Source organism: Porites lutea, chromosome 13 (assembly GCF_958299795.1).
Source record: "Porites lutea chromosome 13, jaPorLute2.1, whole genome shotgun sequence".
NCBI lineage: Eukaryota > Metazoa > Cnidaria > Anthozoa > Scleractinia > Poritidae > Porites > Porites lutea.
In genome coordinates, this window is record NC_133213.1 from 17,440,168 (window position 1) to 17,582,595 (window position 142,428).

Here is a 142,428-nt window from a genome sequence, read left to right on the forward strand (position 1 = left end):
AAAAGTGGCAGTTGCTTTTGCCAACATCTTTATGTCCGCGGTAGAAACAGAAATTATCAATAAAAGCAAGATAAAACCCCTCGAGTGGAAAAGATACATCGATGACGTGTTCTCCCTGTGGGACACAAACAGAGAGGAAATAGACCAATTCATTTTAGTAGCAAACAGGCACCATCCTACCATAAAATTCACGGCTGAAATATCAGAAGAGAAAACAAACTTCCTAGACACTACTATCTTTAAAGTCGAGAGATTCTACAAAGATTCAATCTTCTTTGACATCCGTACGCACTTTAAACCGACTGAGACATTTCAATACACGCATTTTTCCTCCTGTCACGCTCCAGGCGTGAAAAAAGGTTTTATCAAAGGCGGAGCCCTTAGGCTTCTTAGAACCGACTCTTCAAAGGCAACATTTGAAGAAAACGTTAAACATTTCAGATCACACTTGCGTGTCCGAGACTATCCAGATAATCTGGTAAACAAAGCCCTCGCAGAGGTCAAATTTACAGATAGAAAGTCGGCACTTCAACAAAAACCGCAAAAAGTGAAAAACGGATTAATTCCTTTTGTCACACAGTACAATCCATCAGTGCCTAACCTTAAAAATATTTTAATGAGCAAGTGGCATTTAATCGAAAACCAACCAATGCTGAGAGAAATATACAGAGAACCACCTCTCATCTCCTAAAGGAGAGGAAAATCTCTAAAAGACATACTTGTTAGAGCTAAACTCTAAAGGTCAAAGACCTATTACATCACGAAACAGCGGGAGTCGTGTTTAGCCTGTCAACCCCTTTTAACCTCATTAGCAACTAAAGGCCTCTTCTGAACTGTTAATCACTACAATTGATGTAAATTATCCTTAATTTTTTCCTTCTAAAACATTTTATTGCGAAGTATAACGCGAAATATAGTGTGAGCACCCAAAAAGGGGTAGAGACCTTCAGTAGATACCCGCCTTCAGTTGCTAAAAATGTTCCAGTTTGAAAAAGTCGATAGTTTTCATCTGAAAACTGTAGTAACCCCTTATATAGAAGAGTTACAATGTACCGAATAACGGTGAAAACTTTAAAGCCTCCAGAAAGGTACTTCACAATTTATCCAACGTTGAGATATACAAAAAGCATTTTTTTTTGCAACGAAAACTATTCTTAAGTGCAGAGAATATCATCGCAGTAAGAGTTAAATACACAACTTATACACTTGCGAAAAGAAGACCTGAAAATTTTCAGGCTTCCCGGGATTCGAACCGTGACTTCGGTGAAATTGGTTGCTATATCGTTATTTCAAAACTTTAAATATCTGTAAACTGGCCATTAAAGCCAGGCTTTCGGGATCTCTCTCGAAATCCAGCGTCACTTTTTCGACGTGACGTAGAGAGGATAAACGAAATACCCTGGGAAGAGGCCATTCTCGTGCCCGGAGCCAGTCGGCTTAATTCGTAACGGACCACGTGACCAAGAAACGACGGGCTCTGGGGACGAGAATGGGGAAGAGGCACACTCTATCAACTCTCTACGCATGCGCATTTTGTTTAGAACTTTTTTGTGTTCTCGCAAAACAGAAAAACGGTCCCTTAACAATTCTGAAAGGGTCGTAATGATGGAGATTGACTTACTACTAAAATGTGACTGTTGGAAATAAATCGTAATACCTGGTTAGAATACTCCTCGTAAATGCTCTTTGCCTCCTCTTGATACTTTTGAAAGTTTGGTACCAACAAGTCTGGGACAATGTGAGGTTTATTAAGAGGGACATCACGCGCGATGCTATCCTTAAACGCTCTGCACTCACGATACAGCTTGCCTAAAACCTTCTCTGAAGGATAGCTTGGCTTGTCGGACTTCATCATAAAGTCTGGAAAAACCGAGACCTTGGCTTCTTTCGGCATCTTGGGCCAGTCCCCGGTCTTCGGCGCATCAACTGCTAGCGAGTGAAGCTCTGCCAACGTAAGGCAAAGTGACGCTTCCACCCCTCCCTCAAGGGAATCTGCCTGGGCTTTGTGAGCGTTGTCAATCTCGCCAAGCTGATCAAACCGGATGTACTCAGCGACAAACTCGGTCATTTCACGGGTTGTGATTGGTCCAAAATGTTGCCGTTTTGGAGGCGATTTGTAGTTCATTGGCGGGAAAAGTTTTCTTCGCGGCAGAAGGTCTTTCATCCAACAAACAAAGTACAAATCACCGTCAAGATCACCGCCTTAAGGAAGAAACATTTATAATTTTAGTAGGGTCCTATTTCTTCAGCATTATCATTATAATTACAATGATTAAAATGAAGTTATTCGGGCTGATTGAGACGCTTCTTGTTAACAGTGTGACCATAATGAAATCGGGATGTTTTATCTAAGCTTTTATTTGGGAAAGTCTGAAAATATTAAGCACAAGTTTTGTAATTTCTCATTTTTTCGGTTGCCTTTGCCTTTTTTTCTTCAAATACGTTAGGAATAACGCTGAGTACAAGTACATAAATAAACATTTAAAAAAAACTTGTTTCTAAAGTTGTCGCCATCACTATGAGTGTAAGTTATACCTGCCATCTCACTAGGGTGGGGACGGGGTCCATGATTTGGAAATACGACACAGTCCACCAAATGAGCCAGCTGAGGTGCATATACTGCGGTCAGCAGTCTCACATCTCCTGGATGAAGGCATGGATTTCTGGTCACTACCACAGGTCCTGTGAGAGTCTGTTGAGCTGTTCTGCTGAATTCTCCTTCATGATCAGGATCCGAGGACATTGCGGAATACTGCACAAATACCTTAAAAATAGACAAAAGTAATTTATTTGTAAAGAAGAGTAATCATCTTCAATAGTAAAAATCAGCTCTATAATTCCCATTGAATTTCACATTTTCAATTAATTTTGTTATGGCGATAGGTATCGCAGTTCTTACTATTGCGTTTAAGTTCGAAATTCTAAAGTGTGACCATTCAAATGAAAGCTTCTGAGCAGTACTTTCCTGTTGTACTGTTTATTATGCTGTACAAGATGGTTCTAACGTTTGAGTCTGTGGATAAAATACTAAAATACTCCAATGTGTAGCCATTCTGAATAAAAGTTACTGAGCAGTACTTTCCCGTGGTACTGTGGCTCTCACTGGGTTCTGACTAGCTTTTAAGTTTGTGGATGGAATCCTAAAGTGCGACCATTCAGATGAAAGCTACTGAGTAGTACTTTCCTGGGGTATTGTCTATTATGATGTACCAGGTCGTTCTAACTTTTGATTCTGTGGATGGAATCCCAAAGTTTCAGATGAAATCTACTGAGCTGTACTTTCCTTTGGTGCCGTTTTTTAATGCTGCACAAGGTGCTTCTAACTTTTTATTCTTTGGATGAGGTCCTGTAGTGTGACAATTCAAATGAAACCTTTTTGGTTATATTTCAAAGTGGTGTAATGCAAGTAAAATTTGGGAGTCGTCTTGAACGTTTGTTTTGGACCTTCTTGGTTGTTATTGTACAAAGAGCTGTGCAGCAGACTGCTTAAAAACTTTATCTGTCCGATTATTTCTAAACAGCGCTGGTTATCCAACTGATTCCTGAAATACTAGTGTCAGGACCTTGTGCTTAATCATTTAAGGATAAAATTGATCTGTAGGATTCTTTGAGAGAATTAGTGCACTACAATAGAGTAATTAGGAGAGACTGTCAAACATTCTCTAAAAGCGCAACTGGGCACTTTGCTCAGATCATCTCGCTAAAGTGAAACCACGCAGAATATGGCAGGCAGAATATCTTGAGTAAAATACTGAAAAGGGTCCTTAGAAATAGGATTGATTCATTGATCAGCCGAGGTCTAATCAGAACTGCTACAGACAGAAACTTTTTGCCATACTTCCACTATCGATTAATAAATTTTTCGTTTTATCAATTTCCAACCTTACCTCGCCTGGCTGCAGAATCCCTGTTTCATCCATGACACCAATCATAAGTCGAGCTTCCGCTGGTGGTAAAAGAATGCGGGCTCGACTCAGTAGATTCTGCATCCGGTCCTTATAAAGTGCCACCAACAGCGACTTGAAAAAGGGCTCAGTGGTCAGCTGCATTCCCGCTTCTGACAAGCGCATATAGCCAATTCCTGTCTTGGCCCCAGATACCATTTGTTGAACAGCTAGACGTTCGTTAACTAGCATTCCTTTACAGAGAAAAAAAGTCACTGGTTGTAGAAACACTTTGATTTTGCTCCTCCTTACCATGCAGAAAGAAACTTAGGTGCTACACAAAACTTGAAAAAAGATAGGGTGGCCATGCTTTTTATTGGCTTTTTCTGTCATGTTACGCGGGAAAGAGCTGAATATTTCCACGTTGTGCCCACTGGTGTCATGGAATGCTGGGCTGCTTACCATTTACACAAATCACGCGGATGAAAAACTTGAGCATAAACATAAAACTATAATATTTGACGTGGTGGGAGAAAGCTTCCATCACCTCAAATGACAGTTCATACTTTCTGTAGCCTTCCAAACGGAAAGGCATGAGCCTTTTGATTTTTCAACCGGATTTTCCGGTTTTTCCGAGTAATTAGTAAGTATCCCTGGTTTTTCTGCACTGTCCATATGGATACCGGAAAAGCCGATCAAAAGGACTCGCTAAATACATCAGCCGTGTATTCAAAAACGCGCGAAAAAGCGTCCGCCTAGAAAGCTAAAAGGTTAGGTCTAACTTCTGAGCTTTGAGGTACTCCCTTACCTGCAAGTCTGTCTAACATTGCGCGCTGCAAATTGAGAAACACTTCATCCGGGACACCAAGGTTGGACAAGAGCATTATTAGCTGATGGTTTAGAAAGACAACCTGAGGGCGTGACGTCTGTAGAACCTCTAGACGGCGGTGCGGACTCTCGAATTTGCGCATGCTCGGTCGAAAAACTGCTTTCTTCCCTGGAAGTGTAGGATCAAGCGTCAACACCCCTTTACAGCCAGCAAATCGAATTTGAATCGCAGATGGCACGTAATTTTTAGAAATCTTTCTGGCAACCTGTGATATAGAACAGAAACTTTGGTTTTATCAAATAAACTGATTAAGCAGATTCATCAGCGTAAAAAGATCGAAGAGCGTAATTCCTTTGTCAAAGCACCCCAACCAATCGTGGGCTGTGTTTCGTTTAGACTTCGACTGGTGGAGCGATGCTTTTGGTGGGAGCATGGTTACACGAGAAATATTGATTATTAGATAGTTAGTTGAGTGAAAAGCGCCCATTGAAGATTTAGTTTTCCGAATTAAGTTTTTTGCCTCGCGCTGTGTCGCCTTGGTGAAGGGAAAGACCGCAGATTGTCATGGTTTGGCTAGAGTGATTCGGAAGGTTAAAATAGCCTGTATCTGTAGAGATGATACCTGGTAATTTTGTTTGCTGTCTGTTCTGTCAAATGAGTTTTTTAGGCGTTAAACTCGCTGTTCAAATGCAATAAAAATTCAGTTAATGTGAACTACTTGAGAAAAAATGGTTGTGTGGGCCAAGAGAGTAAACTGTTGATTCATCTTAACGGCGTCTTTCCTACCTTCTTTGCAAGTGGGTCAGAAATCCTTCCCACACCATCTGAGAAGCAGTAACCACCATCAGGTGTTTCAATATCCTTATCCATATCCCAGGACGTTCCTTCGTTGACATCTATGCCCACAGCGTCCATGGATGTTGAGAAACACTGCCCCATACGAGCCATGAAAATTGCTACGCATCTGTTAGAGAAAACACTTGATCAAACACAAGAAAGCGTGAATCACTAAAGTAATAAAAAAAAGCTTCGAAGAACAAATTCAAGTTATAAAACATTCAAGACTGTCTTACATTATTTTTATTTACCTTATTTTGCTGAAGTCGCCCATCCATTGTCGAATCTCCTCCGGGTGTGGACTGGGTCGAACGAACCAACAGCCGTGGTTTCTCAGTTGGCTATTGGAGGAACCAAGATAATAAAACCAGTCCCCGCCTGCTAATACCCCGCTATCCAAAGTCTGTTTAACGCGTTCCAAAATCTTCTCAATGCTTCCTCCAGCTGATGAAAGCCTCGAGAAGTCTTCATCGCGGATATTGACACACAGAAACTGATCAGTGTTGTAATTTCTCAGCACGCGATTCTTGGACATCACTTCCGGCGTGTAGAGCAGCAGGCGCGTGGGGGTAATGACCATGCGCTTAATCAACGCGCACTGGGAAGGAATGAGTTGCTTTAACATTCCACCGGCTTTAAAATCCTTCTCATCAAGGAGCCTTTTAAACGTTGCTTCTGGGTCACAAAAACTATTCCGTTGAAGGGCAGCAGCGAGTTTTTCTAAGGCGACCAAAACAATTTTTTCAGGCTTGCTACCTAATATGTTGTTAAAGTCGTGGGTCAATCTCCCTCTGATAAACGGAAAAGAATGTAGGAGGCATTGTGCAGTGTATTTGACGCTGAAAGGCAGCTCTTCGGGGAAATTCACAACTGGCAATCGTCTTGTTGACTTTTGCATTGAGGCAAAAAAGGCCTTCTTGTCGTATTTCGCGATTGTTCTTAGAACTTCTTTGACCTCGTCCCATTCGCTGGCTTTAAAAGTGAAGTTGTAAGTACAGCATAGGCCAAATGCATCTCCGCTATCCTCTATTTCGGTAACACGCTCCCAGTTCACCACTTCATCGATGCTTGCGATATCCGAACTCGTAAGTAGAGCTGCATTATCGGGTTTCTGGTCTTCTTGCGAAGCTTCAATTCCGATGTTACTTCGTTCATCTTCGGAGCTGCCAGCTGATTCGTCGCTAAGGTGACGATCGGGGTCGTCGTCAAAATCGTAGTCGTCATCCTCAAAGTACCATTCCTCAAAGTCGTTTTCTTCTCCATCGTCAGCTTGGTCTTTTTTAATGAAACTTTTTGCCTTGAACATGCGAGGAGGGTGCCTCAGTGTTATATAGGTTTGGTGGAATGAGGAAGATTTCGCTTTATCCACCAACACGAATTCGTGCAGCTCGCTGTAACGAATCTGAAGTTTGTACAAATCTACCTTCCACTGGGTTAAACGATTGGGAACCGTGAAACAAACCAGCATCGTTCGCAAGTCATGTTCAAAAGCAACGCGAATGTTTTCAAACCTGGGATTAAAAGGCCAATGGACACAGAAACTGGCTTGATTAATAAAATATCCCAGAACCATGGTATCTGGTTTAATCACCAGCACTGGTTTACGTTTGTGATTCCTAACGGCATCAGCACGGCGAAGCCAAAGTTTCTCTGTTTGGTTTCGCAGTTTTTTAGAACGAGAACACCAAGACTCGGCAATATGAGTAAAAAATTTCTCCTTGGAGCGAAAATCTTGATTTTCAAGCGGCTCTAGATTCAGTCGAAGAACGCCCGATGTAAGGCTTCTATCACACGCTTCGTCCTTCGCCACTGCCACTGCTGCCTCAATACGTTCGCTTTTTAGTGATTTTACTTCGAAGTGCGCTTCAAAGAACTCTGTGAGAAATCCAATTTCCTTGCTCTCTCTTCCAACAATTACATTGTGTATGGAAACCGTCACATTGGGAATGTACTTTTTCTTTCTCTTTCTGGGTCCTCCCGAAGCCAAGCTTTCCCCCCTTTCATGGATTGTCATTGGACTATTTCTGTACTCAATTCCCATGTCTTCATCTTCAGCAGTGGGCTCCTGCTCCAGCGGCTGATCCTGGTACGGAGCTTCCACCGGTTCAGCAGGAGGGCTGAAGTCGGGTTTCTTCAAGTGGCAACCAAAGGACTCGCCTTGCAAGGGGCTACTAGAGGAATTCCACAGTTGCTGTATCCTCATGGCTTGCTCCATGTTCTTCTCCTTCTTAATTGCATCAAACGCATCCGTTTGTTCCTTTGCATCACTACAGATTACGACAAACTTGCTATCCGGCCGGCGAGAAGCGCGTCCGCGACTCTGGACTAGCGCCCGCAAAGTGAGGGCGCTGTCAAAACGGACAACAAGGTTGCATACTGGCACATCCAGGCCTTCCTCCAGCACGCTGGTGCTGACCAGTACTTTAACCTCGCCTGAGCGGAACTTCTTTAAAACCTCTTCCTGCTCTCCTCTCCAGTCCATTCCATCACTTGCCTGTCCATGACCTACAAGGAAAGCTGGGTTAAGATGAGCTTGAATTCTAGCTTCTTGCCTGATCCGCTCACCAAGTTTGTATGCAGTCTTTCGCATCTTGACGAAGACAATTGCCCTGGACGTTTCGTCTTCTTGAACTTTGCGAATGAAGTTCTGAAGTTCCTTGACAAGATATTGATACCTGTCACTAAATGTGAACAGACTTGAAATGCGCTTAAGGTCTTTGATCGATAATTCCAGAGTCTTCAACTGATTCAAGGAACCAATGAGTTTTTTCTTCAGTTTCTCCATTGGCGAAGTGGCAGTCTGCATCTGCCTGATGCAATCTTCGATGCAATCAACCGCATACTCGTTGCCCAGAATATTGTTGATCTCTATCACACTCAGCATGTGCATGGCATGTTCCCCAAGTGCCAGTCCTCTTACTCGGCTCTGGTCACCATGGCAACGTTCCATCAGCTTGCGCATGGCGCCACGATAAGATGGGGTTAAAATGGATAATCTGTCAAGCGCGCGAGGACTTCCTGCTTCGTCTTCGATCATCTTCGTCAGGGATTCAACATACGATACCACTGAGGATTGAAGAAGTTGTTGCTTCCCGTTCAAAGGAACAACATGATAGGATGTTTGTGGTCGGTTCCAGTACAACTCCAGATCACCTGACCTCAAAGGCATGCGCGCGCATGCACTCAGATTTGAAAGCAGTTCTTCGATTTTCGTCTGTGTGGTTTCCAGCTTGTCTGCTCCGGCGGGAGATGCAGTCAGCGCCAGCACCAGCGGCTTAAACTTGTTGCTCGTGGTTTTGTAGTAATCTCTCATAATTTGATTGTAGCTGTGGTTTCCCAAACAATGGTGTGCCTCGTCAAAAACCAGTACCGATATATCGGACATGCGCAATACAGGGCACTCATCAGCCATCAGATTTATGAGAATTTGACTCGTCATCACGAGAAGATCGATCTTGTTTTCCGAAAGCGCTTGAATGGTTGCTATCCAACGTGATTTATCCCCTGGGAAACGTCCGATATCCCCGGCCAGTATCTCCACCCTTAAATCTGGTACCTGTGACTTGACATATTCACTCTGCTGGTAAACCAGGGGGATTCTGTCAACAAGGAACACCATCAATTTGTCCGGGTTAAGCTTCTTCATACAGCTCAAAACCATTGCTGCTATCAGCGTCTTTCCTGAGCCCGTGGGCAAGTAGACCAGCGTATTCCCGCGTATGGCCTGTAAGAAGAGCTCTCGTTGGTATCCTCTGGGTGCATCTTTTGTCAAGGATAAAATTTCATCTGCACTGAAGTTGACGTCACAATAGACAAGAGGTTGTGTTGGTGTCCGTGTATGCGTGACTGCCCGTGAAATCGCTCCTCTCAGCTGCGAAACATTAACGACTTCAAGGCCATACTGTATAATTTTATCCTTAATCTGCTTTAACTTCTTCCCTTTAATTTGTTCGTATCCTCGCCTGAAGTGAATCTTTTCTGTCTTGAAACAAATCAGTGTTGCTTCTTCAATAATGCTGACTGTTCCGATAACATCACCGCATTGTTTGCAGAGTATTCTGTACGGACTAAAACCAACTCTCTTGGGATCCGAATTGGGGATTTTTCGCACCTTCTCATAGACTGTCTCCTCGTGTTCGTTTCTTACAGCTATGTGCGTCTGTGTCGGTGGTATGCTGGCCAACATTAAGATGTCGGACGTGGCCAGAAGGGTGTTGCATTTGTTGCAATAAAGTGTAAGCTGGCCTCTTCTGTAGGAAGCCATTATCGATGAGCTTCTTTAAAATTTCTCAAAAGACTTGAAAGACTGCAGGGAAAAAGTAAGAATGATTAACCCGACCAGTCACATGGAGTGAATCGCACATGCCTCGGATAAGTAGAATTGTCTTTTTTATGATACTTTGAGCAAGTTTTGATCTGAAATAAAGTCAGTTAATTTTCGAAACTACTGTAACCTCATTTATAAATACAGTTGCATAAAAAGATTTAAGGGTCTTTTAGGAAACTGCGTGGTCAAGTCGGTGTGGAAGTGGAACATGAGTACGAGGTTGGAAATGGACTCCCTCATGTCCACTTGTCTTTCGCCCCCGTCTTGTGCGCCTCTCGAGCAGACAGCCAAGCCCCGTGGAGGAGCTTGCGGTTCTCACGCGATGATAGAGTTGCGTTATATGAACATTTAGTAAAATCCAACTAGTGGTCTATTGTCAATGCTGCGTTCTGATTGGTTGAGCTACTATTAGGCTATATGTTATAGCCCACTAGTAGCGAAAAGCGCCGGCTTTGGAAACCAAAACAGTAACGGCTGAATCGTGTTTTGCTACCTCAAGTTGTTTTGTGGCGGTATTTTTGACCAGCTAGTTGGATTTTACTAAAATAATTATTCCTCTCGCCCTCATGGCCACTGAGTCAATAGCCCATTCGGCCTTCGATATGCTATTGACTCAGAGCAATAATTGTTAAATATACATAATTTTGAAGATCTTGCAGCTCCTTATTCCCCTCTTCCCTTTCTTTTTATTCATTTCCTCTTCGAAACGACAAAAAGTTTGCGCGATCTTCTGGTATAATTCCCCTAGACACATTATCTGTTATCCAGGTAATTTTTGAAGGAATAGTTGTTTTCAATGATTGAATTCATTAATATGTCTTCTCCGATCTGTCACGGCCGAGTGATATTGTATATTTACTTTCCTAACTTCCATTAGTTTTAAATCGTTATTGAGCTTAATATATGCCCCAGATTAAGTTTGAAGTGAATTGTAGTCACAGCTGTCTGTCTACGTAACCCAGGCGACAAATAAAACAGAAATTTTAAAACGTTGTCTCTGAAGTTTCATTTTCAGTTTAATGTTGAATAATGCTTTACTTTTGTTCTTTAAACTGAAATATCTATGTGGTTGCAAGGTCTTACATTATAAGGCAACATTCGGTATCGATACAGTGAGTAGTTTTGTATCGCATGTCTCAACCATTGGTCAACGATCTACGTATAAAGAAAACCTCATAATTATCGCCTTGTCTTAGCGATCAAATGGCTGAAACCAGCTGAAATAGACTACAATGAGCTTAGCGCCGGCAAGGAGTACATTCGAACCTTTATACATATCGATTCGGACACACGGATCTCGGATCGTTGATTGCCATTTGCGTTAACGAGGTCTCCAAAAAAAACTGGCAACGGGATCCTCCTTTTACTGAACAACTATTTGAACCACATAAAAAGAGAAACATAACGAGCTTAAAGTAATGACAGATTCTCACCGATATTGCAGTTTCGCAACATCAAAGATGTCACCTCTGTAGACAGTGGGCTGTTATGCTTGCGGTGTCGACTGAGCAAGATCAGGTGGTCTGGTGCAAACATTGAGATGCAGCTATCATTCTGTCGTTAATAAACAACATCAAAGTACATTTCTTTGTCGATTTTTATACTACTTCGATCATTGACTATTTCCGAGAAACCAGTCTTCAATTCTAAGAAAAGCAATGATGATGGTCAACTATTAGTTGCTTCCGTGACCACAGGTAGCCCAAGCTCACTATGAGAGCCCTGAACAACATTATCGTACTTAGCTAACTAATTATTCATACAGCAAGAAAATTATAAGACGTTGTATGGAGAAATGTTCTTTGCTCACTAAATTAGCAAAATGTACATTGAATACCGCTTTGAAGCTTACCTTTAGTGTCTTCTTGTTTTTCTTTGTATTCTGACTGCATTTCAGACCTCCTAGGCACTGTTTAAGGTCTTTTTTGGAGCGACAGTTTTTCACCCAGATGACAGTAGAGAGAAGAGAAGAGAAGGTTGGCAAACCTCTCTTGACCGGCTCCGCTCTCGGAGGCGATAAATTCCGTGACATTTGCGACATGGAGACAATTCCGCCAGAAACAGATGTCCTGATAAATAACGCACATTTTCCATCATTCACATCGCCAAAATTCCCATTTCGATTGTCCTTAATCGCCAACGAAGTGGGCAATACAAGGCTGAGGTTAGGCGAGTCCGAGCAGACCCGCAACGGACTCCAACCGTGAAGTCGACAATTTCAAACCGACGCGGGCTGGTGAGTCAAATTGTTCAACCGTCAAAGGACAATTGGAGCATTTAGCCTACTGGGCACAGTAACTGATTTTTCACTTCTCACATTGCACTCCGGGGTCGCGAAAGTCAAGCATCGCGTGTGATACTGACATGTAATATCAAAACATGTCGCGTTGCTGCATTTGGTTGATCTCTACTCTTCTTTTTAAAAAGCGTTTGACAATGTTTTTTTATATATGATTTAGAAAAAAAAATTGCAATAAGAATTACTACGGCTGTAAACAGTTGTTGGCTATTTTTCTTCCCTTTTTCAACAAGTGGCAGTAAGTAGCAAGTTTGGGGACAGGATCTTCCGGCAGGTGTTCTTATCTGTTGGGAGTGTTTTTACGGAAAGGAAATATGTAAATAAATATTTCATTGAATTTTCTCTTGGTAATTCTGCCACATTAGCTACACCGATTTCAAGATCAAATTGTACATCAGCTGCTTACAGCGCAAGCAAACTATTTCTGAAATATGAATCCCAAATGTAGTAGCTACTTTTGTATTGATTGGATTTCTTGACGCTACTATTCGAAAAATTTGCATATAATGTGGCAAGAGCGCACGAGGGGGACAGGTGAGGTTTGCTCTGAGAGTAACAAAAACTTACCGAGATTACTCACTTTGAAATATCGTTAAATAAAAAAAAATCGCAATAAATAGTAATTAGTTAAAAGCGGCATCAAAACAAAGAATATAAAAGGAATGCTAACTAGTGGAACGTACATATTTAGGTCCCGGGGAGGGGACTCCGCATATGAAAAGGGTGGGGATGCTCGTCGTCTCTCTTAGGGGTGTAAATTTCGGATTTTGGTCTCACTTGGGGTGTTCTGGGCAAAACACCATCATATTTCGCCGTGAAGGTCTCGTTTAGGGTTGCATGCGAAAAAATATAAAAAAATATATTTTTAATATGTATATTTTTAATTCGTTTTATTTACTCCATTCATATAATCCAAGTTTTTTCATATGTCTGTTTTTTAACATGCTCTCTTTTAGGGGACAAAAAAAGCTTGGGCCACGCGCAGATTGGTCTCCTTTAGGGGTTTGATTCAAAATTTCCGACGAGCATCCCCACCCCTTTCATATGCGGAGTCTCCCCCGGATTTAGGTATTTTTATGAAATCTCTTCGATCCGGAAAGACTAGACATGAAAAAATAAATCGTTATTTTGCTGCAGTATCAGTAACGGTAATCCAAATTAAAAAACGGATATGATTTCTGCTTTAGACTATGTGCAATATGAAATAAGAGGCTATCACGCACCGTCAGATATCCACATACAGTAATTAGAATACCAGGAGGAGTCAGAAGTTCTCTTGTACTTTGGCCTTGAAGTTTCTACAAACTGCCCAACACCCGCCCCCCCCGCCCCCCCCCCCCACCACCGTTACGGACCACGGAGGGAGGCGTAACTTAATCCGGTTGCGTCGATCACCCACTAACGTCTTCTGAACCGAAAGATAAGTTCATTTCCCATTGTTCGCAAATATCAGCTGGAGATCACATGCAGATTATCGGCGATCCAATCGGCGCTGTTGAACTAAAAGTGTAGACAAGCTAATCGGACATACGTGCAAGCTCGGTAGAGTGTGATACGTGACCAAAGATTTTTTGCTCCTGACGAGAATCTAGAAGATAAGCGTTGGGTTTTTTTTATATTTCTCTCTGTAAAGGCTGGATTAGATGTCACTTGCTCATAAAGTTGTTCTTTGGGTGATACAACGATGGGGTTACATTGTAGTGGATTCGTTTGGATTCAAAGAATGAGAAAAAATAACCTCTTCCCCAAACCAAAATGGAGGTTTCAAAAAAGTGCTGTTTTCCCCGATCCAGAAGAGATTTTCAAGAGATTCGTAAAGCTTGTGATAAACTGTTGGTTTTCGCGAGAAAAAAAAATGAAAAAGAAATCACGTGAAAAGTTCTTGGATATCAAAGTTGGAAAACTACACAACGCAAACAAACAAGAGCCCTTGAACAAAAATGAAAGACATTCAAAAGATTGAAATTGAAAGTACCGAATCAATAGAATATTTTTTTTTTAGTGGCGTAAGTTTTACGTTCGATTACGGAAAAGGAAATGCTCAATTCCGCAAGGTTTCTCTTTTCATTTTCCTCAATTCGCGTGAAACTACTTTATGACTTCCGTCACGGGACCAAGTAACCTTGTAACCTGGCCTTGAACTTAGTCTAAACAATCAAAATGGCCGCTTCGGCTCCTCCAGCTTATCACGATGTGGTTTCACCTGACGAGGCCAGTTCATTTAGAAGTTCTGTTCCAGCGACGCAAGTTGAACTGCATGTTTCTTGCAGGTAAAACAATTCTTGGAAATATTAGAGCGGTTTGTTAAATAGTGAGGTCAACTCAGTCTTGGGCAACGAGAACGAGGAACTACATGTAGCACTTTCGACAGCTGTTTTAGAATGCACATTGCATTAAGTGAGCAAATGCATTTCACAATCTGTTGTGAAGATATTTTCTCCATATTCATCTTGACGAAACCTTAAGGGTATAAAAACATTCGGATTTACTGTAGAGTCTGTCTGTAATTTTTTTTACCCCAATCTGCCTCAATGTATGTTTCTTGCATGTATCAAATCGTCTGCGAGTTCTCATGGCCAAAGCAGAATTTTTTTGAGGGGGTTTTCATCGTTGACTATAAAAAATGAGAAGTCTGAGAAAACTGCATGTTATCAATTTATTTGATATTGCTTATATGTCTGAAAACTTTGTTTTTAGTGTGACATGCTTAACTGCATGCCTGTTATTATATCCAGCTGTTTGAATGACTTAAGCTTAATTATCGCCTTTCTTTTAATCGTTTGTGTATGTGTTTTCGACTCTTTAAGAAATCTCGCTGATATGGATGTTTTTTCGAAATCCGACCCAAGTAAGTACCTTAAAATAGCCGCTTACCTGTACCGAAACCAAAATTTACTCTCCATGCATAAATTGTAATAGGTGAGCTCAGATGTTCCAGTTTGATGGTCACACAACGCAACTTTATTTACAGACTCAAAACTAGGTACCTTGTTTTCATTTATGTGTTTTTCTGACTCCTGTTCTTAAATCAACGAGAAAGCTTTTGTAGCCATTTGTTTTTTTGTTTCTTTTTTTTTTGTCAATTCAGCAGTGAAGCTTAGTTATTCAAAAGAAAAATATGTGTTTTTGCCACCGGTGACCAAAAAAGTTATGTCATAATGTCTGATCATCATCTATTTCAGACTCGCCAACTCTCCCGGATACAACACCAATCTCCCGGTCTCCCGTACGGGTCACCATATCTCCCGGATAAAATCATCTTTTGATCTCTTCTGTGCCTTAGTTTGAGATTCAGCCCATTTTTAGCTCAAAACTTGGGTTTTCTTATTCATTGTATGGTTTCCGGGGCATTTTCGCACCCATTTAGTCATTGACAAAGATTATGTCTACCATGTACCTCATGTAAGACTTCATGTAATGTCCTTAGTCATTCCCATATTTGTGGGGGGTGGGGTTCATTGAATTTTGGGAAGGGGGGTAGTGAAAAAGAGCGAGTCTCCAGATTCTAGATCTCCAGAGGTTGGTATCTCTGCTATTTGCTTCTAACAATGTCAATGGGTGCAGTGGGTGGGGGGTGATAGGTGATAGGTGTGGGTGGGTTAATTCTGGGTGCATGTCCTCGATTTGTCCTTGAGGAGGGAGGGGGATAGTACCCAGAAGACAGTTATTGCATGTATACATGTATAGTCAAGTACATTGTAACTGACAGTATCTTTGTTCTCTCAGTGGTAGTCATGTACACTCAAGCTATGGGAAGCAAAGAGTGGAGAGAGGTAGGTACAGGTGGAATAGTGGTGGATTTAAACCATGTTTTTGTGGGAATGTACCCTGTTTAATGATTATTGTTGTTAATACTCTCAGTTAAAGGAGTTAAATCTGGTTTTCTCTGGCTCAGGGCACCATGTCATGAGTCCTGCATGGCTATTCACAGAAATGGCTTCTCACAGAATATAATTTATTTTTTTTTCTATGGAGGATAATAGATCTGTAGTATTTGTGTCTAAACACTTTGCTGAATAAGAACAAACATATGGTATGAAATATAGCAAATGGTTAAATAATGGCGCCATTCTTGTGGTTAGAGTTCTCTCCCTGGTCACTCAAAAGACAGGGTGCCCAAATTATTTGTTTGAATTAAAATGTTCCAAGAGCAGACTGCCAGACTGCCCTAATGAAAATTGAATCTATCTGTTCCACATTTTCTCCAAAACGCAAGTGCCTTTCGTCCAATCTGATCTGTTTGCACTTACTAAAATATTTCCTCCCTTTTCTTTTAAATTTTTCCCAATTTTATGGAGAACCATGGACTCTTCACGTCCATAGCTAAGCATATATGCTTTACTGGTCAAATTAAATTCAGGTTAATATTTTTTAATCAAGTTAGACTCTCAATTCCCTTTGTCTCCTAGCCCTTATTCATGAATAATACCTTAAGGGCTAGGAGATAAAGCAAATTGAAAATCAAACTAGGTTAAAAATTTTGACCTGAACATAACTGTGACCTGTAACATATAAGCATCAGAATAAACCTAACTCTCATGTTTTCTTTTAGTTTGGCAGAACAGAACACATAATGAACAACTTGAATCCTGATTTTGTCAAGACTTTTATCATCCATTATTTTTTTGAAGAAATGCAAAAGCTTCGATTTGAAGTGTAAGTGGATGTGTTGTCCTTCACTTTTATCCTTGATCTAGTTTTTCTGACAGATGATTTATAGGTTATTTATTTATTTTTAACGTCTTAGGTATGACATAGATAAAAAATCTTCCAGGTTATCAGACCATGTAAGTATACACATGAGCATCCTGGTTATTCATTTAAATTTGCTGGAAAATCACTCTTTATCAATGAATTCAAATCCCTAACTGAGATTTCCTACGTTGTGGCATATTTATTAGGATTTTATTGGTTCAATGGAATGCACTCTGGGATCCATTGTTGGAGAATTTGGTGGACGACTGCAGAAATCTTTAGTGTAAGTGAGCATGGTGCACTGTGGATAATCTGACACTACTGAAAATTATCTTGCTGTTTAAGTAATTTTCTCTGGATTTATGTAATTAAAAGAATTCTAATTAGTCTGTTTCCCTAGAAATCCAAAGATAAAGAGAACTGGAACAATGATTGGTGAGTATTTTTCTCTTGTTCTGATCAAATTTTTCGGCTATCATAGTATATTTCCAATCAACATTTAGCTTTGGAGATATGATCTAATCTTCATTTCGGATGTCTGACACATTAACCAAATCTGGCTGATCTGTTGGTCGATTCAAAAATTCCTTTTTGTCTTACAGTAACTGCTGAAGAACTCAGTGATTGCAAGGTTAGTAAGTGAATGATCAGAACCAATTAGTGTCTTTTTTAACATTTTGGAACTGTTTTGCAATGCCACATTTAAGGCAAAATGATTGGGGAGTGCTGTGGTAGTCATGTGCAGAAATCATAAAAATTATAATTTATAGGGTACTGTACTTACCCTCTGATCAGCTGCACCTTTTTTTTGCAAAACGAAGACCGCAGTTAGGGGTGCAGCTTATAGCAGGTAAAAGCATTTTGGCACCTATTAGAGTGGTTTTCACTTGACTGTCGTAAAACCAAAACCAAAGTAAATACACTAGCCAACCAAAGGGCGTAGTAAAACCAAAACCAAAACCAAAACCAATCCCTTTCGACAGTCAAGTGAAACCGCTCTAACATGCATGATATCTCACATTGTTAAAATGACTTGGAATTTTATGAGCACTTCAAAATTTTCCTTGCATTAAGCAAATACAACTGTGGGTAAGTAGTAATTCAATATCTTTGCAAGTTTTAAAACATGTTTGAAGAAGTCCAGTACGGCTTGTATAGTGTAGCCATGCATTCCTCCGCACAGGCTTTCAAAGCACTTCCTTTTCCCAAATAATATGAAACGAAATGTGTGCTCAAACTTGATGAACATCTGTGGTCAGGGTTGTCAGAAGTTTTGAAGTAGATGGCTAAGTTGTCAAAGTAAGCAGCCAGTCCAGGGATATTTTGTTTAAAAATGCCATCCATAAAGAAATGCCAACAGAGTAGCTGGCCGATTCTAAACAAGTAGGCGGCAATTTTCGCCGGCAGCCGGTTACTTTTGACAACCCTGTGTGGTCCTCTTTTAGGATGTTGTTACACTCCAGTTTAATGGCAAAAAGCTCGACAAGAAAGACTTCTTTGGAAAGTCAGATCCTTTCTTGGTGTTTTACAGATGTAATGAAGATAACAGGTAAGTCAAGGTGATAGCTAGCTAGTCAGCACTCTCCTCACTTCTCAATGCAATATCATCCTTAAGGTGCTTGGCCTATGAGACCAATACACAGTCAATTAGGATTGGATATTCGGATCATTATACGTTTCTGGGAAACTGCCCACCTACCCCTCCCCTAAGCCATCATTTTGCCCTAAGTGAGAGCTAAGTGTTGCTGTTGGCTTAGGGGAGGGGTAGGTGGGCAGTTTCCCAGAAATGTACAATGATCCGGATATTCTTGGCAAAACTTGTTGCAAGCAAAGGAAAGAAGAAAATTAAATGACAGCCCCTGGGCCCTAACCCTTACACAAAAACAGTTCCAGCTTGAAGTGTTTGAATTCTGTGCTTCAGATCTTGTTCTGGCGGTAGACTTTGCCTGTCATGATTTCCTTGTAACACTAGTATTCAGTCCTGGTAGCTACTTCTGGGTCTTGGAGGATGTTAAAGGTACTGGCTTGGGATATTTTCGTGTTACGTTTTGACACTGGGTGCAGCTTAGCTTTTGGCTTTTTAATATCAAACACTTTCACAACTTTTGTGGCTGTGTATTATTTTAGTGCAACCATTTGGTCTGTTAAATTACAACAGCTGCATTTTTATGTTGTGCTTGAATACCCTTTTGTTGATATACTGAAGGGCAATAATAAATAATATTATTAGTTCAAAGAAAATCTCCCAGTGAACCATGTTTGAAGAAACAATAATTTTTTTGTTTATCTTGCATTTCTTCTAGCTATACAGCATGTCACAGAACTGAAGTTATCAAGAACACACTAAACCCCACATGGAAGCCATTTTCAATTCAAGCCAGGGCACTCTGTAATGGAGACTATGATAGGTAAATATTATTATTCTATCAACTGTATTTGCTAGAATCAATTGGATTTTTCATTTACTTGTTTTTGCATTTACATGCATGTAACTCTTTCATCTTCCAATTCTGTTATTCATTATTTCACAATGTGTTATAATAAGCAAAAAGCACAAGTTAATGATTGAAAATATACTTAAAGGTGAGTGCAGCATATGCATTATATAGCCATCACTTTTGCCTGTTTTTTATTTTTAAACATTTTTTTAAGCTGATTAACAATAAAATATTTCAAGTGGGAAATGTGATTGCTATACACATATGCGGCAAATGAGTTCACCCTAGTGGAAATATAAACTTCAAGTTTACTAAACCTCTTCTAAACATCCATTTTTACTTTAAATTCTAATTACAAAAATGTTAACTTAAACGCTGATGATAATTCCTAATGGTAGTTTCGGGTAGTGGTCAAAAAAATATATATCAACTTTTTTGCAAAAGGAAACAAGTCTATCATTGACTATTTTTGTCAGACAGGCATTGAGTTTCATCAAATTTTATAATAAATTGTATGACCTTTCATGAGCTCTTCTTATTATTTTACATGCAGTTTTTTTTAATTCTTCAGATCAATCAGGGTGGAATGTTACGACTGGGACAGAGATGGAGGGTGAGAAAGTCCAGAGTCATGATTTTTCGTTTCCAAATATAAAATTTATATTTAACAATAATTGTTATTCCACCAGTGTGTGTTAGATATGAGTTGGCTATAGTCATCTCATATCCAACAAGGGCGAGTGGAATAATTGTTTTATTAAAAACACCAACAAAATATCTAGATTTTCAGCTTGTTTTTAATTTTGAACAGATGCGTACAGTTACCATATTATTTGGAGAGCATGGTATAATGGCTCATATACCATGATGGCTAAGCCAATAAAGTTAATAAAGGCTTTTATCCTGTTGTTGAAGTTGAATGTAATTGATATCAGGTTTAACATCACTTCCATTTGTAGGCATGATCTGATAGGCATCTTTTCAACCACCATAAATGAGCTGAAGTCAGTCTCTGGAATTACATATGAGGCAAGTTTTATAACGTTTTGCACTGTAGCAGACCCCGATAAGCACATAGCCTCATAAAGCTAGAGAATCATAGCATGTTTCAGCACAGGATTACTTACTTAGTTTACTTACTCCAGTCCAGCAAAACATCTTATTGCATTGGAAGATCTAGAGCTTAAGGAAAGGGGAACTTACTCATCCATACCTTTGTTCTTTTTGTCCTTCCTTGTTTTTGCTTTTTCCCTCCCTATATAGCTTTAGGTAGCTTTACTACCCATGAAATGGTGCACTGATAGAGTGAGGGGGCTGAGGGTAAAATGATCGCAGTCAGGGGTGTAGCCAGCTTTTTGACTAGTTGTAGGTTTGGCTGACTTTCATCCCCACATATCCTGAAAATTGCACACATGACTAGTAGGCACTGACCTCACCAACACTTTAAGCTCTTAAGCTTTTTAGCTCTCCCCAACAATGCATAATTTATTACAATCAGTAGAGGGATCAAACCAAAAATTTGTAGGCCTGGGCCTACAGGTCTATGGGCTTGCTACACCCCTGACACTGTCGGCCTCAGGTTTGTCAGTCTGGAGGTTCTTCCTGACAAGTAATAACTTGCAGCTTAACTTGTAGATGGAGCTTGTTCATGTAACTATTTACATGTGGCATTTTTCTTTTGACAATGTTAGGTCATAAATCCCAAGAAGAAAGCAAAGAAGAAAGGATCATACAAAAATTCGGGCACAGTAAGTGTTTTGGACTTAAAAACTGCTAACTGATGAGAGAATTGGTAATAAAAGTTTTTTACTCCTAAAACCCTAAGGACCAAAGTTTCAGAAAATGCTTAATTACTCATCATGAAATGCTGTTAAATAAATTGCACTTAGCAATTTAAATTACTGCCCCAAAAGGTTTTATTTTGTCAGGAAATCAGCTGGCAGTTGTCTGAACTGAAGTTAGTGTCAAATCCTGTTCTCGTTTTTTTCTTTAAAGGAGGGAGTAAAAAGGCGAAAATTAAGAATTAATGTACCTTTTTTTCTGATGGGAACATTTGTGATTATAATATGCCATTAGATTGGAGCTGACCTATAAACTCAACTTCAGGATCAGGCTAGAAAACAGTTATATTGTACAACCAATGCAGCCGTGACCCTTTTCCCTGTTTTAATAAGAATCTGGTTTTTAATCCTTTCCACAGATTTCCCTGCTTCAGTGTAGGGTAGAGCAACAACCTTCTTTTTTGGATTTCATCAGAGGAGGGTAGGTACATTTATTTGTTGTGTAGATATATCTAAATAGATGGTTTATTATTAATTTTCCATAACTAGCCCAATTTTTGATAACGTTACGGCCAAAGGGACCTTTAGCGTCCAACAGTTGTTTTCGGCCGAAGTAGCCATTATGAAAACTAAGAGTTCTCTTCTCCTCGTTCTTTCTCTTTCTCCTTTCTTTTTCCTTTGTTTCTGTGATTTTGGAGCTTCTCGGGCTTAAGAAACCTGTTTTTTGACGCCTTTTCACTCAAATAACTGCAAATTTCGTTAGGTTGGTTTTCTAAAAATGGGTAGATATAGATATAGCTGATTTTGCAGGGGAATATATTCATTGATAGTTTTGTCTCAGTCTCAAGTTGGGGCTGACCAACCCCTTAGCAAGGAGTTACCGCACTTCCATCCCGTTAAAAATCACTGGATAATTCTGGGGAGGAATTTTTAAAGCCTAATATTTTACACAGTTCAAATTTATTTGGGGGTTATTGTGGCGGTGTATGATGGGATTGGAATGGAGGCCGCGGGTTGGGGGGGGGGGGGGGGGGCGGGGAGGGGAGGGGAGAGAATAACTAAGACGTAAATAACTTAGCCAGTAATAAACACAGTTTCCTTCAGCAGCACCTTTTCACAAGATGCTGTGCATCTAAAACACAGAGTAAAGCTCGTCTTTTTATTTATTATTGATTGTGTTAAAACGATCAGATGGCATTTATATTTGAAGGTTTTGTTTTCTATTCATGTTGCACAGAACTCAAATAAACTTCACGGTAGCCATTGATTTCACTGCTTCAAATGGTAAGATATCATTGACGCTTATTGTCATTGTCTTTGATGTGTGCACTGGGAAGGGTAATTTGCAGCACTGTTAATTACCTTATCCATCTAAGGCCTCAAAGGCAACCGTTGACAAATGACTGCTGTTTGTTTTCAGGCGACCCGAGAAATGCCAATTCTCTGCATTACATAAACCCTTATGAACAGAATCAATACGTGAAAGCTCTTACAGCTGTTGGCAGAATTTGTCAAGATTATGATACGTAAGTACTCTTTTATAACTATGGTTACAAGTACTCTTCCTAATGCTGCTACTGGCTAAATGCGTTAAAACCTCAAAATACTATAGTACCGCGTAAAAGTTGCGCTAAACAAGTTTATAAACGCTGCCCTTCTTCCAGAGAGATCAAACAAATCATTTGAAAACACAGTGGTTAAGAGGGAAGCATAGATCCCAGCCGTTTCATGTCGGAGAGGAGACAAGATGATTCTTTGTCTCTTACGTTTACGTTAGTTTGTTCACAGGGCGTAAACAAACTAACCACGCGACAGACAAGCCACGCGAACGACGTCGTAAACCCTAAAAGCCATGCATGCCGTTTCATGTCGGAGAGGAGACAAGATGATTCTTGTCTCTTACGTTTTAGGTTAGTTTTTTTCCCAGGGCGTAAACAAACTAATCACGCAACAGACAAGCCACGCGAACGACGTCGTAAACGCTAAAAGCCATGCAAGAGAGAAACCTCTGTTCTCAGGGTACTTAACTTTTTTCCCGTTTTTCATTATAAATAGGGCACTGGTTTTTACACCTAAATTGATAAACAGTAACGAACTTTCTTTATCAGTGCTCTGTTTTACGTGTATTTAAAGCTCCTTAAAGCGACACTGTAAGGAAAGAAGTCGAAACGGGGATGTGAGGTCACAACTGGGAATCGACCATGGAACCTCCCGCACAGGGACACCAAGAAGTCGACTCGCCGCTAACTAATTCGCCACCAAGTAATAGCGAAGCTCCTCGAGCTTGCTTCGAGCGGAGCCCCATAGCTAAGAAAATTTGTTAATCTTGTCCATCCCAGAAAATTTGGTTATGACGTCAGCGTACGACCTCCCGTCCGTACAGACGCTGGGGGAGGGCGAAGGAACTAAGAGTCAGAAGTCAGCTCGTCGGGGGAGGAGTTTGTTATAGCGGAGGTGAAATTTGGATTTCAAGCATCCTGCTCGTTTCGGCGGTAATCACATTGCCACCCGGACGTTTAAAGAGAAAAAAAAAACAACAGCAACAAAAAACGAGACTTTCTTTCCACCAAATTTTAATGTCTACATTAACTTAAATAACAGGGAAAGAGCTAGAGCGAGAAATAAATAACAACGCAGACCAATTTCTTTGGAAGAAAAACATGAAAATTGTGCTACCAAAGTGAAAATGAGCGGCAGTGAAAAAACAGAGTGAACAGGAACACAAACATGAGGAATCACGTTTTAGTCGTGCAAAACAACGGCAAGGAAGTGTACAAAAAAATGGCTGCACGTGCAAAGCTGTTTTTTTGGTAATTAGAAAAAAGTGTGCTGCACGTGCAAAGTGTTTTTTTGCTAATTAGATCTATTGTTGTTGTTTTTTACCGTTCTCGTTGTTTTCACCTAGTCTTTAGTATTAGGGCCTGTTTAGATGGAGTGGGGGACCCCGGTCTAGTGGGGTTGGTTTCTTTTGTGTTCACGCTCTATGGGACACAAAAGAAAAGTAACCTACCCCACTAGACCGGGGTCCCCTACTCCATGTAAACAGGGTCTTAGTCGATTTTCTATTTTCTTTGAGGATTGAGGAAACTATAAATATTAAAAAGAGCTTCACTTTTAGTCTTGGATAAATCTATACATTAACTCTGTAATATACGACGTGTGTACTCACCCAGGATTACTTACCTAGGATTTTTACGATTTTAAAGAGTCAAAAGTGAAAATCTTGACGAAGACCTAGGTATTAAAGTGATCCTAGGGTAGTAAGCACGTCAATTAGTGGATGTAGCAGCTGTTCGGAAGAGAAGTCACCAATGGTGCGTTTCCCTGACCCCAAACAATACTAAAACAACTGGAAGAATGACATGTCATTGTTTTCTGCGACCAATTAGGAGAGACCTGACGAGCAGCTCCTACCCTACCCCAATTAGTGCAGTTATTACTTGATGGCGATTAGACTTCTTCGTGGCGAGTTGGTTGGCGGTGAGTTTACTTCTTGTTGGCGATTTCGTTGGTGGCGAGATGACCGTAAACCCCGCTAAGAAGGCCGTACGCTAACTGACTGTGGTGATCCTTGCTCCTCATATTCTTTCTTTGCGCCATTCTCAGTGGAGCTTAATACTATGTCAACACCGTTCTAATTGTAGAGATTGTAACACTGAATTGTTGCTTGTAGTGATAAACTGTTCCCTGCTTTTGGATTTGGTGCACGTCTGCCTCCAGCTTGGCAAGTGTCTCATGAGTTTCCCCTGGTGAGTACCAGCTTTTTAGCCCTCTAGCAGGCGTTCGAAGGGGAATTGAGCGCGAAAGAAACGCGAGGGGCGTTCACGAAAGGAGGGAGGGAAACGCCTGCAGCAAAGCCATTGTGTTCCTCCCTCCACGCGCTCCCCTCGCGTTTCTGTCGCGCCCAAAATCCCCTTTCCCTTTTCCTTCGATCATCTGCCACGCAGGCTACAAGCTTTTTAAATTCCCCTGACAACTGTCTGGTCTTGTTGTTCTTGTCGCAGCATCAATCCTACAACAGTCAACAGTACTGTAGAAGAGCTTTCACTCCAACCATGAGTGTCTAAGTCTTGCTTAACCTTATCCTTATTTATAGCTGATAAATCCAAATTTTTTACATGTACATCACGCCCCAAGAGACAAGTTTTTTTTAGATACAATGTACTTTTCATAGCCCCGGCACCAGAGGTTTTTTTTTTCTCGCGTGCGGTTGGACGTTTCGTTGTCGACTGCGGGCCGACAGATCTTCGGCCAAAGTCACGAGAAGCAAGGCTTGACCGAAACCGGAAACCGTGCATGAATAGTCTCTGGTACTCAACTTACTCTTTTTATGTGTTGTGTGCTGAAGAGGACTGTACTTTCTTCCCAATACTCCTTTCTGTCTGTGTACTGTGCCACAAAACAGAATTTTTTGAGATGTCAATACTGCAGCTGCTCAACAGATTTAAGGACACAACAGAACGTGTTTAACAAAAGCCAGTTTGTTAACTACAAGTACACAAGCCTGCAAGATGCCTGCAGTGGTCGTTTCGCCTCATCGTGAAGTCGATTCGCTGCAAAAGCATTTTTCGTTTCACTGTAGTCTCGGACTTGAGAAATTCGATGTCGCACACTAAAAGTAAAAAAAAAACTAACGGGTCTTTTAAGAGCCACCACCTTTAATATCAAAGTTTTCGGTATTTTTTTTTAAATTGATGCGAAAAGTCTGTGCTGTGAAACGACTTGTAGCGAAATGATTTTGGGGAAAAATACGGATAAGCATAAAAAGCAATTGTTGTTTCGATTGTTGTTTGTTTTCAGAATGGAAATCCTCAAAACCCCATGTGTGAAGGAATTGATGGAGTGATGGCAGCTTATTATCACAGCATTCAAAGGGTGCAGCTATACGGTAACGTCAATGGCGCAACTTGATTGTTATGTAAATACGCTTGTTTTCAAGGCTAATGGGGGTAATACAGCAGAAAAGCCTATTACTGGTGCCTTAGAATATTATAAACCCAATAACAGGCAGACATCTTGGTATTGAGGTTTGACACCACCTTTACATTTGTGTTCGGGGAGTAGAAGAGATCATTATTTTTAAAATAAAATTTTAGACTTTATTCCATAGCTTTGACGTTGCCTCCCTTATAATTTAACTGCAGGTCCTACCAACTTCGCACCAATAATAAATCAAATATCAAGGTAAGAGTGCGTTGTAGTTGTTTGAAGCTTAGATCAATGTCGATGTGAAAATTACAAAGTTAACACCAATCTCACTATCTCGAGCAAGTGTTTGCTGCTCATCACTCAACAGCTGGATGCTGTTTATAACTGCAGTTGAATTTCCAAACAGCATCTGCCCTAATTCTCATACTGCTTTGCGCGCGGCGATAGATTTTGCTTTGCTGTTGAGCTTCATTTGAACAACTGTTGTTAATTCTCATGTCTTGAGGCATTAATTGATAGTTTTTCCTTCATTTCTGTATATTTTTTTCTATTAAAAAAGACGAGTATGTTGAGTGTAAACTTGAACCTTTGCTTATTTTCTTTTTTTCATCTTTTAGAATTGCAAGTTCATCGCACAGACAGAGCCCTGGAGATGAGTATGTAACACAACCAATCTTTCAATTGTTAAATGAGAAAGGAGCCCTTTAGTTGGGCCTAGTTGTTCAAAGCCCGCTTTACGGCAACAACAACAACAGTTCAATTATCAAATAATTTAAGTCTGTGTTACCCACAAGAAGCGGAGCTATTTTAGGTGGGCAACAATACAATAATTGTCTCACAGAGCATATTGAACTATTGGTTGTCATGACAACCAGCTCTGGATTTGCGCTATAGTCTTTCGAGCAACTGAGATATAACGAAGGCCGTAACCACTTCTTTTTCAACTCCCACCGCAGTAGAATTAAACAGTTTTGTCCCTTGCACCAGACCAGCCCATCAAAGTCCACCATCATAAATAAATAAAGTGGAATAGCATTGTCTCTTCAAAGGGACCGGCTATTTTCTTGGAAAATCACAGATAGAAACATACCGTGTTTGTTTCGACCAAAATTTTCCGCGGGCCTGAGAACAAGAAAATCTTAAAATGGAACCGTACGTTTCGGTCCGACCGCACAGATGGTGATAGAGGATGACGTTATGAAAGGAATGCAGTGGTCGATCGATTTGTGGTCCTCTGCCGGAAGTGCTGGTACATAATAATGGGAAGCACCCGACGTTAGTTTCGTGGAAGTAATGATACCATTCGGGTTTGAAATGGTCGTAAAAGGTAGTTAGTGCACTGGCTTGTTAGTTAGAAGTAAACTATAATTTGTTTGGGTTTTTAGCTTCTCTCTGCCTTCTCGTCTCGTGCTACTTTACGTTTTCAATACATAATGTTTCCCTTTAGATATTTTGTGCTTCTGATGTTAACTGATGGAATCATCTCGGACATGGCACAAACAAAGGAAGCTATTGTTAATGTAAGTAACTGTTGCATGCACAGCAGCAACTCTAAGGGAAGGTATTTTGAGTATCAATTTAGGGGGCCGACCTAGAAGTAGACCACTTAAGCCAATGCCTTACGGCTAATTATATAACACTTACTCATCAGCCAAATAATTTATCAGCCACAATCGTGAGTTAAATAGATAGAAAAATTAAGACCACCTTTTCCTTTCCCTCCCCTCCCTGCACCCACATATTAGCGAACTTAATCATCGACGTTTTTGAGCTGCCCTCGTCAACCGGAAGTGTATTTTTTTCATTCTTGAACGGTAGAAAGAGACTAAGAAATACAAATTTGGTGGCGTCAAATTATTTTAAAATAAAAAGGACCTCACTTCCGGTTGACGTGCGTCGCTTAATGGCGCGTTTTCGTGTAGTTTCGTCCTTGATGTTTTTTTTTGAAGGGGGCGGGGGGGGGGAAGGTTGGGGGGGGGGCAGTGGGATCTGTTTTTGCCATTTTATTCTGTCCAAGCTTGTAGCTGCTCCAGAGCAAACAGTGAATATTTCGCCTTTACATTTTGGATGATTCAACCTGTGACCGAAAGTAGGTTCTATTCTATTCCACTTGTTAAACGACGGCAAGTGTTGAATTTGTTGTTTGTTTGTCATTGTTTGTGAAACAGCCTGCGTTGGACTATATTGAACTCTGCATTGTTCGCCTTAGTAGGAAAATTGGACCCTTATTAGCCCTTAAAATGTCACAGGACACTAGTTAACTTTGACCCAAGTTCGCAAACGTCGCGCATCGATTAGAAAGACTGTGTGAGAAGCCAAACGTGGCCTAAGTTAGGGCGCTTTCCATTTGTCAGAACGGGCCGCCCGGACCATTGCCGGACTAGTCAGTTATCAAATGAAATCGGATTTTTTTTTGAAATAGGCTTTTTGCTGAAACACCGTCTCCTTAGTACATACTACTTAGGATTAAACTGATCTGGCTGGATAGTTTTGATTAAAAGTGAAATTCGCATCACGACGGGAATAGTCTGGCCGGGCCGTTCCGAGAAATGGAAAGCTTCCTTAGCTTCCTACACAGGAGTTTACCTTCTTTTGGAAAGAATTGAGTGAAGAGCCAAATTAACGCCTGCGTAAACGGATAACAACAAGCATAATTTTGAAGCCATTTGCAGATAATAATTGTTCTTAACTATTACATGTATATTTTGATTTTAGGCAGCTTCTCTGCCTGTTTCTATTATTATTGTGGGTGTTGGACCGGCTGAATTTGATGGTAAGTACTTGATAACTTTGTTTCGGAAAAGGCTCCATTATTGCTGATTTAAATTGTCTCAGTGAAGGGGAGGGGGGAGAAAGAAAGCCAAAACCAGCAGCGGTATATAAGCACATATAATTGAATCAGGACTGCAGACTTTCAGTAACTAAAAAATACAAGGATAGACATTTACTCTCATCTCTAAGATGGCGCCGGCGTTTGGACTAAGATCCATGATGAGGTTTCTTTTTCACTCGACAGGCTTCCTTGCTCATCGTTAGTCCTTTCAATGAAAATTTGCCTACGAAATGTCGCAATCAAAAAGCATATATGTGCTTACCTTATTCCTTACCCTAGGGCAAGAAGAACTCGGAATCGCTCTCTTAACCGCATTTTATTAACCCTTTCAGTGCCAAATGTGGCCAATGGCAAATGTCGACCAAATGTCCAAATTTCATTTGCTACAATTTTGACCAACAAATAGCACCATATGAAAGTACAGGCAGAGAGCTTTCATTTGAATGGTCACATCATAGGATTTCGTCTGCAGACTCAAAAGTTAGACTCACCTTACAAAACTCCATCAAACACTCTGGCACTGAAGGGGTTAAGAAGACAGCCAAGACCAATAAATAATATAACTTACCCATTTCTCCAATGAACTCTTTGCAAAGTGCCGAGCAGCGGCAGCTTTACTTTCGAACAGCTTTCTTCGTCCACTTACGGAAAGATGGCCACCATGTCCTGACATGATCCGAAGATCTTTTGGATCAGTAAACAATAGCCCGCAAAAATTCATAAGATTTCAGAAATGTGTCCAGTAATTGCTTCTTAACACTTTAAACAGCTAGAGTACCAAAGAACAGAGCTGATCAAAGAAGGATGGATGAGATCTAACACGATCAAAACTCGGCAATCATAACGCCGGTGGCGTTTGAAAAATGTAGGCTAAACCTTTCAAAAGCGTTGACGCCTTAATGAGCATGCGCGATTCATAAGCGAAAGCATGATTTGTATGCTGTTGCTTTGTTCTTGATTTCATATTGAGAGAAAAGCTTTGATTTATAGCTCAAACATCCCCTTCTGTCTTTACTTCCGCTGTGTTAGTTTTTACGGGGGCGTAACGGGAGGAGGTTACATAGCAGCTGAAACAGTTAGGAAATTAAAAGGAAATCTTTCTTCAGTTGCGCCATCAATTCTGGCGAGATTCCGTTTACAATTCCGTTACTTTTGAGTATACGTCACTTACACTACCACCAGGGTTCGCACGCGTTGTGAATGTCCTTGAATTTCGAATTTAAAGTTCAAAGCCTTACATGTAAAAGTCCTCGAAGTTACCAGTTTTAACTGAAACGTCCTGGAAATTTGTTGCTCTTTTCAACCAAGTCGGAACCCCAAGTGGTTAATGAGACAATTACAAAATATTATCGGCAGATCAGAAGCAACACAAATGAGTATTACTGTCTTGATTATAAGTGGCATGGAGTCCTTAAAAATGAGAATTACCCACTTAAAAGGCATGAATGAAGGAATTCTTGTTCAAAAAGCGTAGGAACCCTGCCCAACGTAACGCCTCTTCAGCGTCCAGCCTGGTATATCCTACGGCCTCCGTAACTGGTGTTCTGGTGACGTGTGAATGATTCAAAGCCTTTATTCGTGCGACACGTGACTAGCTTTTGTGAAAAATTGAATTATGATATTATGGTTATTTATTTTAATTTCCTTTTTTTGCATCTTGTAGCTATGGAGGAACTTGATGGAGATACAGTTCGCCTGTCATCGCGTGGAAGAAACGCGGAAAGAGACATAGTACAGGTGAGGTATTGCACTATTTGTGTGTGTGTTCTATTTAAAAAAACGATGCTTAAGTCGCATCCTTAGAATGCAATGTGTATTTGTTGTATTTAAGACAAACTGCCAGACAAAAAGACGAAAGATAATTTTTGAGGTATTTTTTCTCCCTTTCAAAACTGTTTCCGTTTACCTCGAGTCTTCTCTAAACTCAAAAGTATCAAAACTGTTCATCAAAATCTTTTAAATAAGGTACCTTTGTAATTTTCGTGGTAGTTCTGGCAGTTTTTAAATTTCCAGCTTTATTTTTGAAAACCCACAGGGTAATTAATTTGAAGATGTTATTACATTGTGTGGGGTTATTGCATGTGTTTTATTCTGCACTTTTTTTTCGTTGGGATATCTTAAAGACCTTTGTGCGAGTCAAATTCAAAGTAGTTTTGTGAACTTTTCATCAGTGACATTGATTCCGTAGCTTTGCATCACTGAGTAGGGAAAATTCAGCTTTGGACTCTGTGCCTTTTACACAGTGAATTTCTTTCCACTTAATTTCAGTTTGTTCCATTCCGAGATTTCCAAACCCAAGGTGCATTAGCTGGCGATTTACTCACAAAAGAAGTATTGGCTGAGGTTCCAGATCAGCTTCTGTCGTACATGAAATCAAATGCTATCAAACCAAAGCCACCTCAACCACTTTCAGTTGAAACCATCATGCCGATTATGACTCCTTCAGCCAATCAAAACGCTCCATTCGCAACACTTCCCGGTCCACAATACCCTGTCAATCCGACTGCACCTCCTTATCCAACCAATCAAAACATTCCTTACTTAGCCAATCAGAGAGCTCCTTATCCAACCAATTAGTGAGCAGTGGGTAGTTAGTCAGTTCATAGCGGAGCTCCACGCGTTCGCAAAGCGCGCGCGAGCGGACCCATGAACTCAGACGATTTGGCTGTCTATCCATACGGGCACGTGACCGTACGTGCTTTCGTCTGCACCACAGGGAAACCAATATGCAATGTCTCACATTATTTCTAGAGTGGGAGCGTGCAACCTGATGTTGCACATTCATATTACTGTCAATTACAGGGTATCCGCTAACCAATATCACATGACTATATCGCGGCTCAGGTGACGACCCATCGAGGTTACGTGTTTTTTTGAAGTTGTCCACTGAAAAGTTTATTGTTTGAAATAACTTATAAATTCATATACGGGAACTTCGCTTTTAGCCTCGGCTAAATGTATATATTAATATGTCCTTATAAATCATAGTTTGTGCCCTTCCGAGATTACATTGGACAAGCTGGGAATGTCATAAGCGGAGCTCGATTGGCAAAAGATGTGCTGGAAGAACTCCCAGATCAATTTCTTGATTACATGAAAAAACGAAACATCAAACCCAGGCCTCCTCGATACAACTTCTCACATATGGCCACTATTTAAGGGACCATTCACAATCTCGTTGCCAGAGTCCGCGTTTTCCTAGACCAGCGGCGTCCAGTACTGAGTAGTAATTTCTGCGTAAAACGATTATCCTGGGATGCGCAGTAACAAGAGCTCTTAAGCTTGTACGAATTTGTTTCCCCAATGTAACTCACAGCAAAAGAGAATATTCTAGGTATAGAATATCGATAAAGTAACCATAAGGCGAAATAGAGCCTTCAAAGCATTTTGTTAGAATATTGTAAGAATTTTTATATTACAGTATTGTAAGAATATTTATATTAGTCTGGGAAACGGCCCTCGAATGGAGGATAGAAAATCCTTAAATAAAAATGACCGAGACCACTGTTTTCACTAAAACAGCTGGACGCACAACCTGGTTGAGGTCATTGTTATCTAAGACATTAAATTTCTAACATGACTCCGAGGCTTTAGAGACAAAAGTGCAAATTTTTCAAGACTCCATTGTCTCTCAATTCCAAGAAGAGACTTGGGCACAATAAAAACTAAAGCAAATATAGAAAAATGACCAGAAAGCCCCGGAGTCATGTTAGAGTTTTAATATATCGAACGTGGGCTATTAGCGCAAGCTGAAAGGCCGAGTGTGGTCTGGGGGAAACAGACTATTTCTATCAATATAGTATTATATACCAATATGTAGGAAAAAATTCTAGGTTTTAACATTTCCAGTGAGTGGACTTGATTAGTTTTAAGTCACCCTTGGGTTAAACGTTTAGTTAATAGTCTGTTCCAAGCTGGTGCTGACAAAACGTTTGTCATCGGTACACGTGAGTTTCATTTAAAACAGGCTGTTGATTACCAATAAGGTGAAAGTAGTTTAAGAGGTGCATTTCTTTACCACAAACTATGTGTGCTGAAGAACAAGCCTTCTGATATTCAGAATTATTTGTAATGAATTCCTAGGTGAATTTTGCGTGATAGCCTCGCAACATTGTGAGGTTCTCTTGTTTTTTTGTGAAAGTGAACTTAGTTATAAACAGGTGGTGAATTCCTAGAGTAGCATTACTCTTAACCCTTTAAGCCCTAAGAGTGATCAGCGTCAAATTTCTCCTTGAAATATCACTGCTTTATAAAACAGAGTGGTCATGAGAATTAAGGACATGATCACACAAGATGAATCTAATTGATTCTTCAACAAATTCTCCCAACTACGTCTTTTGAAAATGTATAGGGATAACAAATGAGAATATGAATTTTCATGTTAGGGTTTAAAGGGTTAACGAATGTAGCAAGTTCTCTGTGTTGTATGAGACAGATTTCCGACAGATTAAGTGTATGTAGTAAAGAATGTTGGTTCATCGTTACTGATATGAAGACAATTTTTTGTGTATAATCGGAAACTGTAAGAACTGTACTCTCGAGGCTTGTACATCTTGAAACCTTGACAGTTCTTTTTTTACCAAATATTACTCGGGAAAGTGGGAGTCACTGGACCTCAAGATCCGAGAGCGCGACGGCGGCAACTGCCCACCTACCCCTCCCCTAAGCTAACATTAACACTTATTTCTCACTTAGGGCAAAATGATGGCTTAGGGGAGGACTAGGTGGGCAGTTTCCCAGAAACCTAAATTAAATTTATCCAATACATTATCTACATTTTTCCATAAAATTAATGACAATGTAAAGTATTTCCTGTAAATGTCCTTTTGGGTGTACAGCTCATTTTAAAAACTGTATTTAAAGACAAAAATAAATCGTGCTCCATTATAACACTCTGTACATACAGTTTGTGTCTTGATTCTCAGCCGCTGCATTTTGCGATGCCTGGGTATGGGATCTGAATTCAGGAATTTTACATGAGGTGCATTTTACTTGACGCACGCTAGTGATTATTGCATCCTTTAGAAGCCAGCATTTTGAAGTCTCACTTTGTGGCCAGATATATTTTTGTCACGTATTCGGGCGTAAAACTGTCACGTGATACCGACTTGCTTCGTTTTTTGGCTTACAGCGTGACAGCCCAAAAAAGTCCTCAGCTGTGTGTTGTGGCGAATAGCTAGAAATGTTTTCCATTACTATCTGGACCTGTAGAAATAGGCAGATGTTCTTGATGTTGCATGATTGTATCAGTGGAGTACATAAGTACTGCTTGAATTTCCCACTCCAGAAAATTTAAATGGAATGGTTACAAACTTAAGGCGCAATGATTTCTGGGATCATTTGGGTAGACAAGCGTTACTTGATTGGTAAATGAGTACCCTGAATACCATCAACCAATCATAACTACCGTTAATCCTTTATTAAGCCCCTCCCTCTCAATAAGCCCCTCCCTCCTTTTCAGAGGAGGAAAGTTAATAAGCCCCCCTCTCTATTAAGCCCCTCCCCCTCCCCCTCCCCTCCATTCTTCACAAAGAATTAAAGTGGAGTGATCAGTTATGATTAATTCAGGCTGGAAATTCATATTGTTTTTGGTCTTCGGCAGCATGACCTCCAACCTCATGCATGTGCTTAACTTTTTCAACTTTACGCTCTAGTTCTCTGTGGAGAATTGGTACCATTTTCTTATTGTTAGAAAAAGCAGGCAACGCCCGGGAACCGCAAGTCCGTCCGGTCCCCCTCAAAAGTGCTTGAAAAAAGTAAGCCCCCGGGGGGGGGGGGGGGGGGGCTTACTAGAGGGTTTACGGTAACTCACTCTTCTACCAGAAATCACTAAACACAAAGCTTACACTCATTCTCCCTAGAGTTTCCTAAGTTGGGATTTTCATCCTCCTCCGAGGAAAACTTTGTGATTCCTTAGACCTGGTTGCCATGCCTACCTCACCAGAATCACGAGTTTGGGTTTAGCACCAAAACATTCAAACGATTTCCGATGCGAAAATGTCAACAACTAATTTGTCAATGCTTTTTTCTAGAATCTTCTTAGGGACGAGTAATATAAAATCTGCAGCTGTCCGTTCAGCATACCGTACACTTGTTAATTCTTGCTGTGAACCTAGAAAGGTCACACTATAGACAAGAAGTACTTTATGATATCTTACAATCTCCTGATAAAATCGCTTAGCTAGGATGACGGCCTTCTTTATTCCACTTTTTTCCATTGTTATCTCTCCTTTTTTAACTCGTGAATACCCGAAGGGTATTTCACGAAGTTATCGCTGTAGCTTGAGATATGCTAATAACTCACTCACTCGATGAAGACAGTCTTCGGTTCTGAAGTCGGCGGGACTTCGCTGCCCGATATGAAAACGACATATCATCGTTGTTGCCGAAGTGTTGCCGAAGTGTGCTATGGACAACTTTAAGTGTGCATTTACTCATGCCACCTCTGGGAACGAGGTCACGCTCACGTTCGCTGCGGAAAAAAACATCAACACTCGCTGTTGACTTTATCAGTTCTAAAGGTCGTGTATTTACATTGTACGCTATGAGCATGTCGATCATAAGCACTGCTGGGATGGCTTAAATTTCCAGTAACATGACAAAAGAAAGAACGTTGCCGAGAAATGGCGCTATTAGCGTGGTTTTTTGTTTATATTAGGTGTTTATATTAGGAATTCGCCGCGGAAACGTAAACTCATATTCAACAAGAACGCTCTTTACAGCGGCAGTAAGCTGTGAGTCTCGCTTGCTTGGAGATTAGATCGAGAAATGACGCGGCGATTAATTCTAAACACGAAACAGGATTTTACCGCCATAGGTTTTTTTACTTTCTACTTTATCGACGTCGATACTTTTTATTTCTTTTTGAATTGATTTAGTACGCGTGTTAGCGACAACCGGAAATTCGTCTGCGGTCGAGGCTATACGCGTGTATAAATACACGAAAATTCAAGGGCCTCGATTCCAGAGAAATCAAATCATTGCCAGAGATCAAAAAAGTGATTTACATGGCACGTCATTTCAATTATCACCGAAAGTAAACCGCATGCTAATCACAAGGTACATTGAAAGTTTACAACACCCGACCATCGCAGTTTGGCTAATTAAGATTCTTATTTTTTCTTTCGACCACTCAGTAGTGTTCACTTGTTCCCAAGTAATTAACGCTTTCAAGCGATAGAATTCGTGGACCCACACGTTTCGGAAAAGTTCTAAATTTAATCTTTCCTAAGCTTTCTTCGCAAAACATGCGTGGCTTCGATCACGCAACGATTCTTAGTCCCAGTTTCTACGGTCTTCGCAAGGAACGCCTGGCATAATGACCCCCTTTTGTGTCTTAAATACGACGAGAAACGCGTTGCAGATTATGAGTCTCGCTGGTTACGCAAGCCACACTAATAACGTTTAATTTTAAATACGTGACCGCGCCTTCTATTACTTGTTTACTCAAACAGGTATCTCAAACATAACGTACTTGGAATTTAACAAGCCGTTCAAATATACAACCTTTATAACGGCAAATTCTTCCATCATTTGGCCTCGCTATAAAAAATGTAGCACAAACGTCGGATACTTCTCTTCTTCTTCTTAGAAAGAGTTATCTACAATCGTTTAATGCAATAGAGTACCGAAGTGATGACGTCATAAAAATGAAATTTGTGAAATTATGGGATTTGTTAAGATATTCTGAAAGAACAACGTCCAAGACGCCTACTCGCCAAAAATTAGCCATTCGGGGCAAATTGTCTCTGAGATATTAGCCCAGTTATGCTGTGACGATTCCATACAAATCCTTCTAAATTTGGCTTGGTTCATAAGATTAAGAACCAGGTAAGATTTAGAAGGATTTGTATGGAGTCATCGGAGCATAACTGGGCTGATATCTCAGAGACAATCTGCCCCAAATTGCTAATTTTTGGCGATTAGGCGTCTTGGACGTTGTTCTTTGAGAATAACTTAACAAATCCCATAATTTCACAAATTTCATTTTCTATGACGTCACACTTCGGTACTCTATACCCGACGAATTTCAACATTCTCTGTAGTAACCAAAACGGCTTCAGGAAAATTTATTCCACTGCACTCGCACCAGTCGACTTGCATGATAAGATCTCCACGGTCTTTGACCGAGGTGAATTTGCCGTCGGTATTTCTCCTGACCTCTCAAAAGCATTTGACGTTTTCGGAAAGCTTTCACTGTAGGCTGTTATTTTCGGGAAAGGCGAAAAACAGCCCTAGAAAATTCGAGAGGTTCAAACCACTCCTAGGACGACCGAACAGATCAAATTTTTTTAGCGATGCGAATTATTCATTTATATTGCTTTTAAAGCACTCCAGGATGCATAAGGAGCCATTTCAGATCATTTCCCAGAAAACGGTCGTTGGGTGCCCCTGAATCATGCCATTCTTTTTGATAAAGCCGAACATTACGATATCGAGAACGTCGAAGATTTTCAATATCTCGGTTCGTACATTCCGTCAACAGGGAAAGACATCAAGTGCCGGAAAGGGAAAGCATAGAGTGCGTTTTGGAAATTGGATCGTGTTTGGAAGTCTCCTGCATCACTCCAACAAAAGGTTCAACTTTTCAAAGCGTCAGCTTTAAGTGTGCTTCTATATGGCTGTGAGTCTTGGGTCCTAACATCCGACATCTGTCGTCAACTTGATTCCTTCCAAATGTCTTGCCTCAGAATTATATCATTGGCGTTTCTCGTACTGATCATGTTAGCAACGAGGAAGTCTATGATAGAACGGGAACAGTCCCCCTTTCCCAATTAGTTAAAGCCCGCCTAGATCAGATTCCTGGACCACTGTCTTCGGCGCACCCAGGGGGACATTATTTCTAAATACGCTCAGTACCACCCGACACATGGTAAACCATGACCTGGTGGATTTAAAATTATATTCCTCGAATATGCTACAAGCTAATCATCGAGAAAACCCCCAACTTCCTCACGAAATTTGTACTTTGGCGCAGGACGGCAAAGCTTGAAGCGTATGGAGGTCGACTGTTGGCACCATCAGGAACCCTCATGAGCGCCTCAGTCAAGCCGAGAGGGGGAGGGGGGGGGGGGCGCAAAAGCCCGTATTTATAAATATTTTTTTTGTTCAAACAACCTCAATTTTGATCCGTTCTATGAGGGCACTTCCATTTATATGGTATATAGGTATATGACACGTGACTTCAAGGGTAAAACACTTATTATGTAAATACAATTTTCAACGGATGCTCTGGCTTTTAACTGAGTCAAAACAATCAAAATGGCTGTTTCCGGGTATCCTGCATATCACGATCGTGTTTCACCCGACGGAGCCAGATCATTTAGAAATTCTCTTCCAGTGACACAAGTGGAACTGCACGTTTCTTGCAGGTAAAGCGACCGATTTTGTAAACAGCGAAGTTAACTGCTCTACGTAATTAAGCATAACGAACTGTCCGCTCACTGATGGGCTAGTTTAGATGTATATTGATTGAAATTAAACTAAATTAACAAATGTATTATCAAAATTAAAGATTTTGTAAAGACACTGAATAGAACACATGTTGATTAAATACCAGAGCAAGTGTTTCTAGTATAGGATGAATTTGACATGCATTTTTATGAATCATCAATTTTAAGTTTCAAACATGTGTTGTTGAAGAAGTTTAAAATGCTGCGTTATCAATAAAATGCAATTTTATACATCAGCGTATTATAATCAGTTTCATTTGAAACTTTTGATTTGTCTTTATTAACTGTTATTTGAATCGCACAGTCAAAAGACCATGGTTCGTACAATCTTGAAAAGGTCTTGAATTTTACTAGTCGTCTTGAAAAGTCCTTGAATTCGGATAAGGTCCTTGAAAAGTACTTGATTTCTTTATTAGGTCTTGAAAAGTTCTTGAATTTCTCCACTTTCTTATTTGTCTTTCTTTGTTTCAAATGCTATTTCTGTACTTCAGATACAACTGTAAGTCATAGCCAGTAACTGTTGTCATTTGCAAAGTGTTGTCACGGAAAGTAATTTAATAATAATGTAAACTGCCTGATCAGCCATGGGTGAGAAAGGAAACATCACAAATGACTCCGCTGAGTGTTTTAGCCAGTAATGTGTTCAAAAGGGGGTCAAAGAAAGGCGAGTTACTGAAGAAATCTTAGACCTTAAAAACAGTAATTTGTCCTTGAAAGGTCCTCAAACAATCCTTGAATTTTGTTTGCCTGAAATTATACGAACCGTGAAACACAGCCAGTCGTTCACTGTAAGTTCAAGTTATCTATTTAAAAATCATGATTGAATAATTTTCTCTTATGAGATTGAGAATGTGTCTTTTCTTTTTTAAAAGGAACCTTGCTGATATGGATGTGTTTTCTAAGTCTGATCCAAGTAAGTACTTTTAGTAGCCACAAATTGAAGCAAAAAATTAAAGCTCCAGAAACGGGCGGTGATAAAGAGCAATACTAAAAGTTGGCGTTAGCTGCCAGTGGGCTTTGTTGACAGTTACCGAGAATGTTTCAGTTACGTAATGACAGCATGATGTAATATTAATACACACACTTAATAGGTTAGAAACGGGAAGAAATTCACCAAAACAATCACGTTCGCTATATTTTGAAATAAGCTTAATATATTCTTTGGCGTGCGCTGCATACTTTGTAGAATTTTCTTGAAGTGACTCCGTTATTATTACAGATGCATTGAACGATGACAAACTTTGTGTTATAATGTTTTCGGTTTTAATGCGATGGCTACTAAATTTTGACAAGACCTACAGCAATCATTCGGCTATACGAAATAATTCAATTTGACTGATGATGAATATTTTTTACGAGGGGGACAAGTATTTCCTATGAAAGACAATTCTTAAAACAAAGCTGATTGCCAATAGCGCCTTGCTTTAAAAGGTACTCTTTAGTTTTGTTAGCATTTATAATTGCTGCAAGACTTGCTCTGAAGTCGACATGACTTGTTCGTCCACATTTTTAAAGGACTTTATAGTAACCAACTTTTGCCTCAAAAATTTCTCTGAAATTTATTCGGGCATAGTTGATATCAACAATGAAAACTGATAACCGGGAAATTTCAGGCAAAAATATCAGCAAATTTTTCACCAGACGCGATTTTCTTTAAAAAGTTGTGTCCACTTAACCGCTTATTTCGAATAACATATTCATCACCAGCAAAATCGAATTATCGCATATTATTACCAATAGAGTCAAGATTCATAGCGTGAGTAGCGATCAGCGTCGTATAATTAGTATTCATAAAAAAAAAAAAAACAATTCACTGTGTTTTAAAAGGTTGTTAAGGTTACGTTTTGGGGCGGCTGTGATAAACTTTAAAAACTCATAGAAAAACTAATGTTTAATGAGACACCGCTCAACTTAACACCAATTTTTTAGAACAAAATAACCCCACATCTAAATATTAGTGTAAGAATGAATTGATCTATATCAGAGATTTTGAAGCCGTTAAAAACTCGCGGTCGTGTATTATCAGGTGTAAAAACTCTCGCCTTCGCCTAGATTATTTGAACCTTATAATACACTCCTGCTTCTTTTTTAAACAGCACATCAAGATGGACATTTACGTAAGAAAAATGCAAGAATGACGACTTAGTTACTAGAATTAAACGAAAATACTGGTTATTATTTGAATAGCCTGTGTTTTGAGCGGCGGCACAAGCATTAAAACTTGCTCCGGTTTCGATGTTTGTCCCTCGATCTCCCCATGCACGATTCAACAACTCGACAAAACATTTACCAGCGGGCCAGTTTGACTATCACATCCTTTATTACGGGTGACTGTCCAAACCCGCTTTTATTAAAATCCATCAGCAAGTCCTGATACACTTGTTATGATTGGCCCAGTAAACATCTTCCGATTGCAGTCAATCGAGGCGAATGGCAAGCACACGGCTTGCTGGATCACATGACCTAGCCCAGTGAAGGGGTTTCGTATAATAACAATGGAATGTCCTCCAGGGCCTCCGTATATCCTCTCGAGCTCGAAAACAGTAGAAAAAAGACGCCTAGCTGCAGATTAATTACTCCAATATACATGAAAGAAAAGACATACAAATTCTATTTGCAGGTAAATATTAGTCAACGGAATGTAATCTTGAAACTAGGATATACCTTAAAATATTAGTTTGGTAAAATGATAACAACAAAACAAGAGGTAGGATGGATAACATTGAAATAATTAGATTGAAAAAGCTATTGAATTCAGAAACAAAAAGGAGGAGGGGTTCTTTGAAAAGATATTGCGGACATCAAGATCCAACGACCCGACGGCAAAGAGAATGTCAAAACAACAATAGGTGTAATAAAAAAAACAACATCTTTGCATGTGCATCACACTTTTTTTGTACATTTCTTTGCCGTATTTGCACGTCTACGACTTGAAAATGCCCAATTTCGCGCGTTTTATGGAGAATGTAAACAAACAACGACGAAATCTTTTTTCTCTCTTGAAACTTAGATATGTTCCGTAGGAATTCAACTCCAGTTGGGTTCGCCTACGTTTGACAAAGTAAGTGGGTAGGAAAAATCGCGATAAAGACTGAAAGAACGCCAATTCACTTTGTGAGCGACGTTCTCGATGCCGTCGCGTCGTTGGAGCTTAAAGTCCTTAAGGTGATGTTACACGGGACGATTCGCAACGACAATTTTTAACGCAAAACAGGGTTCAAATATTGGAACAATATTGCAGCCATTTCAAACAATGAAATAGCAATGTTGTAAGGCTGTGTTGCGCTAAAAATCGTCGTTGCGAATCGTCCCGTGTAACATCAACTTTATTATCTGAAGCGGTGGAAAATGGCATAGGTGAGGGAGGATAATTTGTATGAATGCAACATATCTGACAGTGACTCTGTTTCCTCATCAGTGGTTGTCATGTACACTCAAGCAATGGGAAGCAACGAATGGAAAGAGGTATATAACTTTTAATTTTTCATGTGTAAGTAATTTCCTGGTTGACGCACATCCAATTAATAACGGAATAGAATAAAATAATAACTGCTTTTCACAAATACTGGCATAAAAAGCGACCGCCTATACAAAACACCAAAATTTTCCCAGTCAAAGCCTTGCAGTTGGAACCTCTAGTAAACGACCACATCCTGCAAGCGACCCCAACTACTTTTTGGGCCTGACGGTTAATGATTTTCTATTGTTTTTAACCTCTTTTAAGCGACCGCTTGGCGAATTCTCTGAACCTTATTTTCGCTGTGTGTACTATGTTACTTAGAATATGCGAAGACCTTCAGTGAAAACATATGGAACCACACATAGCCTAACTTAGACATCGCATGCAATAAATCATCTTCCATAAAGCAGTTGTACCTGGACCTCTTCTCGGAAGAGGACCCCTGTGGTTCGATTCTTGTAAACGACTACCTTCCGTAAGCGACCACTTAGTCTTTGCATTTTGGGTGCTCGCTTACGAGAGGTTCGACCGTGTTTTTCTTAATATCTTTGTATGTTTTGTTTTTTGATTGTAATACATTTTTGGGGTATGCTTGTTTATAGACCAATTTCGAATTATAAAAATTCATACTTGACTCCGAGGCTTGGCGAAATGAACCAAAGAGATCGTCTTTTGGCTCAATCTTTCAATCTTCAATCAATCTTTCTTTATTTCACACTATATAAGGCATTTACACAAGTGTACGTAAGTAGGAGAACAAAGTAGCTGATAAATAATCATTTAACCAAAAGACATTAAGTTCATTTGAGCGCAGTGTCCAAAGTAGCAAGAGCTTTCTTGTTGCACACCGTCATGTTCAGATAATCGGCAGCAGCAATGAGAGGAAATAAAATCTCAAATAATATCAGTGATAGAAGTATTATATCAAACATGAGATGCAGTGTTTCATCACCAGATGAAACACCGAGAAGAGAGTTGAAAATACGACGCGCAGCGGAGTATTTTTGACGAACTTCGAGGTGTTTCATCTGGTGATGAAACACTGTGTCGAATGTTTGATATTTCTTCTCAAACAAAATCATTTTTGAAGGAGAAATTAAGGATGCAAATACTAAGCAGTGTTTCATCCGATTTCCAAACACTCATTAAACATTAATTTCCTTTGTATTTTCTTAATGAATTATTAATGAGTTTGAGAACATATAAGCAAGGTTAAGATCCGATATTTAATTGATTAGAATAATACATTTCTTTTATTTTATTCCCCAAGCTTCGGAAATAGGTATGAGTTTTAATATATCGAAATTAGTCTATTATGAAAGTCTAAAAAAAGTACGTCATGCACCTCAAGACCCAAAGCGACATTAAGGTGGCTCGATGAGTTTCTTCAGGGTCAATACTTCTCAAGTTTGAGCATAAACCACGTCGCCATTAATAGAGTGTTTTCACATGGCGTCACGGCGGCCATATTGGTGTCGCAAAACAATAAAACGGCGGCCATATTGGTGTCCCAAAACAATGAAACGGCGGCCATATTGGTGTCCCAAACCAGTCCTGTGGGAATTGAACTCTTTTCCTATGTAAACGCTTCCTTTTGTTCCAATAAATTTGTATAGATGTTAACCACGTGAGTGAAAACGCTCTATAAGAATTTGGAAAAATTATCTTCACAGCTGTATTAGATAAAGATGAAAAAAAGTTATGATCAGGGTTACAGTGACATCGGAGTTGTCATAGCGATGAAGTGACGCCATAACCTATTTTACTTGTAGCCGTATTTCTCGGCACTGGGAAGTAATATATCAAAAATGAGCGCCAGTTGCTTCATCGGGATATTCAGACACCGCGAAAAAGATGAAAGCACGAGGCCGAAGCCCGAGTGCTTTTTTTGTTTTGAGGTGTCTGGAAACCCCGATGAAGCACGAAGCACGAGTTTTTGATATAGCTTCTCACTCTTAAACAAATAATAAACAAATACTTCCAATTACGCTGGCAATAAACGTCATTGATATTGAAATAATCGGGGTTGGAATGTTACGTGGCAAACAATTCATTAGTTTACATATATGGCGTGATTTACTTCATTCTGAGATGTCAAAGTTGCTGGTGTTGACAGCTTCGGCAGCCGAAAACTGTGGAAGATTATAAGAAAAGTGTAGATAATGCATTGTCGGAATCAACAGCTTATAAAACGAAATGGGCGTGTACGTTGTTCGAGGGATGGAAACACAATCGATTAGTGAGGTCCTGTGAATCCGGCGGCCATTTTACCACAAAAGACTTTGAAGAAGGTGTACAAACGTTGGACACCGGCCATTACAGATATGTAACAAGAAGTAAGCAACTCTGCTGGGGAACAGTATCCTTCCCCAGCCTTCCCGTTCGTTGTACTCCCAGTATTTGTGAACTGAAGCGCCACCTTTCTGATGTAAACGGACGTGCTGCATTGAAACCTTTGGACATGTCAGACCGAAGGTAAGTTACATTTTTAGGGGGATAAATTTTTGTTCGCGTAAATTACTTGTGTGTATTGTAGTTTTTAATGGTACTTCTTTTCTCGCTTTGTTTAGGTTTTCGACGTGTTGTGGACGCGGAAGTGAAGAAAGCAACACGAATGGGTTTGACTTGAATATTCATTGATTTAATGCAAGTTGTCAACGTGCATATTTTAGTGGTGTACACAAGAATGGAATTTCGAATAGTGCTTTTCATTGGTTTTCCAAAAGAATCCTGGTGATGTGGTATACATCCAGTGATTGGTGGTTGATCTTACTGAGTTTGAGACTCCTCTTCCAAAATAGTTCACGAGAGTTTTTTTTCTCCAATAGTAGCCTGTGCCAGGCTCTCAGATAGTATAGTGCGGACGTATTAAAACGAGCAAAGCGAAAATAAGACTCGCGCGACTTGGGAAAGGGGGCGGTGGCGGCGAGAAAAATGGGAGAGCCGCCCTGTCTCTCCCCAGGCCCCGCGCGTTTTTCGCATTTCTTTTTACTGAACGACTTTTCAACACTATCTCGGAGCCTGGAACAGGCTACTCCAATAGCCGCCTCAATGTTAGTGAAGATTAAGCGAAATCTAGAAGGGCGTTATCGAGATATTTTGAGATAAAGTTTTTATGGTTAGAAATACAGTAAAAACTGGATAATCTTGACGTTCAGCCGTTATCTGTAGAAGTCCAAGCGCCTTTGAAATGCAATTTCACCTCATATTATTTTCAATTTTTTTAAAAACATAATATGTGAAAGATCATGTAGATAGCTTTAGCCGATTGCTAGAAAGAAGGATTTGATTAGTATCTATCGAAGCGCTCTTGTTAGCGGTTTTGTAAACAATTTGGTCTACTTAAACAAATAAGCAAATAATTTGAAAACCACCTAAAAATTTGATATTCTTGAGATTAACCGTCGTTTTATATGACCTTTGAGTTTTAAGATGATTGATATCTTGTAAGGCAGTAAAATAAGGGCTACAATTTGTTAATTTTTTGTCGAAATTTTTCTGTTAACCGTTAACAAAAATACAATTATAGTCTCTTATTATTCAGAGTATTGTTTCCACGTTTATTCTCACGTCAACAGCAGTAAATAACGATAACAATGCTTTTAAAAAATATGAAATGTTAGCTATTGCAATTGTTGTCCACGATACATACTCGTCTCGATACATACATGCCAATCAACCGACGCATTCTCACTCCTCGATACATACTAATCGAATCCTTCTTTCTAGCAGGCTATCTCACGATCTTTAATACACGTTTTTAAAAAGATTGAAGCTCCTACGAGGAGAAACTGCGTTTCAAAAGCGCTGCGATTTTTTTTACAAATAACGGCCGAACATCAAGACTGTCCAGCTTTTACTGTATTTCTAACCATGACAACTTAATCCTAAAATAACTCGATAACGCTGTCATATATTTCGCTTAAAGGCGTCACGAACATCGGGGCGGCTATTGGACGAAAAAACTTCCGTGAGCGATGTTGGAAGAAAAGTTACAGTGCCGAGAAATACGGCTGCAAGTAAAATAGGTAATGGCGTCATTTCGTTGCCATGACAACACTGAGGTCATTGTAACCATGTTCATATTTTCAAATTTATCCAATAAAGCTGTGGTGGTAATTTTTCCAAATCCTTCTTAATGGCGACGTAGTTATTGCTCAAAATTGGGAGGTATAGACCCTGAAAAGCCCCATCGAGCCACCTTAATTTGTGTTGGTGTTCAGGTAATAAGATGAAAATATTGATAATCTTATGTTTCTCTTTAAGTTTGGCAGAACAGAACACATAATGAACAACCTGAATCCTGATTTTGTCACAACTTTTGTAATTCATTATTTCTTTGAAGAAATGCAAAAGCTTCGATTTGAAGTGTAAGTTAGTCATTGTAGAGATCATCCTTGGTCAGCATACATTTAGATTTATATTTTTGTATAAGATAGTTATACAAACTAGTTGTCCATATTGCATGGAGTCCCGGAGGGGGGGGGGGTGGGGTACGTGGGTTAATTCTTGCTGGGTATGTGCCGCTGGGCTCTCTGACCCCCTTCTCCATTATAGTCTATTCTGTGGCCAATTATACCCATCTTAGTCACCTTTGGGCAAATATGTAACTTTCGCGATCCCAAATTAGTCACCTTCTACTTTTATGAATTGACCCATTTTTTATATTGAATGAAGAACACTTTACTTTTCATCGGCGGTACAAACATTCTGGTACGTTTGCTAACCGCAAATATGAAGAACTGTCTTACCCCGTGCGACCTCATTATAGTCAATCCAGTCGTGAAAATGCGACCCCATCCAGCGGCACATCCACATTAGCCTCTTCCACCCGCAAAGAGCTGGGATTTTTTGCTTGCCGCGGTAAAAATAAATGAAAATTTACACAGTAATTTTTTATGAGGCAAATTTATACTAATTTGGATGATACCATTCACTGGTGATGGCGATGTTGCGTAGTTGTTGTGTTGTTAACGAAGAGCTGGGAGGCGTTCAGTAATGACGATGCAATAAATGATTTTGAGAAAATTTGCTGACAGATTGATGTTTTTAGGAATGCGGCGTTAGTCATGATGATAAACTTTACATCTTGCACTGTCCGCTTCATTTATCAAGTGTATATAACAACGCGTTGCTACGTAACAAGTAAACATTCTATCATTCGAATTAACCGCATCATTAATTATGTAACTCTTATAGTATAGGAAGGACGGTTATAAATATTCATGTCATTTAAATCCCCTGAAGAGTGAGCACTCACGAAACAGGCTTGTAGGGATAAAAGTGAAGTTTTTTTCTGTTTTTCAATATACTAATTATTGTTGTAGGTATGACATAGATAAAGACACGCCCAAGTTATCAGACCACGTAAGTGAATATTAAATTGCCAATATTAACTAAGTGTTTTTATAATATATCCGGACAATTTTAATTGTACTGGGAAGTCCCCTTTTTATTAACGAAATCATGGCAAAAGATTCATTCTTTTTTAGGATTATATTGGTGCAATGGAATGTAATTTGGGATCGATAGTTGGAGAATTTGGTGGACGACTTCAAAAGCCTTTGGTGTAAGTCTGTGTAATGAGGAAAAACTAACTCAGAAAAATCATTCCTTTACACGTTCTGAATTCAGACTCATCAATAGTTATGTTTTCACAGAAATCCAAAAATAAAGAAACCTGGAACAATAATCGGTACGTTCGTTTCCTGAACTCATCAAAATATTGAACATTATCGTGTATATTTTTGCCGATATATTTTTTAATAGTATGATTTTGTGTCTCATGACCTCCGGGTCTGAAGTTAGTGAAAACACATTATTAGCTTCTGAGGTGATTGATTTATTTCTTTATGTGTTGCAGTCTCAGCTGAAGAAATCAGTGATTGTAAGGTTAGCTGATGTCAGAATCTACTAATGACTATAATAAATTAAGGAAATGCTCTATAATTTTCTGTTGTAGCTTCTCGGCATTGCTTGGCTAGCAATTGTTCATGTATACACTGTAAATACTCTTATATTTAGCGTTTTGTGTAGGGTGGTGTATAGACATGTTTATGGTTACTCTTTATCACAATCCTTTTCAGGATGTTCTGACACTCCAGTTTAATGGCAAAAATCTTGACAAGAAAGACTTTTTTGGAAAATCAGATCCATTTTTGGAGTTTTACAGGTGTAATGAAGACAACAGGTGAGTCTAGCTACAGGCACTGATCATAATTTGCACATCAACTCTTGGAATAAACTATGAGTGATTTCATTATGTAGCCGGACGTTTGTCAAGAGGGCTTGACTCTAAACGAGAATGAAGTAGTCCCAAAGATAAATAAGATGTTTATTAATTGCACAATTATTTTATCCCAGTTTGATAAGCGACATTATCAGTACATTTGCTCAAGTCAACGGGAGAACAACTTAGAAACTCCCGGAACAATTGAAAAACACATTTAGAATTAATATACAACTATCCCCCGAAGGGGAGGTGAATAGTGTATATGGGGAGGCGAAGCGTCGAGGTATATATCTAGCGCTGCTCACCGACCCTGAGGGGGATAGTTGTTTTAATATTTACCAAATCAGTCGGATAAAAATGAAAAAAGTAACTATTTGTAAATTAAAAACATCACTTAGTTGGAGCTTTGTTTACAATTTACAACCATTTCGGGAATTTTGTCGCAAATTCAGCATGAAAATAACCTTCTACTTACCAGTAAATACCGACAAGCCAACGTTCGTCGCTTTCTTGGTATTGGTTTGTACGACATCTTCATTCGTCGCTCAAATTTCGTCTTCCCAAAATGTTAATAAGCAAGGATATTCCGAGTTACTGGAGCCAATCAAAACGCGCGAAAATTGCTATTCACTGATTTGGTAAATACTAATGTATTTTTTTTTTCTTTTCTAGCTTCAGTTTATGTCACCGCACGGAAGTAATCAAGAACACACTAAACCCAACGTGGAAGCCATTTACAATTGAAGCCAGGGCACTCTGTAATGGGGACTATGATAGGTACTCAGTACACTGTCAGTATACTCAAAAGCTGCATAAATTTGGTCGGACTTAATTATTTGGTGGGACGTAATTATTTTACTCATTATACTCAAAAGCTGCATAAATTTGGTCAGACTTAATTATTTTAAGTCTTTCTTCCTTTCTACTCGTTCATCCGCTGATTTATAACTTTAATATCTTCAGTAAGCAAAAATAAAGAAACAGGATAAAACATCAACTTATAGTTTAATGTTGAAAATCTTATGATCTTGATCGACTCTGATTATTTTGGATTATTATCACCAGAAATTCTCGAAACAAAATCTCTCTGACACTCATAACCAGTAACCACCAAAGCCTCCTTTGTATCTAAATTTTACACAGGCTGCCATTAAATTTGATACTTCGCATGGTTTTTTTCTAATTCTACAGGTCAATGAGGGTGGAATGTTATGACTGGGATAGAGATGGAGGGTGAGAAACTCACAAGTTTTGTAGCCAGTTGAATACCAAAAAAAAGCGTCGATACATGGAAAGGAAGGAATTTAGCAGTTTAGTCTACTATAGGGTAGCACAATTTAGCTGAACTAGGTCTAGTATAGGCTAAGGGTTCCAGGATCCCAGCGGTACATCCCCACCCTAAAGTTTCTACCATTCACCCCACCTCCCCCCAACCCCTACTACCCGGGAGTGAAAGAGGAAACCTTGTATGAAACGAATCTCAACCTTAAAAAGCCTTATATGTTTCTTTCCACATTTTTTTGTCAAAAAAATATATTTATATATTTGTCAGTCGATCGCAGGTTTCAACGTACTTTTACCCTGCCATTTTATACGTTTCTTTTTGTTATATCTCAGCTGTGTACTTCTTTTTGCAGGCATGATCTGATTGGTGTCTTTTCAACTACCATAAACGAACTTAAATCAACTCCTGGAATAACATATGAGGCAAGATTCTTACAAATAAATAAGCTCATATTTTGTAAGGACAGAAAAACAGGTCATAACTTGAGGAAAAATGACACACAGGACCTTGTTCCAAATTTTAGCAGAACTGATGGTTTTAAATGTAGTTTTTTTTTAACCGAGTTGTAGATGAATGGAATGGTTTACCCAATCATATTAGATAATCAAATAGTATTGCAACTTTTAAAAGAAATGTTTTAGGCTTTATTAAGGATAACTAGAACATTTATATTTCTATTTGTATATATTTTTCTTATATTTTAATTAGTGGGGGCATCCCTAGTATGGCGCATTGGCGCTTTTGGTTGCCTCCTTCTCCACAACGTTTTTTTTTTTTTTTCTTATAGTAGTGTTAGCTTGATTCATTTCATTATTTGCTTGTAATGTAGTGGAGTGAATCTGAATCTGTAATAAAATAAACCTTTGGACGCGTTTAGGAAGGGTTTCTCTCCTTTCTTTTCTATTTCTTTTCTGGTCCTTTTTTGCTCAGAGGTGCGACCGTCGGAGATATTTGCAAAAGAGTTAACCCAGGGTTTTTCTTGAAAGTTGAATTTTTTTCTATTATTGTCCTAAACAAAATGACGGTCTATTGGTGATGTTTTCAGTGAGCTAAAATCTTCGACAACACGAATTATTTTGTGAACAAAATTTAGAATGTTTTCTATTGTTTCCGACCAAAAGAGATCGAAAAAGATGTCTAGTGATGTTGCAGAGTGGCGTAAAATAACGAAAAGACCAAATGTGCGATTTTGGAGTCCGCTATCTGTTTTATATTTGGAAAGAGTCACTGACACTATGGTTTTAAGTCAAATATTCTGAATTCTGAATATTCATGATTTTTGTAAAAACTAAATCAAGACCTATCTCAATCGAGTAGTCTGGAAATCGGATGAAATACTGACTGGAGTTTTTGACCATTCAACAATAGTTCTTGAAGAAATTCAAAGCTAAAATTCACACATTTTATGGTCATTGACAACCGATATCTAAACCACGGTCATGGATGTCCTTTTTCTGGATTCAGTTTTGTTTTCTCTTTCATAAATTATTAATCAGGGCCGGGTTGTTCAAAGCAGGGTTAGTGCGAAATTTGATTTCAGATATGAAAGCTGAGAAGGAAATTCAGTTTTATTCTTTTTGCCTACAATTTGATGCTGTAAAAAGAGAAGAGAAAATTATCCGGGAAAATGCTTTTGAACAAAAGAAAAAGAAGCCCGCGTTAACATTTAACTCTAGTAAGGTTAGAGCTAATCGGCCTTCGAACAATTGGGCCCAGAACTATAACTATACATGACTTTTTTTCTTCTTTGACATTTATAGGTCATCAGTCCCAAGAAAAAAGAAAAAAAGAAAGGATCATACAAAAACTCGGGCACGGTGAGCAATGACGCTTATAAATACCTCCCCCCCCCCCCCCCCCCCACACACACACACACACACACACACACACACACACACACACCCTCCTCGACTCCCAGGTTCAAATTGCAGAGGAACCCCCTAAAATAAGTCCCGGGGTTAAAGGCTCTACTGGGTTACCTTCAGTATTACTACATTAATGCCATATGAACTATAAACTATACCTTATTATATGGCCAAATCCGCGAGCTGGCAAGATGAAGCAAATCCTGTGAGCTGATTGGCTACCCGAGCGGACTAAAAGAATGGCCTACCTTGGCACCACAAATCAGACAAGCCCCCGCGGCCCCCTACAAAAAAAAAAAATCTCAGACAACGCAAATGCTTACGCCCCCGACAGTATGAATTGCAACCGGTGGTGTTTTATGCTTGTTGGCAAGCTTCCTTCTGAGGAAAGTAGTTTGTAAGCTCTCTCGTAGACTGACGTTTTCGATTTAGATCACTGAGCGAGAACAAAAAAAATTAACTTCTGGTTAAATAAGAACGTCCGGAGCGTCGACGTTCTCGTGTATAGCACACTCCTCGATACGCGTAATTCGTCATAACATACTTAGCCACAATAAACGATTGTTTTATATTTTTTTAGTACACTCAACACTATTAGAATTTCTAACTAATCAAGGTGCCTGATTTTTCATTTTTTTTCCAGGTCAAATTGCTGCAGTGTAAAATAGAAGAGCGACCCTCGTTCTTGGATTTCATTAGAGGAGGGTAGCTACATTTGTTTTGTGTAGCGAGTGATTCAGTTTCCACAGACCTAATAAGCTTCATCTAGAACAATGCGCCTTTTATTATACAAGCTTTTGAAGCATGATAAGAGTTGCTTGACCTAATTGGAGTTTGAGGATGGAAACACTTGGCAAAGCGGCTTCTTTAGGGATGATATTTTACGAACAATTATGTAGTGATTTCTGGAGAGGTGTACGACAAGAAGGAGATATAAAAAAATTTCTGGAAACTAACATCATAGAATTCCTTAAAAGTACTTTTGGAAAGAGATGCAGTATAAGGTCTTGTTTCAATTTATTCCTTTATATTTCAAGGCAAGGAAACACACAAATCTCAAACGCAGCGGAACCGTTCTGTCTCCGCTGTGTTGGAGACTAGAAACAAGGGGTGGAGCATATTAAAATCTAAGTCTCGTTTTCTTTCATGTTCCAAAGGACTCAGATAAACTTTACAGTGGCCATTGATTTCACTTCTTCGAATGGTAAGATAGCATTATTGTTTGTTCTTGTCTTTGATAAGGATCTTTCGAATCTGCAGTTGATCAAACCTTTATTAAGTTCAAAGTCACTGAAATCGTTACCCTTTATTACTATAATTGTATTTTAAAAACCCTTTCATTGGGATTTTACTAAAACAGGGAACGGGGAGCGAGGAAAGAGCCAGGGGATTGGGAAAAAGAAAAATGGGAACGAAAGCTAACTTGAACCTTAGCCCTATCAGAAAATTCATTTCCAATTCTTTGTTAAATTTGCTCCCGTTTTCTTTGTTTCGTTCTCCCGTTCTCCGTGCTTATTCCCTGCGCCCAGCGTGCCTCATTTTAGTAACATCCCTTTCATTGCTAAAACGAAGCATGCCCATGGGGTATCCGTTTCAAATGAAACGTCTTTGGTGGAACTTTTACGTGGCACTATTTATTTCTTAGGATTTTCACACACAAAAGATTGATTATTTGATTTGTGAATTTGCCCTTTAGCCTCTGATAGAAGTGAAAGGGTATCAATGGTTCACTTATAAATTTACCGCATGTGTTAGCCTTTTCCGAGTTCCCAACGAGTTATTTTTCTTCAGGCGGTCTTCACCTCTGTTAAATAGTCACTTTGGTGAGGTACATTTTAAGATGTAAGCTTGATATATTAGGGCCATTTATACGAGGAAAAATAAGACGCGTCTTACATAAGACGCGAACTGTACCATTTATACGAGCATGTCTTATCTAAGACGAGAACAGCTCGTATAAATGGTTCGCGTCTTATTTCTGTTCTTGACTCGTTTTCATGTGAATGTTGCCTATAGCAACGGCAATCCAACGTAGCGCACCAAAAATTAACGCATGCGTACTATGTGTTTGCGTCTTACGTAAGACGCGAAGGTCATTTATACGAAGTTTTTCTTGTCTTAGCTAAGACGCGTCTTATCTAAGAACAGGTGTTAAGGGCTGTTCTAAAATAAAACGCGTCTTAGCTAAGCCGCGTCTTATTTTAGACGAAATGTGTCGTTTATACGGAAAGTTCGCGACTTATTTAAGACGCGTCCTATGTAAGACGCGTATTATTTTTCCTCGTATAAATGGCCCTATTGATGATGTATGTTTTTTAGGTAATCCGAAAGATTCCACTTCTCTTCATTACATAAACCTTCATGAACAGAAACAGAATCAAAAACAGATTCAGAATCAGAATCAATACGTGAAGGCGCTCACAGCTGTTGGGGAAATTTGCCAGGACTATGATACGTGAGTGTCATATTAGTTTTCATGAAATCTTCGCGACACTTTAATTTTGCGAAATTCCCCCTTTTTTTGAAATCGCGAAAAGCTACGCGAGGATAACGTGGCGCGAAAATTAAATGTAAGGGTGGAAGAAAGCAGGACTGAATTACGAGTGTTGTAACTGGGAGTAGAGTGCTACGTCCTTTTCCAGACATCACAAAAATAATTCCAGTGCCCCATCTAGTGTCATTGTCATTAAAAGTACCCTTTTTATTACACTGCCAAGTCGTTCTTTTCCGCCATTTTCAGTGAGGCGGAATATTACGCCAAAACTTTAATTTTTTTTATATCGATTCTCTTTTGTAGTGATAAAATGTTTCCCGCCTTTGGATTTGGCGCGCGTGTTCCTCCAGACTGGAAGATCTCTCATGAATTTCCTCTGGTCAGTGATAACAGTAAATTCTCCTTTAAAATTAATTGCTTGGTTATTCTGTAAACGCTATGGAAAACGCCAGTTCTTCATCTATTATGGCGCCGTTTTCAAACTTTGTTTGGCCAATCGTGACGACTGTCGATGGCCAAAGGCTTAAATCATCGCCAGATAGTGAAAAAAACTAAACCCTCTTACTGTTTAGACTGCAAAATAGTCGGGTTTTTTTTCCCTAAAAATCATTAAAGAAATCAGTGTGTGGCGTGAGTCTTACGCGCGCGAAACGGCGAGCTGTGTGGCCGTCTCTCCCCAGTCTCACTCTCCGTTTTCGGCCTCGTTCCAGACCTTTTGTTTGACTGCTCGCGCGTACTTGAATACGCAAAAATACGGACTGTTTTGCAGTCTGCTTTCTGTTTTGCCTATTTGTAGCAAACAGGCTCTTATTCTATTAATCGCTGATTGTTTTCAGAATGGCAATCCGCAGGATCCAAATTGTAATGGCATTCACGGTGTACTCGCAGCGTATTATCACAGCATAGAGAGGGTTCAACTTCATGGTAATATTTCAGACTTAAAAGGACTCTTAGGGCCTGTGTACAAGGGGAGGGGGGGTTACCCTGGTGATAGGGTTACCCCAGCAAGCTGGTTAAGGATAACTCTAGGGGAATTACTATTTACGTGGGAAAACCGGAAATTCCGATTGGAAAATCAAATGGTTCGCGCTATTCCGTTTGGGAAGCCTCAGGAAACATGGACTGTGATTTAAGGCAAGATGCAATTTTTCTACTCTTTTAAGTCTGTTCAGCTGGTTTTGATTTACTTTGTAGCGGGTCGTTCTCCCACCACGTCAAGTTTGGTTCGTCATAAATTAGTTTTTGAATATTGTATGCAAATTGCTATATTTCAAAAAGATATTACTCGACTGTAAATTTAACGTGACTGAAATTTTTTTGTGTTATTTCCGTTACTTTCGGCTTGCATATTATCCTACCCTTTAAGATTTTGATTGAAATGTGTTTTAACCAAGCCTGTCTGTCTCAGTCTGTCCTTCTCCCTTTGCCGTTTCCCTTAGAGATCTGGGTGGGAATTTAAAATTATCACCAGCCTCGAAGTTTTGACGTCATTATTATTATTATTATTATTATTATTATTATTATTATTATTATTATTATTATTATTATTATTATCATTTTCATTATTACAAGCCTATCACTACATAATGCAGGAACTGTTATTTACTAACTGAGCATCAGGTCACAGCCTGTGGCGTAGCCAATACTCCGTGCCATTATTCCGTCCTTAACATATTTAAGTGTCTAACACTTTTCGCAGAATCCTACCTGACCCCATCAAGGCTATTCGTTGTAAACGTTCCATGCAATATTTCATTTCAAGATATTATTATTATTTCTTATTATTATTATTTGTTAGTTTATTTATTTCGGGGGAATCGCTTCTTTTGAAACTTTCGGCTCTATGTGTTGCTGTTGCAGGTCCTACTAACTTCGCACCGATAATTAATCAAGTCGCAAGGTGGGTAGTCGATTCGATGCAATTTACAAGGGTGTAATCTGTTTTTGAGTGGATAAATGATTTGTGTCAGCTCAAGTTTGACCCAATTTTCACTCCTTTTTTTCTAACGGTGAGAGCATTTGAGTTAGCATACGTTTGAAGTCAGGGCCCAGTCAAGGCGAAGATGACTTTATCTGGGCCTATACTCAACCTAACTGCCTTGTGCCCCGCGCTGATTTTCCCCTTAGTCGATCATTCTATTTTCTCGTGTCTGTTAAAAGATTTTTCTTCATTTTTGTTAGTACTTCTTTAGGAGTTTTCTTAAAAAGGCAAGCATGTCAAGGATGAGGCTCTGATATATATGTTACTATTTGTTCTTTATGCAATAGAATTGCAAGTTCATCTCACAGAGAAAAGCCGGGACAGGAGTATGTACCACAACTAAATAAGCAAATATTATCATGATTTATTATTGTGGTTGCTCAAGTGGAACAGAAGGTCATTATTTTTGCCAAACCTCTGAGAACAAACCAAGGAAATAAGGAACCGCACATTGTCCGTTCACAATGACCGCGAAACGTAGCGTTCCATTTGCGTTCAGGCTTAACTGAAAAAATCCAGTTGGTTTACCACTGAAACGCCATGTTGATTTTGTTTGTGGCTTATAGTAACGGGGTCGACCATTTGAAGGAAGGGAGCGTGATTTTTGCGTGAAGTTATAAGTAGTAATATTCTTCTATTATGTTTACAAGAAAAACTTAGGAAAAAAGTTCCGTCATAGAAATAGTATTGGGAAACCTTGAAAACCATAAGACCAAAATTCAGCAAGAAGGACACCTAAGAGACTTTACACTAACATAGACTGTTAACTATACTCTACTGGCATAGGTCACGTAGGAATAATTAGTCTCTACTTTGCTACTCACCGCCTAGATGAACGGTTCCAGTCAGCGTACAAGCTCTGCCATTCTAATGAGACTGCTCTTGTAAGAGTGCAGAATGACATTCTTTGTGTCATTGACAGTAACCATTTAGTATCCCTTTATTATATCTTTCTGTGGCTTTCGATACTGTAGATCATGTATTCTATTCTGCTATCTAGATTATCAGACCGATTTGGTCCTAATGGTACGGCCCTCGCTTGGTTCGAGTCCTACCTAAAATTTCGTAGGTACTATATCGAACTCGATGGCAGTAAGTCGACTACGCCTACCTTAAACGTGTTGGGTTCCCCAAGGGTCGATCTTTGGCCCCTGCTTTATGTATTATACACTTTATGTATTCCACTGAAATTCTAAATCCGTAAAGAAGTGGAAAAAACGCTTGGATTTTCTCACCGTAAAATGTCCATAAAACCGTGTGTGTGTTTAGGGAGCACCTCTCAGCACTTGAGAATTCGTAATTTTCTTGAATCAACTTCCAGACAATTTTAAGTTCACGAGTCCCAGTATGAACCACCACTAGTTAAAGAGCTATTTTTCCTTCCATTTCTCCACGAGAAGACGCTTAATATAGCGAAAAGAAATGAAAAAAAACGATGTGTTGAAATTGAGAAGAAGATCGGAGTAGCAGAAAGCCACTGTATTGGTCAATCTAATTGCAGATTTTTGTTCCGGCTGGCGCGAAAATCTAAACAATCTCGGGGATTGTCTAAATCCGAAAAAAGTTTGGCTATTGCCCAACCATTAAGGGAGAAACAGCTATGAATGGCTGCTACTGTCGGGCTGTGTGCATGCGTAAGGTACGGTAGTGGCCATACCGCAGGGAAAACCGCTCGGTCTGGTATTGTGAAAATCTTAGCTTGCTGAATTTTTTTCTCGGAAAGAAATCCTTGCCCAAACCAAATGACCCAATACCCCGCCCTCCGCTCCTATCCAATATCAAGCGGTCAACTCCTAATGTTAATGGGTCTTGTCGAATGTATAAGGTTTTCAAAAGGGATATCTTGTTGATAGCAAGTTCCAGCGAACAAAACAAAGAAGCCGCACCCTGATTGATCGAATTAGCAAAAGTTTTGGAAGCAAACAGTAATAAAAGTAAGGCTGATTGCACACCTTTAACATCATATTTTATTCTAAGAAAGAGATATAATTTCGTAGGTCAACAATCAGCATTGCTTTTTAACTATTTGTTTCCAAAGGGAGTTGACGCTCTTATTAGTTATTTAAAGATCAGGCCCCAGTTGTTCAAAAGATGGATAGCGCTATCCACCGTATAAATCACTATCCAAGGGATAAGTGTTAGGGAAACCAATTGCGCTATCCAGTGGATAGTGATGTTTTTTTCGGTGGATTTCGTTATCCACCTTTTAGACAACTGGGGCCTGATTGTTAGAGTTTCTTTTTGCCAAAATATTTCATACTACTACTGACTGTTTATGTTTCGAAAAATTTGTGCTTCCATCTAGATATTTTGTGCTTCTGATCTTAACAGATGGAATAATTTCGGACATGCCGCAAACAAAAGAAGCTATTGTTAACGTGAGTGACTGGTATTTTGGCGATAGAGGTTTACTATGGTGTCAGTAAAACGTGGGGTCGGGGTCGACGCCGGGGCAAGCCGTGGGCGGGGTCGAGTTCTTTCTTTTTTTTTAAAGAATGCTGTTTTAGGGTTAGGGTTAGGGTTGACACTAACACGGGTACTGCACAGCACCATAGACATAAAAATGATAGGAGCACGCCCGCGCATGTAATAGCGCGCGTAAGATGTATATACTGTAATGTCCCAATTCAAATAAAACTGAAATTGATATTTAAGGTGGTGTTAATGACTTACTTACTAGCGCAATTGAAAGTATATTTTTCTCTTTTGTATGCCGAATGACGCAAATGAATGCCCGAGAGTGTTCTTGTACGTTGATTAAAATGTCAGAAAACGCTATTGAATCTGATTTGTGCGCAAGTCTCGTATTTTCGAGCTAATGAATGTCTCTACCTTAGAATCTACGCCATCTTTTGCATGAATTGATGTAATACACCCTGATAGTCCGTATTTCGAGAAGGCCTTATCTCTCATAAGCTTCTATCATTTCTTTCGGTGCGCTGGCCACGTTTTTTCTTTCCCAATTATTTTATATTTTCTGCTGTGTTGTACTTCTGTGCGGAGAATAAAACTAGGAAAATCGTATTATTTTTTAAAAAAATTTTTGTTCGCCATTATTGGGAGAAAATGTGTTAGAGAGGCAAAGGGCATGGAAGAAGGAACATATCGTGGAGGCCCATCCCCTCTAACTCGTTTTCTTTTGTAAACGCACATTTTTAAAGCATTTTCGCCTTGCGTCTAATGTTTAATGGTTGGAAGGAAATTCTGTCAATAGACCTATTTGGCTAACTCCACGTTTAACATGTGTCGAGTAAAATCACTGAACCGTAACGAGTTCTTAACACATGAATTGCTCCATTCGCCACTCTCAAATTTCTCATAATGCACCTTATTTGCCCCCCCCCCCCCCCTCCCCCCAAATTTTGCATAACCTTTGTTTTTCATTTCTCCTGGCAGTCCCAAGAGACATTGAAAACAATGCTTATGCAAAATATTGGGGGGCAAACAAGGTGCATTATGGGAAATGTGGAAGTGACGTATTGCAGGCATGCAAGTATAGTGCTAAGAATACCTCAATTTATATATTTATTGTAGGCAGCTTCTCTTCCCGTTTCTATTATTATTATTGGTGTTGGACCAGCAGAGTTTGAAGGTAGGTACTCCATCAGTTATAGATATGGAATTTACATGTGTTCACACAGTTGCCAAATTGCAGCGATTTTAAGCTTGGTTTCAATACACTAGCGACGATCTCAAAGCTGGTAAATTGGTATCGCGAGGAGTGCGTTATGTTCTGATGTAAAAAGAACGATGAAACAGAAGCAAAACAGTTGTTTGTATCATCAAAGTCTTAAAGTCTCGCTTGGATGCTGTAGTGCTTTGTTCTCAGTTTCAAGATGGAACTGGAAAAGAGCTTTGCGATTGGCTAACGTTCTGCTAAGGTCGATTCAACCTCGTTCCCAGGGTCCTCTTCTACTTGGCCCCGCTCCGGAAGCCGAGTAGGAGAAAACCCTGGGAACGAGGTTGCCGTCTGTTCGGTTTACATTGGGGAGTGAAAGATGGCAGCTCGCCTGAAGCAGGAACGGAGACGTCTTTGCTTCCTCCTCCTTCCTTCCTCTTCCTTACACGATCTACACTAGAACGGAAAGCTTCTACCACTCCGCTTCTGTCTCTACCACTGTATTCAATACTTTCACATAGACCATAATGCACTCTGTTTACTTCCCAAAATTTTGTATTACCATTGTTTCCAATTTCTCCTGGGTATAACAGTCGTCCCACCCAAGAGAAATCCAAAGACAATGGTTATGGAAAATTTTGTGGTGGCGTGGGGGGGGGGGGGGGGTAAACAGAGTGCATTATGGTTTATGTGAAAATAGTAAATCCGTAAAAAGTGTTACCCTGGCCATAAGTTTTTTGTTTGTATTCGCCTTTGCAGATCTCTCATAATATACCTTGTTTGCCCCCCCCCCCCCCCCACCCAAATTCTGCTTAAGCATCGTCTTCAATTTTTAATGGGACGACTGTTATATCCAGGAGAAATTAAAGACGAAGGTTATGTAAAATTTTGGGGAGCAAACCAGTTGTATTATGGGAGATGTGTAAATAGCGAATGAATACCTTCCCGGCGTTTCTCACTTAATCAATACTTTAGACAGTAAAAATTTAGGAGTTTTAGGCCTCTTTCAGATTTGAAAAGGTTTCATGGCATTGTTTTTGTCTGTTTCCATGTAAACACAGCTATGGAGGAGCTTGATGGAGATACAGTTCGTCTGTCATCGCGTGGAAGATACGCGGAAAGAGACATTGTACAGGTGAGATACTTTTCTACTGAGTGCATGCTTTATTAAAAAGGCGTCATTTGATTATCTATTATATATTGGTATAGGTGAACCGCTGAGGGATTGAAACCCTGACTCCGTTTAGGACAAAAAGAAACCTAAAATATATATCCTATTCAGGAAAAAAACCCTCAAATTTTTTACCCTCTTTAGGACAAAGGACATGTTCACTCTTCAGGACAAACTCGCGCAGAATTATGTAACCTGTTTAGGATAGAGAGGACGAAAACCATATCACCATACCCGGACCAGCAGCACATCCCCGTATAGGCAGTATAAGGGAGTAGCCCCACCCCCGGGGGATACGGACACTGAGGGGGGCATGTCCGTATTAAGAGGGTCATGTTACTGACTTAAGTCATTCAAATCACTATGTCCTTAGAAACTCTCGCTCATTTATCAGTATTTATGCAAAACCGTTCTCTGCGTAACTCGTTTGATGCCAAAATAGTCTGAAATTAACGTCTACAATTCATCCTATCCCGCGGTGTGCTATACCGTTGGGAATATTGACATGCTGTCAACTGTTTCAAAAGGGAAAGGTATTTTTAAAGCACACAGTTGGCAATGAAGTGTCAGAAACAAGGGCCCGTTGTCCGCATTCAAAGGTGTCAGTATTAAGCTGGTTAAATTATTAATGGAAAGTGCAAGGGCTTTAGCTGAAGTAGCTTTTATCGTGCACTACATTTTTGACTCCGTTAACCCTTTAAACCCTAAGATCAAAATTTGAATTCTCATTTGTTGCCCCTATTCATTTTCTACAGAAGTAGTGGGGAGAAGGTTATAAAATATCAAGCAAATTCATCTTGTGTGATCATGTCCGTAATTCTCATGACCACTCTGTTTTACATAACATTGATATTACAAGGAGAAATTTGATGCTGATCACTCTTAGGGCTTAAAGGGTTAAATACACTGTTTAATGACTTTGCTGAGAAGGATAAATTCCGAGGCGGACACCTGTGCGCTTTGGTTCCCATTAACCTCACTTTTTGTCATTCCGAGATATCCAAACTCAAGGCGTATTAGCAGGGGATTTATTTACTAAGGGTTGGCTGAAGTTCCAGTAAAACTTCTGTCATTTAGAGCGGTTTTCATTTGAGTGTCGAAAAGTAATTGGTTTTGCACTTTCTACACGATGCGATTGTCCTAAAAGATTCGCGCCACCTTTTCATCCAATCAGAAGTAAAACCAAAGCCAATTGTGACGTGCTCGCATGCATTTTCCCGCGCTTTGCGTCAGCCATATGTAGTTACTTCGAGTTTTGATTGGTTCAATGTATTGTCCTATGTGATTGGCCAGAGTAATTACTTTGGTTTTGGTTTTACGACACTCAAACGAAAACCACTCTTTTACAACAAATGTAATCAAACCAAAGTCACCTTGACCACTTTCAGCTGGAACTTTTGTGCCTATTATACGTCCACCAGCTTATTAAAATCAGGGGCACCTAACGTCAATTTTCGGAAAATATCTGTTCGGAAGACGATTTGAGATCTAGAATTTTCGGAACATTTTTTGTAAAATTTCTTGCTTGCCTGCCTCTCCTAGTACTTTCGAACATCTAAATATCGGTATAATTGCCCATTTTTAACGGCTTTTACCCTAAAAAGGTCACCTAGAATTTTCGGGAGCCTTTTTTCTGGCTGAAATTTTCGAAAAGGTAAGTTTTGATCCCTATAATTTTCGGATCACTAGACTTTCAGCTAGGAAATCCGAACAGATGAAAAATTTTTAAGGGATAAAAACATGCCTATATCTACCGTTAAATACTAAAATGCGTTTAACAAAGCTATGTTTAAGTGGTTTTAAACTATATTCTCGTTGGGTGCCCCTGTTAAAATCTTCCATTTGCTACCATTTCGAGTTCACAATACCCTGCTAAATCCACTCGCACTATCTAGAGAGCTGCAAAGCCAACCAACTAGAACGTGATGGCAAGTTACAGTCATTTCATTTTGTTTCCTTATAAATCATAGTTTGTGCCCTTCCGAGATTACATTGGACAAGCTGGGAATGTCATAAACGGAGCTCGATTGGCAAAAGATGTGCTGGAAGAACTGCCAGATCAATTTCTTGATTACATGAGGAAGCAAAATATCAAACCAAGGCCTCCTAAATACACAAACATTGCAAAAGTAGCTACGGTCTAAAAGAGCCTTTTACAATTTCACTCTAGGAGTCCGTGTTTCGCCAGTCCAGTAATCAGAAATTGATTACCTATTCCACTGGACACTATAAGGTAACTCGGTCTCAAGGGGCAAGGGACTGGGTAAGTTCTATTGCCCTGCGCATGTGTGGAAAATTTTTTAAATTTGTGAAAGCTATATTAATATTATGCAAGACATTACGTATCATTTGTTATTTTTACAACTCATTTAGATTTTTTTTTTGGCGGGGGGGTGGGGGCGGTGGGGGAGGATGGGGAGATTGCACACACGTTTGATGTTCCCTGGTGACAGTGTGGTGAAGGTCATCATCATCATCATCATCTTTATTTAAAAACACGGTGAATACATCAGGTATTAACAATTTAACTTTAAGCTACAACTTAATACGAAACTTATGTATACAGATTAATCTTCTATAATTTAAAATACTGCTAACTATTAAAGATTTTCATCAATTGATACACCAAGAGACTTGGTAAAGTCGACTCTGTTTAATTGTGTATCATTAATCTCTAAGTCTGGGAGAACGGATAGACTATTCAATTTTTGTCTTGATACGATTAAACATAAATTCAGTTTTTGTCATATTGAGAGTCAATATATCGGCAATGAGCCAATTGTTTATATTTAACAAGTCCTGATTTAAAGAAGCCTCAGGGGAGCAGATGTTACTGTCAGCATATGTTAGGTGAGTATCATCCGCATACATTCTTGGTTGCGAATTTGATAAACAATTAGGTAGGTCATTAATGTATAAGAGAAACAGCAAAGGCCCCAGTATTGTCCCCTGGGGAATCCCACAAGTTAAAGTGCAGCTTTTAGAAAGGACACCATTGACAGCACTTTTTTGCGTACGATTTTCTAAGTAAGAAGAAAGCAATTCGTAGGCAATTTCTTTGACTCCATATGAATATAGTTTGGATAATAGAATAGAGTGACTGGCTGTGTCAAATGCCTTTTTTAGATCTAAAAAGACAACAGCGTTAACATAGCCACTATCTCTGTTAAAGACCAAATTATCAGTGGCTTCGAGCAAAGCGGTTACAGTTGAGTGAAAGGATCGAAAACCAGACTGATATTTTGACAAAATATTATTTTCGGATAAATAGGAAGAAAGCTGATTATAAACTATTCTCTCGAAGACTTTTCCTATTGCTGAGATCACAGAAATTGGGTGATAATTGTTCATGTCACTTCTATCGCCCTGCTTGAATGTAGACGTAACTTTGGCCAATTTCCAGTCATCAGGGAATAAGCCGGTAGTTAAACAGCAATTAAAAATAATTGAGATATATGGCGAAATAAGGTCAGCGCATTCACGAATAAGCCGACTTGATAGCTTATCGAGACCAGCCCCAAAACCTGGCCACTATCAGTAGGGTGGAATTCGAATCTATTGTTAATGCCTTTGACATATTCCCGATGACAGTGGTCATTATTATTAGATCATAAAAGGTTCGAGCTAAAACCACAAATACTGGCCAATTTACGTTCATAGTTTTGCGTTCGAAATTGACGAGAATTTGTCACAAAACGAGGTCAACAAGGTCAACTCCAGCCTTGTGATTCACTCAAAGGCTAGAATACTTAGCTTACAACTATGAAATGGTGTGTCCAGTATTGAGGGGAGTAACTGATTAAAATTTTCTGGCTTCAATCAAAACTGCATTTGACCTTCAGTAGCTGAGACATTCATTTTCACATAAGCCTATCAAAAGTTGGTAACCTGAGTAGGGCCTGGGAAGAAGGCAACCCCCCCTTCCCCTCTCCCCAGACCCCACTCGGCTGATTCTGCTCAATCACCGTTTTCTTTTCTTCACAAACGCCACTGAGTGGTCTGTTCACAGGCTTTTTCCTCATATTATATAAGAATGTTATGTGTGTGAATAATAGGTAATGTGACTTACTCTTCAAGTTATTGGAGTTGTAAATATTTCATTATTTTTTTTTAACTCACCCTTGGGAAACAAGTTTAATTTGTCCTCAGTCTGTCCAAGTCTGGCATTGTCATCCCTTTCTGAGTCTTTCTTTTACTGAGTATTTTGAAACACTGATAGGGTGAATGAAGTGCGGGTGGAACATAACAGGTAACTCTCTGCTCATGGGCAGTTTGGTCCCTCTCCTCGGGACACAATGTGGCGATAAATTACAAAACACAACTTACATAAGCTTACTAAATGAAATAAATAAATGATCCAAATAGTCGAGACAGCAGCAAAAATGTAGGAATTACAAAAAAAAAATTTCAACAAACATTTTTCGACGTTACATCCGTCATCGTCAGTGTGACGGTTTTTACTGCCAGAGTGTTTGAGGGGGTTTTGTAAGGTGACTCTAACTTTTGAGTCTATGGACGAAATCCTATGATGTGACCATTCAGATGAAAGCTCTCTGCCTGTACTTTCACGTGATGCCATTTGTTTCTCAAAATTTTGGAAAACGAAATTTGGAATTTTGGTCGAAATTTGCCTTTTGCCACATTTGGCAGTGAAAGGGTTAACTTGATACCTAGCTAGGGGCAGAGCCCAAAATCTTAAAGCAGTCTAAGTTACAGGAGGTACGACACTCGGACTCTAAAGCCTGTAAATGCTTATAAACGTGAGAGGCTCTGTCCGATGACAAGTGCTCGCGCACGCGCTTGGTAAAGTGTCGGCTTGTTTCGCCAACGTAACAAGCATTATAGCTTGCACAGGAAAATTGGTACACGATTCGCACACGAAACCTGTCACGAAAAGGATCTCATGTTCACGTTGAAAACGTTCTTAATTTTAGAAGTAGAGTAAACAAACTTGATCTCAATGAGTTTACAGAATCGGTTGATGAATTTGCGCGCCCTTTGTTGTGCAACACCCGAAAAATGCCCGATGTAGGGGATCTTGAAATAGTGCTTAGCGAACTCTTGCTGCTCGACACCTGTTGAAAGTTGTGTGTCGTTTCCTTCTACTGCTTTCGTGACTAACGGTGGAGTAACATGTCTAGTACATGCTCGAGATAGAGATTCTTGTATAAGTATAAGGATTCCCATGTTTCCTACAGCCCAAGCATGTTACCACCAAAGATACGGAAGACAGACTTGTTTTTAGCAAAAAATCATCCCGAAAAGAAATGTTACCTTGTTGAATAAAAATGGAAATAACGCAGAGAAGGAACGACTTTTCAGCAGAAACAAAACTGACAGTCGTTCCAGTTTGAGCCTTGATAACATCTGGGACAAACATCTTGGCCACGAAGTTAGCATATTGCGAAGATCTTAGTACCAGGGTAACATCTTAATTAGAGTCGTCAAAGAAAGCGGCATCCTGTTACTACAGGGACCATAGATAAAGCAAGTTCTCCCAATGGAAAAAGAGTTATTCAATCTTGTTCGAAAAAAAAACAGATAAAAGAATCTTAGTACTTTTTGTGAAACCTCCAGATTTTTTTCATGAGTCTCCAGATTTTCCTTCATCAAGCAGGGGGTTGGCAGGTCTGCTAGCCGTTGTTCTCGATTCTTCAGATAAACTGGAATGGACATGGTTTTGACTATACTATTTCGACTTGTACTAAGAAGTATACGGCTAGAATTCACCAGAAACGAAAAACGACTACTTCAATGTAAGTAATTCAACATTATTCAAGAAAAATGTAACCTTTATATTGTCGAAACCCATGTTTCCTGTAGCCCATGGTGGTAATGGTAATTATTAAAAACTGAATCACTGAATAATGCAATTTTACAGCTCTGATTGGCTTAGCCATTATACCATGCTCTCCAAATACGTTAACTGTAGGCGTCTGCTCAAGCTGAAAATCGGTTGTTTTTACAAATAAAGTCGAGGAGAATTCTCGAGATTTTGTGGGCGTTTTTAATAAAACAATTATTCCACTCGCGCTTGTTGGATATGAGATGGTTATAGCCATCTTGGACCTACGCGCCTCGTTGGCTATCTACCATCCCATATCCAACGCGCAGTCCGGGAATGCTTGTTAAATATTTAACACAATAATAAAAACATTAGCATAGAAAATGGCAAAATTTAATTATTCAAAATACAATTCACTCTTTCCCTCTCTCGTCTTCGCTTCCGGTATTGTATAAATAGTTGAATGCATTTTGCACAAATTCCGATAAAATAGTTATTTCAAAACTTTATGTACTATGTACTTTATTATGTACATTATTCAATAAATGCAATGACGATGAGAGGTATTTTAAGGTCTCTTTAAATTAAAAGTTCCTTTTTCAAACGTATTTAACATTGAAAGTCTTGCTCCATTAGAACACTTTGTACAATTCCTATCATTTGATTTACAAATGTTGCCCTTTTTAATGTCTGGGTATGGATATCTGAACCCCGGGATTTTACATGAAGCGCACTTCACTTGATGCAACCAGTAATTTTTACATTCCTTTTGTAAGCAGCAATATCAAGTCTAAATTTGTGAACAGATCGATTTTTTTTAGATCGATCGATTGTCACGCAATCCGACACAAAATTGTCACGTAATACCGACTTGCCTCACATTTGGGCTTACAGAGTGACTGCCGGATTAGGTGCTGTTACACCTTCTGTGACGAATGACTAGAAATGCTTTCCATTACTATCTGGACCTATTGAAATAGGCAGCTGCGTTCGATGGCGCATGTTCTTATCACTAGAGGAGTACTTGAGCACTGCTGTAGGTATTTTCATCGCCTTTGGCGCAGAACGTTGTTGAACGTCAGCGCCATGGGCCACATCCGCTTCGCCAGAATACTGAGGTTTACTCCTGGTAATAAGTCCTTTAAGCTTTCCATCGTCTGTTGTACAGAACGTCGTTGCAATTGGAATTGACTGTGGCGGCGGACACATACATCCGACTGCCCAAGAACCTTCGGGTTTCTTTATGTTACCGCTATTCTTAACATCTACTCGTTTCTTACAATTACTTGTCTCTAAAACCTCTCCAGAAGAGCTCGCAATGACAATACGTGACTCTTTTGGTCGCGACAGTGAAGTTATTTTAACACTGCTGCTCTCTGGGGCAGTTTGTTGGGGTTGAGATACAATCGTGGGCTTGCTGCTACTGGGGTCAGTTGAGGTCTCCTTGTGCTTGGATGCAGGTGCAGTCCTGGGTGATGTGACATCGCTATGTCTCCTGGATTTTTCTGGTGGCTTACGAAGTCCTTGGCCCTCCACAGCCATACTCATACCAATATATGGAGGCGCTGTCACTTGTGGCTACAAAAGAACAAACGAAAATTAACCTCTCGAGTCGACTAAAAACATTTCCCATTTTATCCTGCTAACGTTTCGGCCGAAGAGATGACTTGGAATAAGATTTAAGGTCATGCAGAATAGTACCTGCTTAAACGCGAGCTCGTATCTTCCTGTTTCGCAGTTCTTGTCTTCTCGTCGATCGAGGACCACTGAAAAAGGCAAATTGTATGCACCATATTAAACACGAAGATTGTTTCACTGGAATAAACATCGAGAGGTGGGATAAAAAAAGGTGTGTCTCTACCGATCAATCCTTGATGAAATGTTTGCCCCAAATTTTTGGATCAAAATCATAAGAAAAGGAAGGGATGAATCTCGCGAAGGGATTTTAATAGCAGATTTTCGTCTCCCTTAGAGTGTTAAGGACTGAGGACTCATATTTCACCCATACGTCGTCGCTTAAAGTTCTGCATACTTAACCATTTAAAATAAACCAAGCACCTTCATATTGTGCTTTTGCACATTGAAAGTCACCATGGCTCTTATGTGGTTGTCTGTTTTATTTCGTACAATCTCAAATATAGCCTTAACTACGCCCATACTGGTCTTCCTTAGGGGTTTAATTTTACCGTCCATTTAAAATGGGAATTACCGCCCTCCACTCAGGTTGGGTATTAAAACCATTATCACTCTTATTCTCTTTATAGATTATTAATGATATGAAGAATTAGAGTAAGAAGAGTTTCAAAGCTCTGTACAGTTATCACATGCCATTATCATCTCTACTAGAAATACGTGTATCGCAGAACCTCGGGAAGCTCAGGGGGGCGGGGTAGGCCCATAAAAAGTCAGGGATGGAAGGGGGAGGGAATTGGAGTAAATTGTGTAGCTGGGGAGGGCGAGTTTCAACACTGGCTTTAATATTGAAAGTGAGATGTCATTCATCTCCTTTTAGTTGGAGCAAATTCCAACCTAGCGCTCTGTCATTAAAAAGGATTTTCTGGGATTTAAATTAAACCGTGGAAAATCTCATACGTCCACCTTAAGAGCTTACTGCTGCGACCCCCCAAGTGAGCAGCACACAAATGACTGGTTCTCCTGAGGTTCCTTGGGTGTCCTATCGCTGTATAGGCATCACAATATGGATTTATGTTTGCGTCATTGTAATGGTCGCTACAAGTTTCCACATTGTGGCGCGCGCACAACAGGCCAAGAAAGACCCAAATCACAGAGAACCCGTGATTTTAGAATTTCCTTGAAGTCCTTTATCCCGCAAGTATTAATTGACCAAATAAAAGGGTCTGTTATTAGCAAAATGTCCAAGTCAGATCATCGTTTCCCGGATGATGTTTAACTGCCCAGCATCTGCTCGTACTGTTTTACTTCCAATTTGTAACCTTTAAATAAGAATTCGTTAGAGGTAGTGCTCGTACCTTTCATGGTGTCCTCTAACACTTGAGCACACAGCTTTCTAGTAACAGCCGTGCTTGGTCCCATTGTAGGGCTACAGTTTATTTCCAGCTACAAGAACGAAAAGGTGGCAACCACAGAAAGTTAGGGGTGAAAAGAACTCTTTGTATATCGACTAATGGGCATGTAAGATAGCATTTTACATATAAGTTACTAAACTGACTAGTTGGTCGTGAGATCGCAAAATTCCCGAGTCATTTCTCGCGTCGCAATCCTACATTCGCGGAATTCGTTTAATCGTGGGAGGTCAAGTTTAAATTCTTGGAGAGAACAATTCTGAGGGCTTTCAAAAATAGACTTTTTTGAATGTGATTTACTAATTTTACTTACCAGCCACGGTTTGTAGTCCTCACTTATGATGAAATCGGCGCCATAAAGCTCGAACGAATTCTGACAAGAAAATCACAAGAATAGTTTATCGATTATTCAGCTTAAAGGTAACTATCTGTAGACTTGCGTGGGCAGTAGTTTTAACTAATGCAACTCAGACGATGAAGAGGGTTATCCCAATGTTAATATGCAGACGAGCATGCCCTTTACTTGTTGACTTTATGTGATCTTTTTCCTCTGTGTTGGGGAACATACAGCCTAACAGTACGTTCTGAGAGGTTCTGAGTCAAGCATTACCTTGCGATATTCCACGATCTCCTGACAAGACTGCACAGCGGAGATTACGGCCTTCTTCATACCAGGATAAATCACATCTTCCCACATTTCACCCACACCCCTCTTCCTACAAGGACAAAATTTCACAAATTCGTCAGGTTTTCAAGACAAGTTATATTGTTTTGTCTGGGAAGTTTTGTTTTCAAACGTCTATTTTATTTGAAAAAAAGCTATAATATGAACCAGAAGAACATAACCTCAACTTCTGTGTGAAGTGATGACACTACTTTTCTCGAGAACGTTATTCACCTTTTGGCCTAACCTATGTACCTATTACATGTATTAACGCAGTAATGAATATGCTCTGACTTGCTTCTTTCAGGAGCCCATAACCCTTGGGCTCCAGCCTTTATAAAAACTCTCCTTCAAACCCGCGGCAACACTTTTCTGTGGTACTATTTGTTGTGAAGTAAACAGCGGTCCTATCTTTCAAGTCAAGGCACGAAATTCATCGGATACTGAGCAGCAGCTTTCTTCCATGCACAATTTGGCAGAGCCAAAAGATTCAACACTTGATATACGAGAGGGGAAGGGTTTTACTCAGAGTTAAACAATCAAAACACATTGAAAGCTAACGAGCAGTACTTTTATGTGGTTTATTGATTATGCTTTAAAAGTGGTACAAAAATAATTAAAAGTACTAAACAAACAATCCAGATAAAATCCAAAAATGATTCAAGGGTCAAGGGTCAAGTTCAAGGGCCAAGTTAAGTTCATCAGTATTTCATAAAGATGATTTTTTAGCCTTTTTAATTTTATAGCGGGTAATAAACAGACACTAAAAGCTGGACTCACTTGAGGTACGCCTTTAGATCATCGCTGCTCCACATGTTATCCTCTGGGATGCGCTTGTCGCGAATTCCACTGTTCTCAAAGTGTTTCTGGATGGAGTTATTGGCCAAGTGTATGCTTCTGTAAATACAGAAATGACAGAAATTTGAAGTCATGTAAGAGTCGAAAAATTGTAAATTTGAGGAATAAATGCCAAGGAATCTTACATGTGAAAGTCCTCTAGAGAAAAATTTTGACTGCAGAATCGGATGTAGCAATCCTAGAGAGAGAAGTTAACAACGTTAAAAATTGAATGCATTAGTATTACTGGTAATTGAACGTTTCTGAAACAAAACGATTAATTTAAAAGACATGGTGCTTCAGACATTACACCTATTCATTTAAATAGCTAATTTCTCAAGTAAAGTCTTTAGAACACGTGTTAAGTACTACACAATTCTCACTAAATGCCTTACAGAAACAACGATGTACGAGCAGTGACTTCTGATTGAAATAACACGGAAGGAACTATTCTAGCTCCGCGTCGTAGTTTCGAAAAATCTCTCCTAGATTTTTGCCCGCTGAGTCATCAGATCTCCTGACGATTATGACTTTAGAAGCTTGTTCAATCTTTACCTTATAAAACCACAGGGTAAGTGGATTCCAATCAGTCACAAGAAACCACTGCCTGATGTCAAATTTCACGTTGTAAATCAACAGCGGTTTTTCTGTTAAAACCAGTAACACGAATCAGTTAGCAAAAATGGCAAAGTTTCAGTTCAAGGAGAATGTCACCAGAAGCTAACTTCAACAGACCATTTGCACCATGGTGTCATTTTACTGCTACGACCAGAATCCTTTTCGTTTTGCCTTTCATAATTAAATCTGGTAATCCCAGAGAGGTTTAAATAACAAAAGCCCTGATTTGCACAACAAAGCAAAACCCTAAAGGATTCTGGTCGGAGTACTAAAATTACGTCATATTGCCAATGGCACTTGCGTTGAACGACACGAGCACCAGAGATTCCTATCTGCCTTCTCTCATATTTTCAGTAAGACAAACCTGTTTCTAGGGTGTGTCACCTTTGTAAAAAGGACATGACGAGGGTCAGTTTTACAACATATAAAAGTGTCCACTATTTGCGCTTTTTCATGTCTCACTGGAAGAAAATCCATGAAAAGGTTTTGTCCACATTCAGAATAAACAGAAAGGAGGAAATGAAGTCCGGCCTTTCAGCGAACATTTTACTGAAGGGGTGAGTATTTAAGATATATTCAACATGTATGTTGTGTTTTTTTTTTACCTATGTACTTTTGCACTACGAAGTGGCCCTCCTTCTTTCCCACAGCATTACTACCAACAAGTTTCACAATGTCGTCTAGACGATCCATGCACATGATTCCTTAAGACAGAGCAAACAAAAACACATCAAAGAGTTAATCAATTTCAACACCTCTTTCCCTTCAGTAATTGAGATCTCAGCGTGTAGTTTGAGTTAGTTTAATCCATCGATACCACACGCACTAAAGCAAAATGGCTGATTGTGAGTACTAATACCGGTCCACTGATACTACTGGAAAAGGCACGTTCTTGACTGTTATGTTCTTCATTCAAGGTATTTTTCCGCCATTTTCGTGCTAATGTCCTCTTACCTCTCCCTCTTGACTTAGCTCCAGGTTTCACGATCCAAATATTCTTCACTCCATCTATGTCCAATTGAGGAAGGTGGTCTCTCATCTGTAAATAACCCACATCAATACGAGTTAGAACTAAAAGATAGCGCTTATCGAGGGTCTGAATGGGGTTTATTTGCCCATAATTTTTAGTGTTTGCTGTTAAATTGGCCAATTTTTTAATGTTTACTGTTTCCGAAGAAAATACTGTTAAGTGTTTGGAGGGTTCTTCGGACATCTTCGGCAATGGTCGGACCTCTTCGTTAGTCTTTCGAAATCCTCGACAGTCTTCGAGCATCGTCGGTAGCCTTCGGAAATCCGGAATTGTTGTAAGATGGCCAAAAACTCCTTGATGTACTAAACAAAATAATATTGGCCTATTTGGAGCCGTTTTTGCTTCTTTCTGGAAAAAATTTACCGTTTCAAGGAATTTTATACTGTTAGTGTTAAAATGCCTAAAATTTAACTGTTTCATGTTACAAAGCCAAAAAATGAAGTGTTTAGCGTTATCGAGGTACCCCCTATTCAGACCCTCCTTATCCGACGTCTGAGAATTGATCAAAAACTGTTCTGCAGTGCTAAGAATGCCGCTTCTTTCTACAGATAGCAGAAATCCATAATGCGCATAAAAACTTTGAGGTGGAGTAATAAGCAGAAATACGTGTCTGATGGCAATGGTAACACCTCCATCCATTCCTCCTATGGCCGGGATGGAAGTGAATATCTCACCGTTTTGTTAAACATTTTATTATGTGCTGTTTTACAATCTTTTCGTTAAAATAGCGAATTGCGAAGGCAGCCGCGACTATCAATCAGATAAAACATTTTTTTGCGGACTCCGATTAGCGAATTAGTTGGCTCAACGAGAATTCTTTCCATGCGATGCGCGAGGGGTTTTTGTTATTTGAAAGCAACTGACAGCTCGACTGATAGAAATCTTACCTGTTTTAATGTGTTCTGGCACTCTTTGAGAAAGGGGTAAGCAGTCGCAATCACAGCGCCATGACTGAAAATAAGATCGCACAATGGGTAACTCATTTAACACATTTCTCCTTCTAAGGTCGGTCTTCACAAATCAATCGAGGTGTGAACAAAAAGTATTGCGTGGGAAGTATATATATTTCTAAATTTACTCACGATTTGATTTGGTAGTAGTAATCAACCAGCTGCTTCCATGAATCCTCTGTGAGAGCAGGTGCCTAAAAAAAGCCATTAATTACACTGGGTTTCTACAGAATATTTGGCTTCAACAAATAATATAATCTTATACCTCTTTTAATCTTAGAACTCACGGATATAGATCCTTTACGGTTTGCGCACCAAGACTTTGGAGTTTTTTGCCTTTTTACATAAAATCAAGCTCTTCTATTGACCCTTTTAAGAAAAGGCTAAGGACATATCTTTTTAAGAAAGCTTTTAGTTGAATATTTTAAGTTATATATTTTAGTGACTGTGGACTTTGCGATGATGATTTTTAGACAGTTTTTACAGTGGAACCCCGTTAATACGGTCACCAATGGGCCAAAAAAAATTGGCCGTAATAACGAAGTGACCGTATTAACGAGGGTTTCTTTTCAAGAAATATATGGTCGTTTCTGCCGGGCGGCCAAAAAAAGTGGCCGTAATAACGAGGTGACCGTATTACCGAGGTGGTCGTGAGGCGGGCTTCCACTGTATTAGTATTCAACAAAGCCGTTATCTTTGCTAAACTGCCCCCCTGAATTTGCGTTGTCACCCCCAATTGTCTTTGTAGGCAGTCCAAGTTGAGATCTGCTCATTTCCTATTTTAGGACTAGTCCAGAACTTTAAAATAATACCAGTTAGGAGGCACTAACCTTTTTAGTTCGCCAATGTACTGAATTCTACACTCGTTATAGGAGTCCTGACATACTCTTGACTTCATGTAAATAACTTTTAAATAATATTTTTATTTTAATAATATTTAAAAAAATACCTTATTAACCGGATCATCAATATCCAGATGTTCTTTGCATCTAAGAAAGTCTCGGCATGCTTCCAAAGCGAGTGTTAAAGCCTTCACTGGTATCACATTGGAGCTGCTTTGGCGAGAGGAGCATCTTGTTGGAGCAGAGGGTGTAGAGGGCTTCTTGGGTGTGGCAGACCTCCGTGGGGTAGACACATTCCGGTGCGTACTTGACGGAGTTTTCGGAGGGTCTGATGAGTCTTTCTGGTGTAATTTGTCACCATGGTTACCATTCTCATACCTCTCCGTGACCCACTTTAAAATGCTAATTGCGGCAGTGAGACGATAGTCATCTGAATTTTAGGGGAAAAGCAGTGGAGATTAACTTTATTCAAACTAATAACCACACCAAAAAGCTTTGCCCGGCAATTGGCACTTTGTACTACCTCCTTGGTAGAGATAAACCACGTGAAGTCTGATATCAAGGTTAAAAGTTACAACTCCCCCAATGTCCTGTTCTGGTGTGGAAAATCGTGTGATTCACTGTCATGCATAGCGGAGCTTTCGCGCAAGAAAATTGGGTTATCAATCCATCCAAGAAATTTTGGTTCGGACAAAATCGTTCGTACGTACGTCCAGTGTCCAGCTTCCAGTGTAAGCCGTGGAGAAATTTCGCGTTTCAAGTACCCGCTTTATTTTGTTGTTTTTTGAGTAAACTATATAAGCAGTAGACCACACTTTCCATAGGTTTAGAACACTCAAAAAGCTTGTAAATTACGAGCCATACGTTTTTAACCAATCAGAACGCGCGTACTATCTTAGTTATTTTATAAAAGTACGCAAACAACTAGCAGTGAATTGCACGTATTTTGTCTTTGCTTGCACTTCTAGTAGTCCGATAGATGGAATCGCTGAAATATGCATCACATACCTATAAACTCCATCCTCTCATCATCAGAGCCAAGAAGATGTGAGCGAGGAAAGAAGGAGAAATGATTTGCCTCTTCATACCAACACAAGTTTCTGATGTTTGTTGTGAGACCAACCTACAGACAACACAGAGATGTAATTTACCATCAAAACACATGTATCTCAACCACAGTAGACTAATGAAGGACCAGTTTTAAGCATAAACGGCGAGGAACAAACAGTGAGGACTGAAATGCTCCAGTTAGCCTGTGAGACAAACAGAAAACGAGCCTAACCATAGACAGGGTTCGTATTCTTTTAAGCTTTTCAAATTCCATGCCTTTCTATGACTTCAATTCAGCTGTCACTATCAAAAATGTTCAAAACTTTCCTTGTTTTAGAGTATTGTTTGACCTTAAATAGTTCAACATACACAAACTCTGGTGTCCACCAAAATGCGTGCCGTTCGCGCTGTTGAATTACTCCGCTTTATCTTACATTGTCCTTGCTTTGTCACTTGCAGTGACTAACGTAGCAAACCAAAAATTAAATTTCCATGACTTTCAAGGACCGAAAATAAAACTTTCCAGGTTTTCCATGACCTGTACGAACCCTGATAGAGAAACTATGATAAATAGTACATGTATCTTTTATTACACAATTTATGGTCGCGGGGGCACCTTGGGCTTATGTTTATGCATTTATTTAAAGCGTATGTACGAAGTACAACGTCTGATATCGACAGGTTTACAAGACATTCATAACTGGATAAAAGTGAGCGCAAAATCTAAATTGCTGACATGCACGTGTGGAAAGGAGACTGTGAACAAAATATTTATTCAAAAGTAAAAAACGGCCCTGAATGGTCGTAAGCCTTGTTAATTCAGTGATTTTTAAATCAATAAAAATAAAGAACTCATTAGAAAATTTCAAACAAATTTAAAACCAAAACTCTTTGTACGTTTTTTTTTTGTCTCAAAAACCCTTGAAAACATTGTTGCTTATATACAAATTACAGCGTGGAATGTGGTTAACTAAATTACCATAATTACATATCTTGCTTGGAACACGTGCTTTAGTCGGAACACCTTCGAGAGTCAAAAACTTGACTTTTCCGACAATTTCCAAGAGTTTTGCGCAGATACAAATCTTCAAGAGCTGGCACAAAAGAGAGGTAAACTAATAGTTGACCGCAGTTTGTCATGTATGGAGTGGAATTCTAAACGAGCTCTTTTATAAAAAGATCGTATAAGGCGTTAATTTCATGGATGCAGATTTTGCTTGAACGGTTACATGTGATGCTGGCAATCTTTAAATTGTAAAACCTGCTCTGTACATGACACACTGGCGGTTTTGACCAGCTATTTGTTAATAAAATCACAGACTGCTGTCTCCTTTACTGTTCTATTCTTTCTGCACACTTGGACACAAAATCAATCACGATTTCCCAATTTGGTACAACTGTGGCCTAAAGCATTGCCATAAAGCGCGATCTACCTATTAATAAAAAAACAACCACCCTAAACTTCCATATTTCACAATGCCTCAGTAAAGGTTTATTTGAATCACTTCTGAAACAACCAAGATATAGGCGTTTGTTTTTTGTAGTAAAAGCAAAATTTTGTCTAATAAATTTATTCATTAGATAGGTGTCCCCCGCGGCCTTTAGCCTTAACATTGACATCATAATGTTACTGTTTCGTTTCCACATCATCAACAATCATCATCAATATTAGAGGCCACTATCTACTACTGCAGTGCATGTCGCAGCGCACTGACTGATGACAGATACAGTATGTTGTTCACTGCTAACCATTATTAAAAAAATATGTGCTCTAAGCTGACAGCATATTCTCACCTTGGTAGTAAACGAACCAGCTTTGCAATAATGATTCACTATCTGATCCTAGAAATAAGAAATACTATTTGTAAAAAGTTATATTAATGCATTAGCCTACACCCGTTTCTATAGATTACGGCCCCCATAACTGAGTTGCAATAGAAATTTTCAAGCTGTTGACTATAATCCAATCAATAAAGTCCGGAAAATATCCATACTCTTCTGACAAAAATATTGGAAATTCCAGGAACAGGGTGCTCTTGAAGCCTCAGATATTTAAAAGGCTCCATAATTTGCAATAGAAATTTTCAAGCTGTTGAGTAATGACTATAATCCAATCAATAACGTCCGGAAAATATCCATACTCCTCTGACAAAAATATTGGAAATTCCAGGAACAGGGTGTTCTCGAAGTCTCAAACATTTAAAAAGCTCCATAATTTGCAACAGAAATTTTCAAGCTGTTGACTATAATCCAATCAATAACATCCGGAAAATATCCGTACTCCTCTGACAAAAAAAATATTGGAAATTCCAGGAGCAGGGTGTTCTCAAAGCCTCAGACATTTACAAAGCTAATTAAAATTGAAATTTCCAAGGAACCCCCTTCTGTGGGAAGGTGTGGATTGCTACATAATTTTGCTTGTAAGTTAATTTACACCTGGGGGTCCCAATCCATTTTTTTCCATAAAACTCTGATCTTACCTTTCTTAAGAACTTGAAGTCAACATCATCACGTTTTGTTGTCCAGATAAAAGAAGCTACAGCATTGCGCACAGACCTTGACTGTGAATGTGAATTTAAACAACTTTTAGTTATGTCATGTGACAAGTTAATTTGTGGATCAAGAAGTAAGGATTATTGGGGTTACTTAAAGGTCAGGACTCAAAACAAAGTCCTCTTCACTAGTCTGGGACAAGCAGATTTTCTTGCTGGCAAGGGTCCAGGGTGTGTCCCATTCAGTACACCCAGGATTTTAAGTGGACTGAAAAAATAAAAGGGTAAAGATTCATTCAAGATGGACAATACCATAGACTCATTTGAGTCTGTGCATGTCAAAAAACCAAAGCAACATTAACCAAGTTTTGCAAAAATTCCACTTACCATAAGGCTAAATTCACAGTCAGGGCCATTTCCTTCATATCCCGCATTCCAATCTTCATTACTGTCATCACTGTCATTATCACTGTCATCACAGCTGCCACTCCCATTCCCCTCATCATCGTCATCCTTACTCTTGCTTACATTGATGGTTCTTGTCTTGGAACCTATTTGTGACTTAGACACTGCTAGATTACAAGAGGTCTTTGTGTTTTTCTCTTTGTTGCGTGGTGAGTGACTATCTGAGTTTTCATTATCAGAATCATCTCCACTACCACAAGAGTCATCATCGCTTCCATCACTTTCATTTTTCTTGTCCTTGGGTGGTAAAAGGTTCCCTTTGTAGTGTTTTTCTACCCATCCTCGCTTCCTCAGCACAGCTCGTACTATGGGGTAAGGGCCATGGCAAATAAAAACCTTCTTTTGCTGCAAGAAAGTAAATGCATTGAGTTGAAGCAGGTCTCAGGAGGGGATACTCACTACAATGACTTACAAAGGCAAGTATCACCTGACAGGGGCACCCAATGTCAATTGGAAGAAGATTTGAGATCTAGAATTTTTGAAACATAATTGTTGTAAAATTTCTTACTTGCCTGCCTCTCCTATGATTTTCGAACATCTAAAAAAATGTATAATTGTGCATTTTTAAAGAATTTTTACCCTAACAAGGTCACCTAAAATTTTTGGAATCTTTTTTTCTGGCTGAAATTTTCGAAAAGGTAAGTTTTGATCCCTATAACTTTCAAATCACTAGACTTTCAGCTAGGAAATCCAAACGGATGAAAAATTTTTAGGAGATAAAAATATGCCAATATCTACCATTTAAATACTAAAATACGTTTAACAATACCATGTTTAAGTGGTTTTGAACTATCTCGTTGGGTGCCCCTAACCCAAAACGTGCCCTTTTTCAGGCTTCCGGTATAATGGCTGTATCATTTTAATTTATTGAATGCTTATTATAATACACAAATTGACAACTGAATATATAACTTAAGGAGTAAGAGGTATATGGGATATGGGGAACCATTTTTCAATGAAAGGTGTACATAAGAGGACAGCATATTTTCTGCTAAAAATGGTTTATAAAAGGGCCAGAAGTTTGTGACCTTCAAGTGGAGCCTCTCCATACAGAACAATGTCGTCAGAGTGGCCCCGTGGTAGAGGGGTCCATATTAAGGCCCAAAAATATTTAAAAGGAAAGTGTGAACATGAGGAAGGTGATACATGAAAGTATTAACCCAAATGTGGATTTCCAGAAAAGTTGGGGCATTCAAACCAATAAACCTCAAAGGGGTAGAGCAAATCATTCCCACATTATGTAGTCCCAGAAAAAATCCATACTCCCCCCATGGAAGGGATTGGATATTCCTTGGGGGTGAGGGGTTCTCAAAGGCCCAAAAATTTAAGTAAATGTATGAAGCTTGACTGGAATTTCCAGAGGGGTGGGGTGGTCTAAGAAAAAATCCCTTCTGTGGGGAAGGCACACTGTATATGGATAGTTTTTGGAACCACACATTGAATTACATGAATATACAGTGAAGCACCTCTCGATCCTTAGAATTATAGTATTAATTTTAATAACTTTAATTCTATACTGGTAACAGGTGCATAATGAAAATTTTAAAAATGTATATATTATTGTAAAACCAACAATCACCTACCTTTATGGCAGTTTCCGCAGCCTTTTTACAATTCCTAACTTTACTAAACAAAGGGTCATCGTACTTGAGTTTGCCAACTGGGCGTGAACTTGGTTGTGAATGACTTCTAGAATGAGTATTTTTGTGTTTGCTTGGGTTATTCTCAACTCTTAATGTATCATTCAAGTTCATTTCATTACCCTCCTCTGTGCCCGCCTTGGACGGAGGATGCGTAACAGTTCTTTTATGCGCTTTCAAAACACGCCTTGCCCTCTTTAAGTACAGATTTTCAACTGACTGGTTGTATGGACTTGTTTCTTGCATTTTCTGGTACGCTGCATTGGCTCTATTTATTGCATTCTCAGAAATTTTTAAATTGGATTTGTTCTTCTTGATAAGTTCATGAGATGATGATGACTTTAAATTGTTTTTCTCTGTTAATTGGTCATGTACAGGACTTTTTAAGTCACAAGATGATGAAGAATTCTTTAGAATGTTACTTGGCTTGTTGGATGCAGACATTGTCAAGTCTGGGGCAGAAGTTGATTCAAGTAGGTCAGGGGAGGTAACACTCTCTGGTCCCTGTAAATAAAGTAAACAAATCAATTAAAAAAAACTGTGTGCTACAAAAAAGATGCCAAACTCTTGCGGAACTAAAATCTGACAGATTGTCTCTGTAAATTACCACCCCCCCTTCCCCCACCCCTTGATAATCAAACCTTGATCCTGTCTCCAAATGTAATATGATCTCTTACATAATATAACGCCAATCAAAATTAGCTGTTATGGTTGTAAATTATGAATCAACAGATTTAGAATTTTTGGGAAAAAAAAGATAAATCCCCAACTAAAAGCAGTGAAAAGCTCATAAGTCGATCAATATCCAGAAGATCTGGTGAGCTGTACAGGAGAACTAGAGATTAGTGCTGTATCTGGATAAATATCTGGAAAGTTGGCATATACGACAAGGCAACTATAAAAGGACACCTGCTTGATGGGTCATCAGGAGCAAATCTAGGGACCCAGGGGGACTGCAACTCCTCCCCAATCCCCTACCTCCTGGACTGGATTTGCCATTGGCCATTCCACTAGTCCCAGGCCATTAAAGAATACCATCTCTTTCATAACTTAGTATTAGTTAACAGAGCAACAAAATTATTTTTAAAATATTTCATTTACCTCACTGTTTTTGTTATTTGGTTCTTTGATTTTCGGGATCTTTTTCATCCTTGATGGAGATCTATAAACAGCTGGCACAGGACTAAATTTGCCTTTACTTTGGTTTAAGTTATTAATAGTTGCTTCAATCTGTTAACACAAGTAAATGTTAATGTTAATTCAATGATCTGGGGAATGGAGAAACATCCCAGGGGATACTGCCATATATCGGGCGATATACAGGTAATTGCGCCGCTGTGGAGTGTATTGGTTTTCAAGCAGTTAAAATGGGAAAGGGATTATAGAAATGAGACATTAGGTCTATAATCGGGGTAATCATTTTCCTGGAAACTGATCAAATTGGTTGAAGATTTTAGATTTTAGAACCAACACTCAAAAAATAAGACAGGCAAATTATCACATCTCAGTTTAATTGGCAAAGAAAGCTTAGGCCAACCTCAGTAATTTCTGGAAAATATTGACTCTTGGTTGAATTGGGAGATATTTTGGGAATTTAGATTTGAGTTTATATAGGGTAACAAAATTCAGCTGAACTATTTGAGGTATGGTACAGGCTAATTAGGTCCTGGGGTAACATCAAACTTCCACGGTGGAAAATATGATAGACTTCAATAAGATAAGATTTCACATGTTGGTGATAGTGATACTGACAATCTGCCTGTCTACTTTTTTTGCCACAATTCTTTCTTCATTTTTAACTTAGATTAAAGCTCCAATATAATGGTATCATGAGTATATGCTCATATCAGTAAGGGAAAATGGAATACTATAATATTGAAGTTAATTAAAATATTTAAAACAGAGTGCAAAACTGCGATTTTCAGATAATATACCACCCAAGAGAAGGGATACATACAGGCCAATTAAAACACCACTTTCACTTAAACAAATGAGCATAGTTACTGCAGCACCGATGATTCTCTGCATGCAACCAACAACATTTAACAGATGAACGTACGCGTGTTCTGAAAAACGTGCGTTTCATTTAACATGAGTTTATGTATATTTCAGAGGACTATATATAATCAAGCGAAATAAAAAAAAAATGCGAAAAATAGATGCATGTACTTAAAATTCATTCAAAAGTGTACAATATTATCCACCACCAACTTGTGCTAATTAAAACTAAAAGGCAATGAATTACAATTCTTAATTAGGAAGAAGCAAACAGTTTACTCACATATCGCTTTTGTTTTTCCACATGCATTTGTTGCCGATCCATGAAGGTCGTTTTCAGCTGCTGCATTATTTTTACACTGTTCGAGCTCACTTTGGGTTTAAAAGTAAATTCGTCTGTCGAACTGGCGACTCGTTTCTCAGATCCCGTGCGAATTCTCTCTCCTCGTTCCTTCGCGAGTTTGATACTCATGGCGTTAAGTTTCGGAGCAAAAGTCAACTCGCACTCGAAGCTCGCTCTTTGATGTGTTCTTGTGTTTAACGTCGAAATCATACCCTTACTTCTCGCTACGTCCTTTAAAGGGCTAAGTTTCTTTTCGTTAGGTTCGTTCAGGTCTTTGTTAACTTGCGTGGCTGATCGATACAGAGACCAATCCCCAGGCTTTGTTGATAAACTTTGCACTGATTCCACTGCGGTTTCATCCACATTGTTTTCATGATTTTTCTGTGGACTAGCCGGACAAACATTCTCCTGTGAAGTTAGATCAGTAGATTCTTGGTTTCCATAACTACTTTTTACCATGTTATAAGTCTTGCAATAATCTAACATATCCATGTTTTAGGAGGAACAACCCCTCCACCTCTGTCATCAACATTCGTCGAACGCCATTTTGGAACTTATCTCCATGGCAACAGATGTGTAGACCCCAAATCGCTGTGGGAGGCCTCCCAACTCTTTAAATTAAGTTCCTTTGTTTTTCAATTCTCAAACAAACTAAGTTATATTTACTTAAGATCCATTAAAAATCTTAAATAAGCGAACAAGGATTACTGGAATCCAAAGTTGACATATCTTTAAACGTCAATAACCTAATTAGAAAAAATAGAAAATAGAAGTAAAATCATACTCCCAAAATTTCCAAAATGCCGCGATGACGCCGAGCAGTTTAAATTTGATTATTTTATGAAAAGAAGCATAATCAATTACATTTGACCAATTGTGCTAAAAATTAACAAAGAAACCTGGCGTTTGCTGTTCTTAAGTCTTTGTTTTTGTGGTATTTTCACTCATGCCCGCAATCAAGCGTACCCGTTTGTGGTTTAAAACAGGTTTAGTGTATTATACTACTACATGAGAAATTTCTGCAATTTGATTGGCTTAGAGCAGTGGTATTTCAGCTTAATTTGAAATACCTACATGTGAAAATTAGAAACCTTCTGTGGGTAGTAGTATAAACAAATAATAGCATGATTTGTACGTGATATTTAGCATAAATACCACTAGTGATATTTCAAAATTGTCTCAAATTTCACTCGCCTAACGGCTCGTGAAATTTCGTATAACAATTTTGAAATATCACTCGTGGTATTTATGCCAAATATCACTACAAATCATGCTATTACCTATACAAATAAACTTCGACGGAAAGGTGCAAAGAAGTAAAAGCAGCTGTAAAGGGTGTTTTAAAAGTTAAATTTCGGTAAGAAACGAATATTTTTCCTTTAAATTACAAGATTTTCAGTGGAGATACAAACAATAACACTTCACTCGACATCAATTTGAATTTGAAAACTTGTATTTGTAATCAGATTTTAGTTTACCCCGCTAGCAGTGTCGCTTCTATCTTTCCTAGATGAGGAAGATTAAAGGAAACTCTGTTCGCAGGGCCATTTTAGTTCTGTCTGGATATTTACGTCGAATATTAGCCGTGTTAGGTTGAAAATATTAGAAAAAGTAACCATAAAAAAAACAAAAGTTAAATCTCTTCTGCTAATGCATCAGTCAATTTCAGCTGCGCCCGCCCCCCGGGGATATGCGGGGCATTTGCCCGCTTTGTCAGTCCCGGGGGTGAGGCATTAGCAAATTTTGCGCTGCCCGGGGGGCGGGCATTTGCCAGCCCCGGGGCCAAACCCGAGCTTTTAACACGCACGCGGTTTCCTATCAGCATAACTACACAGAGGATTTTAGTGGAAAAAACAAGCAGATCTGCTCATTTGTCAAGGACGGGGACAAATTGAAGAGGTTTGTAAAGGCATGTTCTCGATTTTATGCATGCACTTCTTCATTGCTTATCAAGCCAGAATTACATTGCGGAACTCGGGAGCTACCAGAGGTGAATCAACGTTGTTTTGGTTATTGAATCAAGTTCCCCTTGATATTATTCGAAGAACATCCTTTCATATTTATAAAACTATTCATAGCAGTAAACTTTACAGGGCACTATTAATTTTAATGTCAATAATTTTGTAACTATACTAAAATCATAAACTGGTGTCGTCACGGCGTGAAGTCTTAATTAGAATAGCGCTATCACAAAGGAAGACGTTAATTGAAACAAAAAAATGCACATTAAAATGCTTAAAATGGCACTACTCGACTGTGCCATCAATGAAAAATGTTGCAGTGTTGACGGAGGACGGGGCATTTGCCCTCTTTTTCGTCCCACCGCGGGCGATTTGACAGCTCAAGAGTCCCCACTCCCGGGAATTTGCCATCCAAGGCAAAAAAAATGCTAATGCCCGGGGGTCAGCCCGGGACGGGGAGCTGGAATTGACTGATGCGTAAGTGAATACATCAAGGAACAGTAAGCTTCTTCTACTACTCACAGAGACCAAAAGGCGGTGACTTACCAAGTTAATTCGGAGCTCGTGGGGGCTAGATTCTAGCGGCGGAACCCAGTGAACTCTGCGAGAGATGAGACCAGACGGAAATCGGACTAAAACATGTTGCATCGGTCAGAAAGATGTCAAAACTGCTCTGAACTGAATGAGAAAATAATAAGAAAAAGATAGCAAAAAAGTAGAAATAAAACATCGTGCTGTTGGTTATTAGTGACTGAATATTACACCGTATCAAGAGAGGTTCGTTTCAGTAACCCATTTTTTGAATAATGGCAGGAGAGGTTAACTGCTGTGGTGACCTCGGATGTTTCCGAGGAATTTCGAGGCACTAATTCCGAGGTTCATTTTTTTCAGATGTAATTGGGATAAACCGTATAATTTTCTCTACAAAAAATGTCCCCATCACCATGAAAGCACTTTCTCTGCTCCCATAGAACTACCATTAACTTTAATCAGGGGCTGTCTGTAAAAAACGTTAGGCCGTAAAGAGTGATCTGCCTTCTATTTCGTCCGAGATCACTAACGTCACTGATTCTGAAATCAGAGATCTAGTTCTTGATCTAGCTTGTTCCCGCATCCTCTACCCCATTCTTCGCAACAAGCTACCTTATCTAAGTGGTCTTGCATTTTTTAACACTATACGTTATACCAGGTAATGCGGCTTTCAAACTCGGCCACGTTCCCTTCGACCCTAAACGAGAACTGCTTCGATAAGTAGGCGAAAGGAAATACTTGGTTTGCAAAAGAAACTGTTTAGAAGACGAACAACATTTCCTTACACACGGCGGAGAATATGACGATGTTAGGGAAGAAATTAATTTTTTTATCTCAAAAATGATGCTTACTTTTCCAGCTAACAGAACGTGAAAACAAAAAACATCTATCTTCTCCAGTTAAATGACGATAATACCTTTCAAATCATAGTAAAATGTATCCAACTAATGTTTCAAAAAGGGAACCAGCTCTTGAATTCATTCCGGCAATGTAATTGTTTATTTTTATCATTATCACAATGGTATATTTATTTTAATTTTGTTGTTATTGTTGATTTTCGGTTTTATTTCAATATAAGTTCTTATAGTAAAAGATAAAACTTTTATTGTAACCAGACCGGGCTCTTTGGAGATTAAGGCGCAATAAAGATATACTATACTATTCTATCAGGGGATAGATATCTTAACCGAAATACAACTGAAAATTTCCTGGTACGTCTCCGAAGCGTTAATTAACAAAAGGAATTCTCGACTGCGCTGATTTCAATTCGTCTCTTGAAAAAAGATTCGGTATGAAATTGAGATCTCGATCGCATATCAAGACCAGCATAGCACCCTTAATTTCTACTTACCAAGTTTTTATCATTGAAGACGTCGTTTTCCTTTAAACGGTGGTCAAATAAAGTAAAACTTTTATATTTTTTTAACTTGATAGATTTTATGCAAATTTCCACTGCGTATAGTCTAACGATTCCCTACGGTTGCTAAATCAATTATCTTTTCGTAGCCTATTTGTTAAAATTAAATTAACATATTTCTTCTTTTAAAGTTCAAAACCACATATTAGGGAGCAAGGAGAAAATGATTAAGATCTTGCTTATCCCTGTGAATGTTGTTTTTCCCGGACGAACTTCAGAATACCTATGTTTCAACAGTACATAGTTTTTCCTTACGTTTAACTTCAGTGTCTGATCTATGGTCAGTCCGTCAGATGCAATTGTCTTAGTCGACAAGTCAAATTTAAGATCTCTTGAAAAGAATCTTCAAATCATTTTAATCATTCATTCCTGTGATATCAGTAGTCAGTAAGTAGCATGGAGCCTATAGCTAATCACAGTCCTACCAAATTCAACTAGAAGCTCAATTATTTCATTCCAGTCTACGTAAAAAAAAAAAGCGTCAAATGTTGACTAGACAACTATACAGTATTATCATGTGCCGATTTATACAAGGTCCAACTCGGTATAAAGTTGTCTGCCAATAAAAACTAGAATTTGCTGCGACAATGCCTGCCTAGTGCTTGCCACGCGTACGCGCAGGAAATCTTGCGAACATTCAAAAAACACTGAGTTCAGTTTTTACGTTTTCAGACATTTAACTCTCTGATATTGATGACCTAAAGACAACGACGTCAAATGACAAATTCATGGTTGAACGTGGACAACCGCTAGCTAATTTTCATTTTTTTCCAAAGAACTTTAAGATCACTCACCCGTGTAAACATATGGTAATCCGTTTAATTGCGAGAATATGTCAATAACCAAATAACTTTGAAAATTTCTTCACAGTAAGAAAAAATAACAGCTTGAACGTATGTAGATAAGAGCCTGAATTCCTCAAAGTAAAAATAATGCAGTAAAAAATACCTTTAACCTCACTAATGTTGCGAAAGTCTGAACGGTGATTACGTAAACAAACAAAAAAGAAAGATAAAGTAAATAAAGGATTTAGTCTTCATATTTTCAGTTTTTTGCCAAAAAGTTGACGAGAAAGATCTTTTCCCGATGGCAGTCGGTTTTCAAGGATTGCAAGAAGAAAGATGACACAAGTATATAAAATATATATATAAAAAAATCAAATGTCATGGGCCAAGCCCATTAAAAATCATACCATACCTTGTGAAAGATCACTACATTTCCCTGCTTAAATACAGCTTAAATCAAGTGTCAGTCCTTTCCTGAATTTACCGTTTTAACGATGCGTTTTAATTTTTAAAATCAACCTGAATCTGATTCGTCTTAATAATTCTTGTTATGACGTCATACATGGTTTGTTTCGTAACTTCTGCAAGTACACTTCAAACTCTGCCCAACGCGCGTGTTAAGTTAAATTTGTAAACGCATACATCACTTAGTTTATGGCTTCTCCATACACCGGAACAATGACACGGAAATTTCCGTGATGTGTCTCCATTTTTTAATTCGTTCAGAGAGATGAGAGGGAAACAGTAGAAAATTGAATATTAGGGAACCATGGTTAAACGTGTGAATCGAGTGCGGGCTCGTGCGCATGCACAGAGGGCACAGACTTAATGCTCATGAAAAGCATGCAACTACTTCAAACATTGTGATTTGATCCAATACAACGCAAGAAAACCATGCAGCAGGTTTAAGGGCGGATTCAAGGAAAGCAATTACAAGCAACCTGCTCAAGCGCGGGAATAAAATATACCTCAACAACGCATGTGCAACAGCTGGAGTTCCAGCGTGAGAAGCAATCTCGTTCCCAGAGGCCGCGATCCTTTTGGTCAGCGACGGGGATCGCATGACAAAAGGGACCCCTGGGGACGAGGTTGCGCGAGAAGAAGATGCAACCGGCTTAAGCGCGGGAATCGTGAAATGAAACGGCTTTCAGCGCGACTAGGCCCCATTCACACGAAAGCTTAATTTAACATAAACACGGTTTACATTTGCTTTCTTTATGAGAGCTGTTTACTACACTTTAATTGATGGCAAATTTTGTACAATTATGCAACATGTTTAAGTTCTTTCGAATTCTGTTTAAAAGCCTGGGTTTTAAGTTTTCCATTACTGTTTTTCACTTTTTTTTAACGTAGTTTAATTTATTTTTATTTTTATAATAAACATGTTGAGTTGGCGTGAATGGCGGATTAGATTTAGATTTAGAAAAACGTGCAACCGGGAATAAAATGTAACCGCCTTCAGCGCGAGAAGAACATGCATCGGGTTTATGAACCGTATCTAAGAAAAAAAAAAGAGGAAATTTGTTCACCTACTCCATAAGGCGGGCGCGTGCAGTTAGGAGGTTTCCTGGCGCAGGAATAAGAAATGTTCAAAAAAGCGTGAGGCGCGTATTGTTTAGTCTGTTACACAGCCGTTTTTAGTGTCGTCACGCAATGCTCCTCCACACTAGTGGGGAGGAGCGTTGCGTGACGACACTAAAAACGGCTGTGTAGCAGACTGCGTATTGTTTTGCTAGAGTAAACCTATTGCTTTTTTATGTGTTTATGTTCGGAATTTGCATTTATGGCCGCAGTTTGATCCTCTAGGGATTTTACGTCACATCTCGGTATTTAAGCCTTGTCGCCTCTCGCGTTAGTCACTCGACACAGCCAGTTTTACCGCTCGCACCTTGCCGAGCTTAATTTTTCTAGTATACTGTTTACGTTTAGTCTCGTAGTTTACAGTGATGTAATTCGTTTTTCTCCGCCACTACTTTATTTCTTGTATGTTAGCTTTTCTCGTCCCCAATAAACACAACTGGTCGTGTCCTTCCTATTTCAACGTGTTGTTGCCTTTCTGCTGATTAGAACTTAAACGTTTTCTCTGCGGCGGAACGCAGTGACATAGCAGAGAAAGTCCTTACTCGTCGCCGTCGTCGTTGCTTAAGCTCCTTTTGTTGAGATCCAGAAATTTTGCTACCATGGTAACGTGACGTCACACTTCTCCTTTCTACAACGCAAGCAGCACATCTCCCACTGCCACCGCCGGGGTTATATGGCTGTTCCATGCGTACTGTAAGGTAGAGGCCGAATTGCGGAGTTTGGTGTCCTTGCTGAATTTTGGTCTTTATACTCTTACTATACAAGCTCTGCATCTTTTATGTTGGTAGTGGAGAGAATTAGTCTCCAAATCAAGAATACCGGTATTTTATCTTTGGTGATCATTTTCTTTATTCTCATTACCTTTAGGTCTAATACACCAGTGATACTAAAAAGATGCTGATCTATGGGTATAAACGATTATAAGGGAGAACTGAAAACTGAACATAAAGCTATAATCACAGTATGTAAGTCAATACAATCCCCTAAGTTCAGAATCAAATGTCCTCTGCACAGAGTTCGATTATACTATAATGTAAAGCTAAATTCTATTGTAGATTTTTAAATTGCCATATAAGGAGAAACTCTGGAGGGACCCCAGGAATTAGACACACATCTACAAATTCTCCCCTGGGACCCCTTGCCTACTGGCAAAAAAATTCTCCAGTGCGAAACCCACTAGTTTAACTCTCACTGACAGAGCAAACAAATATTACGACAACTCGTCGAAACATGTAGCTCTAACGTCTGAAATTCTGGATGAAATCTAAAAGTATGCCATTTCAAATGAAACGTGTTAGCAAAACTTTTTGTACGGTGCTAAGTCTTTTTCAGTGTTTTGCAATTACGTTATTTCTATACAAGCTCTAGGATTTCACTCGCATGGAAAACAGTTTTCCGGTCCCGTGGCCAGAGATCATGACCCTCTGTGAAAATTCATGGCAACCCACCTCCTAAATGTTTTCAATTTTTTGTGATCATATGTTTTTTTCTTGCTACTGGAAGCCATAAGTCAGTAACGTGCGGTGCACTTGGGAACGATTCAAGTTGGCAGACAACAGCAAACTGAAGGATGGTAAACAATGTTTTACTTTCGTATTTAAGCCGATTCATATCTAAAGAATTGCACTACTAGTTAAGAATCTGAGTGGAAAAATAGTGATTTTCTGTAAATTGGTCCCTAAGGCTGAAAATGTCACTGGGAAACTATTTTTCGGTTCCGTTATTTTAAGACCACGGTAACGACACGGTACCAGAAACTATCGTTACCGCGAAATCCTAGGGCTTGTTTATAACTCCAATTATTGGAGTTAATCCCTATGGATGCATCAGGATTCATTCTCCCGACCTTTCCTCAAAAACTACAGCTGATAATTTTAAGAGGAATAAAATTACAAGGCAGTATTCTGCAGCAAAAATCAAACATTCTTAGGGACTTGTCAGAAATTAGCAGGGGGGGAGGGGGGGTGGAAACAGAGGGAGGGTCGCAACTTTTTGAGACTCAGAAAAGGGAAGGGTCATGAAAAATGGGCCGTTGAAAGGGGGAGGGTCATGCAAATATATGCCCATGATCATGTAGAGGTTCACCCACAGAGGAAAAAGGAAGTTCTTTATTTGGTAAAAAAAAAACCTGGGAGAAATAGGAGAGTCAAGTGATCAGCTGTCAGAATCAGAGTGGGACTCTAAATGCTGTCATCTAAAATGTATGTATATAGCATTACAAAGAACAGATTAGACATATATATTTTGAGTTTTCATAATACTGACTCACCCTAGTGTATTGTAAGAACTAGATTTTATCATTTATACAAGAGGGGGAGGGTCATGATATTTTAGGCCAAGCTCAAGGGGAGGGTCAGCAAATTTCACTCCCATTGCAGGGATGGGTCACCTCATTTCCGAACCCAAATTTCAAATTACCACCCCCCCCTCCCCCCTGCTAATTTCTGACAAGTCCCTTAGTATAACAATTCAATAATACTGAAAAGCTTTTAATTCTAGTGTGGGGTTTCGAACTGCCATATACTGACTTGGAATCTAAGAACACACAAAAAAATATTTATCACCAAATGGTTAAGGTCTAGGAGGCATTGTTAAACAGGTAATGTTTTACACGCTATTGAAACTTACGTACATCACAAACGTGTTTTTTCTTTTACAAAACTCTTTGCCTGTCACAGATAGAGAAGTAAGGTAAAAAAATTTTTTCACTGACTAAATTATTAAATAGGCTGTATGTAGAGAAGACAAATATTTTTTTGCTAATATTAGAAAGGTTTACCGTATGTTTAATGAAAGAGCAATATTACTAGATGGGTTGAGCTTTTCTCTGAAAAATATCATTGCTCAAATATTCAAAAGAAAGGCTCAACTCACCATCTTTTAACTGGATAATTCTCACATGCATGATAACAGCATTTTTCTTGGACCAGCTGAGTTGCAAGTTGCAATGAGCACTGCCCCTCAAATAGTAAAAAGGCCATTTCCGAGCTGCTCCAAGACTCTGCCTCAAAGCAAGGCTACTGGTAAATGCACAACCATTGAAATGAGAATAATTTTTTATTCCCATGCACATAAAACTCATTTTCACAAGAAAGGTTTTGTATGAAGCCCTGTTTTGAAGAACTCAAAAATGGCCTATTGGTACAAAATTCACAAAAGCCTGTATTGCGCTTAACATTTTATACAGAACCCCCAGATTAATTAACAGTTACATGTGTTCCATATCAAAGCAGTAAATTATTGTCGTGGCCATCCAAAACAATGCTGGACCTGTAGAAATCCAAAGGGTACATAAGTCAATGAAGGATCACTGAACAAGAACAGTTTGTAACTCATTCAATGAGGTTGGACCTTTTGATACTGCATCACAAAGTGTGACTATTCAAATGAAAGCTACTGAGCAGTACTTTCCTGTGGTACTGTTTATTATGCTGTACAAGGTGGTTCTAACTTTTGAGTCTGTGGATGAAATCCTAAAGTGCGACTATTCAAATGAAAGCTACTGAGCAGTACTTTCCTGTGGTACTGTTTATTATGCTGTACAAGGTGGTTCTAACTTTTGAGTCTGTGGATGAAATTCTAAAGTGACCATTCAAATGAAAGCTACTGGGCAGTACTTTCCTGTGATAATGTTTATTATGCTGTACAAGGTGGTTCTAACTTTTGAGTCTGTGGATGAAATTCTAAACTTTAGAATTTCATCCACAGACTCAAAAGTTAGAACCACCTTGTACAGCATAATAAACATTATCACAGGAAAGTACTGCCCAGTAGCTTTCATTTGAATGGTCACTTTAGTAAAGTGACCATTCAAATGAAAGCTACTGGGCAGTACTTTTCTGTGATACTGTTTATTATGCTGTACAAGGTGGTTCTAACTTTTGAGTCTGTGGATGAAATTCTAAAGTGACCATTCAAATGAAAGCTACTGGGCAGTACTTTCCTGTGATACTGTTTATTATGCTGTACAAGGTGGTTCTAACTTTTGAGTCTGTGGATGAAATCCTAAAGTGTGACTATTCAAATGAAAGCTACTGAGCAGTACTTTCCTGTGGCACTGTTTATTATGCTGTACAAGGTGATTCTAACTTTTGACTCAGTGAATAAAATCCTCACCATTTGTTCAGACTGAATTAGCTGGAGGAGTATCCTGATGTGGAGGTTCCTGAGGAATTTCACTTCCTCTTACTCCAGAACTCTTGGGGCTGTGCCACGGGGTTTCTTTGAACAAGAACCAAAGATTTCCAGCCCAGACAAAGAAGTTGAGAAATCCAAACACCTAAAAGATAACACTTGGAGTTTAAATCGGTGCCCTTAACCTGATGTGACTATTATAAGGCCTTATTAGGGTAAAATTTTGACAGGTAACATGGCCTTGAAACCCGGGGGGGAGGGGGGGTCTCCAGATTTTATGTGACAGGGATGATCAAATAGGAACAAAAATCAAAACCCAAAAAAATCCCTAGGGCTTCAAACAAACCCTAAAAATCCTTGGACCAAAATGTAACCCCCTAAAAATCTCATGCCAAATTTCCAAGCCAAAAATATTTCCAGAAAGCAGAAGCAGCCACAACACAAGTTTTGTTTTACTTTATTCAAGGAACTACACGGTCGGTGTACACGGCAACTACGCTGTAACATGAAACTGCAGATTGTTTAAATACTCACAAAAATCCCTACTTCAATCAAGCTACCCCAAAAAATACTTGCCAACATTTTCTTACCCAAAAAAATCCCGAAATCGAAAATTTCAAACCTAAAAAAATTCTTTGATCATCCCTGTCACTTGAAATCCGGAGTACCCCCCTGCCTTGAAACAGTGAAATAATACAGCTGAAATGGTGACAAACAGCACAAAAATGAGATGAAAGTGAAACAGCAAAAAGGAAAAGCACAAATACAATACACAGGAAAGGGACATGGCTTCCTTCTCAACATGAGTTTGGTTTGACCTGATGGCCGTGTGCAGGGTTTGAGCCACGCCAGGAAAGCACACATGAAGAGATTTAGCTCAGTACAAAAATTGCAAGCTAAACCAGAATGTGAAAAGTATATTTTATTGCACGTTTAAAGTTCATTCTAAAGTCACGTTTCAGTCACGCCCTACTGAACACGTACGTCTAATGCTCAACCAAGCACGGTGAACGCACCTGGCGATCTTCAACATGTCACATCAATAACGTTTTCGAACAATAGAAAGCTTTTTTGCTCCAAATCGAAGCCAGAGTACATCAGAGAAAAATGATACAGAAGAAGAACAGTGTATTAATCAGCAAGAAATAAATGAGGATCGAAGAAAACCGAAAAAGTCACTAACTTTCCAGAAAACTTGGTTGCGAGATCACACATGGTTGCGCGATGAAAAGGAGGTGTATGTCTACCAGTAATTAAGAAAAGAATTGAAGTTTACAAGGGGTTGCTGGGACGAGATTCTGCTGTGAAATGTTTTGAAGTATAAAGTATTGATCCTCTGTTTAAATATGATGCGAAAAAAAAAGTCTTGACACCAAAAACTTAACTTTTCTTGTTTGTATCACTTAGCTTGTATTACAAGGATCAGGTAAAAAAAAATGTTTTTGTTAGCTTGCCTGTACGAAAGTAAAAAAATTAAATATTGTTGAATAAAAATTAATTTGTCTGTCCCCCTAAAAATAAAAATATCCCCAAAATTTTAGCCAAGGGGACAAATTTTATTGTCCCCCAGCAGTCAAATCCTGGCTCAAACCCTACTTCTTACTAATCCTAGTTGATGATTTTGTTAGAGGATGACCTGCCTGGACCCTTCCCCACTGGACAAGTGAACTTTAAAAGTTACTTGTCCCAGCAAGAAAATCTACTTGTCCCAGACAACCAATGGGGCTTTTTTCAAGTCCTGATTTAAAGGTGATCACCTACCACTGCAACTGTAGCAGCACCATACCTAGCACCATCAAATGAGCTGCAACCACTAGTATATGGATAATCGGCATGACATGGCTTATAGGCTTTAAAAATAGCTTCTTCACTGGTAGCCTTTTTCAGGCCAGACAAACCAGAGGCCCAAGCAATAGAACTGGTGAACCAGAAGATCACAAGTACAATAGTGAAAACAAAATCCTAAATCGAGAAATAACAGAAAACAGGGTTAAAGTGATGATGTCATAAAAATGACATTTCTGAAATTATGGAATTTGTAAGGATATTATTCTGAAAGAACAATGTCCAAGAGGCCTACTTGCCAAAAATGAGCATTTCGGGGCAAATTGTCTCTGAGATGTTAGCCGGTTATACTCAAAAAACTCCATCCAAATCCTTCTAATTTTTTTGGGGTCGACCCAAAAAAATTTAAAAAGGTTTGTATGGAGTTTTCTAAGCATAACTGGGCTACGATCTCAGAGACAATTTGCCCCGAAATGCTCATTTTTGGACCACTGGCTAGCATTATCTTGTGTTTAACCTCGCCTAAATTATATTTAGCCACATTAAAGTTATTTCTAATTCAAAATGATCGGTCTGGCTGGCAAGTACTGACTTTTGATAAGCAACCTAAGAAAAATAATAAGAGGGAAGGTAAAAAGTTCACAACTGATAGGAATTTAACTGATTAAGTTATAGACAAAGAAAAAGGGTTTTTGTCACCCAAAGTTAGAGGGCTTAGCCTGCAGCTTCTTGGTGAAGGAATAGTCTGTAGGCAAAAGTCACCTTTAGTAAAGGTACGGTAAAACAGGCAACAAAATCGTGCAATTTGTTTGGCGACATTACTGCAAAATGAGTTAAAAAGCGATGTTGCATGTTTTACTACTCAAAACCTGTCTTGCAACAAATCAGGTTGTTGCAGCTTGCGAAAAGTTGTTGCAGAAAGTAGGGAGTAGTTCTACTTTTTGCAACAAAATCTGTACAAGTTGTGTGTTTTACCTCGGCCCAAGGCAAACTTGTCTTGCAGCAAGTGACGTAAGTTACTCATGATTATGGCCCGATTCCCACATAGTTCTATCCAATCAGAAGCCTGTATTTACACAACTTGCAGCATTCTTTACTTGTCACAAGACAGGTTTGAATGTGGGTGGTAAAATGCATAACATCGCTCTTCAACACATTTTTGCAGCCATGTTGCAAAACAAGTTGCATGCTTTTGTTGCTCATGTTACCATACCTTAAGTTACACATGAGTTTAGCGGCTACTCTACTTCGCAGTTCCAGGGCTACAACAACTAGCTCTTTAACAATTATTCCTTGAGCCCGAATGGGCTCTGAGTCAATAGCCCATGAGGCTGAAGGCCGAATGGGCTATTAACTCAGAGGCCATGAGGGTGAGAGGAATAATTGTTTTAGTAAAATCCAACTAGTTGGTCAAAAATATCGAGAATAAAGAAATTTTTGCTAGTTAAAGCTAGACTTTAATCCTTTTTTGCCGCCAAAAAGCCCGCACTTTTCGCTACTGGTGGGCTATAACATATAGCCTAGTAGTAGCTCAACCAATCAGAATGCAGCATTGATAATAGACCACTAGTTAGATTTTACTAATTTCTAATATTCACTACTGCACCACAGAATAGACTACACCTCTCGTTAGGTCTGTCTGAGTCAGTGCCAAAATCCTTTTCCTAATTCCCCAACTGTGTAACAGGATTTGAGTATGTGCCTTGATAGGCTTGTTGCAAAATCTATTGTTTGTTTGGCCAATCAGGTTCGAGAGAGATTCAAAATGAACTACAAGTTATTCATTAAGTCTGTTGAGAGTCACATTTTCACTATGCCACTTTTTCTGCCAAACCATTTGACTGACTTTTGATTTGGGAAAGAATGAAGAGCAAACGTCAATGACGACTCCACAACAAAAACATTGGGTGGGGTATGCTTATCAGTATACGTTAAAAATTTTCAACTAGCACAAATAGTTCCCTATCCTTTTCAAAATCATACCACAGTAACTCGACTGGGATCATTTTAGTTTTTAGTATCAACCAAGTCGTACCAATCTACAAATTTTACACTCAAAACAGTGTGTAAAGAAATTTAGTGTCTGATGGCCCAAATTTTATCATCAAGCTACTGTATAACTCTGTTCTTAACTTGTGCTATGGGCAAGTGAAGTTTTTTGAAGAATTCGAATTACAGAAGAACTGTGAAATCAATTCTGCTCATCAAAAGGTTTTTGGGGATAGTTGAAATGACATTTGGGCTAGTAAATGCTAGCTTCAGTTTGCCCGAATGGCAAGCTGTAAAACTGACTTTCTTTACATCCTGTCAAAACGTTATGAGAAGTATCAGAGTCATTTATCAAGAAGAGCACTCCTCGCTCCCACATAGGAAAACAACAACAACAACAAAAAAATTCTCACCACAACTGGGAATGAAAGCAAACCAATATCAGTTGCGGTTGCATCCTTGGCGCGGTCTTCAAAAAACAGATAATAAGTTGCTGCAACTAGCACAAAGATCATGGAGACCACACCAGTGAAGACAAAGTACTCTGCTTCAGATTTGTAACTGAGGGGCAATGTTTCTTTGGTGGCAAATCCTGTCTCATTTATACAATTCGTCTTACTTGACGCATATACACGCATACTGTTAAATGGGTAAGAGAAATCTGCTTTGACTCGACGTGATGGTGGATTGTCACTATTGCACTTGACCAAAAACTCTAAATGACCAAGAGCGCCTGCTACTGTTGCAAATGCAAAGATGGTGATAACCTGACAAAAATGCAAAAATCACATTAAGTACGTTTTCCTTGGTCCTGGATTACGTAGCATTTCTTTCCATGAGTTGCATTTCTAACGTATTTGTAGAATTTCTCCCTCATTGGCATTCACAAATATGATAACAGATGGTCAAAGATAAAATGGTCTCAGATGCAAGAATTTCACTTTGCACGAATGCTTTGTGCACGGGCTAGACAGGTAAACAAGTGATGTCACAGACATGCGTAGTACGTTATTCAGCCCTGTCCAGCTGGCAATTATTTAACAATTAATGAATGAGGTTGAGTATCTTATGAAGAATTATGGAGATCTTGGAGGGTGTTATCCATTGAGGCCGTAGGACAGCCCAGGCAGATAACACTCCCGAGATCTCCATAATTTTTCATATGATACGAAAGCCAAATTGAATAATTGTTTTATTATTCATTCAAAATAATTCCCAGTTTAAAAACAAGGCTAAAACATGCTTACCTACATCGATGTTATGTTCACCTTTGATAGTGCACGTTTAGGGTTGTTCAGCTCCGCAAATATTCTCCAAATAGCAGATGTCGCCCTTCAAGTTGTCTTCTTGCTGTTCTTGTCATGTTTTTAGCTATTTTTTTGCCTAGTTCTTTCTCTTGAAACAAGTGAAATGTCCGCCATTTTTCAAGTTCACAACCAAAACAACTCAACCTAATCCCCAGGTCTTCTTGGTTAATGGTGCATTAACCTGCAAGAACGCTGCATTTTTGACGTCATTTCCTCGCTAAAAACAAAATTCCTCCAAATTTGGTCATCAGTAACTGGTTATGGTAAATTAAACGTGTGCTTTTAGCCAATCAGAATCGGGGAAATATTTTGAATGAATAATAAAATAATTTAAAGAAACACATGTTTTTTTATAAAATAACTAAGATAGTATGCGCGCTCTGATTGGCCGAGAGGAGTGTTTGCATGAGAGTATGTAAACATGGTTGTGGCGTCAAGTTGTTAGGCTTTTCGCGCGCTAATCACGCAAGCATGAATTTGAAAAAGTTTTCGAGTTCAAAACTCGACAAGTTTACTTTATTTACCCATTCCTTCGTCGGCTGAAACATGGAAAATCATTACAAAGAAGGTGAGTCAATTTTTCTTTGCTTAAGCTGACATTTTAAGCGAGAAAAATCTGTATTTTGCAAAGTGTCTTTTTGCAAAACAAGAACTGATTACGCGTACAAGACTTCGTGGACAAGATTTTGGGACTGGTATGAATTTCTCTTTTAATCAGTGCTATACAAAAAGTTCTGCATTTTTTTCTCGGGAAAGTTATTTTATAAAAGCAATAGAAAACTTTTTTCCAGTGTTTGCATAGCCTGATATAAACACTCGAGGAGTTGGGAGAATTCTCGACGGTTATGCAAACCCTCGACTTCGTCTCGGGTTTGCATAACTGTCTCGAATTTTCCCAACCCCTCTCGTGTTTATATCAGGCTATGCAATGTTCAAAGACAACTATTTAAGCAATAGATAACGTTTTCCGTGTTTGCATAGCCTGATATAAACACTCGAGGAGTTGGGAGAATTCTCGACAGTTATGCAAACCCTTGACTTCGTCTCGGGTTTGCATAACTGTCTCGAATTCTCCCAACCCCTCTCGTGTTTATATCAGGCTATGCAAACAGGGAAAACGTTTTCTATTGCTTAAATAGTTGTCTTTGGACATATGATACATGTACCAGTTGTATGCAACACTGATGAACGATATCTTAACCTGCTTAATTTAAACAGGGCCAAAGTATTTAACCAAATCAAATCACTTTTTTTTATAGAAACTTACGTAAGCTTAAATTGCAGAAGTTATCTGTTCTGTTACGTTTATATTATCTGTTAGAAAGTAATATTTTTAGGCCTACAGTTGTACAGCAGGGAATTCTAGATCTCAGTTCACAAAGGGATTGCCTCTATAACTGAAGCAGTCTGATATAGCCAAATATATATTAGACTGTTTTCGAAGAAATGCATATATAAAGACCGATTATAAATTTAGTTATTTGACATATTTTTTTCACGTATGGATTAATCACGCACTGTTAACTAGCTGTACATGCGATCACAATGTTATTCGTTTAGGGGGAAAACTTTATTACTAACGATTATAAAAATAAAGAAAAATTAGGGGATGTAGATTCGATATCAGTAAAGCAAAACAGCTTACACGCACAAAAGATGTTATTCACAAATCGTTATTTTTGTAGCAGCTTTCATGCAGCAATGTTATCAGCTAATAAGCTGTATTCACCGCGATCAGAGCCAAAAAAACTAAAAACCAGATACAAAACAACATGGATGTGCGATAAACTTACAAGCTCGATTCCTTTTATGAATCCTTTCGGCTCCTTGAGTATGTCGATGTTCGGTTTTTTGTTCATTTTCAAGAAAAGAAGTTCAATCTCTCGTACGAACACTTCCCTCTCACCTGCCGCCGTACGACCGCTCCTTGACTCTTCCCGCGTTACAAGCTTAGCGGCCGCTATTTTCACATTAACTCATAGCTATTTTGGGCACTCACCTGCGGGAATCCGCGGGTCGCGAGTCACGTCACGGGTGCGATCACGGGCGAAAATGAAAGTTGCAGTGCAATCTCGGAGGGCAAAAATAAAGCGAGTGTTTTTAACGTTAGATTCATCAGTTTTGGTTGCCTACGGTGGTCATTCAGTGTGGTCGAATGACAACCATGTTCTTTTGAGAGGCAGAGAGGTTAGGAGCCCTCCTGGCGATTGGGTAAATAGATGATGGCGGAGTCGATGGGGGAAGGCTTTTTTGGGGTCGGGGTGTGGTGGGTGTAAAATCCAAAGAAAACGAGCGAAATCAGACGTTTTTTTTTAAGTTGAGGCTAGCTTTGTGTCGAGGTTGGATAAATCATACTACAGAAAAGAATAAAACGTCCAAAATTTTGGGGGATGTTTTGTTTCTTTGTCATGAGTTTTAACTGAGCTGCAATTTGTCTTTTTTAGCATTTTTTGCGTCAACTATGATTATTTCTTGATTTAAACAACAAGCTCTTTTATTCCTGAATTGAGTCATTGGGTCATAAAATGTTCTGTGCAGCCAACTTCACTTAACGGTCTATAAATTTACAGCGAGGTTTACATTGACCCGTTGTCAGACGACTCAGTGATCGGGTCACGAGTAAACGATCCCGCGACTGGGAATTGGAGATCCCAGATATTAAATCATCTGGTTTAGTTTACAGACGTTTTTGAAATTTTTGGCGTTTTCGTGATTTCTTCCGGATAATCTGCCACAAAAAAGTGATTTAGTTCCAGCAAACTTCAACAATGTTCAATGCGTTGGGCCACTCTTATTGTGCTTTTTGTCAGGAGTGCTGTATAGTTTTCACGTTTAAGTAGCTCTTTGCAATACTATTTATTCAGTGACACTCAAATGCTAAGCTAGAGATGTTGCGCAATGTATATGCGGGACGTTTGCTCTGGGCTCTCGCGGCCCTGCGTGACTGGCGTGATGCCGCTAACATTTCTTAGATTCCGCTAAGGAAAAAAATGCGTATTACTGATGTAATAAATTGACATTTAAACTGCAAAGGACCGCAAACGAATATGCCGCAAAACGTAGGATCTATAAAAGACCTGACCAGCAAAAATATACACTGAGTAGACACACTGAATTCTGCAAAGCTGATCGTACTACGTGAAAATTAACCTTGCAAGACATCAACACGACACTGAAAGAACCAAAAACAGAGCGGGGTCATATATATAACCGTAGACAGTAGACAGTGTCGTGTTGATGTCTTGCAAAGTTAATTTTCACGTAGTACGATCAGCCTTGCAGAATTCAATTTGTCTACTCAGTATTTCTGACGGGAGGGGAGGAAGGGGAGGGGGGGGGTTGGGGATTTACCAGGAGCGGAAGTGGAGTATCAACAAAGCTGCACATAGAAATTACCCTTCCTCTTTACCATGCAAAGTTTAGGATGGCAATTCTCTCTTGACCAATCGTTTGTGGTATTTCTTCTTAGACAGTTCAAACTCACGTAAGTTGGGCGTCGCTCAACCTCGTTCCCGAGGTTCTCTATTTCTCGTCGTGAGTCAAGAAAGGAGAACAATGGTAAAATAGGAGGTCGCTTACGTGAGATTGCCGCTTACTAAAGTCGAACAACAGAGAGGTCCGGCGGTATTCATTCAAAACTAATTTTCTGCTTACAGTCTTGAGTTTCAATACAAGAAGAGCCATAAAAACTTAAAAATGAATTTTTCTTTCTCGGTTGGGAGTTGCCTACCAATTAAAGATCAGGCTCCGGTTGTTCAAACGCTGGATAGCGCTATCCACGGGATAAAAATCTCCCGGGGGAGGGACTCCGCATATGAAAGTGGTGGGGATGCTCGTCGTCTCGCTTAGGGGTGTAAATTTCGGATTTTGGTCTCACTTAGGGTGTTCTGGGCAAAACACCATCATATTTAGCCGTGAAGGTCTCGTTTAGGGTTGCACGCGAAAAAATATAAAAATATAACCTATACCGTGATCACTTTTAGGGGACAAAAAAAGCTTGGGCCACGCCCAGATAGGTTTCCTTTATTAGGGTTTAAATTCAAAATTTCCGACGAGCATTCCTACCCCTTTCATATGCGGAGTCCTTCCCCGGAAAAATCTATCTAATGGATAACGCAATTGGTTTTCCTAATACTTATCCGGTTGATGGTGATTTATCCGGTGGATAGCGCTATCCAACGTTTGAACAACCGGAACCAGACCCCGGTTGTTCCAAATATACCTAGGGCTATCCATCGAATAAATCGCTATCCACCGGATAAGTATTAGGGAAACCAATTGCGCTATCCACCTTTCGAACACTAGGGCCACACCATAGTGATCCCTTTCGGGGCCAAGGAGGGGCGGGGAGGGGGAGGGGAGGGTGTAAAACAGCGGAAATTATACTGACCGCTGCTTTAAAACGTGGTCACGATCGCTTACGAGAGATGCCAAATATAGTGATTTGCTTTAGAAAATGTTGTTTTTTTGAGGTGGCGCGGTCCCTTACAAAAGGTGGTCTCTACGAGAGGTGGTGGGACATGGGCAACCTCGTCCCCACAAGGGGGTTCGATCTTTGCATGCAGTTTTCCATTACAAACGTGTGGGCTCACAGTGTACAAGCCCTACAGAAAGCATACGAGACCAGGAGATGGGATCCTAATGTGACACGGGAAACTGGAAACCACTGGAAATCTTATATCGATCACATCCGGAACTATCTAAACGTACGTACGTGCTTGCTAGCAGTTCTTGTGTCGTAACAAGTTTTATATAGCTAACTGCTTGCATGGCAATAGCTTTGAAGACTGAATCCATCAGGAAATTGAGTAATTTTAATTTTCAGTGGACGAAAACCTTGTACCAGAAAAATTTAAAGAATATGGCATTCTTTTTTACTTTTTTCAAGGGCTATAGATGTAATTAGTTATATGTAATAAGACCAAAGAAAATTTCTTATAGAGACCCGAGAAAATGAATGTCAAATTTCCCAAGAATTGTGAAAAACAGGCAATTCTGAAAATTTCATGTGAAAGATGTAATTTTGTGAAATTTGACATTCATTTTCCCGAGCTCCCATAACAGATTTGCTATGGTGTTATTACAGACGACTAATTACATCTTTAGCTCTCCAAAAATGTAAATTTGAATGCAACATACTTTAAATTATTCTGGTACAAGGTTTTTGTTCACTGAAAATTAAAATAACTCATTTTCCTGGTGGATTCCATCTTAATACTTCCCCACTGATTTGTGAAAAAATGTCCTGGGGTTGGGTGGGAGTATAACAAGATTGGATTGCCCGGCCCGCATCCTCGTCCCTAGAGCTGGCTTTTCCATGAGGGAATAGCGCTCGGGACGAGTAGGTTGCCCAGCTCGAGGTCCAAACCATACCCTTTCAAATCACATTTTACTTTTGGTAAAAAAAGTATTCCTTTCTATTAATTCCTTCCAAAGAAAGCAGATCCCCATTAGTGTAAAATGCGCTGCCATCCCCCCACCTCAACCAATCCCTTGACCTTTCAACTAGCGGTATTCTGTCTAGACTATGGTAAACCACCAAATTAAAAACGAGCACTTCCGGGATTAAACGCCCAGTGGGCCTGCACAAATCAGTGTTGAAGGCAATACACTCATTGTATGAGTTGTGGGTTTCCTTTTAGTTTTGTCGGCTACGATCACACGAAGGCCCGGTAGGATCCTGGGATTTAGTTTTTACCTTCGTAATTACGGACGTTGCTCAGCTGCGAAGCGTTCGAGACCAGCAAAAACAGACGGTATACAGATTTAGCACAGATAAATCGATGAAAAAAGAGGTTAAAAACTTACATTTGCGATTTTAAAAGGTGAAAAGTTCTTAGAAATGATTTCACAGTGATATTATACTGCGGATTAATGTATGAAGGCTGTTGTGTCTACTGCGGTTGTGTAGTGTCCATGTATTGATTACGTAAGAAACGTTGGTCCTCGTCCTTGGTTTTAAGGCCGGGTTTTAAAGGGAAAAATTCAGCTTTTACTAGGCCAACTGCCCTCCCAGTACGCACGGATACTCTCGGGGCAAAGGTACTTTAATCTTCCAAAATAAGTCGACCTATCTAGCAAAATCAAAGAAACACTGATCGCAGGGCAAGACATCGATAGTTATGCAGGTATATATGGGTAATAGTCGATTAAACGTTGTGGCCTTATAAACCGCTGATTCCCAAAGGTGTCCAAAGTCAAGAAGTCCAACAAAATCTCCAAGTCTTCGGTTTTTGAAAACTGCCGGAAAGCAAATAGTGCCATGCCAAAGAACTTAGTGGCTTTCATTTGAATGCTCACACCAAAGGATTTCAAACACTCAAAAAAGTTAAAACACCCTAGGAGTGGAAATAAATACGTGTCAATTTTTTTTACCATAGTGGAATTCAAAATGGAAAAGTTGTTGTGGCTTGCGAGTGACCTGCTCAAACTGAAACTGACAGAAAAAAATTCGACATTGATGAAGCGTTATGGTCAGCGCAAGTCGCGTGTGGGCTTAATTCCCTCCATAATCAGAGAATTTTCCCTTTCCTTTCGTGGGCACACGCCTATGCTGGGACCATTGCCCTCAAAATAAAAGTTTCGCAGGAAATTTTCGTATCATTCTAGTCGAAGTCAGGCTCTCTTTGGAGAATTTAGTAACAACCCACACTCTCGACTCTCCTGGAAAGATGATCTGATCGTGCGTGAATGTATTTTTGTTGCACGCAGTTCGGAGAAGTCACGCTTATGATGTCATAACCTGTTGTACGTGATGTAAACAATATATAAATGACTGTCTGGAGATCTCTGAAGAGCTTGATCTCGCTCGGACAGTGATGTCGCTAACTATCAAATGTTCATTGCTCCGTGCTCCAAATAACGCTTGTTGAATATGAAGCGAATCAAGATTTGTTTGGTGTGAAAGTGAAATGTGTAGCTTAACTGCCTAGCTAAAATCTTTGAAAACTTTCGACTTATCAGTCCCAAAATCCTTTTTTTCTTATGACTTCCAAATATGGTTTTCTCTCCTAGAAACATGCTACCCACACAAGACCTATAAGAACAGTCATTTCATTGAAGTTAAAAACGATACTTATCATACCACAATTTCGTCCACAGTCAATACGGCAAACTAGTTGTTGGATATATTTAAAGAAAATTAATAAAATTAATAATGTTTGATAAAAAATCCCCGCCCTACTAAGCTAAGGATAGCTGATTTGAGTTCATTTCGAGAGCCCGAGGCCCGGGTGGGCGCAGCTGTTTTCGTTGCTTGAGTACAGCCAACCCACTCTTAACGTACACCCGGCTATAAGACTAGCCTCTTACGCAGACGTTTTTAGTGGCTCCTCACGCGTGGGACAGGAACGCGTGACGAAACCCTAAGAACGTCTGCGTAGGAGACGGACATCTAGCAAGAAAGGCCACTAAGAGTTGGTCCCTGCCTTTCTTTGCTTCTTTTACTTTTTTCTCTCTAAGACGGACTCATAGTGCAGGTCCCATGATGTCCATATTAGGTAGAGTTGACCGTGCACCCATCCATCTCTCCTTCTTTGTAAATTACGTGCTCCCTCCATACCCACCCTTCCCCTAACTTACGTAAACATCTAGAATCACGGATATACACTCTCAGAAGTCACGGAGACGAGCAAAATAATGGTAGCGCGGCGTTTTTGTACATCAATGGTTTGTTTTTAGCTCCTTGAACTTTTATTTCAGCGTTTTTCAACACCTTGTCCTTGCGCCGATTAGAAATCGATGTAATCTCCAACATAAAAAGGGTCGTTCGATCGACTGAGTCCATATTTGACTTTGATTGGGCTAAATATAGCTCTTGGTGTCGTGTGTTCATCTTACGATGCGTGCTTATCCTATAGGGAGCAAAGTCTAACATGTGAGTGGAACAAAAGCGTCTTAGTCGTGTTTGGCTGAGCACAGACACCACACGCAACAAACGGAAAGACTGTCTTTTTTTACGCGCTCCCAAACCTGTTAATATATCGAGCAATACTGGTATGAATTTAGCCAGTCAGTGCCAAAGGAACAACATGAAATCCTTCAGCGTTGCCCGAACGCCGACTTTGGATCGGGATCTACGAATAAGGCGTTTCCATAGCGAGGATACACACCGAGTTCACAATCTGTTCTTGGAGGAGACGAGATGTATGTTATGGCCGATGTTTGTCCAGGCTGTTCGAAGTCCGCCTGCAGTCGTTTTACATGTCATGTTGATGTTCGCTGGAGTAATATTCGCCAGATCTTGCATTTTGGCACTCTTTGGAGGGATTTTCGCCTTCTCTGGGGTCTTCGTCTACGTTTATCACTGGTTTTATAACTATTTGACCAGCTCTCTGAGAGGAGACTTAAGTAACATCACACAGGTACCCGGAATTTTCCTTTGATTAAACGAAAGTCAGTATTTACTTAAATTTAATAGTTGTTTTACGCGAAAAGGGTGCAAACCGCGTCCATAGAGTAATAGCTGCTCATGCGAGAACAACTATTAAAGATAAGCTATTAAGATCGGAAACAAATATATGTAGTTTGAAGGTATTTAGTATGCCAAGTTATAACAGAAGTGACAAGAAGCCAACACTCGGTGCATGCATTTTGATAGACTTTAAGAAAACAAACTAGTTGTGAACTCCGCAAAGACGGTTTATCCGTTTTTTTAAAAAAAGCATAACAAATCAAATAAAGTCTGTTTCTTTACCTTCCTTTTCAAAACAATGAAAAAATTCCAAGTCTAGTTTCTAAGGCTAGAGAAAAACTTCAATTTAAATTTTAAGAACTTGAATTATTGTTTGTTCCAGAGCCATTATTGCCACCACACGCTTTAATGAAAACACACTTTGAATTTTACAGATTTTTAAATTCTTTTCAATGCAACCGCAAAGAAACAATCTAGAGTAACACAGTGAATAGATTGAATTCCCAGCACGTAGTCAACTTTTCGCCTCGTTTTATGAAAGACAATTTTGGAATTTCTGGAAGTTTTTTTGAGGCTGAACGCTTCTTGCACCTTCACGTAGCTTTTATATCTAATAAAAAAAAAAGACTTTTCCAAAAACTCAGCTGATGCAGTAATGGAGTAATGATGTGCCAAAGCGATACTATTGCTAAATGTATTATTGTGTATGTTAAATACACACAAAACATCCGTCCTAAATTTGATCTTGACAGAAACGTCGTGTACGGTGTCCTGAGGGCCTCGATATTTTTGGCATTTACCGTGATTTCCTAGTTCTCAAAACCGCGGGTTTCCGCCTGCCAGTTTTCATTTGATGTAGAACATTCAAACCCGCAAAAGACTAAAATTTTGGCGGCCATCCTTTTAATCTTTTCTTATCTAAAACTGCCCTAATTTGGACAGTACCCTTAATTTTCATTTTGTAACAAAATTGTTTCCTTAAACTTCGATGTTTTACGTGCATAATGTTTAAAAGTACATAAGGAAACAAATGAGAACTATGGCTTGCCTTCTGAATATCATTTCTAGAAAGATAGAAACTTTTTCAGAGCGTTCTGTGGTAACACATTTAACGACACTTTTTCAGTTTAGATAGGTGAAAGAACCCAGGTCACTAGGTCAAAGGAGAAAAGCTGGCAAATAGTTAGAAATGACTTTCAGAAATTGAAGTAAACATCACGGGCATTTGTTGAAGACTGGTTTTACCACTTATAAAAAACAGCGAAAGTTCTTTTATTGTGGAAGTCCCCTGGATCCAAAATTCCTAAAATTTCTGTATTGCGTGCCCTTTCTTGGAGTACGAAGATTCTGGAAATACTTTTAGGTCTGGATTTTTTCTGGAACAAATTCAAAACGTGACATGATATCTAAGGAAGAGTATTTCGAATGGAGAGAAAGAACCTTAGAAGCTGGTAGATTTTTCTGGAAACCAAAAAACGCGAAAAATCTTTTTCGGCTTTTCTTTGCGTAGTTTGATCTACACTTAAACACATATTAAAGCATCTTAATTTCCGTTTCTGAGCACGCGCGCTTATCTGTTTGTAATTGTATCACGATTAAAGTTGACGTACACCCTAAAAAAATTACGAAAGTCTGTTAGATGCGTAAAACATCTTATAAACCACATCAAAGATCAGCGTAAAGTTTCATTTATCATTAATTTTGTGGAAATCACATCAATCAAACATCGGTTTTCCTTTCAGTAAAGGATTTTACTAATAGCGACATTGGTAATATCTTAAAGCGTTTTCCACCCGCCTAAAAAGTTAGCAAACAGCGTCAGAAGAAAGTTCTAGCAATTAGATCTCTTTTGAACGCAAAACTTTTATCCTCAGATTGAAAAAACACGAAAACACCTAGTCCCCAACTTTGCCCACAAAGGCACGAGGATCCACGCGCGTGAAATTCCACGTGCGTTGCAACCGTATGTTGCTGCTGCACGCGAGATGTGATCTGATCTTTTGACCCAGTAGCAAAATAATCGACTGGAAGATAAACTTGTTTTTCTTAGAGGAGAACGTGATTTCTTTTCACATATTCTAACTTGTTTTGTCAATGGTTTGCTTTCAATTATCTTTTTTGCATAATCATTGTGAAATTAATGAAAAAGCAGAGGGCTATTCAGATAATAAAAGCCTTTGCTGGAACAAAGAAAACATAATGCCGTCAAAACGCTGTAAAATGCTAAAACCACGCACACTAAGAATGTCTTCCATTCACTCTTCAGGTCAAAAAGTTAGTTACGTAACGATAGCAAAAACTGAAATACGTTGGTTATTATAACTCAAGTTTCACCGCCACCGATAGATATCATGAAATATCAAATCTCGGAAACTGCTCTAATGGGATAGCAAGCGGCGTCTTCAAGAAATGTTTTGCGGTTGCCAAGCCTTTAGAATACAATTTCGCTCATCACCTCTCACTCTCTCAACACTGATCGAACGAGTTCGAGGCCTGTTTGGGGGGGTGGGGGGGAACTTCCCATATGAAAGGGGCGGGGATACTCGTCGGAAATTTTGAATTAAACCTCTAAAGGAGACCAATCTGGGCGTGGCCCAACCTTTTTTTGACCCCTTAAAGGGATCATTTTTAACTTTGATTACATGAATCGAGTAAATAAAACGAATTGAAAATATCTAATTTTTCAATGTTTCTTCAAGTGCAACCCTAAAAGAGACCTTTAAAGCTAAATGTAATGGTCTCTTGCCCAGAACACCCTAAGAGAGATTAAAATCTGAAATAAGCGAGACGACGAGCATCCCCGCCTCTTTCATATGGGAGTCTCCCCCGGTTCGAGGTCCTTGATGTACTGTAAGAGCAAGGGACCAAGTTTTTTCATCTCAAAAAAGAAGGGAAACAAATTTGTACGTGAATCAACATATAGCTACATATATATTTATTGTACAAATACTGGTAACTTAGCTGCTCAATTTTTATTTGTCCCACATCTCTTGAAAATAAGGATAATTTTTATTCAGTCGACGCATACTGGGGAGGTGCGCCATTTAACCCGACTTGAGGTGATTTGATTTGACTTGAGAGTAAAAAGCCGCCAAACTGATCAATCACAGGGCCTTTTTGGCCAACAGTTTTGCTCATGGTACTATAAAGGAGTGCCCCTAACCCGTCATTTTGCTCAATCCCGTAATCCCGATGGTTTTTCTTGGCATACCTCATCCCGCATCCCGCATCCCGCACTAATAATCACCGTAAAACGTTTGTTAAAAATTGCCGCATCTAGCGCTAGCCTTTATTCCTGACCTAAACGTTTGTTGCTAACAAGCTTTTTCTTTATTGCTCTTCTTTCAGAATTATTTATCCAAGGCAAAGTGCAATTTCCTTGTGGCGGAGTTCGACATCTCCATCGTGGGTTTTATAGCCATCGATCAAATATCTGAAAGTGTTGCGTCTGTTAAACGAATTTCTGTTGATGTGTGCTTTGGCGGACAGCGAAAGTACATTGCCACAAAGCTGTTGCAAGAAGCATTTAAGTTTTGTCAAGAGTGCGGCTACAATGAGTTAGTCATGGAAATCCCCGGAACTAATAAGCCAAAGGTTCATCGATTACATCGCAGCGAGACCAAGAATAAACAAGACTTATTTATCGCACGGCAAGGTTAAAACAAAAACTATGTGTATCACGTGATGTGCATGCTCAGCTGTGACATCATAATCCAGAAAATGCGTGACTTTCTAGGTCTCACGCGATCACCTGATTATCCTTCGTGACTTCATCACAGATACATGTCACTACAGAACAGGGACGTTCATAACGTTGGGTCGGTTCCTTTTGGAACAGTCGTGTTGTTTAAAGCGCACGAGGTCCACAGTGGAAATGAGGCCAGAACTGACTTTCCGGAGAGCATTGCAAAAAGCTGTAAACGAAGGAAATGGCTACGAATTCTAAGCTAAGAGTTTATCTTATCATGATCATAATGGTTCTGCAAGCGAACATTCAAACACCAAAGGATTGGTGAAGTCAAAGCGCCCGAAAATGTACGCATGCGCATTGTAGTTAAGTTTTCGACATCATCTGATAAGTTGCAAAATAGGACCTTTGTCACATCAGTTAGGTATTTAATAGTTCAGCTTTGGAACTACAAGGAATAGTAATTCGAGGTGCTTTTCGACCCTGAAACAACAGAATTGTGGCCAGAAATAGAAAGCATAAGGAAGGGACAATAACATCGATAATCTTGGCGTTCGTTTAAGAAAGTGATAAATTTTAAAATTCATACTGAAACTGAAATTCAAAATGTTACCAAATAAGAGGATATGAACCTTTTTAAGGATTGTTCCTATTGTTGTCATGGTCAAAGGCGTTTACGAACTAGTTACCTTATGTCTGCAATTTGCAGCTGTAAGTTTTGTAAATAAATTTATGTAAATAAAACTTGTAAATACACTTGTAAACAAATAAATTAGGAACACAGTTTAACTTGTGGTTCATGTTCTGACGGTAATTTAGGCCAGAAACATTTAATTCTAGCTGGCTATCCAGCGGGGTATACTAACCAATGACGTCCCAGTTACAGATACCAGTCAGGCCATCTAACTACGTATACCGTAGACTGATGAGCCACGGAACAACTTGTGGTAAACGTGGCCGTATATTTGGCTCGATCCTGTATCAGATTGTATCCTGTATCACTGAATACCTTGAGTTTCGCCAATTCGTACAGAATGCTTTATTAGTCGATCCTCTATTAAGGGTTTACCTTCGGGGGGGGGGGGGGGGGGGCACGGATTTTTCACAGCCAGCGAGCAAGTTCTCGAGTGCCCCGCCGCCAGAGCGCCCGGGTGAGCTTGCATATCTTCTATTGACAAATGCGACCTCTTTCATATACCTAGTTTAGAAAACAGCGTCCTTTTGACTCCTGTTAATGCACCCTCTTTTCAATCTGAATATACCACTAGACCAAAAATTTTCTTGTCTATTTTCAAAGCCATAAAATGCATGTGTTATCCCATTTTAGGTCCTTCTGTAGACCGAAATCGAAATCAAATTGTTTCCTACTCCGTTGTGACATACCTTCCCTTTCATTTATCTGAAGCCTAAAAAAAGGTGTGCCCCTTTGGGGTGGAGCCTACCCTTTAAGGACGTTATAGGGAGTACCCATCTGAGGATACCCTCTACAGTCAAACCTCTATTAAGCGATCATCTTCGGGAATTAGCCAGGTGACCGCTGAATGGAGTAATGTTGTTCTTAAGGGAGCGCGTGTTTACAATCAAGCACATCATCGGCAATTTTAAAATCTCATTCAACATGAAGAGAGAAATTCAGTTATGGTCGTCTAATTTGGTGAAGCAAGTCACTTTGCTCAGCGCTAGCGAGAGTTCTTTGTCACCAAAAATACGCCATTTAGTGATTGCTATGTAACAAGGTGACCGTTTGACAGAGGCAAATTACAATAAAATTGGCCATTTGAGAAATCAAAATGGTGACCGCGTCCGCTTAATAGAGGTGACCGTTGAATAGAGGCCATATTTACAGTAAATATGAGAAGCAAATTTCGGAAAATTGATAGGTGACCGCTTAGCCTCCCACGCAGACGTTCTTAGGGGCCTTCGTGGGGCAGGAAAGCGTGGCGAACCCCTAAGAAACTCTGCGTGGGAGGCTAGATACATTTACGATTTAGGTCTGTCACTCCATACTGAGCATTTTTTGGCCGCTCTAAAAAGAAAAAAGGAAAACAAAAGTGACTGAAATAGCGCATATGAGCGCAGAGCAATAAAAGTGTTAATAAATGTTTGAAATTGCAGTTTTAAAAGCAGCCAGTGAATTAGACAATGCTACATCCCTTAGGAGTTTATTCCATTTCGTACAGCCCCGAAGGTAAAAATTGTCAGTAATCACTGTGAACATATCATCTGTTCAGCGACCAACTTAATAATTAGGAGCAAGGTTGAACCCGTCCTCTGTTCCCTAAGGATGGTCGCTAGACCTTCGACGGTTGTTCATTGTATAGATAGATCCCGGCCATACAGAATTATTTTCAATATTAAAACTACGAGGAAAAAAATCACCCCCTTAGTGGCCATCACGTGTGATACCCATCACTAACTAAGTAAGTAGTTATTTTAGATCTCCTGATGTCATACAAGAAAAGCATTGCAGTCAGGAACAAAAGGTTTTTAAGAGGATCTGATCTAGAGAGCGTTTCGTGAGGGAGTCGAGGAGGCCAAATATGGTCTTAACAAAGACCGTCATGAAAGTCACAATGAACGAACGCGGCCTACACCTTTTCGTGTTTAATTCTGGAAGTTGTTCATTTTTTGCATGTTGCTTGGTCTTTGAAAGTTGGTTTGCCTGTGGTGGAACGAAAGAAGGTTGGTACCGAAGATCCAGCATGCCTTGCCCGGCGCCATTTTACCCCCAGCAGTGTCCGATTCTTTCTCTTCTTCCCTCGTGTTCAAAATGAAAGTTCGTGGAGAGGTAACCAACATTAAAATTTACCGGTTTTTCGAACCCTTTTAGTGGAGAAATACACATTGCAACATTTATAGCAAAGCGTAGCCCTATCGCTTCCCAACTATAAGCTGTATTTCGTTTCTTGTCTTGTCCGTTTCTGTTTTATCGAACCGGGAGTTTTGTTTTAACATGGCTACATTTACCACGCAAGGCTGGGATATTTTGTCTTATTTTCGTTTTTTACTGGTGTTACACCATTGGAATTTCTGGCATAGGGTTTTGCTTTGATTCTAAATTCGGTTAAATTACAGTCGCTACAAAATAGAGATCACAGGCTTAGTTTACTCTCCATGACGAATGATTTGGATGGGAGCTTTTTACCAATGTAGTCGGATTCTGTGTAACTGAGTTATTTCGACATACGCTGTGCATTGTAGATTTGCGTAAAGTAACTAAAATAACAGGATTTCAATATAACTGGGAATCTAGCTATAACCTTCTTATAAAGGTACATTAGATTGTTTTGAATGATAAAAGTTAGTCTTTGGTTTTTGTGAACTGTTTTAAAGTAGATAGTGGAGTAATTTTGGAATGTACTGACATTTAAAGCTGTTCTGTAGGTAGAACAAGGGATATAATAAGTAGAGAATCAATAATTGACAATATTATAACAAGTGCCTGTGTATTCTGTTTAATTATTTTAATTGAGTCAAGACAAAAGTTGTCAAGCTAAGGCCTGGTGCAGATGCCGAACTTTTCATGAGCCGACCCTAATTCGTATTAAGGCCAACCCATATTATATAAACTGCTTGAATTGATTCAGATGCCGAGAATAATTCCAGTCGAACTAAATTTAAAAGGACAAAAATGCTCATTTTGGTCAAATTGCTTGCAAAATACATTATTATAATTTATGCATTAGGTTTTTGGTACATGAAAAGTTTGGTGTCTAAATTCAAATACGTTCTGAGGTTGTTCCATAGACTGGGCTAGGCGTAAAAAAATGGCTGAGCTGCTCCAAATTGAAATAGGTGTTCCTAATTGATTCAGATGCCAAGCTTTTCATGTACTTAATTCAGTGTATTAGGTTTAGCTCATGAAAAGATTGGCGTCTGAACAGGGCCTAAAAGCATGAAGCTAAGATTTTGCACATGAAAATTGCATTTGGCACTATCCTGGCAATGGTGTTTTGTCCTAGGGCTATAGGAGAATTATACAAATATTGTCTATTGTATGCTGTAAAACGGTATGATCTTGGTCTCAACTTTCTGATCCAGAGGTAATTGCTGGATTTCTAGTTTCAGTCTGTTTCCTGCATGGGAAAGAAAAAATTGATTGGGATTTTATTGTTTTATGTACAGTTATGACACTCCTCTGTCCAAGATGAGTTTTAACTCCAATTGTTTTGTCAATTATTACATAAATTTGAGATGGGGGAAACTCAACCTTTGTCAGATTTACTGAAAAGTATATCAGACAAAGATTTCCATTTCAAGATAAATTTCCCTGTCAATAAATTGCTGTTGCGGGAGGTACATGTAGAATTTACTTTCTTATTTACTGTGTCTTTTTTTCTCCTTTTTTTCAGCTGAAAGAATTTGAAATCATTGGCAGGGCTCTGCCAACAGAGAAGAACTCTTCTCCTCCACTCTACAAAATGAGGATTTTTGCCCCTGATGAGGTCATAGGCAAATCAAAGTACTGGTACTTTGTTTCCAAACTTAAGAAGATCAAGAAGTCAACTGGAGAGATTGTTTCCTGCAGACGGGTTTGTATATTCATGTCCTTAAACTGCATGGGCAGATCCAGGAATTTTCGATTGGGGGTCCAAACTTTGGCTCAGAAAGGACTGTTGAAATTTTTTTGGGGCAATTTACTTCTCACAGAGACGTCCACTTGTTTTTTAATCTGTGAATGTTCATCACCGTTGGGCAGGAAATTTTGCTTTGGGAGCAGAGGTGAACAGATCATAGGAGGGTGCCCAAAAACAATGACATTTTTTTATTATCCCTGGAATTTAGTCTAGTGGCAAAGTGCAAAGCGTGTTTCACTAAATAAAATCAACCTGTTTAAAAGTGGTATATGATCCTGTCACTGTAAGAATTTCAGTCTCAAACAAGTGTCACGTCTGAAAGGGGGTAGGGGGGTGTCTAGATGCCCGGACCCTCCCCCTGGATCCGCCGCTGAACTATTAACTGAATAGGTCAAGTGAGGGCTTAAGCCACTGTGTAACTGTATATTTTGTTGTATTCCAAGCTTTTGCAGATGCACAGCATCATCAGAAAATGATGATTCTCTGATTAAATACCTTTAATTAAGAAAGCGGTTTTAGTTTGATGAGATCATGATTACTATTTAACACAGAATTCCTTGAAAATGTCCAAAGTTATACAATCTGTGTTTTAAACACGAAACTTGATAGTGGACATCCATATTATTGACAGTTGTCAAAAAAGGTTATCCACTGACCACTGTCATATGACTGTATCACAGGCTCAAATGTACAAGTCATTGAGGTGATGTGTTTTTTTAAAGTTATCTGCTGACTAGTTATTGGTTTTTAATTGACTGCTGGCTCAGATATAAAAATTCTCATTGTCAAAGAAGCTGTGTCCTTGATCCAACCCATCGCCAGGTTTGTTTCTGTTCTATGAACACAGCCTCAACAGGGTCCGAAATTAACTTTTTAATACGAGCGCCAACTGGCGATCAAGTATAAATTTTCGGTCGCCAGAGGGCAAATTGTGGTCGCCAAAAATTCCCCCTCCCTTTTTTTCAAATAAAAGTTTAAACACCAATAAAAAATGCATGGTATGGACGTTTTTGTGCTTAAAAATTGCAATGCTTCCGCTCCCGATATCAGAAAGAAACCGTACGTGTACGAGTGGTCTCATTTTTTCCACAAATTACTTTTTGGAGATATACATGTAAAGCCATCTGATCTAGAACGTAGGAACAGAAAGCTGTCTGCCCATGACTGCACCAGATCATATCAAAACTATTTTCTTCCGATAACTACCACAAAACAATCCACAAAACAACCACGAAACATAGCCTCTATGTTGCTCATACCAGGCCACATTTTTTTTGTGCCACATTACTCGTAATGGCGGCTTGGAAACGTTCAACTCCTATTGATAGTAGCTGTTGTGGAGGTATTATTACAGGAAGCTTCGTTTCACTTTTAATTAAAAAATATCAGCAGGACAAAAAGTAAGACACGTGTTGGCAAATAGCTTTGAGGTTTCAATTCTTAGTCAGTTTCTCCGAATGTTTAAGTCCACAATAACAACCAGCTTTACAAGTCGCTAGCTGGCGACCAGCTATGAAATTCTGGTCGCCAGGACTAAATTTTTAGTCGCATTGGCGACCAGGAAGGCGCAATTTCGGACCCTGCTCAAATGACCTGTTACACAGGGTTGTTGAAAATTTCTTCCGGTGTTCTTATTCAATTCATTTAAAGAACAGTGCTAAGCAGGCTATATGATAAATAACTTATTAACCTCGTCTGTTCAGTAAATACAGGGAAATCTCAGACCTCGGCCTTGATGTATTGCCCTCACTATCACTTGGCCAATACATCAAGGCATTGAAAAGAGCTCTCAAATCAGTCTGCTTATGCTTGTTTCTCTCTGTGCCATAGATTTATGAGAAAAAGCCCCTGCAGATCAAGAACTTTGGTGTGTGGTTGCGTTATGACTCTCGCAGTGGTACCCACAACATGTACAGGGAATATCGTGACCTGACTGTGGCTTCTGCAGTTACTTCCTGCTGTTAGTATCAGCTTTCTAAGTTTATAGTGGAACCTCCATTAACCTCTCTTACAACGGCCAGTTCTCTACAACGGCCATTTCTCTGGCCACTTTCTTCTGTCCCCAAGGTGGCCATTGTGGAGAGGTTCATTTCTATTTTGAAATGTCCAATTGTTGGAGTGAATTTACCTTGTGCAACTTACCGTGTGGCAGAAAATTTTTGCGGGAGTTTATTTTTGCAGATTGGCGATGTTTGGTGTTTTGCGTGAACTAATTTTTGAGATTAGGACAGATTGGTTTTTCTTGCTGGGGATTAATTTTTGCGATTTTCAGAAAGTACCCAGTACCCAGCATTGATAATATTTTCATTGATGTTAAGTGTGTGCAATAGAAATACATATTTTTAAACAATACTACGGTATGGGTACCCTATGTAAAACCAGTAATTCATTGTATACGGTTTTGTTTCTGAATGAAAGAGGCAAGTTGTAATTGAACATACACGATTTCTTAGTACTGTATTTTTGTGTGGTGAATTGAAGTTAATTTAAGTTTACTCCAGAGTAAATTTTTGCGGCAAAAATGTTTGCGGTAATTTTTATCTTTGCGGGAACTTATTTTTGCTGATCTCTGGAAAAATTGCAAGAATTAGAACCTGCAAAAATTTCGTGCCACACAGTATTTCCTTAAACGTTTAAAAAATTGTCGCCTTCCTGAGTAGCACGCTTTAGCATGGATTAAGTCATGAAATTGGGCCTAATACAATTGCTAATGCCCTTAAATTTCCCGCAAAGCCAACCAAATTCTTTCATGAAGGGAAAAAAAAATGGTCGCAATGGTGGACATCCAAACAACTTTGTTTTGTTACAGAAAAGTGGCTCATGTTCCCAAAATATTTCACCTTCCCTAAGTCTACTGTTAGCAACTTATGTTGTAGTAGCTTTTTAGAATTGGCAACCACTTTGAAATATTTTGGGAGCCAAGTGGCTGTTGGAAAAAATATTAATTTCATGCCCCGTTAGGGAGGATGGGGAAGAATTTTGTGCCCAGGTTTTGAGCCTTAGAGTGACGTCAACAAGAGTTACTGCACCTGACAAGTTCTTGAATACCAGGTTGGTTTAGTCTAGGTTAATACCAGAGGAGATTTTTGTGGAGTCGTAAATGTTTCCCGATTTTAGCGTATTCACAGACATTTAACCACATCCGTAAATCTAAGGACATACAAATCGGTTACAGAGCTTTTACTTCAAAATCTCCAGGCACATGACCAGACTAGGACAATAAATTCTAGTTTGGATTAGTTGGATTAGCACATCTGCATGTAATCTGCAAAATGGGTGCAACATCAGAATGTTCCAGATTTTCCACCAATCTGGAAAATCTCCTCCAGTGTAAACCTAGCTTTGGAAAGAGGTCATACTCTAATGTTCTGTGGTCACAAGGGTGGGAGGTTGTGTACAGTTCTAACAACTCTATGTAAAAAACAACATGAGTAAGCTCTAACTTATGTGTAAATGATTGGTTGATTTTTGCTTGCAGACCGGGATATGGCTGCCAGGCATCGTGCACGAGGCTCAAGTATTCAGATCATGAAAGTTGATGTTATTCCAGCCAATAAGTGCCGAAGGCCACATGTCAAACAGCTTCATGTAAGCTATTTTTTTTTTAAATTTTTGTTAACAATTTCAGCAGTGATTCAAATGCACCAATCATCAACAGTTGGTGGGGTGGTGTTTGGTAAGGAAGGTCTCTCAGTATGTTCAGATATCTATTTTGAATCAGCCACTTCTGTGCTTTGAAGGTCAATTGAACTATTATCATGCTGTATTATACTAGAGAGGTCTTAAATCACTACCTTTAAATTAGCTTACTTGACATCTTTATGTACACTGTATGAAAAGTTATTAACACGCCTGAAAGTTATGGCACATCGCTAGTTGTTAACATCATCCAATAAACAGCAGCAATAAGCAGACAAAGTCAGGGTTGTCAGGCTGTGTTGTTAAAGTAAGCGGCCAGTCCAGAGATATTTTACTTAAACAACACCATCCGTAAAGAAATGCCAAGCAGAGTAGCTGGCAAATACTAATGAAGTAGGCGGCGATTTTTACCGGCAGCCAGCTACTTTTGACAACCCTGCAAGATGTTATTCCCACAAACTTTAGGAGTGAACACTTGGGTTGTTCTGTTTCTTGGGTCACCAAGAGAATAAAAATTACTAAACAGTTTACTAGACATTTTACCCTTACAGAAGGGTAGTTTTGATACATGAAAGTATGACATTGGGAATATGCTTGACCACCTAAATTTAGATTGATGCCTGTTTGTTACATTTGTTTTTGTTTCACAGAATTCCAAGATAAAGTTTCCTCTGCCCCACCGTGTCATCAAGTCGCACTTCAAATCTAAGTTTGTGGCTAAGCGTCCCAACACCTTCTATTGAAAATGATGTGAAATAACACTGGGAAGCAAATAAAAATCAATCTCTTAATACTGTGGATTTTGTTGTGTGTTTATTTGCTGTTGATAAATGTCTCCCGTTTATTTACTTGAGCCCAGTTAATGCAAACACCAAGGGGACATGTCATAGTGTTTATATTAAGCAGGCTGTCATAAAATATGTTTTAGTTTTAGAGTTACTTACTTATTGAAAGTGCAACTCGAAATCTAAAACTCAATGAAATGGCTTTGAAATGGCTCTAGAAACGAACAGACAGTAAAACACACAACACAAAATAAAGCAAGTTGAGTCATTTTTATTGTGATTTTTTTTTCAAAAAATGGAATTTTGGACATATTTTGTTTATTTTCCATTCATTTTCTTATAGAATTCAAATTCTAACAAACCCACATATAGAGTCCGGGCTGCCTGTGGTACAATATTCAATCATGTCAGTGACAGACAGTGTGCAGAAAACCTGCATCCATAGGGCCAAGTTGACCATAATGAGAGTTTGTGACTTGGGCGGTTGGTCCATATTAACTGGTGTCCATATTAGGCGATTTAACTTTAGAGAAAATGTGAGCTTTTTGTCAGGACAAACAAAACTGTTCATTATAAATATATGGGTGTCCATAGAGCGGGATTGCACTGTACTTTTTAACTGGTTTAAACTGAGGATTCATGTCACAACATGATTTTTCTGTAGTGTGTAGTTGTGTCGTTAACAGGCTGATTTAGCAACAGAACGGGAACATTAGTTGACGGTATGCTCAAATCAAACAACTGGCTTGGCCAATAGCAGAGCGGCAAATTGGGCACTCCGGAAGTTGAGTTTAGTCCTTTCTGCGCGCTTTCTCGTCGTCAAATGACGCTCCCGTTCTGTTGCTAAATCAGCCTATTAGTGTCTGACATTTTGACAACCTGTGCAGTTGTCATTTTTTTGGAGTCAAAGTGACTTGAGTCATTGATTCAACTTTCATCTCCTCCCTGTCCCCTCCTTAACCACCTGAGTCCCAAAAGTGACCATTATCACCTCTATCCTAACAATATCAGTAAATAGTCAATAGGCTAGGTTGAAATAATGATCACCAATGGAAAATGCTTTGATCCTTTGTCAAATTCTCTCATCTGATTAATACTTTAAGGAAACATATTGAAATTAGTGTGGGGAATTTGTTTGTGGATATGGCTGCAGGCAATTCTCTGTTGCTGTGATGGGGACATTGCGACATTGGTATGAGAAAAATCACAAGGAAAACAAAGATGTAGCTTGAGATTGAGGTAAGTGATTAAAAGTTTACTCCGAATTCAGCCTAAAGGATATTACTATATACCATAATTCATAGACTACCCCTCAAGCTACTAAGCTTTAAATGTCATTTTGTATAAAAAGGTTTTGATTTGATTTGATTTGATTAGAGGTTTAGGCAATGGGTTCAGGGAGGCAGCTTGGCCATTCGGTTAGAGCACTGGACTTGCACTTTGGAGGCCCCGAGTTCAAGTCTATCCCTGACTGCTAGCTGGATTTATTCATGGTAGTCCCGTGTTCAAATCCTTGATCACACTTGTAAATAGCCAACTAGTTTGCCTCCGGCCAGTTAGAATTCTTTTTCAGGCAATGGTACAGCCCCACCAGCATTGGTGCTATAAATACTGCATATGGTAAACAACACAAATTTATTTATTTATTTTATGAGTTCTAATAAATATTAGTAATAGATATTGTTGTGCCGTAGAAGGTTTTATGCTTCATGTGATTTGGACGGAATTTAACAAGGACATTGTTTAGAGTATCAGAGTGTACGCAGAATGAAGTACTTTGAAGTTTGATGGAGCTGAAAAAGATGGGTGCTCTAACATCCAAAGAAGGCTATAACTTCCAGGGGAAAAAATTTTGTAAGCAAATTTTTCACTTCTTCCAAAATGATGGGCTACCAACCCCTTTCCAAGCCAACCCCCCATCCCCCTTTGACGTTGAGTCCGTTTGAGAAGTTAACATCTGATTCTCAATAGTCTGCTACACAGCCGTTTTTAGTGTCGTCACGCAACGCTCCTCCCCACTTAGTGCGGAGGAGCATTGCGTGACGACACTAAAAACGGCTGTGTAGCAGACTAGATTCTCAAAGGTTTCCACTCAAAATCTTCGCCGTAAAAATGTGCAGCCATTGCGTACCGCAGTACATTTTTCAGCGGATCGGCTCAACCGCGCAGAAGGGGAGTGACTGGGGCGGGTCCAAAGGGTATTCATTGTAGGTCGTTCAAGGTGACCACGGCAGTATAAATTTCGATCGCGATGTAAATATTCAGTTTGTACGAGTTTAAAGAAAGTTCCGGGTAACATGCTTTCGTTAAGGGCTAACAGGCAAGTTTTAAGAGCTTGTAGACTCGCGATTTCACCATTTCTGCGTCGCAATATTCAAACTTCGAAGCCGAGATCGACTTTTGCGAAAGACCTTTTTCTTGGCCGTTTTAACAAGGTAAGGGAAATGAAAATTTAATCGTCTGTTTTCTTTTAACGTTTATCTTTGAAACCATATTAGCTTTTTAACTTTTAAATGGAAAAAATCGTATGGAATAATAATGAATGGCAATCGGAACAGAAAGTAGGAAAGGCCCGTCGCTAATCCGAAGCGCGAAATTAAAGCGATGGGCCATGTGGCGCCAAACGATGATTTCCAAAAGTTTATGACTTGGTCAGTTAAATGCGAAACTTTTATAACTGTTTGAATTGTGAAATCTTTATAACTTATAGACAGGTAGACATATATCGGTTTTAACTTCTCGTTTTTGAAGCTTAACAATGCGAGAATGATCATGACTTGGCAGCTGGTAAGATAAGAAAACTAGAAAACTTTTGTTTTCTTGTTATTATGTCAACCTCACTATTTTGAATGACAGGTCACGAGAGAGGAATGATATCAGTGAAAGTCATTCTCAAAAGACTTGATTACACGTACAATTCACTAACTCTAAGGAAATCAGCATTCTACATTGAGTGTTTTTTTTAGTAAAATAAGTAAGTGATTGAAAAACGCCCCAGTTCTCAACTTTTTCTGCTTGATTTTCCAGGAAGTTGGAGTGTTTTTGAGGTGACTTCTGTTAGCAAGGGCTTCCTCCTACTGAAAATAGGTCTACAAAACATTTTTATATTTAAAATTAAAAGCTGTTATAGGTTCTTACGTGTTCAGATTTTCACTGTATATTGACAAACTTGTTATTTTCAGACGTTTGATGATGTCATAACAAAAAAAGCTGTTAACATGGTAACAGTACAGTAAAGCCTTGAAAATGAGTTTCCAAATACAATTTGGTCACCTATTTGTTCTCCCATTTTAGAAAGTTTTTTTTATTTGCACAGGAAAAAGTTTTCCCATTTCCTGAGCCACTTAATGAAGAGCAGATGGCAACTCTGAACATGCTTGTTGAGCCCGTAGAGAAGTTCTTTGAGGACAAAGGTAAGGGCACAATAGCTAACAGCAGCTGATATACTGTATATTTTGTTTCATCTTTCTCTTTTATTTACAGTTGAACCTCTTTACAACGGCCACCTTGGCAGCCCATCTCAGAAATTGTGCGTTATTTTCAGGTTAGATTGTGCGATAAGAAAGGACTATTATGTGATAAATTATGCGATTTTTTCAGGGCTAATTAACATTGTTTTTCCAGGTTTCAAAGGAGAAAAATCACTTTAATATTGTTTAACAGGCAATTTGAATGTAAAAGAAGAATAAAATATCTATTTTAAAACAAAATAGTTAAATTTGTCCAATTATGTTGACCCGGAAAAGAAAACAAATAGAAAGAAAGAAAAAGGACACTTGTTTAATATTACATGGCACCATTACACCACTGACCGCACTGTTTGTCTCTGAAATCAAAATGGCTGCCAAGATACCGTGATCGAAGGTTTCAGATGTCTTACAAGGCATTCTTCAGTGGTAAATCACCTTAAATAACATTAAGATTGGGAAATTGTTTGATTGTTTGTTTTTTTACGAATTATGTGATTTTTCTCAAATTGTGCGATCGGATGCGATGTAAGGTCAATTGTGGGAAATCGCACTATTGCGTAATATCAGATGGCCTGCCTTGGGGACAGAAGAAAGTGCCAGTTGTGGAGAGGTGGCTGTTTATGGGGTGTTAGGGATGTAATATGACAAATTCTTGTTATCGAGTACAACATGTTAATTGTGCTGTGTTCATGCTTTCTGTATCCTATAATGTTAATCCAATCACAAGTAATGACCCAAAAACTTGAATAATGTTTTGAAACAAAATGTTGATTTGACAAACTGAACGAGTATCATAGACAAGTCTTGTTTACTGTATTAGTATAAATGGAACACGATTGCTGCAATAATATTAATCATCAACGCGCCTTACAGATCAAACTTCATGACCATTCTTCACTTTTTCATCAGTCACTCAAAAAACTGCCCATTTTTGAGAGGTTATTTTGGTAGCTGGAGACATGCTTTTGGCTGTTGCCATTATAATGTAGAGAGGTTGAGCCATTGTAAAGAGGTTTAAATAAAAGTCAATGTATGGACTGTCCGCTGGGACAAAAAAGTGGCCATTAAAGAGAGGTGGCTGTTAGTGGAGGTTCAACTGTATATTGTTAGCTTGTACTGTACACTGCTGCTTATAAGCTCCCCCAGTTATGGGCTCATTTGTAACTTTAAACAGAAAAATTGATATATCCAAACATAAGCCTTTCCTCCCCCCGCAGATAAGCCCCCCCTCCAAATGTATTCAATTTAATTTAATTTATGATGTTTTGAAGCTTAATTAAAAACCAGTAAATGCAAAACGTATTTTGATCAGCCCTACTATAGCTTGTTTCGAAGCACTTTTTCTATAAGCCCCTCAGTTTGGCTTCCTTGGATATAAGCCCCTCAAGTTCCTCTTCCTTGGATACAAGCCCCTCAGTTTTGGGGGGAGCAAGGGATGGCATAGTGGTGAGAGCGCTCGCCTCCCACCAATATGGCCTGGGTGCAAATCCCAGCGTCAACACCATATGTGGGTTGAGTTTGTTGTTGGTTCTCACCTTTGCTCCGAGAGGTTTTTCTCCGGGTACTCCGGTCTTCCCCTCTCCTCAAAAACCAACATTTCAAAATTCCAATTCGACCAGGAATCAGGTAGACGAAGAACCACTTTGTGGATGTGCTACCTCCAAATCATTATTTATTTATTTTATTTATTTATTTATTTATATTAATTTTTTATAAGCCCTCTTAAAACCCCTAATGAAGTTGTATTACCCCATGGCCAGGGCCTCTATGTGGCAGCATATTGATGGTTTACATCACATGTTACACCTGTGCTAGAATATTCCTGGGGTTGACTTTTATGTCAGTTGCAACAAACCTTCACTCACTGACACTGCATGCTTCAAAATAACTTGTGATTGTTACCTTACAGTGGATTCTGGCCAGATAGACAAGGACGCGAAAATTCCTAATGATGTCATGGAAGGACTAAAGGAGCTTGGTCTGTTTGGTCTGCAGATCCCAGAAGAATATGGTGAGATCCGTTATCACTTACTTTTAGTAGTGGTTTATTCTGTTTACAAAGACATCTGTTTATCCAGGTGAGAGTGGAGTGGGATAGAAAATATTAGTGTTGACTATATTAATGTCTTTAGGCCATTTGAGGTTCAAATATTTTGAAAGAAAGTTAAAGGAAATTGATCTGTCTCTTGATGGACACCTCTGGACTTTTAAAGTGATGTGTGGATTTGGCTCTGGGTGATCTTCACATTTTTCTGACTGTCAATTTTCCATAAGACAGGTATGACGCTGACTCAAATAAGTTTAAAACTAACTTGCTCTGCAATCCAGTATGTATGCATGCATTAAATGGCTTCCTGTTGGCTGAAATTTTAGGAGGTCTTGGTCTTCTGAACACCAATTATGCAAGAGTTGCTGAAGCCTTCTCATTAGACGCCAGTATTGCCGTCACTCTTATGGCCCATCAGTCAATTGGTTTAAAGGTCTGATCCTGTTTTTTATTTTTAATAATAATAATAATCCTCATCATCATCATCATCATCATCATCATCGATTATGATCAACTGGATCTGGTACTTGAGAGTTGTAGAACTAGAAGATAAAGTTGTTGCTATTGTTATCAGTGCACTGGGTACTATTCTGAGGAGACTGGAGACCTACCTGTCAGGAGAAAAAAATGCTGGGATAGAGTTGGCAGCACTTCAATCAAAGACCAATCTTGCGCTGGGATCAGCGATGGTCCTTTGAAGAACCCTTGAAGTCTAAAGTAACTTGTTGCCACCTGTTAAAGGGGACTAAAATTTCCTGCATTATTATCATATACATACATGTATGCCATAATGATAAAGCATGCACACAATATTAATAACAATAATAATAATAATAATAGACAACTGTGTCAACATAGTTATTATATATTCATAGATTTTTGCTCTGTTCTAGTCATACCATTCTATTTTTTTGAGAACTAAAAATTAACAATTGAGTATTTTCCATAATTCTTTATTGGTTTTGTTTTTACCAGGGTATTCTTATTTGTGGAAATGAACAACAGAAAAGGAAGTACTTACCAAGGCTGGCTTCCGGTGAACACATTGCAGCATTCTGTCTCACAGAGCCATCAAGGTACAGATTATTTTTCATGCAGTTGTTAAATAAATGGAAATGAACACTAAATGTAGAGTGGCGGGTGGGTGGGTAATGGGTTGAAGCTCTGCTTACCATGCTTTGTGATGAGTGTAAGATTTTAAATTTGGTAAGGTGAAGGTGGACACAAGACATGGTTCCCCAAGGGGACACCCCATGCGTCGGGATGCTTGTCATCTCACTTACACGCTAGAGGTGTAAATTTCAAAATTATTTTTAAATCACATATTGTTCAAGACAAAGTGCAAATACTTTTTGCCATTAAAGTAGACACCACTAAGGGTTGTGTTTAAGAGAAATATCCACACAAAAAAGGGAAAAAATGCCATTGTGCTGTACTTTTTTGGATTATGAAACCTGTGACATGTCCAAATTGTTCTCCTTTTAGAGGTGCAACATTCTGATTTTCCGACAAGCATCCCTGTACTGATGTAACTTTTTTATGGGAGACATTTCATGGGGCTTACAATGTCCAAAGCTTACCCCCACCGCCCCTGGATGGAATGTTAGTCCATGGCACTTTTTTGTAGTTAATATATATTAATTACCTCAACGTTCATGGGTTTGTCGCTTGTACACATTTAAATTAGAGAAAATTTGGGTAAGGTTTCTTGGCTATGGAATTAAACAAGGCAACAGCAAAGCTTGGCCATATTACCTCCACAACATTATTTATGTTATCGTTACTTCCTTATTTTAATATTTACTTACAAGAGGGGAAATCTTTTTGCTTCAAGCCCCAGGCAATAAACCACACACTGGTTTGTGGGGAATCCTGTTCCTATTTAAATGTATCGTGCAGGCATTAAAAAAATGTTATCTAGATTTACATTTGTCAGGATGACGTCATGACTTAACTTCAAAGGTGACACTCCAATGGCATCATTCTAATATATTATGTGCAAACTTTTTTCACTTTATTTTTAATTAAGACTAATCCTTTTTAAATTATATTTTGTAAATTGTAGTGGAAGTGATGCTGCGTCTATTCAGTCTAGAGCCACTCTAAGTACTGATGGCACACACTTTCTTCTTAATGGATCAAAGGTTGGTGTTGTACCAGGGATGTCACTTAGATTTCAAGTTGCCGGGTAAATACAACAAGTAGGCAGGAAATAGAACAGCTAGGGATTTCTTTTGGTTCTGTTTTTCTCCTACATGTATTTTCAAATGAAAGTAGGGGCTACGTTCACAGTAGCTGGGTAAAATCCCAGCCCCTGCCTCTTAATGACAGCCCTGTGTTGTACCTTAAAAATATCAATTGCCATTTTTACTCTCATTTTATATTTTTTTAAAAATTCAAACCGTTTAATGTTGTTGTTTTTTTTAATTTCTGAACTTACAATAGATTTGGATTTCTAATGGAGGTTTGGCCGATGTGTTGACTGTTTTTGCAAGGACTGACTACACAGATGACAAGGTAATTATAATTTTATACATGTAAATAATCACTGCTTTCACCAAAATATATCCAAGAAAAAGCCAAATGCCAAATAACTCCATACAGGAGTACGTGCATGTTTCATGCAATTTAATGGGACTTATCACGTGTCATGATAACTTAACTGTCCATTTCCTCTCGATAATCTGATTGTTGGGTAGAAACACATAATTTATGGTGAAATACCTTTCTTTTAATAGTATCTTCATCTCTTAAGTCTAATTTCTGACAAAGCTTGATATAATTATAGAAATGTTTTCATTTTAACAGGGTGAAAAACAGGATAAAATTACTGCATTTATTGTTGAACGAGAGTTTGGAGGTGTTACCAGTGGCAAACCAGAAGACAAGCTAGGAATTAGAGGATCAAATAGTAAGATAATTTATAATTACAAATGTAGTAATGATAATTATAATGATATAATAATATTGTCAATAATAATAATAATAGTAATAATGATACTAACTTTAATGAGAATAAAATTACAATAAAAAATAATAATAACATTAAAAAAACAATAAATTATATTACTTAATTGCCTTTACCTTTAACTTTATTAATAATAATCAATAATAATATAATAATAAGAGTAACAATAAATATCAATGCTTTTTATGTACTATGCTGGTGGGTTATTTTATGCGTACTTAAAGATCCCGAAGACCGTCCAGATTTAAGGGTCCAGACTATTCCAAGGAAAACAAACTTCTGAATTGCTGACGACATTAGTTGAGTAGCAAAATGGTTCCTATCTAAGGAATGCAAAAGCTCTAGCTAGCAGGTTTATTTCTAGATTTTAGCATACAGCTGTGCTGTACAGAGTGTATCAAAAGCAGAAGTATCAAGAACCTACATTATTTTTCCCCTAAAAGATATAATAAGTACTCTCCTCATTTATAAAGGAAAGTACTCCCTTTACTTCCATCCCCAGAGTAGCTTCACCTGCTTCACCACCGGTCAATTCAAGTTGTTTTTGACAGTTGCTGTTTCTCCACATGGAGCTTTATTTTTCAGTAGTAGTAATGGATTATTATTCTCTAATTAATCTGTCATATTTCCAATGCCTTATGTTGACATTTTGTTTCTCCTCAAGCCTGTGAAATTCATTTTGACAACACTCCAATTCCTGTTGAGAATGTTCTTGGAAAAGTTGGTGGTGGCTTTAAGGTACTCTTTGCGATTCCATATCCATTTCAGCGTGCAAAGAAAGTAGTGTCCAATAGTCCGGGGCTGGTGCATTTTGCTATCGCTTTGGGCTAGTGAATTCTGTTTTTAATTTGCCCGATGGGCAAGTGATGTTTTTTGAGGAATTTGAATAAAAGAAAGCTGTGAAATCAATTCTACTAGTCAAAAAGCTTTTGAGGCTGGTTGAAATGACATCAGGGCTGGTAAATAATTCCTTCAGCTTGCCCGAAAGGCAGGCTGTAAAAATGATTTTCTTTGCACCCTGCATTTTATCAAAATTCTTAGGGCATCAAGACTTTGTTAGTACCAGGAGATACAAAATTTCCCTTAGAGTGTTGAAAAATGTTGCACTAGAGAGTGCAGTGAATGGTTGGAATATCTTTGAACCGCTCTGAGAGAAATTTTTTACCTACCATCAGCCATGTAATGTTCTATTTTCAATATAAACACCAAAGAAGAAAAACCCAAACCATTTCACTTTATATTTTCTTTTTTGCTGGGAAAGATGCAATTTATCGTGTAGCCTTAGCCCTGGGGGATGGGTACTGCCATATATGGGCTATTTAGGTATGTGCTGCTGTGAAGGGTATGGTTTTCAAGCAGTTTACTCTGGGATAGGGTATATAAGGGAAACCGGAAATTGCCACTCAAGAATATAAAAAAATCAAATTGGTTTTGTTTTGGTTGGGCTGTGCTAGTGACCTCAGTTGCTTCTGGACAACAGCTACTCTAGGATATGGGGGGATTTGGGGAGTTTAGTCTAGTATAGGGTAGTAAAATTCACTTGAACCAGCTCTGGTATAGGCTAAGGGTTCCAGGGTCTCAGCGGCTCATCCCCACCCAAAAAGTCCTGAAGTACCCCTACCCTCCCCGGGCCATAGCAGCAGTGATCTTTTCACATCTGAAAATACATGTAACATGTTATTTTAATGTGAAGATATTTTGTTTTCATGTGAGAGCTCATCTGGTATTTTATTAGTTATTTTTATAATGAATGGAACTTTCTATTTTAGGGTGTCATGAGTCCTGAATTTTTAACTTTGTTGTAGGTCGCTATGAACATCCTGAACAGTGGTAGGTTTGGTGTTGGAGCGGGAGCTGGAGGAGGCTTGAGAAAATTAATAGGTATAAAAAATCGAAATAAAGAACAAAAGCATTGATCAGTTTATATATCACTTTAGTAATGCCTTCCTTCTATTTTAGACATTGTATAATTAAAATATGTAGACCCGAGCAGCCTCTCCTGTGGTTGAAAATCTGTACATGAGTGCAAATAAGCGGCTGTGAGCTGCATCGCTTGTTAACTGCCCTCCACGTGACTCAATGTCCAATGGCGATTGCTGCTTGCGTACTCATGATCACATATACATGTATACAATGTGCTCACTCAAATTTTCAAGCAAAAGATAGACTGCTCAAATTCTAAAAATTGAGTTAAAGCTAAAATTCTAAGCTGTAGATTGAGACAGATATACATCACATAATGATAATTTAAATGTTGATAGTATCTGAAACTTCCTACTAGATCTGGACCTGACATTTTTTTCCAATAATCCTTTTATGGTTTTTAATCAACAAATAAGCCATGTTCTGAATTCCAACAACTCTCACTTTCTCTAAGGCCAAGTACAAATCTTTCTTGTGAAAATTTTATTTGCATGAGACTAAGAAATGATTTACATATCAGAGCATGACTTTGCATTATGCCTACTAATTATTATATTATCAGCAACAGTAAACATTTGGTTATTTCCTTTATTTGTATTTTTCCACAAAATTCTTATGGGTTCGGATTTAGCCAAAAAGACATTTAACAATAATTGTTAAATGTCTTTCATTATGATTGAAATGAGCTGTAAATACAAACACAGTTTCTTAATGTCTCATGGTGATTCAATCAGTCTACATTGTCTTATCTTGTTTCCTCAGCAAATGCTTCAGAACATGCCACCACAAGGAAACAGTTTAACAGACATCTGTCAGAATTTGGTCAGATCCAGGTACAATGTTGCATATGATAAGGAAAGTAAGGGGAAAAATAATTTTGTCACCTCTTAAAATGAAAGCTTCATTATACTGTTGGGACAGTTTGTTTGATTCTATAAAGACTCTAGGAAAGGTTGGGGTCTGCGTTATTCTCTGTTTTGTTTTTTTTTAATTCCCACAAAAATTAACATTTCCAAATTCCAGTTTGACAGTTACAGCCACAGGTATGAGTCTGTGGTCTCCACAGACTCATAATTATCTGTGGCTTTAAACTGTAGTCTTGGATGAATTTTAAGAAATCCAAGAAGGAATATTAAATTTTATAATCGCACCAGCTGCTTCAAGAGTTAAACATAAGACTTTTTCAACACTTTTGTCATAAAAATTTTTAAAAAGTGTTAATTAAATTTTAATTTTAATTCTTAGGAGAAGTTTGCAAACATGACACTGAAGCAGTACACAGTAGAATCCATGTCTTATCTTACGACTGGAATTCTGGATAGTGGAGAGGAAGATGCATCAGTAGAGGCCGCCATGTGTAAGGTTAGTTATTGTGGATCCTTATACATTTCTGTTAAACTGCCCACATACCCCTCCCCTAAGCCAACGTTTTGCCTTAAGTGAGAAGTAAGTGTTAATGTTGGCTTAGGGGAGGGGTAGGTGGGCAGTTTCCCAGAAATGTATAACGATCCGTTATTGATTGCATTTGGAAACTGTGGCACTTTATTATTTTGTCAATGTCTTTCTTGACTATAAAAGATCTACAAACTCCAAGAAATGTGATATTATGTTTTTCAAAGCTTAAAATTGATTTTGATGTAATTGTTGGTACCATTATGATGGCAGATTTCAGTGATGGTAGACTTGCATGTACCATAAAATGGGAAATATGTTATTAATCTATATTTATAAGAAAATTTATACAGCATCATTTTGTCACGATTGATAGAGTTTATATTGAAAAGCACCAACTGGCTGCATGTAAAATCTCAGCAGATCTTGCTGAGGTCTCCTGCTCATGTATACAGGACAATTATTGTACCCCCAAAAAATTAATATTTGAATAATTTTACAATGATTATTAAATGAATAGAGGTTATGAAGACGCAAGTGGAAAAAACGGCGTTTTTGGGTGTTTTTTTTTTATTTTGCTCAGAAATTGCTAAGTTTTAGCATACAGGCCTTTTTTTTGTGTGTCAATCAAAAAGATTTATTGAGTTTTTGGACCTCCACCATGGCCAACTCCATGCACACATGTAATATCCACTGTGAGATCAAGTGCTGCATGAGAACACAAAGAATAGCTGGGTATATAGCAGATTACACATTCATACTTGAGTCAAGTTGTTGTAAGATATTCTAGCCTCACCAGTTCTGTTTCTTTACAGGTTTATGGATCAGAAGGTCTGTGGAGTGGAGTTAATGATGCCCTGCAGATATTAGGAGGTACAGTGTACATTATGGGGGTGGTGTAAGGCGTGAACATTGCATTCTCTCTCCCTCTCTTCCTTATTTTTTTTGCTCTCTGATGTCACGCAGCACTCGGCCACTACCATAAATGATCGATTAAGCACTGTGGTGCTTATTTCGTTTTCCCTGTTAAAGGTGCAGCATTTATCCAAGAGCAGTGCTTATTTCAACTACGGGTAAAACACTGAGGGGAATATAGAGCGAATTAAGTGAGGCATATGTGTACTTAAGGTATGCACAATATTTTTTAATATTTTAAAATATTATGTACACCTCAAGCAGTCATATGAACCTGGTTTCGAGAGCTCCCGTACATTAGAACTCACTAGTTTAGTTGATGGTTCTAATTTCGCGAACAATATGGTTTTGATATGTCTCTATATCAAGCGCCAAAACAAAGGTGGGGCATTTACTTGTAAATGCCCAGAGCCACGGTGCTTATTCGAGAGTGGTGCTTGTTAATTTATTTTCGGTAAAGATGCGGTGCTTATGCAAGAGATGCGCTTATTCAAGTAGTGGCCCTTAATCGATCATTTATGGTATCCAAATTCCTGGACAAAGCTAGAAAGTGCAGTTGGCTAAAGTCAAAATTCAAGAAGATAAAACTGTGAGTGGTATGCAAAAAGTGTACATGGTAAAATAATACTTTGGATTCTAATTCTTTTGAGGAATAACCCATGTGTTTGTTGTTACAGGACTAGGGTACATGAGGGAATATCCGTATGAGAGAGTTCTTAGAGATTCACGAATCTTGCTAATTTTTGAGGTGAGTTATGAATGAAAAATATTAAAGGTTTAAATGAAAAATAAAAATGAAAAGCGATTTTGTAGTAAATGGGAAGCGATCAGGAGTACACGTGTTTTCATTATGCCTTACTGGCTTAAGTTAATATCATCCATTCAAATTTGATTTACAGGGCACGAACGAAATCTTAAGAATGTACATAGCTCTGACTGGAATGCAGCATGCAGGGAAGCAGTATCAGGAAATGTTAAAGTATGTATATCCCCTTCGTAACTCAAAAGAGTTCTAAACAATGAATAATTATATAGGCCAAATCCCAGTTGCCTAGCCTGCGTGCAAGCTCTCTGGGGCGTTCCGCCGGTGGGGTGGGAGAAGGAAGGAGAGCTTGTAACTACGTTTCTTGATAATGAATATCTGCATCGAAAAGTCAATGTAAAATGCTGATTGGCGGAGATGACGTTAGTAATGATCTTCATGTGTTTTTCTATGTTTGTTTAATTCTCGCTCGTTTCCCCTTTGCGCTGATTGGCACAAATCTGACAGCTAAATCGATGGGTAGCCACTGAGGAATTGGAGGTAGAATTCAAATTCCAGAGACGTAGTTGCAAGCTCTCTTTCCTTTTCCCGCCCCGCCGCCAGAGCGCCCCGGAGAGCTTGCTAGCAGGCTAGAGTTGCCACAAGCCTCAGTTTTAAAGCGAGGCTAAGTGCAAAGCCATTTATACGGAAATGAGTTTTTATTCTGATGCAAATACAACTCATTTTCACTGGAAAAGTTTTGCCCTTAGCCTCGTTTTGAAAATGAGAGTTTTTCGAAGTCAGAAATGGCGTGTTTTAATCCATTTGATAGCCTGGTGGATAGCTGGCAGGATTAGTATGACTGGACGTGCTCTGTTTCATGCAGTCACTGTCCTACAACACAGTATTAAAGTATTTTACCAAAATGGAAATAAAGAGAGACACTGCCTTTGTGAAGTAAGAGGAAAACTAATGCTAAGTTTCTGTGTCTAAAGATAATGTGTATTCATAATTTAGTGAAAATACATTCATTCCGGATAGTTAAAACTTCAGTATACTTGGCCACTTCATTTATATCTAATGGAATAATTAGAGCCCCATTGTGTTAAAGTGATGTTAAAGTAGACGATTCACAACGACGATTTTTAGTGCAACCCAATGTTGTAACATTATTGTGACATTACTTCAATGGTTGCAACATTGTTGCATTATTGCAACGCTGTGTTGGGCTAAAAATGGCCGTTGCGAATCGTCCGTGTAACATCACCTTTACGGCTTTATGCCTAGCTAGTTCACAAGTCACATGTAAATCAACATTTAACGTTTTTCATTATGTGTATGTCCCCAAAACTGACTGCCAAGTCTTTAAGGGTCTCTACCAATGCTTGTAGGCTAATGTCATCAATATTATTTCTTTTCATAGATTTTTGACAAATCCTTTTTCAAACTCAGAATTTATCGTGGACTTCGCTTCAAAAAGGCTTCTATACTTGCTGGGGTTAAAAGGAAATTTGCAGGGAATAGCCAGCGTTGCTCATCCTCTTTTGGCGGTGAGTCCTTTCCTTTCGCTTTTAATCTCGTCTTATTTTCTTTTTCAAGTAACTTCGAGTTTGAACATATCTCCTATCAGTGTCATGTGATCGAAACTCGGCACTCTGATTGGCTTAAAAAACGTACGTGTTTGGTTCATTATCATCACGTGGTTGAAAACTGGCGCTCTGATTGGCTGTTTTGCTTACTGGATTGTGGACCACTAAAAAGCAACCACTAAGCAAAGCTTTTTAAAAGACAAAGGAGATGACATGCCTGAGTTGCCATAATAGTTTTGAGTTTGGTTTCAACCCTTACAAACTTCTGTTAGAGTGGTTTTCGTTTGAGTGTCGTAAAACCAAAACCAAAGTAATTACTCTGGCCAATCACATAGGACACAGACAATACATTGAACCAATCAAAACTCGAAGTAATTACATGTGGCTGACGCAAAGCGCGGGAAAATGCATGCGAGCGCGTCACAATTGGCTTTGGTTTTACTTCTGATTGGATGAAAAGGTGGCGCGAATCTTTTAAGCCAATCGCATCGTGTAGAAAGTGCAAAACCAATTACTTGTCGACACTCAAATGAAAACCGCTCTAAGTTAAGGAACTTAGATCAATTGCCAATGAACTGTCGGCCATCCTCATTGTCGTGTATTTCAGTATTAAACAACCACTTTTGTCCCTTTACGGAAAAACAAGTTTTTACGGTACATATGATATAACCTTTATTAAGTGACTGCCTTACCTGAAGATCAATCTAACATCCATTCATTTGTGTAACATTTATGGCAGGATAGCGCAAAAAAGCTGGAAGAAAATGTTGCTGATTTTGGCAGAATATCAGAAACTTTGCTCACCAAATACGGAAAGGTGCTACACCCTGTAATTTATCTACATTACAAAATATGTTTTTATCTTAACTATTTTTTGGTATTAACGGACTTTTTTAGAACGCTTTTTAAAAAGTCAAACTGTTGTAGAGCTGATCTCCACAACCGAAAAAATCTAGAAAGAGCTCCAAAAGAGATGTATTTTTTTATAGTTTGCTGATATAATTCACCACTGAATACAACAAGTGTTCTAACAGCAGCATTAAGTCAGGTTTTTTTCGTGTTCAAGTTACTCTTATATGCTAAGCCTGACCAATGGTTGTTTAAGTGAAATCGTAGGCTACAAAAATTTTCAGGCTTCCCTTTGCAAATGTGTAGACTACGAGCAGTCTCTCTTTTTTCTTGGTCCATCGAGCAATACGCGTGAGACACGCAAATGACCATATGCGTGATTGAAGGAGCCAGCCGCCCTCGTTTTTCGTGTCTCGCGTGCGCGTGCACTGCTCCTACTAAATTTGAAGATAAAGAGAGACTGCTCGCAGTCTTTAAATGTGTAGCAAATTTGAATGCTAAGTTTACAGTAGTGAGAGTGCCGGCATAACTTATCTAAGAGAAGCCTCTAACATTCTTTTCTTTGGTGTCCCTCGTTTTTAGAACATTATCGAGGAGCAGCTTCTGTTGAAGCGAATGGCTGATGCCTGCATCAACTTGTTTGCCATGACGGCTGTGATTTCCAGAGCAACGCGATCCATAAACCAGGGTCTATCAAGTGCCAGTCATGAGGTGAGTAATGGGTAGTGTATTTAATCCATTCACCCCTGAACCGCCCGTAACCGCCCGTGCGGATACAGGTCCCTTCTCCCGCTTGTGACGTCATCAGTTTTAACGTTCAAGGACAACTTTGTCCACTAACTTGTGCAGGGTGATGAGGTCTTTCAAACCATACCAGAATGAGCACGATTCAGTCAAGGAGACCGGAGAAAAAGACAAAAAACCATGTAAAGTTGACCCGAAAATTTCCTTAAAAATCTTGCTCCACTACCCACCTACCTTTCCGTTCATTTAATCCTAAGATCCTAAAAGGTTTCCCAAAGACTTTTCCAACCAAAACGAAGCCTACTAATTAAAAAGAAAAAAAAATGAGGCAAGAAAAGCGAAAGAAAAGGGGAAGAGAGAAGGCGAAAAGAAAAACTCAAGACTGCTGTGTCACTTTTAAACTCCAAAATTTTGCTTTCTGCGGATGCGCATTGCCCGAACTTCGCAAGCTGATATTTTGCGTTTGGATCAGGACACCGCGAAATGTACGACCTGCAAACAGCTTTGTGGTAATTTTTAGCTCTTTATAGCCAGACAAGACTAGAAAACCGCTCGACTAGCTTCAAAACGCATTTTTCGGCAAAATTCCCATTTTCTTTCTGCGCATGCGCATTACCCGAACTTCACAAACTGATATTTTGCATTTGGATCTGGCACCGCGAAATGTACGACCTGCAAACAGCTTTGTGAGAAATTTTTAGCTCTTTATAGCCAGACAAGACTAGAAAACCGCTCGACTAGCTTCAAAACGCATTTTTCGGCAAAATTCCCAGGGGCGAATGGGTTAAACATATGGCCGTTGTAGAGAGTTGACCGTTAGTGGAGGTGCGACTGTATACCCGGGAAAGGGTAGGAATTACCGTAAAATTCCGAAAATAAGCCCTTCCATGCATAAGCTCCTCCAAATATAAGCCCCCCAAACCGGTAACGCAAAAAACCCTCCGTTAAATCGCCCCTCCAAATATAAGCCCCTCGGGGGCTTGTACTTGGAAAATTGCCCTCAAATACAAAGGAAAACAAAGCAAAAACGGTAAATTTATTTCAAATATAAAGCTAGCCCAATCGATTTTGAAATGCAAATTTCCCTCCGTAGATAAGCCCCTCCGAATATAAGCCCCACCAAAAATAAGCCCCTCAAAAAGGGCCTTTGAAAAATATAAGCCCCGGGGCTTATTTGCGGAATTTTACGGTATTTTGGGGGGCCTTTGCTAAATGGATTTCCCAGCGGATTTTTAATTTATATGGTTATTCTTTTCCTTCAATAGATTCTCCTTACAAATACAATATGCACTAATAAGTTTAACATGAACAATGCTCTCTTCAAAGAAGTTAAATCAGGTTAGAAAATGTTTTGGTTTTTTATTAATTGCTTTATTGTAACAACACTTGTCACATCACTTACCGCAGACTTACCCAGACTGGTTTTTATTTGTTCAGCTGCTTGGCTCCCAGTCCTTATAATTGGTGGGCTCGTTTCTGGCCCTACCAACCCTAAAAGGAGCTTGTCACGAAATTCAGCCAAATTAAGAAATTACAAAATGCCGTTTACATTAAGAGAAACATAAAAATAACCGCTTAAAACTTTAAAGGAAGGTTAAAACAACAGAACAGAAACAACAGATGCCACGGATGGGCAAAACTGAAGAAGATTGAAACTGATTAAAATTAGGGTTTTTGAAAACTGTTCAGCCTAACAGTTTTTGAAAGTTGATCCCTGCTGCTTGCAACTTCAAAAATAATGCTCAGGAGACATATTTGTCTCGTATCTCGGATTTTGTCATTTACCTGTAATTTCTTTGCTTACTTTAAGTTCCATAGCGATTGAGGGCGAGTAATTGGCAAAATTAAACAAAATGAACTGGACTGCCGTGACACAGCCCCTTTAAGCTAAGTTCACACTTAAACAGATAACTTTTCCTACCGACACGAAAAGCTATCGGGTATAATATGAAAACCAATCCGATAAGTGACCCTCCACTTTCAAGATCGTCGCGGCGCAACTTCGCTCCATAACAGAGATCGCGCCGAAATGACCGTTCTCAGACGTGACCAGAAGCCCCATCCCGTAGGAGTTTCGTGACGGCGCAACGGATATTAGTCTGCTACACAGCCGTTTTTAGTGTCGTCACGCAACGCTCCTCCCGTGACAACACTAAACACGGCTGTGGCTGTATAGCAGACTAAACAGATATTGGGTATAGCGTGAACATAGCCTCAGTCTCACACATTGGTGAGGGGCGTTGTGTGACGATATTAGGGAGCTTACGAATTGACGACTTTCGCACGACGACGCCGTTGGACTGCGTGACATGCTTACTGCGCATGCTTATCTGGGCACTTGCCGGGGTCGTTTAACGGGGTCGCGCCAAAGTCGACGCCGTTGTTGATAGCGATTCGCCGGCGTCCTAGAAAAAGCAGGACGTGAGACTAATTTTCGAAGTTTTCCCTACATCTTTCAGCGGATTTTTCCAGTTAATTCAAGTATCACATTAGGGACATGTTCTTTACATATGTTTTCGATTTGTTTGTCTGTTTTCATGGGAGTAACGGCCCGAAGAATCAACACCATAGCTAGCTGTAGACAAACATAAATTAACACCGAGTGAAACCATATTAGCAAGATGTTACAAAAGCTACAACTAGACCATTGCAAGTGGTTATCTCATCACAGTAACTACAGCTGTTCAGCAAGTTTATAAATTCCCTCCCTGTATATAAACGCGCCTTGCATTCGTCCTTTGTTTTCTCGTCTAAAGCCGTAGTTAACTCTGAGTTTGTTGACGAAACGCATAAAATTACAAATACAGTGAAATACTCGGTCCTTTGTAAATCTGTTTCCATAAGCGTCTGCAATACGAGCTCTCGTTTCTCTTATGAATTTAGGCATTTTGGTTGAACAAATAAGCTTACTTGTGAAAAGAAGAAAACAAACTTCAGAAACGGCGGGAAAATTTGCCTGCCGTGCGCACCAACGTCGTCGTCTTTACTACGAATCGTAAATTCAAATTTCTACAGGACGGCAACGCAGAACTATGACGTGATCCAGCGGCGGCGTTGTGCGAAAGTCGTCGATTCGTAAGCTCCCTATTAGTCTGCTACACAACCGTTTTTAGTGTCTTTACGCAACACTCCTCCCGTCACAATACTAAACACGGCTGTGGCTGTATAGTAAAGTGTGAACATAGCCTTAGTTTCACACATTGGTGAGGGGCGTTGCTTGACGATATTAGTCTGCTACACAGCGGTTTTTAGTGTCGTCACACAACTCTCCTCCCGTCACAACACTAAACACGACTGTGGCTATGTAGCAGACTCAACAGATATTGCGTTGCGTGACGAGATAAAAACAGCTGCGTTGACCAGATCAACACAACACTTTCAATTTGTCAGAACTGGCCGGCCGGACGAGTCAGTTAGCAAATGAAGTCGACTTTTTTCAAAAGGTTTTGCTGAAAAACGATCTCCTTCATGCATACTGTTTAGGATTTGACTGATCTAGCAGGATAGTTTTGATTAAAAGTGAAATTCTCATTACGACGGGAATGGTCTGGTCGGTCAGTTCTGACAAATGGAGAGCGCCCTTAGTTTCACACATTGGTGAGGGGCGTTGCTTGACGATATTAGTCTGCTACACAGCGGTTTTTAGTGTCGTCACACAACTCTCCTCCCGTCACAACACTAAACACGACTGTGGCTATGTAGCAGACTCAGTACGTTTTTTGCATCAAATGGAAACTCAGGAAAAAATCTGAGCCCCAGTTGGGATCCGAACCCACGACCCTCCAGTCCGTGATCTAGTCGGATGCTCTAACATCTGAGCTACTGGAGACTCGATGGCGAAAAGCTAGTTAATGATTTTTTTCGTTAATTATTATTCTAGTTAATAATTTGCTTTATTTTGGAGATATCAGGAATGCCAAAAATGTCGTAAGGTCCGTCTCGCAAAAGATTTTTATGTTCTGACTCCTGAGACGTAACAAATTTCTGACAATGACCCCTGCCGCCTCCCCGTGATCTTGGGTGGACAATCCGTAGGAAAAGATCTTAATACAGGGATAATTCCACGGATTCTCTTGGGATTGATAAAACGGCTGCCTGTAAACAGACGATGGATATGAGTTTCTTTTTATGATTTTCAGTTTGTTTCATCTTCAGGTTCAAAAAGGAATGGAGACGATAATTTAAAGAAAATTGCCACAGATGTTTTCCATAACGGAGGGTGCGTAGCACCGCACACACTGAACGTCTAAAAATAATTTATTTTCATGTTTTTAGTTATTGTACATGACACTGTACAGAATTATTTATATTGTAATAACTGTTAGTACAGGATATATTTTTAAGTGTACAGACAGGGGCCCATGGGCTTCTGGGATAGTACAGTATGCTGACGGCTTTTCCTTTGTATTTCTTTTCGTGACTAATGTGATACTCTTATCAATAGTCGAAAACATACTTGTACTTATTTTAAACGTTGTTAGACTTTCTGTTAGGATTGTTTTTCGCTTATTTTTGATAATATTTGTATGGAGAGAACATGGATAGGGCTAAAAGTCCATTTAATATAGAGAAGGGGGTATGAAGATGTTGTTGAGGGGAGGGAGGTGCTCGGGGGCTTTGAAAAATCGGTGAGGTCAAGAGGGGCGGAGGGCATAAAATCTGGCTATAGAACTAAGGGCCTGATTACATGAACCGGGCTAACTCGCTTTGCAGAGATCCCGGCACCTTAGTTAAACGCAACAGAAATCAACTTTGCGATTGTATGACAACCGAGTCAACCCGGTCAGCCGGGATCCCAGTATTGTGATGCCGGGATCACGGGTGGAAATTTTCCAAGTAATCACGCTTGCCGGGCGGCCCGGCGAATGAACCAAGCGAGAAACAGGACAGCGGGTAACACACTTCTCATGCACATTGCTTCCCCGGTTCTTGTGATCAGCCCCTTACTGTGACTTGTATTGCCACGCAGTTTTGCTCGTAAAAGCTTTGGAATTTGCCGCTTTCGTGGTTCGTGTATGAGAGAAAACGATTTAATTTAATTAACCCAAGGGTTTTGAAAACTATAGAACGGGGTTTGTAGGTGAAGATGTTTGACTCTTCCCCTTTTACGGTTCGACCGTGAAAGGATGCAACTTGTTTACGAGGTCATTTTGCTCAATAAGATTTTAAGAAATCAACTCCTTTCCGAAAATATGCAATGAAATTATGCATCATTCAATGTTACCCCCAGTTATCTCATGCACGAGGTCCTTAGTTCTATAGCCACACACTGCGCGACAGACATTCGCGTCGCTTGGCTTCTTAGCACGTATTGCGTGCCTATTGCAACTTTGCATCCAAACAAGCCAACTCGATTACTCTATTTGGGCGACACCCAAATAATAAGTGATGTGCAAATAGTTGTTTCTCTTCAGATAAGGTCATGCGTAGTAAATGCATTTCATATTACTTTTCTGGTCCCAGGATTATTTGATTTCCTTTTTATTGGGTTGCCTGTGGCAAAGTCACAGGCGAACGCCCAATCAAGGAATGAGAAGCAACATTCCAGGGTGGTGTAGGAGCTGCTCGTAAGGTCTCTCCTAATTGGTCACAGGAAACAATGACATGTCATTCCTCCAAACCCGGGTTCTATCTTCGTCGAAAAAGACAAAAATCGCGGACTAATCTCCCAGTAGGCATTGCGTGTCCTATACTTACACCGAAAAATTTAGAAACAAAATTGATAGCGTAGTAAACCCATCGCAACTTCTTGCCCTTCCATCTTGTTATTGAAATTAGAAAAAAACAGCAGTAAGAGCTAGTAGTACTTCATTTTAACACAACTATGCAGATAGATCTTTAAAAGAGATCGCACTTTTATCACTGATAACAAACAAATTCAATAAATTTAACCGCACGGAATTTTTGCAGCGCGTAGTATACGCTTTTTTGTCTCAGTAAAATCACTAAATTTCTCATATGCCTCTGCCTACCCAGGGTTCAAGAGGTTGTGCTTCGCGTTCAGCGGGATGCTTCGGTGTCTGCCGCAGGCCGAAGCCACACGCAGCAATGCCTTGCGGGACACTCTAAAGACTTGATTAAAACCGGTAACCTGACCAGTCTCTGGTTCCCAGGGTAGCCTCTGACTCCCTTTAGGAATTCTTTTTTCCAAGGAAACCCCTTCCTCCGATGAAATTTGTAGCGTTTGTCTTCAACGCTGCCGCTACTTAAACGGGAAAATTAAAAAACCCGATCCCGTAAGCAATTGCTTGATGCACCGCCCAAGCACCCCCCCCCCCCCCCCCAGGTATCTGTTGTAGGGAAGTGGACGCGATTGCTAAATCAAAGATGACTTGGGAATCCCTAGGCAAACAAAAGTACATAAGGGAAAGGAGGGGTGGCCTTAAAGTCTTCCTTTCCTTGCATGCTCTTAAGCACTGTAGCCACCCCTAAACCAGATTCTTGCTTCCTTTAACACTAAATAATAAAAAAAATTATGATCCATTTGGGCGACGTTGTCGTTTGATTACAGGAAATGTTTACAGCGGGACCCGCTGGATCAACCATTACTTCTTTAAAGCATGTTAGGCCACGTAAAAAAGTTAAAACCCTTCCGCGCCGTTAGAAAATTTTATTTTCTTCAGTTCTTTAAGACTTTAATGTCGAAAGTGGTCTAACGGAAGTATTAACTTGCTCCCCTAACCCCCCCCTCACCCAACCTGGGGAATCCAGGGTATTTGACTTGCCGATGTACGCGGAAAGGCGGGAATATGACAACAGTGAGTGCTATTGGGGTGGATAACTTGATGGCATATAGGATTAGAAGAGGATTGAAACAAGTTGTCTCAATCATGTTAAACTATGTTTGGTGTCATTACAGCGTAATACCTTGATAAAATACTGACGGGTATGGAATATTGGGAAACTTGTGTTTGTTTCTGTTTCTCCTATTTTCCTTGTTGCTGTTACCAAGCAAGTCCCAGGGGTCAGGTATATGGCAGCACATCTGCGACAAAAAAAATCCATTTTAGAGTCAACTCTCGCCTTGC

General features: G+C 39.2%; 9 protein-coding genes across 12 annotated transcripts in view; 5 read left to right on the forward strand and 4 right to left on the reverse strand.

Annotated features, from left to right (window-relative positions):
- The window catches only part of LOC140922635 (uncharacterized), an 18,151-nt gene extending 8,327 nt beyond the window's left edge, over positions 1-9,824 (reverse strand). The window contains exons 1-6 of the mRNA XM_073372620.1: positions 5,802-9,824; positions 5,500-5,677; positions 4,693-4,978; positions 3,888-4,138; positions 2,536-2,764; positions 1,658-2,202 (exon numbers count right to left, since the gene is read on the reverse strand). Coding sequence (XP_073228721.1) covers positions 1,658-2,202; positions 2,536-2,764; positions 3,888-4,138; positions 4,693-4,978; positions 5,500-5,677; positions 5,802-9,814 — 5,502 coding nt within the window. The 5' untranslated portion in view covers positions 9,815-9,824. The remainder of the gene's footprint in view (positions 1-1,657; positions 2,203-2,535; positions 2,765-3,887; positions 4,139-4,692; positions 4,979-5,499; positions 5,678-5,801) is intronic.
- A 3,791-nt stretch (positions 9,825-13,615) lies between these two features.
- Positions 13,616-33,201, forward strand: LOC140923773 (copine-8-like). Of its 3 annotated transcripts, none has more exons than XM_073373845.1 (24): positions 13,617-14,446; positions 14,984-15,024; positions 15,903-15,949; positions 16,729-16,832; positions 16,924-16,963; positions 17,078-17,154; positions 17,272-17,306; positions 17,474-17,502; positions 18,317-18,420; positions 19,175-19,279; positions 19,881-19,922; positions 20,269-20,338; positions 21,001-21,057; positions 21,510-21,571; positions 22,328-22,374; positions 22,511-22,616; positions 24,764-24,839; positions 25,891-25,978; positions 26,235-26,274; positions 26,637-26,675; positions 27,467-27,539; positions 28,735-28,792; positions 30,516-30,589; positions 31,121-31,984. In XM_073373845.1, exons 1-24 carry the CDS (start codon positions 14,337-14,339, stop codon positions 31,427-31,429), a joined length of 1,833 nt encoding a protein of 610 aa, XP_073229946.1. In that variant the 5' UTR covers positions 13,617-14,336; the 3' UTR covers positions 31,430-31,984. The 3 variants fall into 3 exon arrangements, with proteins under 3 accessions (XP_073229947.1, XP_073229946.1, XP_073229948.1); XM_073373847.1 differs by having other exon boundaries at positions 13,624-14,446; positions 31,841-33,201; XM_073373846.1 differs by lacking the exon at positions 14,984-15,024 and having other exon boundaries at positions 13,616-14,446.
- A 5,950-nt stretch (positions 33,202-39,151) lies between these two features.
- Positions 39,152-62,764, forward strand: LOC140923774 (copine-8-like). The gene is made up of 23 exons (XM_073373848.1): positions 39,152-39,217; positions 41,723-41,769; positions 46,031-46,134; positions 47,092-47,131; positions 47,257-47,333; positions 47,425-47,459; positions 47,628-47,656; positions 47,851-47,954; positions 48,669-48,773; positions 49,188-49,229; positions 49,634-49,703; positions 51,042-51,098; positions 51,790-51,851; positions 52,304-52,350; positions 53,466-53,601; positions 53,944-54,019; positions 54,477-54,564; positions 55,501-55,540; positions 55,909-55,947; positions 57,927-57,999; positions 59,156-59,213; positions 60,302-60,375; positions 62,382-62,764. The coding sequence occupies exons 1-23, from the start codon at positions 39,154-39,156 to the stop codon at positions 62,553-62,555; spliced, it is 1,641 nt and encodes a 546-aa protein (XP_073229949.1). The 5' UTR covers positions 39,152-39,153; the 3' UTR covers positions 62,556-62,764.
- A 3,809-nt stretch (positions 62,765-66,573) lies between these two features.
- Positions 66,574-80,332, reverse strand: LOC140922861 (tubulin tyrosine ligase 3-like). The gene is made up of 18 exons (XM_073372895.1): positions 79,772-80,332; positions 78,111-78,533; positions 77,712-77,792; positions 77,026-77,073; positions 75,190-75,304; positions 74,289-74,611; positions 73,472-73,533; positions 73,277-73,340; positions 72,314-72,398; positions 71,965-72,063; positions 71,297-71,388; positions 70,888-70,940; positions 70,685-70,801; positions 69,851-69,956; positions 69,554-69,613; positions 69,187-69,274; positions 67,898-67,962; positions 66,574-67,774 (listed from the first exon to the last, which is right to left on the reverse strand). The coding sequence occupies exons 1-18, from the start codon at positions 80,270-80,272 to the stop codon at positions 67,136-67,138; spliced, it is 3,021 nt and encodes a 1,006-aa protein (XP_073228996.1). The 5' UTR covers positions 80,273-80,332; the 3' UTR covers positions 66,574-67,135.
- A 579-nt stretch (positions 80,333-80,911) lies between these two features.
- Positions 80,912-84,810, reverse strand: LOC140922482 (uncharacterized). The gene is made up of 3 exons (XM_073372462.1): positions 84,677-84,810; positions 82,110-82,577; positions 80,912-81,058 (listed from the first exon to the last, which is right to left on the reverse strand). Exons 1-3 carry the CDS (start codon positions 84,776-84,778, stop codon positions 80,912-80,914), a joined length of 717 nt encoding a protein of 238 aa, XP_073228563.1. The 5' UTR covers positions 84,779-84,810.
- Positions 84,811-89,268: 4,458 nt separating this feature from the next.
- LOC140923119 (synaptophysin-like protein 2) lies at positions 89,269-99,596 on the reverse strand. Its single transcript, XM_073373189.1, has 5 exons — positions 99,453-99,596; positions 96,766-97,119; positions 94,340-94,540; positions 92,561-92,723; positions 89,269-91,714 (listed from the first exon to the last, which is right to left on the reverse strand). The coding sequence occupies exons 1-4, from the start codon at positions 99,516-99,518 to the stop codon at positions 92,568-92,570; spliced, it is 777 nt and encodes a 258-aa protein (XP_073229290.1). The 5' UTR covers positions 99,519-99,596; the 3' UTR covers positions 89,269-91,714; positions 92,561-92,567.
- A 5,682-nt stretch (positions 99,597-105,278) lies between these two features.
- LOC140922226 (uncharacterized) lies at positions 105,279-110,549 on the forward strand. Its single transcript, XM_073372209.1, has 2 exons — positions 105,279-106,022; positions 109,421-110,549. Exons 1-2 carry the CDS (start codon positions 105,657-105,659, stop codon positions 109,730-109,732), a joined length of 678 nt encoding a protein of 225 aa, XP_073228310.1. The 5' UTR covers positions 105,279-105,656; the 3' UTR covers positions 109,733-110,549.
- A 1,877-nt stretch (positions 110,550-112,426) lies between these two features.
- LOC140922227 (large ribosomal subunit protein eL20-like) lies at positions 112,427-118,774 on the forward strand. The gene is made up of 5 exons (XM_073372210.1): positions 112,427-112,548; positions 114,113-114,292; positions 116,168-116,297; positions 117,816-117,925; positions 118,627-118,774. The coding sequence occupies exons 1-5, from the start codon at positions 112,531-112,533 to the stop codon at positions 118,717-118,719; spliced, it is 531 nt and encodes a 176-aa protein (XP_073228311.1). The 5' UTR covers positions 112,427-112,530; the 3' UTR covers positions 118,720-118,774.
- Positions 118,775-120,954: 2,180 nt separating this feature from the next.
- LOC140922646 (complex I assembly factor ACAD9, mitochondrial-like) lies at positions 120,955-139,974 on the forward strand. Of its 2 annotated transcripts, XM_073372632.1 has the most exons (20): positions 120,957-121,196; positions 122,078-122,174; positions 124,141-124,242; positions 124,605-124,711; positions 125,254-125,354; positions 126,344-126,422; positions 126,724-126,795; positions 127,087-127,189; positions 127,911-127,984; positions 129,052-129,127; positions 129,932-130,002; positions 130,415-130,531; positions 131,377-131,434; positions 132,154-132,224; positions 132,376-132,455; positions 133,642-133,768; positions 134,547-134,624; positions 135,239-135,367; positions 136,666-136,738; positions 139,556-139,974. In XM_073372632.1, exons 1-20 carry the CDS (start codon positions 121,059-121,061, stop codon positions 139,648-139,650), a joined length of 1,848 nt encoding a protein of 615 aa, XP_073228733.1. In that variant the 5' UTR covers positions 120,957-121,058; the 3' UTR covers positions 139,651-139,974. The 2 variants fall into 2 exon arrangements, with proteins under 2 accessions (XP_073228734.1, XP_073228733.1); XM_073372633.1 differs by lacking the exon at positions 136,666-136,738 and having other exon boundaries at positions 120,955-121,196.
- Positions 139,975-142,428: the final 2,454 nt, after the last annotated feature.

What these genes read in the sequence shown, in the direction of transcription:
- LOC140923773 (XM_073373845.1), top strand. Translation starts at nt 14,337, where the DNA reads ATGGCCGCTTCGGCTCCTCCAGCTTATCACGATGTGGTTTCACCTGAC. An exon ending in CATACAAAAATTCGGGCACA is followed by an intron (nt 21,058 to 21,509) that starts GTAAGTGTTTTG and finishes TCCTTTCCACAG; the next exon opens with ATTTCCCTGCTTCAGTGTAG. An exon ending in TGTCTCATGAGTTTCCCCTG is followed by an intron (nt 24,840 to 25,890) that starts GTGAGTACCAGC and finishes GTTTGTTTTCAG; the next exon opens with AATGGAAATCCTCAAAACCC.
- LOC140922861 (XM_073372895.1), bottom strand. Translation starts at nt 80,272, where the DNA reads ATGTCTGCATCCAACAAGCCAAGTAACATTCTAAAGAATTCTTCATCA. An exon ending in ACTTCAAGTTCTTAAGAAAG is followed by an intron (nt 77,074 to 77,711) that starts GTAAGATCAGAG and finishes TCTTATTTCTAG; the next exon opens with GATCAGATAGTGAATCATTA. An exon ending in TGAGAGGATGGAGTTTATAG is followed by an intron (nt 74,612 to 75,189) that starts GTATGTGATGCA and finishes CCTAAAATTCAG; the next exon opens with ATGACTATCGTCTCACTGCC.
- LOC140922646 (XM_073372632.1), top strand. Translation starts at nt 121,059, where the DNA reads ATGCTTTCGTTAAGGGCTAACAGGCAAGTTTTAAGAGCTTGTAGACTC. An exon ending in TGTCTCACAGAGCCATCAAG is followed by an intron (nt 125,355 to 126,343) that starts GTACAGATTATT and finishes TGTAAATTGTAG; the next exon opens with TGGAAGTGATGCTGCGTCTA. An exon ending in TGCCCTGCAGATATTAGGAG is followed by an intron (nt 131,435 to 132,153) that starts GTACAGTGTACA and finishes TTGTTGTTACAG; the next exon opens with GACTAGGGTACATGAGGGAA.
- LOC140923774 (XM_073373848.1), top strand. Translation starts at nt 39,154, where the DNA reads ATGTGTCTTTTCTTTTTTAAAAGGAACCTTGCTGATATGGATGTGTTT. An exon ending in AAGAAATCAGTGATTGTAAG is followed by an intron (nt 47,657 to 47,850) that starts GTTAGCTGATGT and finishes AATCCTTTTCAG; the next exon opens with GATGTTCTGACACTCCAGTT. An exon ending in TGATTTCACTTCTTCGAATG is followed by an intron (nt 52,351 to 53,465) that starts GTAAGATAGCAT and finishes TATGTTTTTTAG; the next exon opens with GTAATCCGAAAGATTCCACT.
- LOC140922226 (XM_073372209.1), top strand. Translation starts at nt 105,657, where the DNA reads ATGAATTTAGCCAGTCAGTGCCAAAGGAACAACATGAAATCCTTCAGC. An exon ending in ACTTAAGTAACATCACACAG is followed by an intron (nt 106,023 to 109,420) that starts GTACCCGGAATT and finishes CTCTTCTTTCAG; the next exon opens with AATTATTTATCCAAGGCAAA.
- LOC140922482 (XM_073372462.1), bottom strand. Translation starts at nt 84,778, where the DNA reads ATGCAACATGTTTTAGTCCGATTTCCGTCTGGTCTCATCTCTCGCAGA. An exon ending in ACGAGCTCCGAATTAACTTG is followed by an intron (nt 82,578 to 84,676) that starts GTAAGTCACCGC and finishes CTAACTTCACAG; the next exon opens with GAGAATGTTTGTCCGGCTAG. An exon ending in TGGAAAAACAAAAGCGATAT is followed by an intron (nt 81,059 to 82,109) that starts GTGAGTAAACTG and finishes TTGTGTTAACAG; the next exon opens with ATTGAAGCAACTATTAATAA.
- LOC140923119 (XM_073373189.1), bottom strand. Translation starts at nt 99,518, where the DNA reads ATGAACAAAAAACCGAACATCGACATACTCAAGGAGCCGAAAGGATTC. An exon ending in TCATAAAAGGAATCGAGCTT is followed by an intron (nt 97,120 to 99,452) that starts GTAAGTTTATCG and finishes CATTTTTGTCAG; the next exon opens with GTTATCACCATCTTTGCATT. An exon ending in GTGCTGCTACAGTTGCAGTG is followed by an intron (nt 92,724 to 94,339) that starts GTAGGTGATCAC and finishes GTTATCTTTTAG; the next exon opens with GTGTTTGGATTTCTCAACTT.
- LOC140922227 (XM_073372210.1), top strand. An exon ending in TTCTGCAGTTACTTCCTGCT is followed by an intron (nt 116,298 to 117,815) that starts GTTAGTATCAGC and finishes TTTTGCTTGCAG; the next exon opens with ACCGGGATATGGCTGCCAGG. An exon ending in CACATGTCAAACAGCTTCAT is followed by an intron (nt 117,926 to 118,626) that starts GTAAGCTATTTT and finishes TTTGTTTCACAG; the next exon opens with AATTCCAAGATAAAGTTTCC.